The sequence below is a fragment of the Balaenoptera physalus genome (genome assembly GCF_965194825.1).
Source record: "Balaenoptera physalus genome assembly, chromosome: X".
Classification (NCBI taxonomy): domain Eukaryota; kingdom Metazoa; phylum Chordata; class Mammalia; order Artiodactyla; family Balaenopteridae; genus Balaenoptera; species Balaenoptera physalus.
The window spans coordinates 99,689,660-99,833,838 of NC_138903.1; the positions used below are offsets into that span (position 1 = coordinate 99,689,660).

The 144,179-nt window shown below is 40.4% G+C and overlaps 1 protein-coding gene across 5 annotated transcripts; it reads right to left on the bottom strand.

The window, feature by feature from the left end:
* Positions 1 to 35,795: 35,795 nt before the first annotated feature.
* LHFPL1 (LHFPL tetraspan subfamily member 1) lies at positions 35,796 to 93,298 on the bottom strand. 5 transcript variants are annotated; one of them, XR_014258549.1, is made up of 5 exons: positions 93,046 to 93,298; positions 85,148 to 85,543; positions 76,843 to 76,941; positions 76,432 to 76,609; positions 75,258 to 75,288 (listed from the first exon to the last, which is right to left on the bottom strand). XR_014258549.1 is itself a non-coding variant. In XM_082445604.1 (4 exons), exons 2-4 carry the CDS (start codon positions 85,527 to 85,529, stop codon positions 45,915 to 45,917), a joined length of 663 nt encoding a protein of 220 aa, XP_082301730.1. In that variant the 5' UTR covers positions 85,530 to 85,543; positions 93,046 to 93,298; the 3' UTR covers positions 35,796 to 45,914. The 5 variants fall into 5 exon arrangements, 4 of the variants coding, with proteins under 4 accessions (XP_082301730.1, XP_082301729.1, XP_082301731.1 ...); XM_082445604.1 differs by lacking the exons at positions 75,258 to 75,288; positions 76,432 to 76,609 and adding an exon at positions 35,796 to 46,096; XM_082445605.1 differs by lacking the exon at positions 76,432 to 76,609 and having other exon boundaries at positions 62,646 to 75,288.
* Positions 93,299 to 144,179: the final 50,881 nt, after the last annotated feature.

Consider the following 144,179-nt stretch of genomic DNA (forward strand, 5'->3'; position numbering starts at 1 on the left):
GAAAGTCCCAGACAACATTCACTCCATTTTGCAATAAGAATTTAAGAAACACTTGTACATACCAAGCACTGAAAAGGGGGCTGTGAGTTACAGAAATAAATAAGGCATTATCTTGCCCTCAAGAAGTTGGCAGACAAGTAGACTTCCCATGGTCCCTAAGGCTTTACATTACCTGGCCTGCCTCTCCCAACTCATTTTGGACCAGTCTTGTCACGGTGCACCATGCACTTCCATCTTCTTTCTATTTATTCAACACACCAAGCTTGTTCTTTCCTTAGTGCCTTTGCATTTTCTCTTCCCTTTGCCTGGAACGCCGTTAACTCCAATCTTTCCCTAGACGGCTCCTTTTCATTATCATCAGTTCAGAAAGACCCTCCCTGAGCCTCCTACCTAAAGTAATCCTCCCCTTATTCTTTTTCTCAGCATCATGTTTGTTTTCTTCAGAAAACTTATTACAACTGACAATTGTTTGTTTTCTCCACTATAATGTAAATACCATGAGGGTAGGCACTGAGTCTTGTCCACCATAGAATCCTTAACAGTGTTATGCCTGGCATAAAATAGTTGCTCAAAAATATGTGTTGAATTAATGAATGAGATGATAAGGCACACACACAAGTAACCACTGTATACATTGCAGTATGGAACAAATATAATGGGACAGAGTTGTGGACATTTGCCTCTACAGGATCCATTTGCCCTTCTTCTAGCAATATTCCTAATATTCCCCTTCTCAACTTCAGCCCACACTTAGCCTTAGAGCGTGGAACATGTGATGCGGGCTGAAGCCAAGCAGTGCCTCATATTCCCCTGACCACAGTTACTGATTCAGTGGTTGGCAAATCAGAGCAAATCTCAGGACTTACTGGGAATGCTGAGACAAAGATTACTCTTTTCTTCCTTTGCCAGGGCAGGTGAGACTAGAGCTAAACAGGGAGAGCCAACTGTAAGTCATGAGCTTTGGGTTGGGATAGTATTTGAACTAGACCTTGAAAACAGGCATGATTATATTTGTTACCCAATGATTTTTTTTTACTTTTCAAATTGGAAAGAACCTTAGAGACCTAGAAAGGTGAGGCTCGGAGAAGTGAATTGGCTTACAGTCACATGGCAAGTTAATGGCAGAGCCACAACCAATATCCAGACCTACTATCTCCTGGCCCAGAACTCTTTCCACTTTTTAGCTAGGATTTTGGATCTGCATTTTGGCATTCTAGGTGGAGGCACAGATATACTATGCAAAATTTGGCATAAAATTAAAATATGCTCATAAAATAATAATCTCTCTATGTAGCTAGAGGAAAGGGTGCCATTAAGAGATCAGGCAGGAAATATCAGGTGGGGTCAGATTTTAGAAGGCACAGGGAAGCCATTCACAGTCTTTGAGTAAAAGACCATTATGATTTAGGTACCATAGAAGATGGGGACAATTGAGGCAAAGAGACCAGCTAAGTGGTTGTTATACTAGTCTAGGCTGCCATAGTATGGGACCAAATCAAAAAGTTCTGAGTTTAAAAAAAAAAAAAAAGGAAAATAAGGGACAGATGTCCATAGCTGACCTCAGAAATATTTGTATTACTGTCTAAAAGCAATTCTAATTATGTTCATTTCTGTGAATGGTGTCAGCAGCATAATAACCATTTACCATTAAATATGTATCAGATTAATTATGCTATAAATTTTATTTCACTTTAACCAATGAATATTGTTCATGTATGCTCAACTCAGCCTTCTGGATATGGTGCTCATTATGATGAAAAAGGGAGAGTGGAGAAACTCGGCCAGCCACTTGGCCTTTGACTTCATCATTTCTCACCCATTTCTGTTTGAGAGTAGCTTTTTCCAATCCCTGAAAGGGAGGTGAGCTCCTTCTTTTGTCCTGGATAGAAATTTTGAGGTAAACCCCATCAGGAAAGGACAAGGCCACCCCATAAGCCAAGAGCCTGAGTAAAGCTGGCCACCTGCTTATTCTGTTGCAAGAACCAAAGTGGGCCACTTAGCTTCTCCACTGAGTACCCAACCCAAGATGTGCCCCGGGCCACTGTCTCTGGCTGCTCAGCTGGGGAGGCTGTCCATACCAGTCCTGGTAGTTCTGCTTTGCACTATACTTAGCAACATGTCAGAGGCAAAACGTCTGTAGTATTAGAGAGGAGGAAACAAAAAGAGTCCAGGGGAAAACTGGAACCCATTTGAGTAATCAATCATCAGCTGAAGCTAAGCACTGCAGCTATTTATATGGGAATCTTTAGGTTGTAATAGCAACATGTTTATTCATGGCCCAACTTTTTTCTAGGTCAGATATTTCAAAGAACACATACACAATCATACATATACATTTTCTTGCTCTCCCTGAACAGGATGCCTGCACTAGAAGATAAAACAGAGCATTTTAGAATGAAGAAGTGGGAGAGGAGCCAAGTGAAGAGGTGGGAAAGATGGACAGAATGAAATAAAAGTCAATGTAAGGGTGACCATGTTCTGGACATGCCTAGGAGAGTCCCATTTCATGCCTGTTGTAGACTAATAACAGTTAATTATTTAACTTCCAAATTTATTCAATTTACAGAGTAAATTCTATGGTCATTCTATCAAGTTCATTACCTTAAAGAGAAATACCTTGCATTTTTATAGCTCATAATAATTTTCAGTACATTTTGTCATCCATTATCTCTATTAACATTTAAAACAATTTTGTAAGGTGGGTACAATGGGTGTTTATGCCCTTTAAACAGATGACAAAACTGAAGCCAAATGGGGTTATTTTTCCTGAGGCTAATAAATGGCAGAGCTGAGATTTCTGTTTTCTAATCTTGTGCTTTTTCCCAATTGTACTGCTTTCCTGTCCCCATTATACTTAAGACAAGTGTTCAACTCTATTGTGTCAAATAATCAGCATAAAGTTAGCAGGGCCAGCTTTGTACAATCCTTAGCCCTTTGATTCTTGAGCTATACAAAGGTTCATACAAACCTGGGAAGAGTGGGAAAATCTTCTGTAGGTTAAAATGATGAGAAAGTGTAGGGTTAATAGAGTCATGCCTTATATCATGGTAGCTGCAAACATCGGCAGTCAAAGCTTGGATGCCAAAGTTGGCATGCTGGCATACTGACTGAGTCCAAGTAGACTCTTGGTAAAATGTGAAGTAAGAGAAGCTTGGATTCAGAACTGGCACCTTTCATACTAACCCCTCCTAAAGCCACTGCCTCTGGACCCCCTCTCTGCTCATGTTGCCCATTGTCCCCTCTTTGCCCAACTACCTCTGCAGCAAGTGACAATTCACAATGTCCTCTCAATCAAGCTCAGATATCCAATGAGAGGAAGTTAAAACCAAGTAGCAGGTGAAAGGTACCTGACTATCTAAATTAGGTTACTCACTGTGAGTGGGGAAATGGCGATTTGAGACTTCACCCTTCCAGTGGTACTTGCATCTGGAGAGAAGGCATAGGGCCTTCCAGTGTCCCTTTCAGATTCCAGCTGTAAGCCAGCTCATCTGAGTGCTTGCTAAGTAGGAAACAGCAGCCTAGCACATTCTTCTGCAGCCCTGGCAATCAAACTTGCCAAAGAGGCAAGACAGGCAAAGATGAGATCACAGTAGTATTGTCTGAAGGTAGTTGCTGCCACTCACCACTATGGCCAGTCCCAAAATACCCAAAATGTCTTATTCTTCTTAGAGGGACCTTATGACTTGGTATAGTATGTATGAGATCAGAAAACAGTAACTGTCAGTTCTGTTTCAGGATCCACTAACTTCTGTTGCCATGGCCAAGGATTTACACCTGCTATGTATTCATTCATTCAACAAATATTAAGCGCCTACAATGCATCAGGTCATGTGGGAGGTGCCACTGATGCAGCAATGAATAAAACATGGCTTCTGCTGTTGATGAGCACAGTCTAATGGGGAAATCAAACAGGTAAATAAATAATTACAATACAGTATAATTAGTGTTATTCATTCATTTGTTCACTCATTTGTTCGACAAACATTTATTGAGCCAAACTCTGTGCTAGGTACTGGGGATATAATGGTAAGCAAGAAAGATAAGAGGCATCTTCCATATCTGTGTGTCCCCCCAGCACTTTACACCCAACACAGTGCCTCACACAAAGATAGCTCTTGGCAAATAAATGAAATAATTTACTTAGAAATTTTTCCCAATTTTTTCCTAAATAGTGAAACATTTTCTTCAAAGAAAATCTTGCAGGAAAGCCTAATATATCAAATAAATGAAAGGGGGCAGGGAAAAAAGGTAAACACTAATTTCTAAAAACTAAAGTAAGGGAAAGGAATTTTCTGATTGAACTTAGAATGTGAACCCAGTAACTCTGCTCTAGTATTCTATTCAGCCCCCCAATTGCTCTTACTTCTAAGGAGTCCATGAGACGTCTTAGTAGTATGAGGACACCAAAGGATCAGTCTGTTTCTCACATCATAGTTCACAACCCAACAGTATCAATATTACCTGAATAATTTGTTAAATAGACTGATTCCTGAGATTCATCCCAGACATACTGTATCAAACTCTTTGGGGTGGAGCCCAAGAATATCACCTTCCAGGTGGATTCTGATGAATACTTGAGTTTGAGAAACACTACCTAAGAAGATTTGTCCAGAAAAATGTGAATTCATTTTCTATTGCTGTATAACAAATTACTACAAACTGAGCAGCTTAAAATAATATCCATTTATTAGCTCACATTTCTGTAGATTAGAAGTCCAGGTACAATGTGATTGGGTTCTCTGCTCAAGGTATCCCAAGGCCAAAATCAAGGTGTTAGCTAGCCTGCTTTCTCATGTGGAGCTCAGACTCCTCTTCCAAGTTTGTGTGATTGTACCAGAACTTGGTTCCTTATGGATGTAGGACTGAGGTCCCCATTTCCTTGCTGGCTGTCAGCTGGAGTCTGCTTTTAACTACTACAGGCCACCCACATTCCTGGCCACATAACCTGCTCCAGCAGCAGAGAATCTCCATCAAGTTGAATTCCTATTACACTTGAAATCACTTTTGCTAGGAAGAGCCCAGTCCCTTTTAAGGGGTCACCTGATTAGGGCAGGCTCACTGAGAATAATCTCTCTTTCTTAAAGATAACTGATTTGGAATTTTAATTGCATCAGCAAAATCACAGCAGTACCTAGGTTTGTGTTTGATGAATAATTGAGAGGTGTTTTATACCAGAGGATAAAAATCTTGAGAGCTGTATTAGTTTGCTAGGGCTGCCATAACAAAATACCATAGATTGGGTGTCTTAAACAACATAAATTTATTTTCTCACAGTTCTGGAGGCTGTAAGTCCAAGATCAAGGTGTCAATACGTTTGGTTTCCTCTGAAACCTGTCTCTGGCTTGCAGATGGCTGACCTCTTGTTTGCTCTTCATATAGAATTTAATCTGTGTGCACCCATCCCTCGTGTCTCTTCCTCTTTTTACAAGGACACCAGTCATATTGGATTAGGGCCCCACCCTAATGTCCTGATTTTAACTTAATTACCACTATAAAGAACTTATCCCCAAATACTGTTACATTCTGAGGTAGAAGACATTGGAACTTCAACATATGAATTTGGGGGGAACACAATTTAGCCCATAACAGGAGCCATCTCAGAATTGTGTCCACCATACAAGGCATCTGCATCACCTTTTTGAAAAACACAGGTACTCTCAGTTTTGCATTGAGAGTAGCCAAAACAGCATAACCAAAAACAACATAACCTCCAGGGGGTCTCTGGGGCCTCATATTTGTCAGAATACTGAATTCCAATCATACAACAACTACTTCCAGGGAGTAAGATTAGTGGTCATGCCATAACAGGGGGCTTGGAGAAAAAGGAGTACAAAATGACATCCTAGGTTATTAAGCAAGGGTGAGCTTAGTATTAGCTGTGAATAGCAACCAGCATTTCTGCACTGTGGTTTCTTTTTTTTTTTAAAGGACTATTTATTTATCTATGGCTGTGTTGGGTCTTCATTGCTGTGCACGGGCTTTCTCTAGTTGTGGCAAGCAGGGGCCACTCTTCGTTGATGTGCACGGGCTTCTCATTGCGGTGGCTTCTTTTGTTGTGGAGCACGGGCTCTAGGCACATGGGCTTCAGCAGTTGTTGCTCATGGGCTCTAGAGCATAGGCTCAGTAGCTGTGGTGCACAGGCTTAGTTGCTCCGTGGCACGTGGGATCTTCCTGGACCAGGGCTCGAACCCGTGTCGCCTGCATTGGCAGACGGATTCTTAACCACTGCGCCACCAGGGAAGTTCCTGCACTGTGGTTTTGACATTGAGAAAAAAGTTTAGGAGCCCCTTCTCTACAGTCATGATTTTCAACATGGTCCCTCCTCAGCAATGCCTACAGTCTCAGCTCAAACCTACTGAATCAGAGCTTCAGGACCAAGGTCAGAATATCTGTATTATATTTTTGGCATCTTCACTGGTGAATTTAATTATGTGCACCAATGACCCAGAAACTAATGTGCCTAGGGTACTATATTTGCTCAATAAATATATCTTGAATGGAAAACTCTAGATAATTTTCAGTGGTTTATTAGGTTGCATTTTATAGTCATGCAGAACTTTGGGTTCTACATGTAGACCCAAAGTCTGATGTACCTATGAGTGATGTTCATCTCCAGGATCTATTTCAATGCCAGAAGCAGTGATGTTTCATTTTTGTTTCCTATTTAGGCTCCAGACAACATGAGGTGCTATTGCTTCTGTCTTGACAAGTAGCATTTTACATATGAAGTGAAAAGATCCTAATTATTGATCCTACTGCTCTCTCATCCCTGAGGATGGTGGGGGACTGACTGAGACTCATGGTAGGCCTCTTGCTCAGAAACCATTCTGGTCAAGGCTTTCTTTGGGTCAGCCTTATTTACCTCACATGAAGAAACACCTTCTTCCCCAGCCAAGCAACATCTTTTTTTCCTGGTTGATTGATCTGACTTGTTGTGACATGAAGCTCCTATAATCGTCATGGAATCTTCCTCTGAATAGTTTTAAAGAATATTTTTTAAAGTGAGGTCTAAAAACCATGTGAATGAGAGAATAGGCGATTATCTGATGTAGCATATGCATTTCAGACGGGATCATCTAACAGGAAAATGTCGGTTTGCGTGAGAGGGGCAAGGATAAACGAGAGGAGTGGGAGCCATGAGTACAGCTCACATCATATAAAAGGAAAGCCTGAAGGGCCATCAGGAGTGAGAGGGGTTAGAGCATGAGAGAGGTGGGGGCCATGTAAAGGTCTAGCAAAAAGTGACAGAGCTGTTGGAGTCCCAGAAAACCTCCTCTTAATCTCTGCCATGCTGAAAGTGCAGTCTGAGGCCCTGCCATTTCGGAAGCCCCGAGGAAGTCTATTCAAATGCACATTTCTAACTGGATTGTGTGGAGTGGTTATACAACTCTACACATTTACTAAAAATCCTTAAATTGAATGTATTAAACAGGTGAGTTTTATGGTATATAAATTATACCCCAATACATTTATTTAAATGCAGATTCCTGGGCATCACCTAAGACCTTCTGAACAAGAATCTCTTGGAGTGGAACTCAGCTATCTCTATTTTAACAACTTCCCTTGGTGATTTTGATGCCTGCTGAAGTTAGAGGTGTACCTGGCAACATAGGTGAATCATAAAATATTAGAGTTGAGTGGGAAAAGCAGCAGTGAGATTTAGAACAACACTTATGTAAATTACAAATCCACACAGATTCTGCATGAACACATACAGACAAAAAAATATGCATTGGTTCCCTTGGAACGGTTGGCTGCAGTAAAGATAGGAGACAGAGAGAGGGAGATTGAGAGAGAGAGAGAGAGAGAGAGAGAGCGAGCATGCCTTAGGGGAGAGGCTTTTGAACAGTTATCAGAATGTCAAGATTCTACCTTTAAACACATTAAGGAGAGAAAGAATCCCTTTAGTCACTTTCCCAGTGTGCCCATTCTAGTTTTCAGGTTTGCTGGTCTCACTGTTTAACAGTCTTCTCTTTCAATGCCATGCAAGCCCAGCACTTCCTGATCTATCATGAGAACTTCCAAGCTTCAGCAACAAAACCACAGGGCAGAGAGTGTTTATGGCTGCCTACTGGAGTGACTCCCCAGGGAAAAATGAAGGACTCAGATCTCAGGTTCAATTGAGTCAATTCTCCACTGATTGCTTTCATGCCTCAAAACAAACAAACAAACAAAACCCACTTTTAAATACTTCCAATTCTGAACTGTTTGCAGGAAAAAACCAGGGCAATTAGTAACAGGAAGCATGTATAAAGAACATGCAATTAAATCTATTGGGTTATCATTTATGTCTAATCTTCCTGAGCATAAATCATTAATACAGATTCCCAGAAGTTATCCCTCTTCACCAGAAGTTGAGGACTTCATCAGGGACTTTCAGAGTGTGGTTCCCTGACCAGCTGCATCAGCATGACCTGGGAACTCGTTAGACATACAAATTCTTGGGCTCCACCCCAGAACTAGTGAATATAACCTCTGGGGGTGGGACCAGCTATCTTGGTTTTAACATGCCATCTGTGTACCTCGGGGGCACTGAACTACTGAACGTCTGCTCTACATTTAAGAAGGGAATCAGCTCAGCCACGCTACTGCCAGAGGAGGTGAGCCAAGAAAGGGACGAAAACCTTTGACAGCGAGTCCCAGGAGTAAAATCCATGGGCTTTTTATAAAGACTGTACTCATGCCTCCCCTGCCAGAAACATCTGCAGTTCTCCATGTTACATGAAAATCTTCTCCAAAACTCCATGTCACAATACATTCCTGTCCCCTAATATCAAAGAATAACAATTAATTGGAAAGGGACAAGGACCTCTTTCAGCTTGCTAAATTTTCTAAAGATAGTTTTGCATATTTGTTCTATGTAAAGTTGTATAGAAGGACATTTGTAACTTCAAGGTGTTAAGAGCTAAGTAAAGCAGTCCATCTGAGGACTTTATTCGTTCTCTCTCTGTCTCTCTCATTCATATACATTATTAGTAAATGGCAGTCTTTAAAACTTAGAGTCTGTTGTCTTTTCTCCATGCTATTTTACATCAGGTCACAAGTTCAATTACCTATATGGACAAGATAGGTAACATAAATGAGTAATATGGGTCTGACATCAGAAAACCTGCCCCCCAGCCTCTGTGTCAGAGCACAAAAGGAAGCTCTGGGGACCGTGGCAAACTGGAGAACACACTGAGTGGGGGGTCAGCTGCTACACAGCTCTAGCTGATTTAGATAGATGTGGACAATTTTCATGTGACATTCTTGAATTTTTAAACGTTGGCCTCAATTCCAACCAGCACATGATGAAAGCCAAACAAATTATATCAGCTCAGGGACTAACCAGTTTGGATTTCTGCTTTACCTTGCACCACCCAACCTTTACCAAGAAGGCTTGGGTGTCCACATGCTGTCTTCCTGCTCTCCAAGCCAGTGCAGGGCTCTTCAGGTAAGTTATATAATCTACATGTGAAAACCACCCCACTGTCAATGGCCCAATAAGAGGTTTGGATTTAGAAAATCCAGATTATTTTGTGTCCTATATGGATTCAAGAATTGTGGCCCAATTCCAGCTCTTAATGACTGATGCTTAGGGCAAAACAATTTTGTTATCTATTCTATTATTACTTATTATAGTGTTCATTGTAAGTACAAATAAGTACTTATTAAGTATTACTTATAACATTGTAATAATTCTCTGAGAGACAAAGAGAGAAAGTGTGTGTTTGTTTAGAGTCTTCCACTATTCTCCCAACAAAGTTACCAGTTTGGGGTTAAAAATAGGGTTGTATAGTTTTGTGCTTTATTTGGCATATCTCTGATTACTAGTGGATTTTTTTCATAGGTGTTTTGATAATATACAACTCCTTTTGGGTGACTGGCCTATTTCTATCATTTACCCACTTTTTCACTGGACACTTTTTTTTGCAGGAGCTCTTTATATGTCCTGCATATGATCCCTTTGTATCCTATATATATCAAACATTTTTTCTCAGTTGATATTTTGCGCACACTATTATTTTTGTTGAGGTATTTATTTATATACCAAAAAAGTGGACAAATCCTAAGAAGAGTTTTGACAAATGTGTGCAGTCATGTGACCACCACCCTGATCAAGATAGAGGACATTTACAGCACACCAGAAGTGTCCCTTGTGCCCTTTCCCAAACAATACTGCCCCCAAGATGGCTCTCATGTCTATCACCCTAAATTGAATTTAACATGTTCTTGAGTTTCATAGAAATGGAATCAGTGTATACTCTTCTGTGTGACTTCTTTCACTTAATATAATGTATCTGACATTCATCAATGTTTTGGGGTATATCGGCAGTTTGTTCTTTAAAAAAAGGACTGTCTTGTATTCCATCTTATGAATAGACTACAATTTCATTATCTATTCTATTGTTCATGGATATTTGGGTTGTTTCCAGTTTGGGGCTCTTATGAATAAAATGGCTATGAACATTTGCTACAAGTCTTTGGGTAAACATATGTGCTCATTTCTCTTGGATAAATACTGAAGACTGGAAACGCTGGGCCACAGGATAGGCACATGGGAATGAAAGTTTTCTTATTACAGTGTCACTTAATTATTTGAAGGTCTTCTGTATTACATGTAAAAATTTTCACAGTGTTCAACTAGTGGTTACTGGGGGGACAGGGGGAGGGGCAATATAGGGGTGGGGGAGTGGGAGGAACAAACTACTAGGTGTAAGATAGCCTCAAGGATGTATTGTACAACACAGGGAATATGGCCAATATTTTGTAATAACTATAAATGGAAAGTAACCTTTAAAATTGTGTAAAAAATTTAAAAAGTTTTAAAAAAATTAGAAAAAAAGTTTCACAGTGTTCTACCATCGACATTCCTTTTAATGATCAATCAGCTGATAAATTGACTAGTCCTTCAATTTTGTTGAAAGTAAATAATTTAAACCATCTGACTTGCAAAGGAATTTCTTTCCCAATTATTGGAAATCCAAATGGTTAAAGCTAGAACAATTTGAGGAACAAAATAAACAACAGTACAGTATTATAGCCCATAGAATACAAGAAATATCCATGAGTCCATATTGATATAATACAGAATTGAATAAATAAATAAATAAGGTGAAGAAGGCATAGCTATTCCTTACAAAAGAATTCCAGGTAATAAATGTAGAAGGAATATGGGAAATACAAAATCACCATTAGAACACCAAACTAATAACTGTAGCAGACAACATACACCAATGGATGCTAAAAATAGTAGGTAAAAGTTTAAGGAAGACCTGGACATTTGCATAGTCTCAAAATATCGCTCCCCAAATATGCATTAATTACCAAGGGAACATCTAAAATTATTTCAAAGAAGTTAAATATAAATTTAAAAATTGGAAATTGTGCATTTTAAGATTTGTCTTGTGGGCTACAGACATATAAACACATACACACATATTTTGTATGCTGTATTTCAGTTTTCTAATCTAAATCTCCTAGAAGTGCCTTTAAAATTAATGGTAGACAGAGAGAAAGATACTTGATAATTTTATAAATATATTAGTAATTTAATTTTATTGTTGAAAATTATTGCTTATAATTATTCACTTGACAGAATTAGAAAAACATATAAGCTGAGGAGAAAGATTTTTTTCCCTAATTAAATTAAACTGGTTTCCTAAAGTTCTGGGCATCACATTCTAGAAAGCATTTTAGAAACATTTCGTCCTACACTTGTACAGAGGTAGATGTTCTGCTTTTATAAGGGCAATTTTAATCTACATGTAGAAATTAACAGCACATGGAAGAGAAGCTATAGGACCATAAAGAAGTGAGAGGTCCACAACCTAATCAAACTTACAAGCTTTTGTACAGCAAACAAAACCATAAGCAAAATGAAAAGAAAATCTACGGACTGGGAGAACATATTTGCAAATGATGCGACTGACAAGGGCTTAATTTCCAAAATATACAAACAGCTCATACAACTCAACAACAAAAAACCAAACAACCCAATCGAAAAATGGGCAGAAGGCCTAAATAGACATTTCTCCAAAGAAGACATACAGATGGCCAACAGGCACATGACTACAATGAGGTACCATCTCACACCAGTCAGAATGGCCATCATTAAAAAATCTACAAACAATAAATACTGGAGAAGGTATGGAGAAAAGGGAACCCTCCTACATTGTTGGTGGGAACGTAAATTGGTGTAGCCACTATGGAAAACAGTATGGAGGTTCCCCAAAAAACTAAAAATAGAGTTGTCATATGATGCAGCAATCCCGTTCCTGGGCATATATCTGGACAAAACTATAATTTGAAAAGATACATGCACCCCTATGTTCATAGCAGCACTATTTACAATGGCCAAGATATGGAAACAATCTAAATGCCCATCGACAGATGAATGGATGAAGATGTGGTACATATATACAGTGTAATACTACTCAGCCATAAAAAAAGAATGAAATAATGCCATTTGCAGCAAAATGGATAGACCTAGAGATTATCATACCAAGTGAAGTAAGTCAGAAAGAGAAAGACAAATACCATATGATATCACTTATAAGTGGAATCTAAAATATGACACAAATGAACTTACCTATGAAACAGAAACAGACTCACAGACAGAAAACAGGCTTGTGATTGCCGAGGGGGAGGGGGAGGGATGGATTGGGGGTTTGGGATTAGCAGGTACAAACTATTATATATAGAATGGATAAACAACAAAGTCTTACTGTATAGCACAGAGAATTATATTCAATATCCTGTAATAAACCATAATGGAAAAGAATATGAAAAATAATGTATATATATGTGTATGTATGTATAACTGAATCACTTTGCTGTACAGCAGAAATTAACACAACATTGTAAATCAACTATACTTCAATAAAATAAATTTAAAAAAAAGAAATGAGAGGTTGACAAAAGTTATTTCTTACCAGTGCTCTCCTTGCTTTTCTCTCATAGGACTCTTAGGAATGTTGCTGTTGTTTTTAAGCAATAGTCAGAAGATGAGTTATATCATAGTAAGTCTCAGGATATATGTTCTGCCTTTCTTTTTTTTTTTCATCTTTATTGGAGTATAATTGCTTTACAATGTTATGTTAGTTTCTACTGTACAACAAAGTGAATCATCTGTATGCATACATATATCCCCATATCCCCTCCCTCTTGAGCCTCCCTCCCACCCTCCCTATCCCACCCCTCTAGGTTGTCACAAAGCATTGAGCTAATCTCCCTGTACTATGCAGCAGTTTCCCACTAGCCATCCCTTTTACATTTGGTAGTGTATATATGTCAATGCTACTCTGTCACTTCGTCCCAGCTTCCAATTCCCCCGACGTGTCCTCAAGTCCGTTCTCTATGTCTACGTCTTTATTCCTGCCCTGCCACTAGGTTCATCAGTACCATGTGTTTTAGATTCCATATATATATGTTAGCATATGGTATTTGTTTTTCTCTTTCTGAATTACTTCACTCTGTATGACAGACTCTAGGTTCATCTACCTCATTACAAATAACTCAATTTCGTTCCTTTTTATTGCTGAGTAATATTCCATTGTATATATGTGTTCTGCCTTTCTTTTGTGTAGCAGGAGGACAACTCTGAAAGGACAGGTGGGAAAGAAAACCTTGGTAGGACACCTTAACTACAGGCACATTCTCAGGCAGATCAGTTTTAGGAATTATACATATAGAAGTTGAAATGATGCTGAAAATTGATTTTCTTAATACTTTTTTTGCCTGCTTATCCCTTGGGAAGTCGTCGTGTTCCTCCAGAGAAAGGAGTACTTCTGATTTATGGTGATTCCAGCATTTCAGAAAGACCTGACAATTTTTGCTTCAATGCTTCAATAGCTTCAAATTGAAAATTAATTATAATGGTTATAATTGGTACAGATATTACTACCATTATATAAGTCATAGTAATAGCTTATATTACATAGCATTTTGGGGTTTTCAAGTTCTCTCATATATATTACCATTTCATGTCATTCTCTTTGGCCTTAGTTAACCTGTAAGCAGAGACTGAGGGAAAGGCTTGGGTGCAGGTAGTATATTAGAGAAGCGATTCGAAGGAGAGAGATGGGGAAGTGAAACAGGAAAGGAGAGAAAGACAATACGTTCTTGAGTTTGGTATCTCCATGGATAGTTGGGAAGCTGAGCAAACTAAAAGAGTGTGTCTTAGAACTACCAGCCCAGGGGAAAATGAGGAAAGCATTTATCCATAAACTCTGGCTCCCATTGGTCAAGGGTGGTCCCAAGAACATTCATTTCCACAGAGTAGGGAGCAATAGACAGGAGCAGTGGGTCTAATGTGAAGCAGTGTCAGATTGGAAGTCTTTGAGGAAATAAACAATGCAGGAGTGGCTGGGGTAGGAGGTAAGGTCAAGATGGTTTGAAACTACACGAGAAGTGTCCTATACATGCCCTTATAGCAACATCATAAGATAAGGCAGGCATTATTAATCTCACTTTAAAAGTATCAACAACCTACTGTGCTATTACTAGTAAATGAATTGGACACTCTGTGACTCAGTTTCCATAGCTGGAAAAAAGCAGGGATTAAAACCTCTTACCCCTTCCATTATGAAAATAACTGGGAACAGCTGCAAAATGCTATGAACTCCCAGAACACAGCTATGTAAATAAATTATTGTTATTGTGCTTTATAGTCAATTTGAAAACAAGATGAGTCTTTTGTCATTTTAAAATATTGAACTCTACATCCAGCAAAATTGAAAAATACAGAGGGGCCAATTTTAGCTCTCATTCTTTATGCATATCTCCCACTGACTTTAAAGGGAGTTTGGCTCCCTCTGTCTATACATAATTATACAAAGTAATCATAAAATTCCACATTTTAGTTCTTGTATAATGAGCCTCAAAAGTCAATAATGAACTACAAATATTCATAGAAAATATTCCTTTCTAATTTTAGGATTGATAATTCACTGCTGCTTCTATTTTGTGCATCAAGAACAACTAGTGGTATGATTACTTCTCAGAATTTATGCCCTCATTCAGGAGCTAAGTGACTCCTTTTTTATTGTATTGTATCCTTTGAAGGAAGCCATACTGAAGCCTTTCCTGGCTCCCTGGCCATCTGTGACTCCATGCTACATCAATACATCTCCACCTCAAAGTACAAGGAGGAGTTAGTCTATAGTGATCCACGTGGATACAGGTGGCATGGAATTGTCAGGCTAGTAAACCACTGATGGCCCATGGTCTGCGCCCTGGAACATATAATTAGCTTGAATGATTGTATTTATTTCCTGATTAACTGACTGGGTTTTGGTATGGACATGGACCTATGACCATAGCCCTCAGATTGTAACCCATGCAATCATGCCCAGGTAATCACAGTCACCTTCCTGTGATCCCAGGCCAAGGCAATGATATAGACAGAGAGAATCCTAGGACTGTATAATCTTGTGAGAGCTCATTTCTTCTTCTTTTGCTTCTTCTCCTTCTTCTTGTTCATTGCTGGTTTGTATTATGTGCTAGGTTCTGGTCTACCTTTTTAACTCATTAGTCCTTACAATAACCTATGCAATAGTTGTGTTATCATATCCATTTCACAGATGAGAAAACGTATGCTTAGATAGGTTAAATAAATTGCCCAAAGTCACCCAGCTTGTCAGTGGCTGAGAGGGTATTTAAACCAAGATCTGTCTGATGTCAAAGCATTTATTTCTTCTAAGTAACATTCTGTCTCTGTTGAAAGAAAGTTCTGTGTCCTCTGGACACGAGTTATCAGGGCAGCTTTACACTATACTTGAATTTGTTATTTCAGTATTTTCTTATTGACCTAGTATAGATACAATTACTGTTCTGACCTCCGCATCACACACCCTGGCCATGATAATCTCTGGCTCTGACCCTATCCTGAAAGTTTGTGCCTAACCCCAATAGTCCTTGGCATGAAGATCTAGAGCCCAGAACATTCAAAGTTTTAGCCTCTTCAGAGCTTCATGATGCTTATATCCCAAAACCCTTCTCTACCCATTCATTTATTCAAAACATTTTTTACTGAGCTAGGCACTAGATGGCCATTACCACTACATTAATGAAGCTTGCAGCCTAATGGGAGAGACAGAAACACACACAAACAACACACACATGCACATACACTCACACATGTGATAAGTATGATGAAGGAAACAAATAGGGGGCTATGCCAGAGAAAAATGGAGGTGGGTCTATTTTAGATTGTCAGGGAAGATCACTCTGAGGTGGTCAGCTGGAAAGATAGAAAGGAGAAAGCCATGTTAAGAGACAGAGAAAGAGCACAGCAGACACAGAGAAGAGAAATGGCAAAGGGCAAGAGGAAAGGGTTTGGCTAGTTCAACCAATAGAAAGGAGACCACTGTGGAGTGAAGTGGGAGGGGGATTGAGATGGAGGAGTAGAAGGATGTTGAGCTCACCTCCTCCCACAAACACATCAAAAATACATCTACATGTAGAACAATTCTCACAGAAAACCAACTGGAAACTGGCAGAAGATCTCTTATACAACCAATCTACAAGAAAGATCTCCACATAACCAGGTAGGACAGGAAAAAAAAAACTCACCAGGATGGGACCAGTGCCCCTGGAAAGTATCTGTAAAGAGCAGAAAGTCCACACAGGCATACCCTCACCCTGGGGAACTCCCTTGCCTCCTAGGAAATACACTGGGACAGACAGAGGGGCTGGAGAAGCCTAGACTCTACTTGAGAGGAGTGTGCACATGCTGGCTTGCTAACAATCAGGGCAGAGAGAGACCAGCACTGGCTACAACCTCCCCACACTTCCCAGTCCGAAGTGTACACTGGGTGGTGCTACAAGTATGCAGAGCTGCTAAGCACTGAATATTGGACAGACAGGCCCTGGGAGAGGACTCATCTAGCTACATGGGGCTTGGTTCAGCCAGAACCACGGAGCCCTTTGTCAGTGTGTGCATGGTGGGGGTGGGTCCGGCTGTGGAGTCCACTATCAACCAGCTCACATCAGAGACAGGTCCAGCGGCAGTGGACTTTGGTGTGCACACAAGTGGCATCACAGATACACACGTTTTAAGCAGACAGCCCTTGGGAAAGAATACACAGTGGTTCATTTCCTGGCAGGAGCACTCTGGCTCTGCTCACAACACATGGCAGCTTGGAGCTGGGTCTGGGGTGGACAGAGTCTGTGAGAGGTCTGCCCCAGAGGCAGCCCAGATCCCAGGAAGCAGCATAAGCACCTCAGCTCCTGCAGCCAGCACCCTGGCACCCAACACCAGCCCATTCCACACCATAGCCTAGCACTAGGTCTGGGAAGAACATAATGGAGAAAGGGATACAACTTTGGGCTGCTTCTGGGCAGAACTATGGACGCCTGTACAGGTGGTGAATAGGTTGGCTGTGCCCACATGGGACTCACTTGCTTCAGCAGTCACCTCCATTGGGGCAGGGCATGCACAAAAGGGCAATGGAGACTGATCAAAAGCAACCCTCAGGGCTTCTCCTCCAATAACTGGGGAGGAGACCCTGTCCCTGACAGGGCTGTGACAGCTATGGAGCAAAGAGGAGGCCCTGGCCAACATCCAGTGCAGGCTCTGGACACCACAACACCAATCACACTCCCTATCAAGGGGATAACAGCCAGCACACTCTGAGGAAAGACGTGGCTGGCATCCATACAAAAACCAGCCCTTGCACCAAAAATATTGGACTCACACACTCTACACAGGGACATTCCCACGTAAAAATACCCCTTCAAGACCACAGTAGATAACTGTTTCTCCTAAAGTCATAGAGATAGAGAGAGTTAAGTAATATGAAAAAGCAGAGGAACTACTCCCAATTTAAAAAAACATGAGAAATCCCATGAAAGAACAAATAATGAAACAGACCTCACCAGTCTACTAGACCCCAAGTTCAAAAAGGAGGTAATAAAAATGTGAAAGGAATTAAGAAGGATTCTCAATAGAAATGCAGATCCCTGTAACAAGGAACTAGATACTATAAAGAAGAACAAATCAAAACTAGACAACTCAATAGCTGAAATAAAAACCAATCTAGGAGCAATGAATAGCAGACTAGATAACACAAAAGAACGAATAAGTGGCCTGGAAGATAGAATAATGGAAATCACCCAATCAAAACAGCAGACAGAAAAACAAATGGAAAAAAAAAGAAAGCAACATACAAAATTTATGGGATAATATAAAGTGTGCCAACCTACACATAATAGGGGTTTCAGAAAGAAAAGAGAGAAAAGGGTATTGAAAATGTATTTGAAGAAATTATGGCTGAATATTTCAAAAAACTCAGGAAGGAAATAAATATCCAGTAACAGGAAGCACAGAGGGTCCCAAACAAGATGAACCCAAACAGACCCACACCAAGACATATCATAATTAAAATGGCAAAAGTTAAACAGAGGATTCTAAAGACAGCAAGAGAAAAGCAGAGTCAGTTACAAGGGAAATCCCCTAAGGCTATCAGCTGATTCCTCTACAGAAACTTTGCAGGCCAAAGGGGAGTGGCAAAATATATTCAAAGTCCTGAAAGGGAAAAACATGCAAACTAGGATATCCTACCAGGCAAGATCATCATTTAGAATACAAGGAGAAATAAGAATTTCTCAGAAAAGCAAAAACTAAAAGAATTCAGCAATACTAAACCTACCCTAAAAGAAAAATTAAAGGGTCTTCTATAAATAGAAAAGAAGCGACAACCTAGAGAAAAGAGAAAATCACAATAGGAAAGGCAAATGTATAAAAGGACTGAAAATCACTTAAAAAACCAGTACATAGATTTAAAAAAATTATAAAAGCTATTATAACTACAATAAACAGTAAAAAGATAAGCATGAAGATGTAAAATAGGACATCAAAATCACGAAATATGGGAGAGGGGAGTATAAAAATCTTTTTAATGTGTTCGAATTTAAATGCTTACCAACTTAAAGGAAGTAGATAAGTCATGGGTCAACATACTTGAACCCCATGGTAACCAAAAATCAAAAACACACAATAGATTCACAAAAACCAAGAATAAAGGAACTCAATTTACTACAAAAGACTAAATGCTCTGATCAAAATACATAGGCAGACATTCACAGAAAGAAAGACAAGATGAAAAGGCAGAGAGCTATATACCAGATGAAAGAAGAATATAAAACCCCAGAAAAACAACTAAATGAAGTGGAGATAGGCAACCTTCCAGAAAAAGAATTCAGAATAATGATAGTGAAGATGATCCAGGACCTCGGAAAAGGAATAGAGGCAAAGATCGAGAAGATGCAAGAAATGTTTAACAAAGACCTAGAAGAATTAAAGAACAAACAAACAGAGATGAACAATACAATAAATGAAATGAAAACTACACTAGAAGGCATCAATAGTAGAATAACTGAGGCAGAAGAACAGATAAGTGACCTGGAAGACAGAATGGTGGAGTTCACTGCTGCAGAACACACTAAAGAAAACAGAATGAAAAGAAATGAAGACAGCCTAAGAGACCTCTGGGACAACATTGAATGCAACAACATTCGCATTATATGGGTCCCAGAAGGAGAAGAGAGAGAGAAAGGACCAGAGAAAATATTTGAAGAGATTATAGTCGAAAACTTCCCTAACATGGGAAAGGAAATAGCCACCCAAGTCCAGGAAGCGCAGAGAGTCCCATACAGGATAAAGCCAAGGAGAAACATGCTGAGACACACAGTAATCAAATTGGCAAAAATTAAAGACAAAGAAAAATTATTGAAAGCAGCAAGGGAAAAACGACAAATAACATACAAGGGAACGCCCATAAGGTTAACAGCTGATTTCTCAGCAGAAACTCTACAAGCCAGAAGGGAGTGGAATGATATGCTTAAAGTGATGAATGGGAAGAACCTACAACCAAGATTATTCTACCCCGCAAGGATCTCATTTAGATTTGATGGAGAAATCAAAAGCTTTACAGACAAGCAAAAGCTAAGAGAATTCAGCACCACCAAACCAGCTCTACAACAAATGCTAAAGGAACTTCTCTAAGTGGGAAACACAAGAGAAGAAAAGGACCTACAAAAACAAACCCAAAACAATTAAGAAAATGGTAATAGGAACATACATATCTATAATTACCTTAAATGTGAATGGATTAAATGCTCCAACCAAAAGACACAGGCTTGCTGAATGGATACAAAAACAAGACCCGTATATATGCTGTGTACAAGAGACCCACTTTAGACCTAGGGACATATACAGACTGAAAGTGAGGGGATGGAAAAACATATTCCATACAAATGGAAATCAAAAGAAAGCTGGAGTAGTTATACTCATATCAGATAAAATAGAATTTAAAATAAAGAATGTTACAAGAGACAAGGAAGGACACTACATAATGATCAAGGGATCAATCCAAGAAGAAGATATAACAATTATAAATATATATGCATCCAACATAGGAGCACCTCAATACATAAGGCAACTGCTAACAGCTATAAAAGAGGAAATCGACAGTAACACAAAAATAGTGGGGGACTTTAACACCTCACTTACACCAATGGACAGAACATCCAAAATGAAAATAAATAAGGAAACAGAAGCTTTAAATGACACAATAGACCAGATAGATTTAACTGATATTTATAGGACATTCCATCCAAAAACAGCAGATTACACTTTCTTCTCAAGTGCGCACGGAACATTCTCCAGGATAGATCACATCTTGGGTCACAGATGAAGTCTCAGTAAATTTAAGAAAATTGAAATCATATCAAGCAACTTTTCTGACCACAATGCTATGAATATAGAAATAAATTACAGCGAAAAAAATGTGAAAAGCACAAACGCATGGAGGCTAAACAATACGTTAGTAAATAACCAAGAGATCACTGAAGAAATGAAAGAGTAAATCAAAAAATACCTAGAGACAAATGACAATGAAAACACGACGATCCAAAACCTATGGGATGCAGCAAAAGCAGTTCTAAGAGGGAAGTTTATAGCTATACAAGCATACCTCAAGAAACAAGAAACATCTCAAGTAAACAATCTAACCTTACACCTAAAGAAACTAGAGAAAGAAGAACAAACAAAACCCAAAGTTAGCAGAAGGAAAGAAATCATAAAGATCAGAGCAGAAATAAATGAAATAGAAACAAAGAAAACAGTAGCAAAGATCAATAAAACTAAAAGTTGGTTCTTTGAGAAGATAAACAAAATTGATAAGCCATTAGCCAGACTCATCAAGAAAAAGAGGGAGAGGACTCAAATCAATAAAATTAGAAATGAAAAAGGAGAAGTTACAACAGACACCACAGAAATACACCGCATCCTAAGAGACTACTACAAGCAACTCTATGTCAATAAAATGGACAACCTGGAAGAAATGGACAAATTCTTAGAAAGCTATAACCTTCCAAGACTGAACTAGGAAGAAACAGAAAATATGAACAGACCAATCACAAGTAATGAAATTGAAACTGTGATTTAAAAACTTCCAACAAACAAAAGTCCAGGACCAGATGGCTTCACAGGTGAATTCTATCAAACATTTAGAGAAGAGCTAACACCCATCCTTCTCAAACTCTTCCAAAAAATTGCAGAGGAAGGAACACTCCCAAACTCATTCTATGAGGCCACCATGACCCTGTTACCAAAACCAGACAAAGATACTACAAAAAAAGAAAATTACCGACCAATACCACTGATGAATACAGATGCAAAAATCTTCAACAAAATACTAGCAAACAGAATCCAACAACACATTAAAAGGATCATACACCACGATCAAGTGGGATTTATCCCAGGGATGCAAGAATTCTTCAATACACTCAAATCAATCAATGTGATACACCATATTAACAAACTGAAGAATAAAAACCATATGATCATCTCAATAGATGCAGAAAAAGCTTTTGACAAAATTCAACACCCATTTATGATAAAAACTCTCCAGAAAGTGGGCATAGAGGGAACCTACCTCAACATAACAAAGGCCATATACGACAAACCCACAGCAAACATCATTCTCAATGGTGAAAAACTGAAACCATTTCCTCTAAGATCAGGAACGAGACAAGGATGTCCACTCTCACCACTATTATTCAACATAGTTTTGGAGGTCCTAGCCACGGCAATCAGAGAAGAAAAAGAAATACAAATTGGAAAAGAAGAAGTAAAACTTACACTGTTTGCAGATGACATGATACTATACATAGAGAATCCTAAAGATGCCACCAGAAAAGTACTAGAGCTAATCAATGAATTTGGTAAGGTTTCAGGATACAAAATTAATGCACAGAAATCTCTTGCATTCCTATACACTAATGATGAAAAATCTGAAAGAGAAATTAAGGAAACACTTCCACTTACCAATGCAACAAAAAGAATAAAATACCTAGGAATAAACCTACCTAGGGAGACAAAAGACCTGTATGCAGAAATCTATAATACACTGATGAAAGAAATCAAAGATGACACAAACAGATGGAGAGATATACCATGTTCTTGGCTTGGAAGAATCAATATTGTGAAAATGACTATACTACCCAAAGCAATCTACAGATTCAATGCAATCCTTATCAAATTACCAATGGCATTTTTAACGGAACTAGAACAAATCATCTTAAAATTTGTATGGAGACACAAAAGACCCCGAATAGCCAAAGTAGTCTTGAGGGAAAAAAACGGAGCTGGAAGAATCAGACTCCCTGACTTCAGACTATACTACAAAGCTACAGTAATCAAGACAATGTGGTACTGGCACAAAAACAGAAACATAGATCAATGGAACAGGATAGAAAGCCCAGAGATAAACCCACGCACCTATGGTCAACTAATCTATGACAAAGGAGGTAAAGATATACAATGGAGAAAAGACAGTCTCTTCAATAAATGGTGCTGGGAAAACTGGACAGCTACATGTAAAAGAATGAATTTAGAACACTCCCTAGCACCATACACAAAAATAAACTCAAAATGGATTTGAGACCTAAATGTAAGACCAGACACTATAAAACTCTTAGAGGAAAACATAGGAAGAACACTCTTTGACATAAATCACAGCAAGATCTTTTTTGATCCACCTCCTAGAGTAATGGAAATAAAAACAAAAATAAACAAATGGGACCTAATGAAACTTCAAAGCTTTTGCACAGCAAAGGAAACCATAAACAACACGAAAAGACAACCCTCAGAATGGGAGAAAATATTTGCAAACGAAACAACGGACAAAGGATTAATTTCCAAAATATATAAACAGCTCATTCAGCTCAATATTAAAGAAACAAACAACCCAATCCAAAAATGGGCAGAAGACCTAAATAGACATTTCTCCGAAGAAGACATACAGATGGCCAAGAAACACATGAAAAGATGCTCAACATCACTAATTATTAGAGAAATGCAAGTCAAAACTACAATGAGGTATCACCTCACAGCGGTTAGAATGGGCATCATCAGAAAATCTAGAAACAACAAATGCTGGAGAGGGTGTGGAGAAAAGGGAACCCTCTTGCACTGTTGATGGGAATGTAAATTGATACAGCCACTATGGAGAACAGTATGGAGGTTCCTTAAAAAACTAAAAATAGAACTACCATACGACCCAGTAATCCCACTACTGGGCATATACCCTGAGAAAACCATAATTCAAAAAGAGTCATGTACCAAAATGTTCATTGCAGCTCTATTTACAATAGCCAGGACATGGAAGCAACCTAAGTGTCCATCATCGGATGAATGGATAAAGAAGATGTGACACATATATACAATGGAATATTACTCAGCCATAGAAAGAAATGAAATTGAGGTATTTGTAGTGAGGTGGATGGACCTAGAGTCTGTCATACAGAGTGAAGTAAGTCAGAAAGAGAAAAACAAATACAGTATGCTAACACATATATATGGAATCTAAGGGAAAATAAAGGTCATGAAGAACCTAGTGGCAAGACGGGAATAAAGACACAGACCTACTAGAGAATGGACTTGAGGATATGGGGAGGGGGAGGGGTAAGATGTGACAGGGTGAGAGAGTGGCATGGACATATATACACTACCAAATGTAAAATAGATAGCTAGTGGGAAGCAACCGCATAGCACAGGGAGATCAGCTCGGTGCTTTGTGACCACCTAGAGGGGAGGGATAGGGAGGGTGGGAGGGAGGGAGATGCAAGAGGGAAGAGATATGGGATCATATGTATATGTAAAACTGATTCACTTTGTTATAAAGCAGAAACTAACACACCATTGTAAAGCAATTATACTCCAATAGAGATGTTTAAAAAAAAACAAAACTAAAAATAGATTTACCATATGATCCAGCAATCCCACTACTGGGTGTATACCCAGAGAAAACCATAATTCAAAAAGACACATGCACCCTAATGTTCCTTGCAGCACTATTTACAATAGCCAGGTCATGGAAGCAACCTAAATGTCCATCAACAGCCGAATGGATAAAGAAGATGTGGTACATATATACAATGGAATATTACTCAGCCATAAAAAGGAACGAAATTGAGTCATTTGTTGAGATGTCGATGGATCTAGAGACTGTCATACAGAGTGAAGTAAGTCAGAAAGAGAAAAACAAATATCATATATTAACACATGTATGTGGAACCTAGAAAATGGTACAGATGAGCCGGTTTGCAGGGCAGAAGTTGAGACACAGATGTAGAGAACAGACATATGGACACCAAGGGGGGAAAACTGTGGTGGGGTGGGGATGGTGGTGTGCTGAATTGGGCGATTGGGATTGACATGTATACACTGATGTGTATAAAATTGATGACTAATAAGAACCTGCAGTATAAAACAACAACAACAACAACAAAATACATAGGCAGACTGGATTTAAAAAAAAACACGAACCTGCAGTATGCTGCCTACAAGAGATTCACTTCAGGATCAAAGACCCACACAGACTGAAAGTGACGGTTTCGAAGAAGATATTTTATGCAAATGGAATGGCAAGAAAGCAGGGGTAGAAATAGTCATATCAGACAAAATAGACTTTAAAACAAAGTCTGTAAAGACAGACAAATAAGGGCGTTATATAATGATAAAGGGATCAATACAAGAAGAGGATACTACACTTGTTAACATATATGCACCCAACATAGAAGCACCTAAACATATAAAATAAATACTAATGGACATAAAGTGAGAAACTGACAGAAATACAAAAATAGTAGGAGGCTTTAACACCCCACTGACATCAATGGACAGATCTTCCAAACAGAAAATCAATAACACAATGGAGGTCCTAAATGACACAATAGATCAGTGGGATTTAATTGACATCTATAGGACACTGCATCTAAAAAAATTTAAAAAGTACACACTAGGTCACATAACAAGCCTCAACAAATTTAAGAGGATAGAAGTTATTTCAAGCACCTATTCTGACCACAATGGTATGAAACTAGAAATCAAACACAGAAATAAAAATGGGAAAAGAACAAACAAATGGAGACTGAAAAACATCCTATTTAAAAAACCAATAGGAAAATGATGAAATTGAAGAAGAAATCAGAAAATGCCTCAAGCCAAATGACAATGAAAACACAACCTTACAAAACCTATTGGATGCATCAAAAGTAGTTCTACGAGGGAAGTTCACAGCAATACAGGCCTTCCACAAAAAAAGCAAAAAACAAAAAAAACAAACAAAAGGAACCTGAAATAAACAATCTAACCTACCACCTAAAGGAGTTTGAGAAAAAACAAAACCCAAACTCAGCAGAAGGAAGGAAATAATAAAGATCAGAGAGGAAATAAATAAAATGGAGATTTAAAAAAAAAACAATAGAAAAGATCAATGAAACCAAGATCTGGTTTTTTGAAATGATAAACGAAATTGACAAACCTCTAGCCAGGTTCACGAAGAAGAAAAGAGAGAGGACCAAATTAAAATAAGAAATGGAAGAGGAGAAATAACAACTGTTACCACAGAAATACAAAAAAATCATTAAAAAATACTGTGTACAGTTATATTCCAACAAATTGGACAACCTAGAAGAAATGGACAAATTTCTAGAAACATACAGCCTGCCAAAACTGAGCCAAAAAGAAACAGATAATTTGAACAGACAGATCACCAAAAGTTAAATAGAATCTGTTTAAAAAAAAAAAGACTCCCTGCAAACAAAAGTCCAGGACCAGAGAGATTTACTGGGGAATTGTACCCAACATACAAAGAAGAACTTATACCTATCCTTCTTAAAATATTCCAAAAGATTGAAGATGAGGAAACACTGCCAAATTCATTTTATAAAGCCACCATCACCTTGATACCTAAACCAAATACACTCAAAAAAAGCAAATTACAGGACAATTATCTTTGAGGAATATAGATGCAAAAACCCTCAACCAAATATTAGCAAACCAAATCCAACAATATAAAAAAAGGATCATGCACCATGGTCAAGTTGGATCAATTCCAGGGTCACAAGGATAGTTCAACGTACAGAAATCAATTAATGTGATACATCACATGAACAAAAGGAAAGACAAAAAAAAAAGAAACATGGTCATCTCAAAAGATGCAGAAGAACAATTTGACAAAATTCAATATACATTCATGATAAAGACTCTCACCAAAGTGGGTATAGAGGGAACATATCTCAACATAATAAAAGCCATTTACAACAAACCCATAGCCCACATAATACTTGACAGTGAAAAGCTGAAAGCCTTCTCGCTAAATTCAGGAACAAGACAAGGACACCCACTCTCACCATTTCTATTCAACATAGTTTTGGAAGTCCTAGCCACAGCAATCAGAGAAGAAAAAGAAAGGTATCCAAATTGGAAAAGGAGACGTTAAACTATTTGCAGATGACTCTAGAGAACCCTAAAGTCTCCACACAAAATTATTAGAACTAATAAATTAATTTAGCAATGTAGTAGGATACAAGATTAATATATAGAAATCTGTTGCATTTCTTTACACTAACAATGCAATATCAGAAAGTAAAAAAAAAAAGTGCCATTTTAAATTGAGTCAAAAACAAAACAAAACAAAAAACCCTAGGAATAAACTTAACCAAGGAAGTGAAAGACCTATATGCTGAAACCTATAAAACATTGATAAAGAAAACTGAAGATGATTCAAAGAAACGGAAAGATATTTCATGCTCTTGGACTGGAAGAATTAATATTGTTAAAATGGCCATGCTACCCAAAGGAATCTACAGAGTTAATGTCATCCCTATCACAATACCCATGACATTTTAATCAGAATTAGAACAAATAATCCTAAAATGTATATGGAAACATAAAAAAAACAGAATTTTCAAAGCAATCCTGAGGAAGAAGAACAAAGTTGGAGACATAACTCTTCCAGACTTCAGACTATACTACAAAGCTACAGTAATCAGAACAGCATGGTATTGGCACAAAAATAGACATAGATCAATGGAACAGAATAGAGAGCCCAGAAATAAATTCACACACCTAAGGTCAAATAATCTACGACAAAGGAGGCAAGGCTATACAATGGAGAAAAGACAGTCTCTTCAACAAGTAGTGTAGGGAAAGCTGCACAGCTACATGTAAATCAATGAAATTAGAACACTCCCTCACACCAAATACAAAAATAAACTCAAAATGGTTTTAAGACCTAAATATGGGCTTCCCTGGTGGCGCAGTGGTTAAGAGTCCCATTGCCAATGCAGGGGACGTGGGTTCAAGCTCTGGTCTGGGAGGATCCCGCATGCCGCAGAGCAACTAAGCCTGTGTGCCACAACTACTGAGGCTGTGCTCTAGAGCCCTTGAGCCACAACTACTGAGCCCACGTGCCACAACTACTGAAGCCCACAGCCCTAGAGCCTGTGCTCCGCAGCAAGAGAAGCCACCACAATGAGAAGCCCGTGCACCGCAACAAAGAGTACTCCCCGCTCGCTGCAACTAGAGAAAAGTTCTTGTGCAGCAATGAAGACCCAACACAGCCAAATAAATAAATAAAAAGAAAAAAAAAGACCTAAATATAAGACATGACACTATAAAACCCCTAGAAGAGAACATAGGCAAAACATTCTTGTATGTAAATCATAGCAGTATTTTCTTACATCAGTCTCCCAAGGCAAAAGAAATTAAAGCAAAAATTAAAAATGGGACCTAATCAAACTTATAAGCTTTTGCACAGCAAAGGAAACCATCAACAAAACAAAAAGACAACCTACAGAATGGAAGAAAATATTTTCAAACAATGCAACTGACAAAGGTTTAATATCCAAAATATACAAACAGCTCATACAACTCAATATCAAAAAAACAAACAACCCAATCAAAATATGTGCAGAAGACTGAAATAGACATTTCTCCAAAGAAGACATACAGGTGGCCAAAAGGCACATGAAAAGATGCTCAACATTGTTAATTATCAGAGAAATGCAAATCAAAATCACAATGAGGTATCACTTCACACTGGTCAGAATGGCCATCATCAAAATGTCTACAGATAATAAATGCTGGAGAGGTTGTGGAAAAAGTGAAGCCTACTACACTGTTGGTAGGAATGTAAATTGGTACAGCCACTAGGGAAAAAAAAATCTAGAGGTTCCTTAAAAAAAACTAAAAATTGAGTTATCATAAGATCCAGCAATCTCACTCCTGAGCATATATCCAGAAAAGATGAAAAATCTAATTTGGTAAGACACACACACCCCAATTCTCATAGCAGCACTATTTACAATAGCCAAGACATGGAAACAACCCCAGTGCCCAACAACAGATGATTGGCTTATGAAGATATGGTAATATATATACAATGGAATATTACTCAGCCATAAAAAAGAATGAAATATTGCCATTTTCAGCAACATGGATGAACCTAGAGATGATCATACTCAGTGAAGTAAGTCAGACAGAAAAAGACAAATATTATATGATATCAGTTACGTATGGAATATAAAAAATAATACAAATGAATCTACATACAAAGCAGAAACAGATTCTGGACATAGAAGGGTAAAGGAACCAGGGGGAAGGGATAAATTAGGGGTATGAGAGTAACAGATACAAACTACTATACATAAAATAGATAAGCATCAAGGAATTACTGTACTGCATAGCGAATTATACCCAATATCTTGTAATAACCTATAATGGAAAGTAATCTGAAATATACATATATATATGTATATATGTGTTTGTGTATGTATGAACGGAATCATTTTGCTGTATACCTGAAACTAACACAATATTGTAAATCAACTATACCTCATTTAAAAAAAAGAAAGGCTACCAGTCTACTTTGAGCTTATTAATCAAGGGAACAAGAGAGACTGTTAGATCAGGCTATAGAAAGACGCTGGGGTCAGATCTTGACTAGACTCTGTTGGAGGCCTTGAAAAAGTATTTTTGTTTACTTCTTATATTCATGGGAAGTCATTAGTTTTAAAGTGCCAGAGTGATATGATGTAATTCTTAGTATGTAAGTTCATTTTGACTATTGTGTGGAAAATGAATTATATGAAGGAAAAAGTGGAGGCAGGGTGACCAATTAGGAGTTGCTTGCAGTTTTTCAGGTGAGAGTTGACGACAGCTTTGATTGGGGTGATAATCATGGAGGTGGTGAGAAATGGACAGATCCAACATGTATCTTGATGGTGGAATTTACAAGATTTGCTGACAGAATGGAAGGTGAAGAAAAGAGAGCAAATCAAGAATGACTCTCAGGTCTTGATCTGAACAACTGGAGGAATTGTGACACAATTTATCAAGATGGGGTATGCTGTGGGAGGAACAGATTTGGGGGGGAAATATCAAGAGTTCTGTTTTGGTCATGTTCTACTTGAGGGGCCCATAAGACCTAAGTGGAGACATTGAATTGGCAATCAGGTAAATGAATCTGGAGTCCCAGGGAGACATCAGGGCTGGATATGTACATTTAGGAGTCAGAATATAGATGGTAAATAAAACCATGGAGCTGGATGAGATCATTTAGGGAAAGAGTCTGTTAATTTTGTCTCTTGCCTGCTCCAGCCCCACACTGGAATGTAAGCTCCATGAGGGCAGGTATTTCTATTTACTGGCAATTCTTTAGTGCCTATATTTGTTCACTTATTAAAAGTTCACTGAATGTGTAGAAAGAATGATTTTAAGTTTCTCATTAAATACCTCTCAATCGATGGCACTTGGGCCCACTCTAGCCTCCTATCCCCTGTTTCTTATTTTTTTTAACTATATAAATTTCAGGTAACAACATTATAATTTGACATCTGTATACACTAATCTGTTTTGAGTTTGTTTTTGTTTTATTTTATTTGTTTTGTTTTGTTTTAGATTCCACATATGCGTGAAATCATACAGTATTTGTGTTTCTTCATTTGACTTATTTCACTTAGCATAATACCTTCAAGGTCCATCCATGTTGTCATAAATGGCAGGAATTCATTCTTTTTTATGACCGAGCAGTACTTCACTGTGTATTTATACTGCATCTTCTTTATCCATTCATCCACTGATGGACACTTAGATTGTTTCCATATCCTGGCTGTTGTGAATAATGCTGCAATGAACATAGGGGTACATATCTTTTCGAATTAGTGTTTTTGTGTTCTTTGGGTAAACACCCAGAAGTAGAATAGCTGGGTCATATGACAGTTCTAGTCTTACTTTTTTGAGGAAACTCCATACTGTTTTCCATAGTGGCCGCAGCAATTTACATTCCCACAAAAAGTGCACAGGGTTCCCTTTTCTCCACATCCTTTCCAACATTTGTTATTTCTTGTCTTTTTGATAATAGCCATTCTGACAGGGGTGAGGTGATATCTCTTTGTGGTTTTGATTTGCATTTCCCTGATAATTAGCAATGTTGAGCATCTTTTCATGTACCTGTTGGCCATCTGCATGTCTTCTTTGGGAAAATGTCTATTCAGGCCCTCTGCCCATTTTTTAATCAGGTCGTTTGATTTCTTTGTTGTTGAGTTGTATGAGTTCTTTATATATTTTGGATATTAACTCCTTATCAAATATATGATTTGCAAATATCTTCTCCCATTCAGTATGTTTCTTTATTCTTTCTTGTTTCTCTCATAAGGAGTCATATTCAGTCATGATAATAACAGCCATCACATCTCCAAGTTTCAGGGAAAGTCACTATCTGGTCACATCTGCCTCTCATGATGTGTTCTTCTCTGTGAGTTTCCTTTGCCTAGGCCTTGTGACTTTTTTTACTTGCCACCACTCCCAATTCTTTGCCCTGTTACTCAAACGTAGAGGGAACTTGTAAAATTGAACTCCTCACGGGCTATCTGAATCGAGGTCAGGTTGAGAATTGGCAAAGTCTGCCTGGAGAGGCAAAATAGGATAAATGCACTCATGCTTGATTTTATCACACTCCTCTAGGCAAATCCAGCTCGCTGCTTGTGCATAGACTGGGCTGCTGAAATTTATTATCTAGAACTTGTAACTCCAGTAAACATTCCCAGGATCCTTGTAATCCAATTGCACTGTATAATTTTCTTCAGATACTTTAAAAACCAGTCCTTATTGCATGTCCAATCTGAGTGCCACCAAGCATGATGCGACATTGAGAATGCTTCAAAGCAGACTTATGTTGGTTCAAGACAGTACTCAGTGACAGTGCTGTTAGAAGCTGCCTTCCCTGGGCTATTTCTCTTTATAAGAAACTCACTGAACAACCTAAAACAGTCAGATGGCTGGTTTTACTGTGGACTAAGAACGTTATTTGCTTTAAAAATGGATAGCAGTTTAAGAGGCCATACAGCCTGCAGTGGAGTGCAAATAGTCATTTTCTAGATTGGTTGGTCCGACCCAACTCAACAGGGACTAAGTCATATTAAATAGAAAAAGAAAGAGAGACTTGCCTCTGACCTGGGTTAATGCAATAACTTCTTATATGGACTTGTGGACTCTCATCTCTTCCATGCGTGTGTTCTCTAGGTCACTGTCAGATAAATTTCTTACTGGGCTATTCACATGCGTAAAAACCTCTAGTGGCTTCCCCACAGCCTATCAGCTCCTGAATTCCTCTGACAGCCTTTCAAGACCAGCATCATCTGACTCCACCTTGCTGCCTAGTAAAATCCTATCCCTCTCAACACCACCATCACACACACACACACACACACACACACACACACACACCCCTCTTCTGTTTACATAGTCAGGCTGCTCCACTACCAGTCCCTTCCCTCCATCCTGGTGCCAATGTTATGCTCATTCCCACTTCTGTGACTTTGCTTACCCTGTAGCCTCGATCTGGACTACTTTCTCCTCTTTATGTCAACTGAAATCTTGCATTGCTTTTAAGACCTACGTTAAAGCCAACCTTTTCTGCGGAATCCAGCCCATTTTCCTTCCTCATGGTTTCCTGGTTCTCTCATATATCTTTCATGTATACATTTTATTGCCCATCTTAAACTCTGTCCTACCCATAATAAAGCTTTCTACTCCTTTTAAATCTTCCAGAATGCATATGAGGCTGGGCAAGCCACAGATACCTAATGAATCCTCACTGCGGGAATCTTAGCCTTCTTGACTCTTTCCCACAGGAAATAGTGAAGGGAAGACAGAGGCATAGCTCTGCCCACCTCCCCCAGCGCCAGTATAATTAGCGTGGTTCTCCTTTTAACCATTCTGTATATTGAGTTTCAGAGTAAGATTATATTTGAAAAAGAAGGGTTCTGCCAATTTTTTAAGTATGAAAACCATCAATATAGACCATTCATTGAATGTGTTGAATGAATGCAAATGGGGCCAGCACTGTGCTAAGCATTCCTATGTGCAGTTAGGAAAGGGTTGGAGTTATTAATGAATTCTACACACCAAGGACTTGGAAATGTAGAGGCAATGGGGAAGGACCTTCTGGGAACCAGAGTAACTCGTTACCTAGTGTTTGATGTACTGAGAAGGTGCAGGTGTTGGCTGTCCAGCCCTGTTCTCTCAGAGGGAGGCGCATCAAGAGTAGGGCATCCCTTCCCTAGGGCATTTTACCAGCCCCTCTCCCATTGCCCAGTCCCTTGCCAGTTTTGCCACGTCAGAATGATGGGGGCCTTACTTTCTTGCATCTCGGAATCAAGCCAGACATATTGTGGTGCCGAGTCGGTTGTTTTCTGTTTTAAGCACCAGGCTCCCCGGTGGGCACTGGCATCTTTGCGTCTGCTCGCATAGCAGGCTGCCTCTTGACCCTCCAGGTCTACTGGGAGACTGAGTTGGCATCAGCAAACTGCTTTACCCATAATTCATTTCTGTAATACTGCACTCCAGACACCTGAAGCAAAGTGTCCTGCTGCCACCACCACCAGGCAAAACTGAATCATGTGCAGACACCAACGCCCCAGGCTGCTGGCTAAGAATAAGATAAGCTCAAAATAACCTGCACTATCCCCAGCGGACCTTGTTGCCTGCCAGCCTCCTCTTTATCACTGCCTACAACTGGCTGAAGAGCCAGGTAGACAACTAGTTCCTGAGCCCTGAAATAATATTGACAACAGAGATAAATCTCCTGCCTGGGTTAGAGGCTCATCAAAGCTGAAGGAAAAGATGTTCAATCATTCTGGCACTTTCTCAGCTGCACTCAGGATTTCTAGTATGGGCTTCAGATTTTGGACCTCCCCAGTTCAGCTGGGTGGTGTGTGTATGTGAGTAGTGGAGGTTCGAACAGGGTGGGAGAGGTAATAGGCTTAGTGGCAGGGGAGAACCAGGAGGTCTGTGCCCATGAGCTCAGAGCTGCATTCTTGTACCCAGGCCCCTGGTCTCTATGAATAGACCGATACTCAGGCTGTCTGAATGACAACTACAGTTAAGATGTGCCTGGTTAGTGGGAAGCAAAGGTTGCTAAGGATGGGGGCACCTCTCTGCCCATGAGAAGTCACACTACTCTATACCACCTCCTCCAGATCTGGGGGTACCTTTTCTAAGAGTGAACATAAAGCAGGGGGTGAAGGCTTTGGTGTTTCCTAATCTGAGTCCCACCTATTGAACAATCTGACAGCTGAGCGCTCCCAGGGCCCTGACTCACCACTCTCATGGTTTCCCTCAACTTTCACCTCAGAAGAGGTATTTTCCTCCTCTTAGTGCCTAATGGTGGTACCATAGGATGGATTAAGTACTTGACTCTACCCAGCTAAAAGGAAGTTGGTACTGGTTCTTCTAGGATTAGAAGACTTATCAATAACAAGAAGTAGGGATGTATGGGTAGGGATGTATGGGTAAGACAGGAGACCTTACTGACCTTAAATGACCTGTGATATCAAAACCAGGGATTCTCAATAGGAACAGGGAGCAAAGCAGTAGAGCGTGAATATTATGAAAAATATGCCAAGGTTATTATGATCCTCACCTTTAACTTTATATCCATGCATTAGCAAGTTACTCTTATTAATTTCCTAATTCACTGAAGAGACAAAAATGGCCCAGATAAGTAACATGACCTCCAAAAGGTCACCTAGCTGAGAGCCATGCCAGAACCTGCCTGTATTCTCAAGTTCTTACGTACCCATCACTGTTGACCCACTTAAACCTCTGACCATGAGAATAAGTGACTTAAAGCAACCATCATCCAGCACTGAGAACCAGGGCTTGCAAGCAATCTTCCTTGACACGAGTATTAATCAGCTCAGGCTACCATAACAAAATGCCACAGACTGGGTGGCTTAAACAATAGAAATTTATTTTCTCACAGTTATGGAGGTTAGAAGTCCAAGATTAAGGTGTCAGCAGGATTGACTTCTCCTGAGGTCCCTTTCCTTAGCTTGCAGATGACCACCTTCTTGCTCTGCTTACGTGGCCTATTCTTTTATGCACGCGCCTCCTGGTGTCTCTTCCTTTTTTTTGGTAAGGACACTAGTCCTATTGGATTAGGGCCCTACCCCATGATCTTATTTATCCTTAATTACCTCTCTAAAGGCCCTATCTCCAGATAGAGTCAAATTGGGAGTTAGGGCTTAAACATATGAATTTTGGGGGGGCACAAGGTCAGTCCAAAACAACATGAAAACTCTGTGACAACTGGGTACAAAGAATATTTATCCCCGCTCACCCTGCATCTATGCAACTGCATTTCAATCTTCCTTCCCAACCCCATGCCACAAAGAACCTTCCTCCACACCTCTATAACCATCACTGCTGCTTCCACAAGTCACATTCCTTCCACTCTTCTCCAGCCCCAAAACACCCTGTCCCCAGTTCTTCTGTCTGGTCCTGGGGCTATGTCTTCTGCATGTATTTTTCATATATGGCTTCTGTGCTCCCCAGAAACCCTATTAGCTCCTTAAGGGCATAGCCCAAATGTCCTGTTTCTTTTGGAGCCCAAGGACAGGTAGCAAATATCTGGGCGCACAGAGGGCACACGTACTAAAACCACCTTATGCCCTGTTTAATGACATTACATGAAATGACAGTAAATGTCACAGCACTCCAGAAATGTTGACTAAGTGACTGCCGAGGGACAGGAACAGGGCCACCTCGTCCTCCTTTCTGCTCCCTTTTTTAGTCTTTTCCAAACACCATGGAAAAGGTCTTGCTCTCTGCTTCTGTTAGACAGTTCTATTTTCTGCCCTTACACTCTAGGCAGTGAGAAACTCAAATAAGAATAAAGGGCATTTATCTCACTCCGAGAGGCTGAGGGTTTTTTTTTTTTTTTTTTTTTGCTGCTGCTGCAGCTCTGGGGCTCTTACCCTCCCAAACCAAACAGCTAAATGACAAAAAATGAAATTAGGAATAGGGGGCAGGGGAAGGGAAGGAAGGAGGAAGAAAGGAAAGGAACGGAGGTAGAAGGGAAAGCCAAGCCAACATTACAGCGCCATGCTGCCCTGCCTGCTGAGAACAGGAAGGGAGCTACCTTCTACGAAGCACCTGTAAATAGAGCCTTTGTCTGATCATGTTAAAAGCGTAACTTCATCATCTGGTTCCTCATCAACCCAAGAATGAGGGCAGCAAGTGCCTAGTGGTTTATTTTTACCTCTGATATCACATCCCAGATCCCAGAGGGAGCCCAGCCTGCCTTATTTAAGACCACACAACGTTGCTATTAAACTCGTGTGTGCCTGAGCGACCCTTCCTATCTGCTGTAGGGGAAGAGAGAACCAAAGCTGAACCTTGGCTGTCTGGCCCTTGTCTTCCAGCCAGTAGTTTAATAGTAGCAGTGAACCAGAGAAGAGGCTCAGTGACACTCCAAGCCCGGTGAGCACATTGAGCAATTGCGCCTGGCCCAGTGAGCTGATTTGTCACCAGTTAACAGGTCTGGAGTACTTACTGGACACGAGACTTTGCATTAGGGACAGTGGGCCTTTTCCACGGAGACGACATGATCTACACCTTCAGGAGCTCCATGATCCTGGGACAAAATTAATTCATTAACATATTAGTTGTTATTGCTGCCTAACAAATCACCATCAACTCTGTGGCTTAAAATAATACCCATTTATTAGTGCCCAATTCTGTAGGTCAGAAGTGCAGCATGGTGTGACGGGAACCTCTGCTCAGGGTCTTACACGCTGTCAGCTGAGCTGCATTCTCATCTGGAAGCCCCGGGCTCTCTTCCAGAGTCGAGTTCCTTGCAGTTACAGCACTGAGGTCCCTGTCTCTGGGCTGTCAGCCACGGGGCCACTCTCTGCTCCCAGAGGCCCCTTCCATATTCAAACCGGCAACAGCATTTCCCATCCTTTTCATGCTTCGACTATCTCTAACTTCCCCTTCTGCCTTTCCTTTCTGCCACCAGCTGAAAAAAGTTTTCTGCTTTTATGGGCTCATGTGAGTAGATTAGGCTCACTGGGATAATCGCCCTAACTAAAGGTCAGCTGTGCCATATAATAATATAATCACAGGAGTGATATCTCATTATATTAGAAGCTCAAACTGGATGTATTTTTAGAATTCTTCCTACCACAAGTAATAAAAGGACACTTGTATATGTGTGTGCACCCACATCCACTCTTTTCCCTTCCCTCTTCACCATTCACAGTCTTGCAGACCTGTGAGTCCATAAATCAATACACTTCCAGGATCTAGCAATAGTCAGAATTTTCCCCAACCTCTCCTTTTTTTTTGGTATGATTTTGGAAATAGATCTTACTGTTCCCATCACTTCAGTACTAGTGCAGTCCTTGACTTTAGACCACAAAAGGGTGAATTTACAGTTATGGTAGAGTATTACCTTGAGAGCAAATTCTCCCTCTTGGTTGGTCAGAAGAATGGAAACTGTTTTGTTGTTGTTGGTTTTACAGAAGTGCTCAGTGGTGTGTAGCAGTGGGTGGTGACCATTTACATTTCACAAGTTCCCTGAAACCCCAAATCTCTTCGAGCTGCTGATTTTGAAAGTACTTCCACTTATCTAAATGCTCATGATTTTTCTATTATTTAGAAATAAAATAGGTTTCTGGCTATTGTCACATTTGATGGTCTAAAATACAAATTCAAAAAGAAAATTGTGCACAAGTGAAGACGTGAAAGCAGGATATGTTAAAGTTATGGTGCAGCTGGGAATCAGGTTGAACAGAGGGCTACTGCCCATGCATTGCTGTGATTTCCAGAAGAAAAGGGACGTGCATTATTCTTCAGAACCCAACCCAATAGAAATATGATTATGTTTGAATGGTAGTATGCCAGACCTGCAAATGACAATAGTCCTTGAAACTTAAGGTGTGAGAGGATTCTAGCCTAAAAGCAACCAGGGAAAGATAAATTACTGAGGATGGCCCTCATATATACCTTCAGCCTATATCTGAGTTATTCTTTATACTTATGCATATATAACATGGATATTTACATGGATTCTTTTGAGCTTCCCAACTACTCTGTAAAAGGAATGGCTATGCAAAAAAAGGAAAAAAAAAACCTCTTTCTAAATTTGCTAATTGAAAACAACCTTAGTCTGGCAAGAGTTTAGAGTTAGGAAGACAATTTTGTTGTTAATGAGTTAATGGTCTACACTACTGCTGACTCAGACCTAAAAGCATGGTGTGGAGATGTGCTCGTCCTGGCTGAGAGAGCAAAACTGTGAAAGAGCTTAGAGATCTGTGGGGAAGTATACTGTCAGAGAAAGGAAAGCTTGCATAACAATGAGATAGGTCCTTTTTCCTAGGTTGTATTCCAAAGAGTTCAGAGTTTGGTTCAGGATCCTGGAATGCTACTGAGTCAGAATTTTGTATAAATAATGAGAGCGTGTCTGACCTAGAAAAGAGAGATGAAGTGTATAAAGTTCAGCCAAAAAGACCTTTGCATTTGGGCTCAGGGAGCAAGGAAGCTGAGACAGAAATGTGGCATTAGACTGGGGGAAATAAAGACTTTACTCTTAAAGGACGCACACAAACTCTCACATGCTCCAGGACCCAGGGCAAAAGCAGTAATTGGATAGGAAGCTGGGTCAGACCTACCTGCTGGTCTTGGAGGGTCTCCCGGAGAGGTAGGAGGCAACTGCAGCTCATCCTGGGAACATAGACACTGGCGGCAACCATTTTCGCGAGCTCCTTCTACCACGGGGGTACTGGTGCTCCTCCCTCTAGCTTATTAACCCCAGGACCAAGCCCTACCCTGGCCCAACAGCCTGCAGGCACCAGTGCTGTGATGCCTCAGGCCAACTAACTAGCTGGGGAGGGACACATCCCCAGCCATCAGCAGACAAGCTACCTAGACCCCCTGAGCCCACAGCTGCCAACTCTGGACATGGCCCTGCCCACCAGAGGGCCCAGGACCCAGCTCCACCCACCAGGCCAGAATCCCCTGGGCCCTGGCCCCGCCCTCCAGGAAGCTTATTCTAGCCTCTGGACCAGCTTCACCCACTAGGGGGCAGACACCAGACACAAGAAAACCACAGTCCTACAGCCTGTGGACCCAGCCTGCTTATCAGTAGGCCAGACCCTGCCCTTAGACCAGCTGCGCCCGGATACCTTTCATTTTGGCCGACTAGCAAGCCAATTAGCAGGCCAATACAAGCTTCGGGACACTCCAGACCCCATACCCAACTGTGTCAAGAAGTTCCCCCTCCCCACCACCAGTGATTTGACACCTACTCTGGTTACCCCAGGCCCTGCAACCAGACTTTAGGACCCAGTTCTGCCTGCCAGTAATCCAGCACTAACCCCAGGACCTGGCTTCACCCACCAATGGGTGGGCAACAGCCCCAGAATCTTCTGGACACTGACTCTGCCCACTAGTAAGCCAGCACTAGCCTAGAGTTATTACTTTGGGAGTCATCAATATTTAAGTCAGTGGTTCTCAATCACAGCTGCACATCAAAATCACATAGTGACCTATAAAATTTATATATGTCCAGGCCTTACCCTAAACCAATTAAATTAGAACCTCTGAAAGTGGGCCTAGGCATTAGCAGTTTTAACTCTCCAGCTGATTCCAATTTGCAATCACCGTTGAGAACCACTGGCATAGATCAGTGCTTCTCAAACTTTAATGGATATGAATCACCTGGGGATTTTGCTAAAAGGCAGATTATGATTCAGTACACCTGGGGTGGGGCCCAAGATCCTAAATCTCTAATGCACTCCCATGTTTTTGGACTATAGCTCACACTTTGAGTAGCAAGGGTATAGATAATATTTAAAGCCATGAAATTGGATGAACTCATCAAGGGAGTGGGTATAGACAGAGAAAATGCAAGAACAGTTATTGTTTTTCTTTGTCAACAGTTGGGACCAGGCAGATTATTAAATTTAACAAGGATTAATTAAGATTTTGTCAGACAAATAAATATATTACAGGGTGAGCAGGGGGCAAAAGAGTGGCACATTTATTCAAGAGGTGATTACACTGATGAACTATGGACTTTGGATTGGGTAAGTAGGATGGGATCCAAGAGTTGATAGAGTGGGGATATTAAAAAACATGAGCTGAAAGAATAAGAAGTGTGGTCAGGAATGGGAGGCTGGAAATCTGGATTTTGGTGATGGTGCACTTATTGCCAATGTCAAAAGTGGGAGCAGCAGAGCTTGAATGGAAGAAAAATATCATCGGAGGTAAGGAAGTCAAAGAACTGAGAGGCCAAGAAGTTGGCAGAGTGGTTCATGTGGATGTTAAAGTTTCCAAAAGGATGACAGAAATAGGAATAAAAAAAAAGAAAGTGAGCCAGGTGCTGAAGTCTTCAATGAATGAGAGATGACAAGGGGGTCAGAAGATGATGTCAACAATGAAGATGCAATACTATGGTCTAGCAGCCCCCAGAGATTCTGACTCAGTTGGACTGGGGTGGGACATAAGCATCAAACTTTAAAAAAAAATCTTCTCAGAGCAATCTAATGTGAACCAGGATTCAAAATTACTGTGTTAGAATAATCAGTGCAAAATGAAAGGTATTGGGCCACTGGATAGTACATGCTTTCTATAGATCCTGGGGAGTGCAAAGGCCAACAGCAGATAGGAGATGCTGTCTTAGAAAGTTTTGTAAACTCAGAGAAGTAACTTGCCCAAGGACACATAGCTTGGAAATGTCTGGGCTGGGATTCAAACCCTGATCTGTCTGACTCCAAAACCAAACCTGAACTGTTTTCACTTTACCATGTTGTCTGGGGTGGGGTGGGGGGGGTAGTATTTTAGCTTTATATACAAAGAGATATCTCAGAAAAAAAATACAAAGTTTCCCCAAATGGGATTCTGATAGGCCACAGTGGAGGGAGGCAATGTGTCTCTGGAATGATTCCCATGTTTACCTCTTCATCTACCCCTCTTTATTCCCCTTGATCTTTCTACCAGCTTTGTTTCCTTTCTGTAGTTGCCACCACCTCTTCAGGAAGTAGAGGCACTACATGAAAAGGAGCCAACATCATGGGCTGCCCTCATGGATGCCAGGTGGCCTTGATGCCCTCCTCTCCCAAGTACTGTTCTCTGGAGCCTCCTTTCTGGAGAGGGAGGAAGGACCAGGATACAGTGCTGCAGTCAAAACCAAGCATTTTGTCTCCCCCTACTTCTGCCTCCTGACATATCAGCAACTCTGTATAATGAAAATCTAAACCATTTGTGTGCACACATAGCAACTGTTTATTTGCTGTTAGCTTTGAAGACTCAGTGGGGGTTCGATGCCTTTAGAGAAGAGATCAGCACTGGGAGAGTCTAATCTCATAAGTAGACGAAATGAAAATTGAAGCTGAAAATACATCTCTCTATATCTGAAAGAGAGGCCAGTAATAAATATCCTTCAACTGCGGCCCCCTCCAGATCAGAAAATGCTTTTAAACCAGGGACACAGAGCAGAGATGACTCCTTGTAAGGGTGTTGCCTTCTGTCTGCTAAGAAAGCTTTACTAGCTCTGGTTAGAGATTGATGGTGAGTTCTAGAAATAGCACAACTTTCCCTTCAAGCCACAAAGTGTGTTGCCTGCCATCTTTTACAAAATGCATTCACTATTAGTTCTCTTGAAACTTCCATTTTTTTTCCTCACCGACAGACTGCCTTGGGACTAAATACAATCCTGAAGCTTCTCCACATTAGTATTTCTACCAAGAGTGAATGCCAGATTGAAGACAGTGTCCCTATCACATTATGAGGGGCCAGAACTCCCTCTTAGTCCAACTCGTTGGACAATTTATAAAGCCTCTGCTTGCTTCTTCATCCCCTCATCCAACCCAAAACTCATATTACCACCTACTCTTGCAGAAGCTCAGAGGCCAGAGCCTGTCCATATTGGTTCAGGGCACATGCCCCTGCAAGGCGGGAACCCACTGCCTGGAAGTCATCAGCATCTGAAAATCAATGGAGGCAGCTACTGCCCTGGGAACAGGGATAATGAGAGGTGACATTAGGGAGAAGGCATCACTCAAGACAGACCTGAATGACCTGACACTTGCAGTATACCAAGGGCCACCCAAAGTGGAGAAATTGTAACCCTACAGACACAGAGACATGCCAAATGGGTGAGTACTGTCCATCTGACATTCTTTCCTGAGGGAATATCCTGCTAAATAGACTCTTAAGAAATAATCATTTGGTTTTGAGCTAGGCTGGGTGAATAGCCTCCCACCTCTCACCCCTCTACACACAAGCTCTAAGTGGTTCCAAGAGTCAGAAAGGACCCATGGTTAAGCACCCGATCTGTGTGCACAGGTGGGGAGCATGCCAGCCAGCCAGGTATGGGACAGACCACCATCTCTGAGATCCTCACTTTGCTCCTTCAGCCCTCCCCTGACCCATGGGCTCTCCTTCCTCTCTGCTTAACAGCAGCCAGAGGAGGCAGGCTTAGCTTCCAAGAGCCTGCTCTAGGCCACAGGGGAAAAAAACAGGCTAGTCAGACATCTATGCAGAAACAATGCTTGGCAGGAAAGAAACCAGACACAGGCAGGGAGGAATTTGAATTCAAATTGAACAAGGGGCTGGATCCCTCTTTGAATATAAGCCCCTGCAGGCCTGGTTTCTTCACAGGAAAAAAAATCCCTTTTAAATCCTCTCCCCTTTCCCTGGAAGAGGAGAGAAACATGCCAGCTAATACCTTATGCAAGGTGACAGTCATTTAAAATGGTTCTTTTGAATTAACCCCTTCCTGCTCAGTCTCCTCTCTAGGGTATAACTACTTTACAGTGTGTTCAGGTATCTGGGCTACGGAGGGCAGCAAAGCATTGACTTCCCGGGAAGCAATGTGTAAGGGAAGCAATGTGTAGCATCGGGAGCTGAGAAAACTCACTGAGCTGTTATTTTCCATTTGCCGCTCACACCCCCAAGGTCCATTCTCTGCCCTTCTCCTCCATGCTCTGTGCCAAAGGAGACTGACCTCAACGGACTGTAGCAACTGCCTTTTTTGCCAGCTGGCATCTGGCTGGGTCTGGCTAATGGTGGGCATTGGGAGGAGATCAGAGAGCGGGAAGAGAGGGAGATAAAATTTTGTGCCCCTGTCTGCCTCCTAGCTGTGTTACATTTGGGCGGAGTTCACACTGTGCTACCTAAAGACACAGCTCCTATCAGGCAGCCCCTCTTGCATGGCTACAGTTCTTGCTGGGTTCCAATAACACAGTTACTTCCCCTTGTCCCTTCAGTCTTTGGGGTGAAAACAGCTCCCCGCCATGCCTCGCCTCTGTATGCCTCACCATCGCTGTATATTCCTTGAATTTTACCCACACCACCATAAATAGCCCCTTCATTAAGCTCAGCTAGGTAAACTCCTTGAGTATACCATCTCTTTCCTGCCAATACCCTGACTTAAACACTTATATCACTTTCACAAATCCTATCCCACAGAATTCCAGAAGGTTCCCTAGCCTGAGAAGAAAGATCACCTGATCCGACTGCCTTTTCGAAAGAGACTGATCAGCATTTCCTCAAACACCTGACATATTCTCCCTACATCGAGCTCTCCTAAATTACGGTTGCATTATTGTGCCTACACAATAAAAATGAAGTTTGAGCCAGTTCCATTTTTGTTTTACCTGTTCTTAGTCATCTGTCTTGGGGAGAGGGGATGCTGCAAACCTAATTACATTGCTTTCCTCCCAGTGAGCTATGTTCAACTTGCTTTACCTTAAACACTCAATCCAGTTCTATGGGGAAGATAATACTTGACATGAATCCGATCATCAGTTCCTTACTATCTGTTATTCCTATGGTATTCCCCATCTCGGTGATAGCCCACATCTCAGAGTGATCAGAGCAAAATTTTTACTTGTCCTCACCTACCATATCCATTAGACATCAAGTGCCATGGGATCTACTTCCTAGATATCTTTTTGAAATGTTAATATGCTCTATTTAACCCAATATACCCAAAATATTATCATTTCAACACTTACTCAGTATAAAATTATTAATAAGATATTTTAATTCTGGTATGTAACAAAATATTCTAAATATCTTCTTTCAAATTCATCCATTTGCTCCAGCTCCGCAGTCACTATCTTAGTTCAGGACTTGATTTTCTTACACCTAGATTTTTGAAATATCTATAGTCTTTCCCTATTTTCTTCCATTCTCCTCACATTAGTCAAACTGATCTTTGAAAAACACAAATACGTTCACATCACTTCCCTTTCAATGGCCCTCCTTTAGGATAAAATCCAAACTCCTTATCCTAGTGTAGAAGATCCCATTGGTATTTCCCTTTTCAGCTTCAGCTTCTGCCTCCTCCCCTTTCTCACCTCTGTTCATCATTCTTGTGATGGGGCCATGTTTTCTCATGTCTCCATGCCCTGCTTTCCACGTTCCCTTGTATGGTACACACTTAGCCTTTGCTGACTAACTCCCCCTATTCATCTCTCAGACTCATCTTAGACATCATCTTTTCTAGAAATCTTTCCCATGAACCCCTTCACCCCAAGTTGGTTTAATAGCCCCTCTATGTGATCCTTTAGCCCCCAGCCCTTCACCTGGTAGCATTTAACACACTGTTTGGCAATTATTTATCTACATGTCTGTCAATACCCTATCACTTTTAGGGTGAGAAACTGTATCTTTTTTTCCCCCAGTACTTAGCATAGAATGTGGCATACAGTAGGATATTCAAAAAGTGTGTCCTGAATGAGTGATTAAATGAATGAATGCGCTCATGAATGGAGTGTATGCTTGAATTCACTTACCTGCATAAGGCCGATATACGGACCCTGACCCTTCTTGGGATGGCATGTAACTAATGAGAACATTTTTTGCCATTTCTCTCCTTCCAGGTAGGGCTGTACCGGGCTGTACTGAAACCACTCTGGAGTGATTAAGAATAGAAAGAGATGAGCTGGCCTTTTGAGTCATAGGCCCTCCCTAGTCCCTAAAGCTATAGTTATGGAACAATAGAGCTAGTCTGAATTAATTAGGGAGGAGTGGGGGAGACAAATTCTGTCCCTGAGAGACACTAAGTTCTTCTACACCATCCATCAGCCTTGAGCACAGATGGGATGGAGGCCAAGCCTAAAAATACATCAGCCTTAGGTGACATCAGGACTCTGTTCTTTTATGTCTAATTCACCCCAGATGGAAGGGAAAGCACTTGATGAGTAGTCTTTGAAACAAGTGGAGAAATGTGTATCATGCTAGGAATGACTACAGGGGCAAAAGGCCACTGTGGATTTCCTTGTCAATAAAAACGAACTCTAATAGGAATTTCAATAAGGAGCCAGAAGAAACATCCTTGTCATCATCATTCTGAACTTGTGTTTATTGTGCACACAACAAATGCTAGTCTCTGCTCAGAACATTTGATGAACACCATTTCTGTATCTATAAGGGACTAGGGAATACTTGCCACTATTTTGATGCCAGTCACCCAGCCAGAACACAAAATGAACTTTTATGAATACTCTAAAGCATAATGAGGAAGGGGTCTTAGACTATATGCAAACATCCTTGATTAGTGTTTTCCCCATTGGGACTCACCCTCCCCATAAGCTTGCTCACAACCGGCAAGGAAGAAAAACAGGAAAAAAGAGGACGAGTCAAGGTATAGTCCTGAGAAAGTCACAAAAATTGGGGCAGTGGCACTCCATAGATGTTTGGAGATGGCAATAAGTACCAGGCATGACCAAAGGAATGGAGAGGTAAGAGCCATCCCTGTCCATCTCATGGCCCCTTCATGCACAAGTGTTTTTACCCAAACTTTAAGCTTTGGGGTAAGTGATAGGAGCTGTAGAACTCTGAAGAGCTGCTTGACTGTGCAGTTACCTTTCAACTGAGGATCTTTCTTATTATTTTGTATGAAGGAGCACTTTGGGAGTTGGGGGCTAGTGGGCATTCACCAGCTAGGTAAACATTTGAGAGAATTATTGTTCTTTTTTTTGGCCACACCGTAGGATCTTAGTTCCCCAACCAGGCATCGAACCTGCGTCCCCTGCATTGGAAGCACGAAGTCTTAACCACTGGACCGCCAGGGAAGTCTGAGAATTATTGTTCTTGATGAATTTTGTAAAGAGCCACTGACCCACTGGTTTAAGGGAAACCAAAAATGAATGACTGGGGAGTTAAAAAGCATGCAAACACTGGGTTACACTACTGGCAAGTGGGTAGGAACTGGCCTAGTCTTAGTACCTCTTTTCAAGGCTCCCTTCCCTCCTCTTTCCCACCCTCTCCAATCTTCTGCTAAAGCTCAAGGTTTGAGGCAGTGGTCAAGCTCCATGGCATAAGAATTGGTGTTCCTCATGATGCTCTCCACCAACATGACAGGCTTGGGGTGTCTTCCAGCAAAGCAAGAGAGCCAGGTGCAGATCAACATGGCTGCAGCTGCGCCACCTCCAGCACAGTAATACGCCCAGCCAAGCCGACAGGTACCTGTGGAAACAGGGACAGAGACATGAGGGTTAGAGTGTCTTCTCATACATTCTCTTTGAGATGTTAGGGTTAAAGTGAGAGTAGGAAACAGTGAATGCGACTGGGCTTACTCTTTCCTCCCTTGCTGATGGCTGGTATTAGCTTTAGCAAGAGGTTATAAAATTTTATTCTGTTACAGTAGGAACCTGGGGGTGGTGTTGGTGGTGGCAGTGGTGGTGATGCTAATGACATGATGACAAGAACGACTTGATCAAGTGTCAAGAACTATGCTAAGCTCTTTAGACATATACTTCATTGATCATTATAGTAACTCTATGAGTTAGCTACTCTTATTATCCCTGTTGTATACAAGATGAGGCAACCAAGGCACAGGTTAAGTTAATTGTGAAAAATCACACAGAAAGTGGTAGAGTCGGGATATAAACCCTGGCTCATCTTGACTCTGAAGCTTCACAGTTTTAACCACACTGATATATTACAGTTCATGGACTGTTTTCAAAGAACTATATCCTGTAGCATCAGGAAATTTGCAGGCAAAATCAAATCCCTTGCTCCGGACCACGTGTCTCTATCCTAACCTAATTTTTCAACATCCAGGGAGGAAATATGCGTTGGAATCAAGGCCAAGCTTCTAAGGGGTAGTTTCAGTTTGAAGGATAATGGGAAAGGTCACCTGCTCAAAAATATCCACCCCACAACTTATCATTCATTCTACCAGAGGTAGATTCTTTCCTTTGAAGTGTTTGAGTTTTTTCAGAGATCCGTCAGAAAAGGTCACTGCCCAAAGAAAGAGAGCTATTATATTACAAGGGATCAGAATAATAAATAACCGCTAAAATCAAGTGCTTAAGCAAATAGTACGCCAGAAATTGGAGTAGATGTCCAGTGATACAAAATTGCAGAGGAATTCTGAGAAAAAAAGGTGGGCAGTGACTTTCACCTACCTCACTGTCTTGCAGAAAGTGAGCCCTGCCTATAGTCAGTCAGGTGGGGATGTCAAGACTGATCTTCATGACAATGTACTTTTTTTATTAAAGTATAGTTGATTTACAAGATTATATTAGTTTCAGGTGTACAACATAGTGACTCAGTATTTTTACAGATTATACTCCATTAAAAGTTATTATAAGATAATGGCTATAATCCCCTGTGCTATAGAATATATCCTTGTTGCTTCTCTCTTTTATACACAGTAGTGTGTAGCTCTTAATCCCATACCCCTGTCTTGTCTCTCCCCTCTTTTCTCTCCCCACTGGTAACAAAGTTGGTATTCCATATCTGTGAGTCTGTTTCTGTTTTGCCATGTACGTTCATTTGTATTATTTTTTTAGATTCCACATATAAGTGATACCATACAGTATTTGTCTTTCTCTGTCTGACAGACCACTAAGCATAATATTCTCTAGGTCCATCCATGTATCTGCAAATGGCAGAATTTCATTCTTTTTTATGATGGAGTAATATTCCACTGTATGTATATGTATGTATGTATGTATATATATATCACATCTTCTTTATCCATTTATCTGTTGATGGACATTTGGGTTTCTTCCATATGTTGTCTATTGTAAATAGTGCTGCTATGAACATTGGGGTGCACGTATCTTTTTGAACTAGTGGTTTTGTCTTTTCCTGATATATACCCAGGAGTGGAATTGCTGGGTCATATAGTAGTTTTTTGAGGACTCTCCAAACTGTTTTCCATAATGTCTAAAGCAATTTCTATTCCCACCCACAGAGTACAAGTGTTCCCTTTTCTCTATATCCTCACCAACATTTGTTATTTGTAGACTTTTTGATGATAGCCATTCTGACAGGTATGAGGTGATGTCTCATTGTTTGTTTGACTTGAATTTCTCTGATAATTAGCAATATTGAGTACATTTTCATGTGCCTGTTGGCCATCTGTATGTCTTCTTTGGGAAAATGTCTATTCAGATCTTCTGTACAATTTTGACGGGGTCGTTTCTTTTTATGATATTAAGTTATATGAGCTATTTGTATATTTTGGATATTAACCACTTGTAGGTCATATCATTTGCAAATATTTTCCTCCATTTCATAGGTTGTCTTTTTATTTTGTTGGTAGTTTCCTTTGCTGTGCAAAAGCTTTTAAGTTTAATTAGGTCCCATTTGCTTATTTTTGCTTTTATTTCTTTTGCCTTGGGAGACAGATACAAAAAAGACATTGCTACAATTTATGTCAAAGAGTGTTCTGCCTATGTTCTCTCCTAGGAATTTTATGGTTTCAGGTCTTACATTTAGATCTTTAATCCATTTTGAGTTTATTTTTGTATATGGTATGAGGAAATCTTATTGTTTTACATGTAGCAGTCCAGTTTTCCCAGCACCAGTTTTTTTTTTTAACAGTTTACATCTCTTTATTCTCAAAACAGGATCACAAGACATTTGTTATAAGTTACTGGGTAGATTAGTTCTTTTTTTTTTTTAACATCTTTATTGGAGTATAATTGCTTTACAATGGTGTGTTAGTTTCTGCTTCAAAACAAAGTGAATCAGTTATACATATACATATATCCCCATATCTCTTCCCTTTTGCGCCTCCCTATCCCACCCTTCTAGGTGGTCACAAAGCACCGAGCTGATCTCCCTGTGTTATGTGGCTGCTTCCCACTAGCTATCTATTTTACATTTGGTAGTGTATATATGTCCATGCCACTCTCTCACTTTGTCCCAGCTTACCCTTCCCCCTCCCTGTATCCTCAAGTCCATTCTCTAGTAGGTCTGCGTCTTTATTCCCGTCTTGCCCCTAGGTTCTTCATGACCTTTTTTTTTTCTTAGATTCCATACATATGTGTTAGCATACGGTATTTGTTTTTCTCTTTCTGACTTACTTCACTCTGTATGACAGACTCTAGGTCCATCCACCTCACTACAAATAACTCAATTTTGTTTCTTTTTATGGCTGAGTAATATTCCATTGTATATATGTGCCACATCTTCTTTATCCATTCATCTGTTGATGGACACTTAGGTTGCTTCCATGTCCTGGTTATTGTAAATAGAGCCCAGCACCACTTATTAAAGAGACTGTTGTATATTCTTGCCTCCTTTGTCATGAATTAATTGACCATAAGTGTGTGGGTTTATTTCTGGGCACTCTATTCTCTTCCTTTGATCTATGTGTCTGTTTTTGTGCCAGTACCATGCTGTTTGATTATTGTAGCTTTATAGTATAGTCTGAAATCTGGGAGGGTTATACCTCCAGGTTTGTTCTTTTTTCTCAAGATTGCTTTGGCAATTTGGAGTCTTTTGTAGTTCCATATGAATTTTAGGATTACGTGTTCTAGCTCAGTGAAAAATATCATGGGTATTTTAATAGGGATTGCATTAAATCTGTAGATTTCTTTCTTTCTGTGGTATGGCCATTTTAGCAATATTAATTCTTCTAATTCAAGAGCATGAAATAGGTTTCCATTTCTTTGTTCAATTTCCTTCATCAATGTTTTATAGCTTTCAGAGTATAGGTCTTTTACCTCTTTGGTTAAGTCTATTCCTAAGTATTTTATTCTTTTTAATGCAATTTTAAAACTGATTTTTTTTTACTTTCTTTTTCTGATAGTTCATTAACAATGTATAGAAAAGCAACAGATTTCTGTATATTAATCTCATATCCTGCAACTTTATAGAATTCACTTACTAGTTCTAATCGTTTTCTGGTGGAGACTTTAGGGTTATCTCTACGTTGTATCATGTCATCTGTAAGTAGTGACACTTTTACTTCTTTGTTCCAATTTGGATGCTTTTAATTTCTTTTTCTTGTCTGATTGCTGTGGCTAGGACTTCCAATACTATGTTAAATAGAAGCAACAAGAGTGGGCATCCTTGGCTTGTTCCTGAATTTAAAGGAAAGGATTTCAGCTTTTCACTGTTGAGTATGATGTTAGTTGTGGGTTTGCTGTAAATGATCTTTATTATACTGAGATACGTTCGCTCTATACCCACTTTGATGAGAATTTTTATCATGAATGGATATTGAATTTTGTCAAATGTTTTTGCTGCATCTTTTGAGATGATCATGTGGTATTTATCCTTTCTTTAATTAATTCATGTATCACATTGATTGATTTGCGAATATTGAAGCGTTCTTGCATCCCTGGAATAAATCCCACTTGATCACGGTGTATGATACTTTTTATATATTGTTGAATTTGGTTTGCTGATATTTTGTTGAGGATTTTTGCATCTATGTTCATCAAAGATATTGGCCTGTAATTTTCTTTATTTTTAGTATCTTTGTTTGCTTTTGGTATCAGGGTAATGGTGGCCTCATAGAACGAATCTGGGAGTGTTCCCTCCTCTTCAATTTTTTGAATAGTTTGAGAAGGATAGGTATCATCTTTTCTTTATATGTTTGATACAGTAGAATTCCCATGTGAAGCCAACAAGTCCTGGACTTTTGTTTGCAGGAAGTTTTTAAATTACAAATTCAATTTGACTACTAGTGATCAGTCTGTTCAAATTATCTGTTTTTTCTTGATTCAGTCTTGGCAGGTTGTATGTTTCTAGAAATTTTCTTTCCTCTAGGCTGTCTAATTTGTTGGCATATAACTATTCATAATATTCTCATTATTTTTTGTATCTCTGTGGTATCAGTTGTTATTTCTCCTCTTTCATTTCTTATTCTGTTTACCTGGGCCTTCTCTCTTTTCTTCTTGGTGAACAAATTTTATCAGTTTTGTTTATCTTTTCAAAAAATAGATATTGGTTTCATTGATCTTTTCTATTTTTTAATCTTTATTTAATTATTTCTTCTCTGATCTTTATTATTTCCTTCCTCTGCTGACTTCGGGCTTTTTTTGTTTGTTTGTTCTTTTTCTATTTCCTTTAGGTGGTAGGTTAGGTTGTTTAATTGAGATTTTTCTTTTTTCTTGAGGAAGGCCTTTGTTGCTATAAACTTCCCTCTTAGAACTGCTTTTGCTGCATCTCATAGATTTGGGAGTGTTGTATTTCCATTTTCATTTGTCTCAAGGTATTTTCTGATTTACTCTTTGATTTCTTCATTGACCCATTTTTTTCTTTTTTTTTTTTTCTGAGCTGTGTGGCATGCGGGATCTTAGTTCCCTGACCACGGATCGAACCTGTGCCCCCTCCATTGGGAGTTCAGTGTCTTAACCACTGGACCACCAGGGAAGTCCTAACCCATTGTTTTTTAGTAGCATGTTGCTTCATCTCCATGTGTTTGGGCTGGAGATGGAGGGGCTAGAGCTGGAGCCGGTGTGAGGTGGGACTTCTGCTCTGCTCAGTGGCTGTCACCACCCTATCAAGGGTGGGATCTGATCCCACGTTGCTGGAGCAGAAGCCCTGAAGTTTGAGCCCAAGCTGGCTCTGTTGCCTTTATGTGTGTATTTTCCCCTCTCCCCAAACTAGGACCCTTGCCCCAGAGATGGGGAGTGCTGAAGCAAAGGGGCCCTGTGCAGGCTCTCTGCTCAAGTCAGCCACAGACAGAGATCCAAGCTGTCTCCGATGCGCTGCCTCTACAGGCGCCTGCAATTGTTTCCTCTCTCTGCTCAGACACAGCCTCAGGTGCAAGTTCCCTTTGTCCCTCATAGCTGCCACCCATACCCTGTTGTGGAGCCACACCACAAGGCAGGCAGGGCCCATGTGAACTCTCAGCGTATACTGGGGGGTCAGCTATAGTGGAATGGCCACCATCAGAGGTCTAGGCTGCTTCTGATGCACTGCTTGAGTAAGCGCCAATGATAGCCACTGCTGTTCCACCAAGGTTCTGCCCTGAGACCTGATCACCTCTGTATCCCATGGTCGAGTCTTCTCCTCGGTTGTGGCTGCCCCAGATCCAGTGCTGCACTATGATGTGGAGTGAGTGGGGCTGGAGTGTTTTCTTGGCTTGGGCTGGGAAGCAGCGGGGCAGTTGTGGGAAACTCAGCAGCCACCAGAGCAGACCTCTCTCTGCCCTGCTTAGGGGGCAAGCAAGCTTGCATACACAAGCACATGCTCCTCAAGAGCAGAGTCCAGGCTTCCCTCTAGCCCTCCTGTTAGTCCCTTTGGTTTTCCAACCAGCCAAGGTGGCTTGTCTCCTATGCATAGGACCCCGGGACTGGGGCACACAATCTGTGGCTCTCACCAGTCAATCCTCAAGTTGGGTCTCCATCTTTGCATTCTCCCTTTTCCTCTGAGTCCCTTCCCAGGGACGTAGGTCCTGACCCGATCACTTTTCTTCCCTTCCTACCCAATTACATGTGTATCTTTCGTACAGACTTGGTTGTGCACAAGTCTTTCTGCCAGTTTCCAGATGATTTTCGGTGAGAATTTTTCCACATATGGATGCATTTTTGATGTTTGTATGGGGGGAGGTGAGCCTCATGTCCTCTCACTCCACCGTCTTGATTGATCTCCCCTCACGACAATTTACTTTTCAGTAACCAATTATTTCTCTTCACATGGTTCCCAGTGAACTTTAATTTTCCTTCTTTTAAATGTCTGGTTGCCATGTTATATAAAGAGTCTAAGATGCCCCCAAGTCAGGCTGCTTTGCTTTTCCATTAGGGCCAGGCTAATTTATCCCAAATTTCCTACCTCAGGAATAATCTTTCTACCACCAAGTCATCACTCATGCTGTCTCTCCTGCCATAAACAGCTTCTTTCCTCTTATTCACCAATTCATATCTTCCTCAGAATACTCTTCAGGACTCAGCACCTCCAGGAAGTCTTCCCTGACTAACCCCAATGGGCTCGAGTCACCTCAACCAAGTAGCCCTCCAGGAATTCATCTATATACCCTTTATGTAGGTGTACTTGTTAGGCAAAATGTTGGAAGGAAGATTTTTATATCATGTATTTTTCACCTACTCTTTACCCCCTTCCAGATTGTTGGCTCAACAGAGTGAATGTATTTGTTTCTTTCTTGATAATGCTCCCATGCTCTGTCAACACTGGGTGCTCAGTATGATTTAGCCTAACAATACTTCAAAGATGGATACACTTGCATTTTTAACCCTTAACACCCAAACTTATGACTTAAATTTTGAATTAAAATTACAAAATCAACTATTCTATTTGTTTCTGGAATGTGCTATAAGGCCTATGCACATTCTGTTCCCTTTGCCTAAAATGCTTAGTGCATGTACACATACACTTCCCACCACTCTCTTTGCCTAGTGAATGTTCAACCATTCTTCAGAGCTCAACTCGATCATTAATTCCTTAGTGAAGCCTTGCCTGACATCCCTAAGTCAAATTCCATCAAAAGCCCTCATTAGTACAGTGTACCTTTCCTTCTGTACTTGAATGAATTAATGAATTCCTTATGCTCTCCCATGGCAAGTGCCAAATCTTAGTTCTTCAGAGGAGATGGTACTTTACCAATAGACTTAGGCAGTCATATGATTTCCTGAAGTCCCATAGTCCCACCCAAACTCATGGTGAGAGCAACAACAGTAGCTACTGAAACAATGAAACCTTCAGAGAGAGGGGGTAAATCTGAAAGAGAAGCCTTCTTAAAGAAAGGAATCCAACTATCTACAAAGTAACCTCCACATGTATAATAATAGTGGAACTCTGGGAAGAGTAAACTGAAAAATAAGATGTTGAAGCAAGCAGCCAATAGATCTGGATTCCCCCTCCAACCTTGTCATACCTCCTTTTAGACACTGACTCACTCACTCAGTAAAAGTAGGAGGTTTTATATAATGCTTTGTGTTTCACAGAGTGAAAATGCTAGAGATGGGCAAACCTTCAACTTTTACCATCCTTGGAAGGAAGGCTACAGGCTGTATTGCACCCACTTCACAGACAAGAACGTGAGGCTCAGTCAAAAGCCCTAGGAACCCTCTCAGAAGCAGAGGTTAGAGGCAGGGATCCAGACCAAATATCTTTACTTTCAATCTGGTTCTCTGCCCTCTACTGTTTTCCTCATACTCCCAAAAGCCATTTTCCTCTTACAGGACACTTAACCTGTAAGCTCTAAAGAGGGAGCTCCTAAATCAATTTGCAATAGACTCACCTGAGCTTCTCTCCTACCCCTCCAACAAAATTCTCCTGTGCTCACATAGCAGAGTAGACAGGAGCCAGCTCTTGGGGTGGGCCCACTGTTGGGAAGCTTCCTCCTCTCTGGCATGCTCCCAATCTAGTCTAGAGAGGCATCAGAAACCTCATTCTGTTTCTTCAGTTGCCTGTCAGTTCATCCCCCCACTGGAGTAGCAGGGCTTTTTCTATTAGGTACATGCACCCCGGGACCAGGGAAAGACTTGTTTCTGTAAATGAAAGGAATAAATGCATAGCATGCCATTACTCCAAAGCCCTAAGCAGGAAGAAAGCTGACACAGTGGGCAGCTCCAGAGTGAAGAGCTAGCTAGAAAGGCCTTAATAAACCTTATTGAAGTCAAGTCAGAACCAGGTGTCACTGGGCTAGGAACCAACACCAAAGTGCCCCCTTTGCCACCCCAAGTGCAGAGTTTCCTCTCACAGAGATGCCTATTAGGCCACTGAACAGCATCTAAGCCCAAGGCTGCTGCCACACAGGAAACCAAAGAGAAATAGAGGAAATATATCTTCTATCCAGTCCTCTCCCTACAACCCTACCTGTTATCTGCTTGAGGGAACAGAGACGTTACATGACTAGCATTGCAAAAGGGAAAAAAAAAGCAAAGCTTTTAAGAACTACATTTCCAAGTTGAGAGCTGCTGTCATTACTCACGTACTCCACAGAAAGCTTGGACACTGGTCTGATGGCCTACAGAGGAACTCGTGTTTTCTATGGAAGGAGGCAAATGTAGGGAGTAGTGGCAATGAACTACCACACTTTACCTCCAATCGCCTTTTAGTGAAGTCTCATGGACCATCACCAATCCCTAAATTCTATTCCTTGAAGTATAGTTGATCCTTCTATTCATCTGACAAATATTTATCAAGTACCTACTATGTGCCATACATTTGGAATACACCATCTCATTTGATTCTCACAACAGCCATGATTATTTCCATTCAGAGCTGAGGAAACCGAATCTCAGAAAGGTAAATTACTTTACCAACTTAAAAATGTCAGAGTTGAGATTTGAATGCCAAGACTAAGTCCATGGTCATCCGTTTCAACCATGCCAGGAGAGTGGAGTCAAAGATACAAATTACTATGGTCCAAGTTTTATGAGACAGTATGATACCTCCAACTAATCACTTCACCTTTCTTGGTCTCAATTTCCTTTTCTTAAAGTGAAGGGAATTTTACTGGAGAGATTTCTAAAGGCACCTTTTAATTCAAATTTTCCATTCTACTCTTAATGTGATAAATGCTTTAAGCGACATATGAGTAATATAGTCCAGTAACATCCAGGGAAAGAATTATTTGTAGCTTGGAGGATTCAGGCTCAGATAGGGCTTTATAGAGGAGATAGCATTTCAACCAGACTTTAATAGTGGGACGTGGGCATTCTGTGCAGGGGGAGAGGTTGGTGTGAGCAAAGTTATATAAGCGAGAAAGCAGATCACATGTTTCAGAAAAGAAGCTGTAGATGGCAAATAATAAGCTGAATCTAGACCAGGAAGGACCATGAAATCTGTCATCTTTCCCACAAGGAGTGGAGAACAATGGCAAGTTTCTGATCAGAGAATGATGTGATACAGCAAGGCTTCTCAACCTTGGCACTATTGACATTTTAGGCCAAAAAATTCTTTGTTGTAATGGGGGGGTGGGTGGGGAGTGTTGTTTTGTGCATTGTAACACCCTGACCTCCACCTACTAGATGTCTGCAAATTATCCCTCCACCACTGAACTGTGGAAACCAAAAATATTGACAGACATTTCCAAACAGATGTCCCTGGGGGTGGAGGTGCGGGGTCGGGGTGGGGAGTGGATTGCTTTCCATTAAGAACCACTGAGTTGGAGGTACAGTTTGGGAAGATTAACCTAAAAGCTCTGTGTAAAAGGGATTGGAGGTAGTTTTATGCTACAGGCAGGGACCAGTTAACCAGAGGCCAGGGATGCTATTGACACATCCAACAATACACAAAGCAGCCTCCCACAACAAAAAATGATGTGGCCAAAAATGTTAATAGTTTCAAGGTTTATCAACCATCATTTAGGCGAACACCACATGTGTATACTTTGAATTACCTCCAAAACGAATCTTGGTGACTGAAAGTTTACCAGAGCAGAATGGGTCCTTCTCCCTCAAGAACAGCTGTGCATGTTTCCTTCCTGACCAGGGAAGCTGGCTGAAAGCGGGGCCTGGTCAGCCTTGAGCATTCTAGAGTGCTAGCCCAGGGAAGCTGGAGAAGGTCAAGGAGAGAGATCTCACAAGGTATTGAGAAGGAACTACAAATTCCCTGGGAGTCAAGAGATATATGACATTTCTTTCTCTGAAGAAATCTCTTAACCCTACTGGATCTCAGCTCTCTTGCCCTTAAAATGAGAGAAAGTAATTAAGTACCTGTGTAAAGATAGAGCAATAGGACCAGATGAGTTTTTGAGATCCTCTTCAGAAATAGCCAGGCTCACTGCTGCCTTGCCTTTTCGATAGAATGCACTGAATGCAATTCCATGCTAGAATTGTTCAAGGACCTGTGTCCCCAGAAAATACTTCAGTGAGCTGACATCACACCTGGGGACTGTGTGTACATACGTGCATAGGTATCTGTGAAGAGAAAGATTGGGTGGCAGGATAGGGGGAGAGAAAAGGTCCTAACTGCAGATTAGCTTTATGCAAAGCTTTTGGATAAGCCCTGAGATAAGCCTGTTCCTTTTTGTGCTCTTCTGTATCATTTCTAACACCCTATCTGTGAGTCATTCTATTCCAGTGTTGAATTTGCTGTGACAAGATCCCTCATAAAAGTTATTAAATCATCACTCAGCAGTGGGCCTGACATTTAAATCAAGACACGTTGCTTTTATTCCAAGTTGCAAATCAAATTGGCTTGGAGTTTGACTCTATTTCCTTTGATTTAGCATTAAGTTACGTTATTATATCTCTGCTGTTTAGAGGACAAATTATCACTGCCTGCTACTTAAACTGACCCCCTCCCTAGAGCCCCAGTCCTATGTTCTTCAGGGACTTGGTGTCTGGCCAGCTGTCAGTGGTTCATTACTGGGAAGGGTTAGCCACAAGCCAATGCTTTTTGTGGGGTCCAACATTGGTGTGCGTGTCAGAGTTGGGAATTAGAGTAAGAATGAGTCCAACAGAGAATATTTCTCTGCAGGAGGCATGGTCATAGTTCTAGCTCAGAAGCCATAAATGCCAGAGAAGTAATCTAAAGAAAAGAGTCCTCCTTGGAGGAAGAGGGGAAAGGCATAAAAAGAGAGTGCGCCCATTTTGGAAGAGAGTTTGACTGTTTCTTACAAAACTAAACATATTCATACCATATGATCCAGCAATCATGCTACTTGGCATTTACCCAAATGAGTTGAAAACTTATGCCCACACAAAAACCTGCACACAGATGTTTACAGCAACTTTATCCATCATTGCCAAAACTTGGAAGCAACCAAGATGTCCTTCATTAGGTAAATGGATACATAAACAGTGGTACATCCAGACAATGGAATATCGTTCAGTGCTGAAATGAGCTCTCAAGCCATGAAAAGACACGGGGGAACCTTAAATGCATATTACTAAGTGAAAGAAGCCATTCCCAAAAGACTACATACTGTACAACTCCAACTATATGACATTCTGGAAAAGGAAAAACTATGGAGAGAGTGAAAGGATCAGTGGTTGGAGGTATGTAGGGAGGAATGAATAGGCAGAGCACAGAGGATTGTTAGAGCACTGAAAATACTCTGTATGATAAATACTGTAATGATGGATGCATGTCATTATACATTTGCCCAAACCTATAGAATGTACAACACCAAGAAAGAGCCATAATGTAAACTATGGACTTTGAGTGATTATGAGGTGTCAGTGTAGCTTCATCAGTTGTACCGTTCTGGTGGGGGATGTCGATAATGCGGGAGATTGTGCATATGTGGGAGCAGGGGGCATATGGGAAATCTCTGTACTTTCCCCTCAATTTTGCTGTGAACCTTAAACTGTTTTATTAAAGTCTTAATTAAAAAAAAGAGTGAGGTAAGTCTGTCTTTGGGGTTTCTCAAGTCTTCCATTTTAGAGAATCATCTGATGGAATCCTAGGCTCCTGAAAGGTTGGAGGAGGAGACAGAGAAGCAGGGATATAGAAAGAATAATAACAACCACTAACACCTTGAAAACTGACTATGGCTAGATGAAATGTAATGGAATTTTCAGATACATGAAGTTTTGATTTGATGCAAGAGTTGCCAAAAGTCAAGTTCTGAGAGCTAATACTCCAGAAAAAGGCTTACTTGTGACTTGGGATCAGTGGTAAGAAGCCCCAGATATTAGTGTGGTAGGGGAGAGGCTGATAGAGGCAAGCCTTAGGGTAGGGCAAGAAGGAATAAAGCTGTTTTAAGAAGGTAAACAGCTCAAGGGGGTAGAGAGAAGACTGAATTCCTATACAAAGATGAGATACAAATTCTAGGAACTCATGGAGTCAGGATGTTGGGAGGTGGTTGAAGTAGAATGCAGAGAGAACCATATTAGCATCTGTTTTTTTCGTCTAATATACTCCAATAATCAGGGAATTTGAGAGACACTACTCTAGCCTTAGATAAGCAAGATAAGGGAAGGAGTGACTACATGGACAGAGGAGGACCTGCAACGGGAACCAGCATATTGCCCTCAACCTCAGCACCCAGAGCAGAGGGACAGGATAGATACGAGATATGCCGGATGTCTGTCTGGGAGCCACTTGGGGGGCCTTCAAAGCCTTCATCATATCAAATCAGGCTGCCTGCACTGGCCCTGAGGGCAAGATACTCAGCTACAGAGAGACACCCAAGGTTCCTTTGGAATTCTACGGAGTAGATCGAGAGGGGAAGGACTAGAGAGAGATCAAAGGAGAGAAAGAGACTAAAGGAGGGTCAATGCAGTAGGCCGAAGAGGACGAGAATAAAGGCAGGGGGAGTTTGTTGAGAGAATATTAGAAGATTAGAACACTCGAGAACACGAGGCACACTGAGGAGTGAAGAGATTGAAGAGATTGAGCTCTTCAGCAGACCTCTTCCTAATGAGAGTCCTATTTTTTCCAAAGCAGACCCAGCTCAGAAAAACCAGGTGCTGCTCGCATTACTGTGGCACCATCTAAGCTTATGAAACCAGAGCTCCAACCCCCCACCCCTTGCTGTTTGGTGTGCATGGTTGGTGCGGGGGGGCGTGGTGAGGAAGAGGGCAGGTTGCTATTTGCTTATTCAACATATTTTTTGCCACAGGGACCTGAATTTAGTGCTAAGCAGACAGCAGGGTTTTGGAAGAGGCTGGTGGTCCCAGCTGTTCCGAGAAATCCTGCTGACTTTAAGGTCTACACAGGTAGCAGCATAAAAACATTTTCAGTGCAGCCAAGGCCAAGCTAAATGAGCAGAGAACTTTCTCTGCTAGATTCAGTACAGATGGATAATTGTTAAAGATAAAGCAAAGCCAATGAATTCAAAGGTAATTGCCAAATACCCTTCCTTCCACACCCGCCACAGACCCCAATAAAAAGATAGCCAAAGCCATGAGAATGGGCTCTCTTCTCACTCTCTAGGCTGGATATGGGTGTCAGGAAGAGCCCGGATTGGAGGCCCAGAACCTACTGAAGATTCCAGGAACCTATCAGGCTCCCTTGTCAGAGAAGAAGGAAACAAACCACAAACCAAACAAACAAACGAAAAACCTCTGAAAACTCCAGTAGTTCAGGCAACCATATTATTGTTAGTAGCCATTATTTGGCTGGCTCAGTCAGGTCTGCTAGGGAGGTAGGACATTGTGAGTTGCCAACTCTGTCTTGGTCAAACCCAATGTTCTAAAGGGTAAGGGCAGACCAGGGCATTTGCTAGAAAGTCAGGGTAGCACTCAGTAAAGTGTCAAATCCTCATGGTGACAGAGATGCCCTGATTTGGTTGATTTTGTTCTCTCTCTTACACAAACTTCTGCTAAACAAATTGAATCCTTTTACTGAAATCTTCCTCACCACTACTGAGCATTTGTTTCTGACTTATCTTCGTACTTTGCCAGCCTGCCTTTCCTACGTATATCATTTCTTGCATAACTAGCCTGAGGTTTAGCTACTCTGCTCATCTTTTTATTCCACTGGGGGTGAGGGGGAGGAATTATGTCTCAGGCCAATTTAAATTATGCTACTGGGTCTTTCCCAAGATTGACTCCTACTTGCCCCTGAAAAAAACTTCCATGTCACTCTGTGTTGTCCTTCATACTGCCCATCAACTTCACTTGGAGCAGCTTCTCAGAAGAGCTTTGGGAACTGCCATAGACTAAAAGTCCGTGTTCCCCCCAATTCATATGTTAAATGCTAATGCCCAGTGTGATAGTATTTGGAGGTGGAGCCTTTGGGAGGTGATTAGGTCATGAGGGCAGAGCCTTAATGAATGGGATTATTTCCCTTATAAAAGAGACCTCAGAGAGCTCCCTTGCCCCCTTCTGCCGTGTGAAGACACAGAGAGAAGATGGCCCTGTATGAAATCAGGAAGCATTTCCTCACCAGACACTGAATCTGCTGACACATTGATCTTGGACTGCCCAGCATCCAGAACTGTGAGAAAAACATTGTGTTGTTTATAAGCTACCCAGTCTTTGGTGTCTCTCCTAGGAGCCCCAACAGACTAAGATGTACTCTCCCCAAAGAGACAGGTTTAAAAAAAAAAATCTAATCAAGTATTGGACCTCTTTGACTCAGCATGAGCTCTCTAGGATACTTGACCTCTAAAAAACTGGCCCCTCTTCTCTAACGTCTGCTCAATAGACCTCTTCTTGCATCCACTTGAACTTTCTCAGCTAATTAAGTCTGTAACTGGAATAGAAATAGCCAATATTGGTCAAATGCATCTATGTGCCAGGCACTGTGTTAAGCACTTTAAACATGTTGTTCTCAGATGAGTGAACGAGCACCAGAGACAGACGTGGAACAACTAAACAGAGTATTAGTGTGACAAGTGTTATAGCATAGAGTGATATAAGGATACAGATGAGTGGCATCAAATCCAGTTTCAAGGGAGCAGGGAGTTTTCAAGAAAAAGTAAAATGTTAGGTAGGTGAGGAAGGGGAGAAGGGTATTTCTAACAAGGGAAGAACACATGTAAGGTTGCAAAAGTTTGAAGGAACATGGTATTTTCAGGGTGACTGGGCAAGAGAAGCTTGAGTGGTGATGGAAATGATGGCCAGGGTCCCCATAGACCATGCTAAGGAGTCTGGAGTTTATCCTGAAGGCAATGGGGAACCATTGCTAAAAAATGAGAATGACATCAGATTTGCACTTTTGAAATGCCACTTAGGCCACAGAGCAAGGCAGCAGTGTGCAGTAACTTGAGGAACAGAGAGAGAGAGAGAGAGAGAGAGAGTCAGGAACTGTTTTCTGTTATCCAGATAACTGATACTAAGGGAAAGAAGACAGATTATAGAGTTCTCATTGTATGCCTTTGCTAGCAGTATTTATTCCTTCTGATGACTGACATCATTATGGTTTGGGATTGATATTATTATGGTTGTATTTGTTAGATGTCCATTGTTTTATATATATATACACATATATATATATGTATGTATATGTATATATATATCGTGTCTCCTCAGATAAACTACAAGCTCCTTGAAGACTGGATTCTTGAATTCTATGAATTATGTACAGTCGTCCATTGTATATAGTAAGTGTCCAGAATATGCTTATTGAGTGACTGTTATCTATTTTTGACATACTATTCAAAAACCTAAGAGTGTTAAAAGGCCAGACCTGGCAAGCTAACCTACCTCAGAACTCAGGAATGAATGCACCCTCATTCCAGCCATTGACTTAACCCCGTATCAGCAACATCAGCATTGAACATCAGCTGTTTCTATCCATGCTCCATTGGTCAACAGATGTATTTAGACCATAGAGACTTTCCTGGGACCCAAGTGCCCTGAGCAATAACCAACGCCACAAATAATACAATATGTATATAGCACTTTACCATTTTACAAGGTAATTTTTCCATCCATTATTTCATTTAGTCCTTTTTCGTTTATTTTATTCATCTATCAACTCCCAGCCAGAGACAGAAATATTGTTATTAGGAAGCAAATGAGCAGCCCGATGAAGTGTTTGACCAAGGTTCCCACTTAGTCAGAGGGTAGAGACAGGACCAGGCACATGTGTGCTCGGTAAGTCATGTGGTGCAGGGAGAAGGGCCTGGGATGAGGGTTGCAAGGAACTGCGTTTGAAACCATGCCCTGTCATTTATAGACTAAACCTCTAGGCAAGTCATTTAACCTTTCCGAGTTTCAGGTCCCCCATGGGTAAAATAGAAGTGACACCACCTACCTCTCAGGGTAGCTGTGAAGATCAAATGAGATGACATTTAGCATGGCACCTCGAATGATCAGTACTTCTCAGCTCCTTTTTCTCTCAGCTAAACACTTTGCAACGAGTCCACCAGTTCCCACAAATGTCTGGGGAGAGCTTTACAGTTTGGATTCCTAGGCCCTACTCCGTATCTACAGGATCACTATCTCTGAGGAGAGGAACCACCTGAATCAGACCGTATCAGGAGCCCAAACTAGTCTAGCTTTTAGATGAAAAGTAGAAGGGAATCAACATTTATTGGAACCTACCTAGCTCGATGCAGTGCTTGAAAAATACATCTGATGCAATTCTTCTCAGTTCACCTGGATGGGGCTTGGTGAAGATGGTTTGAAAAAGTCATATGAAACAACACAGAGACATATATTTTCACCCCTGTAACATTAATTTAGCCAGAGAATTGCTCCTAGGATGTGCAGGAGTTGTCCCCTGGTTTTCTTTCTGGTTCTTGACTTTGAAACCCATTTTGCTTTACTTAAAAAAAGAAACTTCTGGGTCAGTCTAAACTATAGAAATAATAACAGTAATTATAATAGCAGTTATTGTTAACATTTATTGAGTACAGACCCTGTACTAAATGTTTTAGGTATATATCATTTCATTTTATCCTCACAAGAGCCCTGTGAAATGGTTGCTGCAGTATTAACACCTCCCATTAAAAAATGATTTCTGATTTTAAAATAGAGGCTTAGGAGATAGTATCATCCCAGAATAGACAGGGAAAGACACTCGCTCACTAAAGGTGAGGGGAACAAAGAAAGCTGATGCTGAAGTTTATAGAAGGAAATTGTGTGGAGGAAATGGAAGCAAGGAAATTAAGCGTGAATCACGTTCTTTGACCTGAGGACCAGGCAGGACCGAGAAAGAAACAGAACAGAATGAATCCGCCTGACTTTACTGCCATCGCGTGGTGGTCTGATGTATAGACAACTGGTTCACAATTCTGCCTTCACTGTTTCAGTCAGTGAGCCCACTAGACCCTCTGCCGGACACTGGGTGGGGAAATCAGGCCAAGTAAAGCTGAGGACCTGCCCTTGAGACCTTTTTAGAGTCTTGTCTCCCTCTAGAGTCACCAAGCTTGAAGTCACCTTAGGGATCCACTACTCCAGGGGTATGCACCCTCCTCTCATATGGGGAATTTCAGGAAAGACTGAAATGTTTATAAGCACCATTATTTTTTCTATTCAAAATGAAAATAGCTTAGGATTCCATGTGATGTATAGAGTCTCATTACTTTAAGTTCTTCTCTATTTTTAACAGAAGATGGTCAGTGAGAAAACTAGCACTGAATTATAGCTACTGAAATGATAGGGAGGAGGAAGTTAATGGTAGATCAGCTTTCTCATTTTTTACCCCTTACACCTGTTGGGCATTGTTTTCATCAAGCACGTTCATGTAAACTTTGTCATTTCATGGCCAAAACAATCTCTGAAGGTAGATAAAATCATCCTCACTTTAGTCATGGGGAAATAGGTCTAAAGAGCTGAAATCTGTAGGTAGAATCTAAAAAAGCCAAACTCGTAAAAAAACAGAGAATAAAATGGTGGTTATCAGGGGCTGGGGGGTGAGAGAATAGATGTTTAAGGATACAAACATTGCAACAAGTACTAGATAAGCCTTAGAGATCTAATGCACAGTACAGTAAATATAGAAAACAATATTGTATGATAATCACCAAACTTGCTAAGAGACTAGAACATAATTATTCCAACCACTACAAAGAAATTATAATTATGTAATGTAATATAGGTGCTAATGATCACTACAATGGCAATCATATTACAATATATAAATGTATCAAACTAACATGTTGTACAGCTTATATTTATACAATGTTATATACCAAATGTATTTCAATTAAAACACACAAAAACTAAAGAACTGAAATGACTTGGCTATGGTCACACAGTAAGATGGCAACAAAGCCACCCTACAATTTGTTCATTCCACTCAATGCAACATTTAGAGAGTGTCAAAAGTGTGCCAGGCACCAGGGATCTGCAGTTGAATTAAGTTGCTCCCTCACCCACTGATTCCCTCCTCCAGCTTAGCCCAGCTTCTCCTCTGGGTGGAGACTTCTCTCTGTGTAGGCTAGGAGGGCAACTGAAAAACCTTAAGCAACACCTGAGCCATAAGTTTTCCAGAAGGATTGGCTGCCCAGGGCATTCTAGCTGATGTTGCCCAATGAATGAGTTGCTTCTGGCAATCCCTTTGGCCAATCCCTAGCCCCACCCCATGGGTGAGTGATACTAAAAGGCTCCTCTCCTCTGGGAGGGTTGCCTTAAGAAGACTGGTTTATTTCTTCACTATCCTTCTGGTTTTTAAGAACAAAATAAATATGAAATTAGATCAAGGGCCTCACCACAAAGGTAGGTAGGTCACGACAGGGAGTTAGGTAGGTATCTGTGGCCTCTAGTTGTTCATCAGTCTAGTCCAATGCTCTCTATGTAAAAACAGGGAAACCAAGGCTCAGAGTGGGAAAGTGACATGCCCAAGCAAGCTTAGGAAAATTAAAACCCAGCTGTTCTGATACCCAGGCGAGGGCTGTTTCTACCACACTCTGCTGCCCCTCTGTGGACATGAGAATGTATTAAGCTGTTTTATTATGCTCTGGTGAGCACAAGAAAACGTTGTCCATAAAGAAGGAAACTGACAGAGAGGAAAGGTAACAGGAAACGCCTGTAAACTGAACCCATAAAGGCCAAACCCCGAGTCACCATAAAAGGCTTTGAACTGGCAAGAATGAAAGGAAATGATGGGAGAAAAAAGGAAATGGGCCTCTGAGAGAGGAAACACAGGGCACATACACAAGGCCTTTAGGTAGCCTCTGTTGTGGGCCTTTGTCAAGCTGAGTGGGTCCCTCCCTCCCTCCCTCCCAGAAGTCAAGCCTGGGGCATCCTCTCCAAAGAGGCTCTTGAGAACTGGGCTGATTACCTACTAACAACAGGTTACATTTAGTGCAACCTAGTGTGCTAAATATTTTTAGGTGTGTTTTACTTCACTTAATCTTCTCAATAACCTTAGGGAGAAAAATATTTTTATCCACCCCATTAATGGAAATGCAGAGAGGTTGAGTAGTGTGCCCAAAGATGCACAAATAGTAAGTGGCTGGGCTCACATTTGAACCCAGGTCTTTCTACTATTAGCCTGTGCTGTTATTCATCAGGCTATGTACAAGTGGCTCCTTGCTTTTTTCTGAAAACTAAAGTACTGGGGACCTTTTCATTTCAACAACCGGTATCATTATAATGATGATGATACCAGACAACAAATGTTGACTGGTTACTATATACCAAACCCTGTACTAGGTGTTTTGCATGTGTGATGTCATTTGATCCACACAACAACCTCAGGAAGTAGCAATAAGCTCCCAAATGCTGAAAAACTTGTCCAAGGTCACAGAACTAAGGGTGTAGCTATGATAAAGCCCACTCTTACCACTAGGCTATCCTCCCATGGGTTCTTCCCTGGTTCACATTCTTGGTGAGGCCAATTAAAGGCTTGGTGAAGTAACTAGAACGTGGAGTTAAATGCATCAATTTAATGTTGAACCGAGACAGATTCATTTGTGTGGGATCAAGTCCATGAAATCTTTATTTGATGTCTAGAGTTCAATTAACAACCATCAAAACAACTTTCTCAGCTTAAATCTTTCATTTACTTAATCAAATTAAAGTGTGGGAAAGTTGGCACTTGGCTCTTGCTGGGAGCCTTTGTCTGACTTTCCCCTTCTTACTGAATAGGTGATTCATTCAACAAACAGATATTGGATTGCCATTGAGCAACATCTCAGTGTGCGTGAGAGTCAGTGAGCTAGCCCCAAGTCCCTAGTGGGGAATTGAGATAGTCACTGTGCTTATTGGGTCTCAGTAGCTATAAATGAGACCACTGATTGACCTACAAGGTCCCTCCCATTGTAGGTTTCAGTTCAAGTTCATGATTATTGTTTATCTTTTCTCTTTAAAATATTTGATTGTTAATTTCTTATTTTTAATGAGATATAATTGACATATGACATTATATTAATTTCAGGTGTACAATATGTAATGATTCACTATATGCATATATTGTGAAATGATCATGACAATAAGTCTAGTGAATATTCATCACCACACATAGTTATACATTCTTTTCTTACAATGAGAACTTTTAAGATCTACTCTTTTAGCAACTTTCAAATACATAATACAGTATTATTAACTATAGTCACCATGCTGTACATTACATCCCCAGTACTTATATATTTTATAACCAGAAGTTTGTGCCTTTTGACTCCTTTTACCCATTTCACTTAATCCCCACTCTCTGCCTCTGGCAACCACCAACCTATTCTCTGTATCTATGAGTTTGTTTGTTTTTTTTCTTTTGTTGTTGGTTTTTTTTTCAGATCATACAGTATTTGTCTTTGTCTGTCTGACTTATTTCACTTAGCATAATGCCCTCAAGGTCCATCCATGTTGTTGCAAATGGCAAGATTTCCTTGTTTTCTGAGGATGAATAATGTTCCATTGTCTATATATCCACAGTTTCTTTATCCATTCATTCATCAATGGACATGTAGGTTGTTTCCATGTCTTGGCTACTGCAAATAATTCTGCAATGAATATAGGGGTGCATATATCTTTTCGAGTTAGTGCTTTTGTTTTCTTTGGATAAATACCCAGAAGTGGAATTGCTAGATCATCTGGTAGTTCTATTTTTAATTTTTTGAGGAACCTCCATACTGTTTTCCATAGTGGCTGCACCAATTTACATTCCCACCAGCAGTACACAAGTGTTCCCTTTTCCCCACATCCTTTCCAACACTTCTTATTCCTTACATATATACATATTTTAAACATCTTTATTGGAGTATAATTGCTTTACAATGGTGTGTTAGTTTCTGCTTTATAACAAAGTGAATCAGTTATACATATACATATGTCTCCATATCTCTTCCCTCTTGTGTCTCCCTCCCTCCCACCCTCCCTATCCCACCCCTCTAGGTGGTCACAAAGCACCGAGCTGATCTCCCTGTGCTATGCGGCTGCTTCCCACTAGCTATCTATTTTACGTTTGGTAGTGTATATATGTCCATGCCACTCTCTCACTTTGTCACAGCTTACCCTTCCCCTCCCCATATCCTCAAGTCCTTTCTCTAGTAGGTCTGTGTCTTTATTCCCGTCTTGCCCCTAGGTTCTTCATGACCTTTTTTTTTTTTTTTAGATTCCATATATATGTGTTAGCATACGGTATTTATTTTTCTCTTTCTGACTTACTTCACTCTGTATGACAGGCTCTAGGTCCATCCACCTCACTACAAATAACTCAATTTCGTTTCTTTTTATGGCTGAGTAATACTCCATTGTATATATGTGCCACATCTTCTTTATCCATTCATCTGTTGATGGACACTTAGGTTGCTTCCATGTCCTGGCTCTTGTAAATAGAGCTGCAATGAACATTTTGGTACATGACTCTTTTTGAATTATAGTTTTCTCAGGGTATATGCCCAGTAGTGGGATTGCTGGGTCATATGGTAGTTCTATTTTTAGTTTTTTAAGGAACCTCCATATTGTTCTCCATAGTGGCTGTATCAATTTACATTCCCACCAACAGTGCAAGAGGGTTCCCTTTTCTCCACACCCTCTCCAGCATTTATTGTTTGTAGTCTTTTTGATGATAGCCATTCTGACAGGTGTGAGGTGATATCTCACTATGGTTTTCATTTGCATATCTTTGATACTTAGTGATGTTGAGCACCTTTTCATGTACCTGTTGGACATCTGTCATCTGTATGCCTTTTTTTGGAAAAATGTCTATTTGGATCCTCTCACCATTTTTAAATCAGATTGTTTGATTTTTTGCTATGGATTTATATGACTTCTGTATATATTTTGGATATCAGCACCTTATCAGATATATGATTTGCATATATTTTCTTCCATTTGGTAGGTTGCCTTTTCATTTTGTTGATGGTTTCCTTTGCTATGCAAAAGCTGTTTAGTTTGATGTAGTTCCATTTGTTTATTTTTGCTTATGTTGCCTTTGTTTTTGGTGTAAAATCCAAAAAAATCATTGCCAAGATTCATGTCAGGGAGCTTACCACCTATGTTTTCTGCTAGGAGTTTTATGGTTTCAGGTTTTATGTTAAAGTCTTTAATCCATTTTAATTTTTGTGTATGGTGTAAGATAGTGGTCCAGTTTCATTCTTTTGCATGTGGCCATCAAGTTTCCCCAATACCATTTATTGAAGGGACTATCATTTTCCCATTGTATATTCTTGTTTCCTTTGTCATAGATTAATTGACCATATTTGTGTGGGTTTATTTCTGAGCTCTGTATTCTCTTCCACTGATCTATGTGTCTGTTTTTAAGCCCAATACTATACTGTTTTGACTACTATAACTTTGTAATATGGTTTGAAATCAGGAAGTGTGATGCCTCTGGCTTTGTTCTTCGTTCTCAAGATTACTTTGGTTATTTGGGGCCTTTTGTGGTTCCATACAAGTTAATTTCTTCTTTAAATGAAGAAAAAGAAGAAAGAGAGTCAATTACCTAAACTTAACTGATGACTCTTGTGGGTAAGAGCCAGATAAGTGAATTTCTGGCGGGGAGATGTAGAGCAGGCACTGGGGGAGGACTGGGATGGCAGGGGACTTGGAAGATGGACTGAGAGACAGGAGACGAGATCCTAGAAACAGGAGAGGCATTGGAAAGAAGGAGTTCAAACTTTTGGAGGGCAAGGGGTTTGAGATTCCTTTTGCAACTGTAAGTTTTTGTTTTGAGATCTGTATCTTCCCCACCCCCTTCAGATCGTTTATCTGACACTCCCCCAAAAAAACACACACAGTCACCTTCTCTCAGGAAGAGAGACTGAGATAAGACACACATAAGGAGTAGATATCCCAGAAGACCAGAGAGAGGCCCTAGGTAGACTGCATATGATCTTAGAACGTGGAACACAAAAACTTTTCTACACATCTTTATATCTTTCTTCTATGATCAAGTTTTGCTGGGCCATTTAGGTGCCTTTATTAGTGCAAGTCAAATCTAAAGGCACTTTAAAATTTCCCACACATATCCATTCCACTGAGGAACTCTTTGAGAATCCCATCACGTCCAGCCACTGTCTTATTTATTTGTCCTCTGATTATACTAAAAGATTGACAGGGAACTCAGGCTGAGCACAGGTGGTGAGGGTGGGGGGAGACAGGATGCAATACTGGGTACTTTCCATGATGTTTCAGACATTTGTTTCTGAAAACAATAGAGCTAAAGCATATCTTAAGGAAAAAAATTCTCAAATGACTCAAGATACACCCTCACCAATAGAGAGGAAAAAAGTCATTGTAGTACACACAGGACAGTGAATTAGGAGATAAGGCTCTACTCACAGTTCTGCCTTTAACATGCTGTGTGACCTTACACAAATCGCTGTACCTCTCCATATTTCAGGGTTTCCTCATTATAAAATGGGCATACTACCATCTGCTATGTGTGCACTTTCAAGGATCAGATTAGATCATATTCATGAGAACATGTTGCTAATGTGATCCATTGATAAGGTAGAGACCTTACCTTAGAATTATGTGCTCCTGATAACACAATGGTTTTTATAAGCTTGCTTGAAAACAGCTATGTGCCATTAGAAGTATTTAGCTTCTCTAAATTCTCAATGGGGCTCATTTGTGTGTCCGATGCTTATAGGCCTTTGGATATGAAGGAATGTCCTAATAGTTTTATAGATCTAAGAGAATTTTGAAAATCACAGCAAAGCTGAAATATGTGTATAGGAAATCAGTTGAAATCAACTGAAATCTCTGTTCACGGGTCCTGCTCATTGCATCTTCAGTTTGTCAAGGACCTTGCTATTCTGTATCAATCTCTCTCCACTATAGGATCATTACCATCATCATTCAACTATTTGGTCATCTTAGTAAAAGCCTCTCTTCATCCCACATTCTCCTTCAGTTACTACACAGTTTCTCTGCTCTCCTTCATAGCAATAGTTTTTGAAAGAATTGTCGGCACGTACTGCATTCATTTCCTCATCTCACAATACCTCTAATATCTATAAGTCCAAAACTGCTCCTCTGGGTCCCTTCGTCTGGCTGACTCCAATGGCCACTTCTCTATCCTCATCTAGCAACTTGCAGCAGCATTAAACACAATTGACCATGCCCCTTTTTTTTTTTGACATACTCTCTTTCTCTTGGCTTTTGTGACACCACACTCTTCATTTTCTTTACATCTCTCTGGCTACTCCTTCTGAGTCTCCTCAATAGGCACTTTCTTCTCTACAGAGGAGCATAGAGGCTAAGAGCACAGACTCTCAAGCCCTGCTGTCCAAAATGGTAGCCCCTGGTCACATTGTGACTATGACATTTAAATTAATAAAATAAAATAAATTGCATTCATAAAATTAAATACATTAATATTTATTAAAATTTAGATTAATAAAATTAAATTAAAAATTCAGTCCCACAAACCTAACATTTCAACCGCTCACCAACAACACGTGGCTTGTGGCTAACACATTGGACAGCGAGACACAGAATATTTCCATCATTACAGAAACTTCTATTGGATGGTGTTACCTAGACCAGGTTTCTACAATTTGAATCCCAGTTCTGCCACTCTACCAGCTGAGTGACCTTAGGCAAGTTACTTAATCTCACAGACAAATATCCCTGCCCTCATGGAATTTATGCTATTCCTACAATGGAAAAATTAGGGTGTGTCTAAAACATAGGCTGGAGATCTATAAATGTTAATAGCTCTTCAAGAGATATTGATTAGTGGAAAATGCAAAGTCCAAAACAGTATGGATAGCTAGATAGTTAGATAGATACATAATATGATTTTGGTTGGACAAAATAAAGATATGCATAGAAACACATATTTTTACATTTATGAAAAATTCTGGAGAGATACAAAAGGAATGTAATGGTCTCTTTGGGGAATGGTATTGGTGTCAGGAAAAAGACTGACTTTGCATGTTCAACCTTTATGTACTGTTTTATTTTGTCACATACATAAATTACTTTTGATTAAAAATAATAATCTTAAATTTGTATGTATATGAATTGGCATTCTTCTGGTTGTCTATTATTATATAACAAACCACTCCCAGAACATAGCAGCTTAAAACAACAATCATTTTATTATATTTCATATATCTGTCAGTCACAATTTGATCAGGGCTCAGCTGAGTAATACTTCTAGTGCAACTGGCATCAACAAGGGTCATTCAGTGGTATTCATATGGTTAGTGTGGAGGGTCCAGGACTGCTTCACTCACATGTCTGGTGCCTTGGCTGGAAGTTTGGACTCAACTGGGCCTCTCTGTCTCCAAGTATCTCCAGGACTTTCCATGTGGTCTCCAGCAGAGTAGTCAGATTTTTTTATATGATGGCTCAGAGCTCCAAGAAACCAACATGGAAACTACAGGTTCTTTAGAGGTTAGGCCTAGAATAAACTTGATGTTACTTCTGCCATACTGTATTGATTAAAGCAGTTGTAGGTAGGCCAGCCCAGATTCAGAGGATAGAGGGTAGAGATTGACTTGGCCTCTATATGGGAAGAGTATCAAAGCATTTGTGGCTATCTCTAATTTAACACAGATATCAAGATTGCTGTCTTAATACAAGTCATATCTTTGATAATTCAGGCTAGGACTAAAAATCATAACTGTGGATGGTTTAGGATAACTTGACTGGGAAACCTAGGGAAAGAGGAGTTGAAGACATGGGTGTAACCCTTTCATACTGGAGGCTGCAGGAGGCCATTCAAAGTATCAGAGTGAGAAATCTACTTACTCTAAGAATCAACTTCCCTGACTGGCAATGCCCGCTTCTATTGTCCTCCCTATCCCCTTCATCTCTCTCAAGCCACTCAGGGTAAGAAGCTTTGTTCCTCAGGTAGGGTCCATGTCTTTCTTGGCTCTGTGTCTCTCCCTTCCCAAAACACAGAGCACATAGGAGGGTACAGAGCCTACAGCAGAATCAAAGTAATGCCATCATTTGACAGTCTACCCCCCAGTCTACCCCCCAGCACATTCTACTCTGCTGTCTATTAAGGAAGCCCATCATCTATTTTAAGTCAAACACTGTGTTAGCTACTTCAATATACTTTTTCTTATTTCACCGTAACAACAACACTGATATGGGTATTATTAGTATCCCCCATTTTACAGAGAAGGAAACTGAGACATAGATATCAAGTGACTTTACCCCATACAACTACAAAGATGGCAGAGCCTGGATACCAACTGAGATCTTTGACTCCAAACTCTATGATCTTTCAGTATACCATGCTGCCTCTCAAGGAAAAGGGAACAAAGACCTATACACTGGACACTCGATACTTTTCTCCTATTTCATTCATCTATCCTCTTAATATCTAAGGTGTGTGAAGATGCTTCCATACCGCCAGAATCTCCAGGGTATTAAAGAAAGGTCTAAGGAGAAAGGCCGTACTTCTAGCATTTGCATTCCCAAATCTTGGTATTCACAAGCTTGGCATTCCCATCACATCATAAAAGATTTCTTTGTAATTCTACTACAAGTTTTACTGCTGCTCCTAACACCTCTATATTGCAAGGGAACAACTGTTAATAGAGTTGTCATTGTCATGTATGTTTGGGCAGCTGACTAGAACTGGGTCAGGAATGGCACAGGTTATCTCATTTTTTCAGTACTAACCAGAAAGGTGCTAATATACAGGCATGCAATTGGAGAATATGGGCAGCAAATGTGGGCTTCAGAGGAATAAGAGACACAGGGAGTTGGAAGGATGTGACAGTGATTCAAAAAAGGAACTAGGAGGGCTTCACTCAAGCAGGATTCTTCAATTCCTTCACCTCTACAGATTCACAGAACAACACAGTGTCCAGTGCACTAAGGAGAGGGGAGCTAGAGCCCTTAGGCAAATATATGGTGTAGGAGAGAAGGGTAAATAAAGGAGAAGAATGCAGTGGAGAGGGAAATGGTAACCAAAGCGAAAAAAAAAAAAACCTGAGTAAATGAAGGAAGAGAAAAGTAATGATCTTGTGGTAAACACGATTGAAGCCCATCAACTTGGGACAGAGGCAGTCAAACACAAAATTGCCCATTTGGGAACTAGGTCCTTGGAAGTGGTGATTGATTGGTGCAGAAAACTGCCAAACAACTACATGCAAATGACATCTCCAGTTTTTCACTCTGGCATTTTACATTAATCAAAGTACCAACTCATTTTATTAGAAAAATATTATCCTCATACCAAAATCCAACCAACACATCACAAGAAAGAAATCTACAGACTAATATTCCTAATAAATATAGATGCAAAAATCTTTAACAAAATATGGCAAACCGAATCCAGCAACATATAAAATGGATTATACACCATGACCAACTGTGATTTATCCCAAAAATTCAAGGTTGGTTTAACATATGAAAATCAATAAAATACATATGATCATCTCAGTAGGTGTAGAAAAAGCATTTGACAAAATCCAGCACCTTTTCATGATGAATACACTTACACTAGGAATAGATAGAAAGGAACTTTCTCAAACCTAATAAAAGCCATCTATGAAAATAGCCTAGCCAACTTCTTACTTAGTGGTGAAAAACTGGATGCTTTACCCCTAAGATCAGGGATAAGACAAGGATGTTGACTAGAACTCTGACGAGTTCTAGTCAACATTGTCCTAGAGGTTCTAGCCGGGGCAATTACACAAGGAAAAGATTGGAAAGGAACACGTAAAACTCTCTCTCTTCTCAGATCATGTGATCTTGTATATAATAAATCCTAAGTAATCTACTAAAAGTTCATTAGAATTTGTAAAGGAGTTCAGCAAGGTTGCAGGATATAAGGTCAATAAAGAAAAATTATTTGTATTTCTGTACACTAACAATGAGTGATCCAAAAATAAAATTAAGAAAGCAATTCCATTTACAATATAATCAAAACAATAAAATACTTAGGGATATATGTCACCCAACAAATTGCAAGGCTTATATAATGAAAACCACAAAATATCATCAAATGAGGTTAAAGATAACCTAACTCACTGGAACATCATCTTGTGTTCATTGGTTGGAAAACTTAATATTGCTAAAGAGGCAATACACTCCAAACTGATCCAATCTCTATCAAAATCCCAGCTGATTTTTTGCAGAAATTGACAAGCTGAACCTAAAATCCACATGGAAATGCAAGGGACCCAGAGTAGCCAAAACAGTCTTCATGACTTTAGATTTGGCAATACTGTATTCCTAGATCTGATACCAAAAGCACAAGCAACAAGAGAAATATTAGATAAAAGTGGATTTCATCAAAATTAAATAATTTTGTATTTCAAAGGATATCATCAAGAAAGTGAAAATACAACCCACAGAATGAGAAAAAGTACTTGCAAGTCATATAACTGAAAGGGGTCTAGTGTCCAGAATACATTAAGAACTCTTACAACTCAACAAAAAAGGGCAAATAACCCAGTGAAAAATCAGCAAAAGATTTGAATAGATATTTCTTCAAAGAATATATAGAAATGGCCAATAAGTAAATGAAAAGATGCTCAACAAAATCGATCATCAGGGAAACACAAATTAAAATCACAATGAGATATCATTTCACACACATTAGGATGGCTATAATTTAATAAATGTAAAATAAGTATTGGTGAAGGTGTTGGAAAATTAGAACCCTTATACATTGCTGATGGAAGTGTAAAATGATGCAGTTTCCAAAGTGATGTTTTCACTTTGGAAAACAGCCTGGAGGGTCCTCAGAAGTCTTAAATATAGAGTCACCATTTGTCCCAGCAATTCCACGCCTACCTAGATACATACCCAAGAGAAATAAAAATATATTTTCATACAAAAATGTGTACACAAATTCTTATAGCAGTATTATTCATAATATCCCCAAAGTAGAAAAACCCAAGTATCCATCAACTGATGAGTGGATAAAATATGTTATATCTATACAATGGAGAATTATTCAGCCATGAAAGGCAGAAGTACTGATACAAGCTACAACATGGATGAACTTTGAAAACATCATGCTAAGTAAAAGGAGGCAGACACGAAAAGCCACATATTATAATATGATTGCATTTATCTGAAATGTCCAGAACAGGCAAATCTAAATTGATGGTGGTTGCTGGGGCCTGGGTACAGGGAGGAATGAGGAGTGGCTGCTAATGGGTAAGGGGTTTCATTTTGGGGTGATGAAAACATTCTGGAATTGGATAGTGGTGATGATTGCACAACCTTGTGAATATACTAAAACCCACTAATTGTACACTTTAAAAGGGCAAATTTTATGGCATGTGAATTATATGTCAATAAAGCTGTTATTTTAGAAAAGTAGAATTATAGGACTAACAACCCAGCACCTGCCCCCAAGTATTTATTCATTCCTTCACCTATGGCAGAATTATTATATTTACCAGTCAGCTCTGCCCTGAGCCAGGAACACTGAACATGCCGGGGTCTACATTTGTCACGTCTTCTATATAGCCCTTCCGTTATGTTATGTTTGTACAGTAAACAGCTCCTTCCTCCAAAAATGAGTCGGGTGAGACTCAAAAAACAATCTAAGGCCACAGAGAAAAAAGGGAAGTATTGGAGCATAAGCTACAGGGAATGGGTGGCCTCATTGTTCCAAAATCCTCTCCTACAACTGAGAATACTCAAGGAATCCTAGACATTTCTCCTCCTATTCTCTTCCATCATGGTAGGTTGGACAAATATTTTGAAATCTTCCAGGGAGAGTCCAATCTATTCCCAATTCACAATAACGAACTTAAGCCATTCTCAGTGAAGTTGGTAACCATAGAAGAGCCCAGAGCTACTTCTGTCACCCATTTTAATATTTAACACCTCTTGTCATTAACATGCTAGTAACAATGTAAAAATGCCAGTAACAGTTCCCAGTGTTTAACCTAGGTTCCTAATGCATGATGTAAAACAAATTACCTCTTGTTATAACCTCAGTGGGGAGCGAGAAGAGATACTATTGATTTGTATTTGGAAAATAGTGCCTAGAAGGATATACAACAGGGAATAGGATTTATTCAGAGGATGACAGATTAGCAGTCTCCAAGCATTTGGAATCCCTCTATAGGTAGGGTTGTCCCAAATCGGTCACAGGACTCTGGGTAAAACTACATAAAGGGTGTGGAGAGACATGGTTAAAGAAGTAGAATTTATGTTCAACCCTTGTAAATTAGCAAGGCCGCGTAAGTCTGACCAAGCCACCACTTTCCACAAGCTAAGATAGTGAGAGACTCAGGCAAGCACCACGAGCAAGCACAGGCCCCTCCAAGAGCGCTTTGAAAAACAGATTCCCACTGAGCCATCACCGCCATCCTGCACAGGCCACCTTACCTAACTGAAATTGATTGGAGACATTCCCACATGTTTGCATTATCTCCGGGCTATTCCATCCTAAGGGGTATAATGCACAGCCTGAGCTTATCAGCAGTCCTGGAAAAAAAAAAAAAAAAGCATACACACAGGTAGAAAAAATATAACAGGTCTTCTATCATCCCAACATTCCCTCTGGATTAGCTCAGCTCAAATTCTCCCTCCTCCACTCAGAGCTTACCTTTCCCCTTTTACCCTAAATGTCTATGACACTACCAACTCAACAGGATTTCTTTGCTGTGCCATAGGTGGTGAGTTGCAGTAGATAGTAGAGGGGACAACTCACAAAGAAAGGACAGTATTGGGGATTGAGACAGGCCAGTATGCTTTTCACAGCCGAAATGTTTCTGCCAATGACTTACAAAGCTGAATTGGCCTCTCCAACCAGACTCCTCTTCTATCTTGGTCTGATGTACAAAGAATAAAAAGGTAGGGGCTGCTACTCTTTCCTACAATTCAGCCTTTTCTAAGAGTCAAGTCAGTCCTTACTAGTCGAAGCTAGGTCATGATTTCTGTAGCTTGAATTCAGCTGCCAGACTGGGATCGACAGACAGCATTCACGTTATCTAGGCTTCTCCCGGTGAGCAGGGCACCAGACTCCCTCTTCCAGAAACACTTCCTTCTTCTGAGAAACCATTCCAGCTTCATGCTAAGCACTCCTACTTTCTTTGGCTTCCAAAACCTTCCACTGTGCCCCTTGCCTTCACCTCCATTTTGTTTAGGTCATTTGGTTACTACAGGGAAAATCTATGTGATCTTAGTGATAACCTTACTCTTCTGACCAGAGATACAAATCTGGGTCTGCTTGCTGACACTGTCTTTTAAGGACAACTGCCTCATCCGCAGCTCTTGTTTACTGCCTAGGTTTACATTTTATAACCTATGACCACCTCTCCCGTGCCTTTGGCGACCATGGATTGAACTAAGCATTGGCATCTGACACAAAAGCAACCAAATTCATTGGCTGGCCAGTAATGGATGACATCATATCGTGCTCTGAAGAGAATAGCTGGGCCAGATTTTTGTTTCTGGAAATTTTAATCAAGAAACACAGATGCTGGACTTCCCTGGTGGCGCAGTGGTTAAGACTCCACACTCCCAATGCAGGGGGCTCAGGTTCGATCCCTGATCAGGGAACTAGATCCCACATGCATGCCGCAACTAAGAGTCGGCACGCCACAACTAAGGAGCCCGCGAGCTGCAACTAAGGAGCCTGCCTGCTGCAACTAAGGAGTCAGCCTGCTGCAACTAAGACCCAGTGCAACCAAATAAATAATAAATATTTTTAAAAAAGAAAAGAAACAGAGAAGCTGAGCTACTTAGCAGATGGAGCAGAAGTTAGGAAAAAACACCAGGAGGTAAAATCAAGTGTGTGTCAAGCTAAAGCCAAGTTCAGTCCAAAGTTATGAATAGACATCAATTCTGGGTAAGCTGAGGAAACTGACTGGTAAAAGAAGAGAACACAGTGGCAGGAAGCAGATACATCATGAGGGAAAACTCCATACTGCTCCTGAAAGAGCTAGAGAATCTAGTCCTTCCCAATGGCTTCCCAGTTCCATTTTTCTTATGTTATAATAAGTTCCCTTTTCACTGGAGAACTCAAGCAAGTCTCTGCTGCTTACAGCCAAGAAAGCCTAACTACAAGAACACTATACTTGACTACTACACCAAAGTTCATAGGACAGTCACCCGCCATGAGTGTGGATGCAGAACCTAACACAAAACACAGAGCCTCCACAAAGCAGGTATTTGATTAATGATGACTGGGTGGCATATTTAGAGTTTCCAGAAAGGTTCCAGACAGTGAAAAGCAAGCTGCTCCCGGGACTGCCAGCCTCACCTTCGTTTCTCTTTCCTCACCGAGGAACACTCCATATACACTCTGAACTCTGAGACGCTAATAAGCCCACTTTGCCTTCAGCTGCAGCCTTTTGGAAGATCTCAAAGTACTCGCTAAGCTTGTCAGCAACATGGCAACCAGCTGTTCTCAATACTCAGTGAGGCCAGAGAAAAAGACAGGGACCTAAAGAAAAATCAAGAAAAGTTTAAAGAGAAAAACAGAGAGAACTTTCTGATGGTGCGAGAGGGTTTAGAAACTAAAAGAATGACCAATTAAGGTTAGAAATTCCCTTCAGTGGAATGCTTAAAATTAGAAGACACTCTTATCTGTCTGATAGTCTTAAAGGAAATGAAACTGGTCACTCAAAAGACTTTTCTGGGCTCTGGAATTTATCCAGTGGCAATGGAACAACACTCCTATTTTTTCTCACCACAGATAAACTGAAATCATATGATATGAGGAGGTACGAGCCAGAGTATGTAAGCCCAGAGTATGTACAATGGGTTAAGGACAAAATTGGAAACAAAACCTCAGCCTTTTCCTGCTTTCAGTGTGTACCCTTTGAGAGAAGAGTTAATAAAAAGTGAGCTTTCCCACACAGAGTAGGAAGAAAAGAACACAAGTTTATAAAAGAACAGCAGTTCCATATTCCAACCTCCACATTCAGATCCCTGGGACTGGCATGAGCTCTGACTTCTCAAGCAGGAGCTTGTGCTGGCTAAGTGCCTTTCCTGACATGGCAGGAGGAACCTTTCACCTTTTTCAGCCCCCCTGAAGACAGGGCTTGATTTAAAAGCTGCCTGCTTGGAGCTGTTATCTTGCAATTTTTCACAGGCACCAGGCCAGAGACCAGGAATCTCTGCCCAGGTGTGTGTTTTGCCCCAGCGCATGTGGCTCCGTGCTCTGCCCAACCTGCCCTACCACACCTCCCATCCCCTATCCTCCCTCCTGCCTTTTAGACAGGTGAGCACAGTAGGTTGTAAACATACTTCCTGGAGACATTGGACCTGTAACTGACAGAAGATTCATTACATTTGATCATAGATGGAGAAAGATGTCCTAGAAGACGTATTATTTTAAAATGAAGTCACAGGATAATTTATCCTCAATTATATTTGTCCCCAACAGTTCTAATGAATTTGGGATATGAAGATGTGCTTCAAATAGCAACATAGAAGTCACTTTCCAGTGACAGGCTCTGTCACCTTCTGGAAGACTGGGGGCTTATTTAAAATGTAGATTCTTGAACTTCACCCACAGATATTTGATTCAGTAATTGTAGCCCAGGAATATGCCTTTCAAAAGCACCCTAGTGATGTTGATGCAGCGGGTTCTGGTACCAATACTTAAGAAAAACACCCCTAAAAATATTAAAAGCGGGAGCTCTGGTGGCGGAGAAAACTAGTTTAAATCCCAGCCCTGCCATGTACGAGCTGTAGCCCTGGCTCCTACTTTTCTACATGCCATTCCTAACTACAGGTTTTCCTGCCCCTCCAGACACACATGTCCCTTGGAGAAGTCTGTCCCAACTGCACCTGCCTCTAGAAAGGGAAAGCCCCTTCGAGTGTGGTACCACCCTTACTCCCCCACTGAACATGTGCAGGTGACCAGTGGGCTGCCATCTTCCTTCCCTTCCTCAACTGCTCCTTCCACAAGAATCCCCTATCACAAAACGTACCAAGTGTCCTCCCGAAACACGGTTGCTATAGTTTTCATTCATTGCTCTGACCAAACAGAGGCCTAGAGTTAGACACTTTGCTCGGCTTCAGCCCTTGTGGCAACCTCAACGCCAATACAAACCTTTGGGCGCACAATCTCGGACAGACCTCAGAACCCTCCCTGCTGCTACATCCCAGCTGCCCTCAATCCCCCCCCTGCTGCCAGAATTACTACTTCCCCATATCGCAACAGCTGTATAACCCCCTCCCAACTGCACATTCTCAATTAGGTAGATGCCTAGTCTCTGTCTCCGGGCAGGGAAAGCCTCCTCAACTGGGTGTTATCAACCCCCTTTGTCCACCACAACCTCCCATTCACAAGTGCAACTGTTGGGTGGGCAGCCGTCTTGTTACACGTCACACCCCACTCTCAAATATCTGTCCAAATATGGCTATTTGGTAGTTTGAATTTACTACCCTGAGCAGAAGTCTAGTATGGGTTAATTTGTTATTAACTTGTTCAATGTATTGCTCTTGTAGCAACTTCAACTCAAACATAGTGGAAAATTTATGTCTGCCGTCCAGCTGTATCTCAGCTTTCCCTTCCCAGGGAACCCTCCCACTCAACTCTCCTATTCATTTCACTGCATATTCTCTCTCAGAGTTATAAGACAGTTCGCCTCTGCTAGAGATTTCTAAAGTGCGTCAGGAGAGGCTTCACAGAGAGGCTGCACTTGACCTGGACTTTGAGAGAGAGAGATTTACATGCAGAGATGGAAGAAAACAGAATTTCAGAAAAAAGCAACACCATGAACAAAACTGAGCAGAGGTTTTCAAATGTTAGTGTGTACTGGAATCATGCTGGGAAATGATAAATAACAAATCCAAGAGAGTAGTTAACTTTGCTGTGGGAACAAGGGAATACTATCAGGGTATGAAGGAGATTTCAACAACATTGGTAATATTCTATTTCTTAAGCTGTATGGTGCACATATCTGAAATAGTTCATACTATACTTTCAAAAATAAATCAGCATGAGAGGCCGTGTAAGATGCAGAGTGCCAGGCATCAGTTCCGATTGGGTAGGCTTAGAAAGGCACTAAGGTATCTGCATTTAACAAGCACCCCAGGAAACTTCTTATACAAGTGCTTCACGGACCACTCTGAGAAACATTGTGATAGAATTTCTTCTCCAAACAGAAAAAGAAAAATCAATGACATCAGTGCATAAAGCCCAGGGCTGAGGGTCAGAAACCCTGGACCACAGTCTCTGCTCTGCTTCAAATTTGCTACATGAGTTTTTGTTAGTAGGTTAACTTCTTTAAATACCATTTCCCAAACAGAAAGCCACTTTTATAATTCTTGTTCAGCATGGTAAGGATAAGTTAAATTATGCCTGATGAAACTTTGGAAGACTTTCCAGGAAATGCTTGGTTTCCAGAGAAGATAATGGTTTTTAGAAAACAGCACTCTTTCCTTGAATCAAGTTCTCAGTGATCTGTCTCCAGTGGCAATTTTCATTCAGCTTGAAGCATGTAGCTTTAGGACCTTCCATGGAGAAAATCATTAGTGCCTGTCTGGGTGTGTTGAATTCTATCTGCTTAACCAAAAAAAAAAAAAAAAAAAAAAAAAAAGTCCAGAGTGGTAGTTCTCACTTGGGTTGGGGAAAGGGAACACATCAGAGGCACTGGAGAGATCTTCCAAAACATGCAGCCTTCCACCTGTTGCTGTGTATATCAGTATGGAAAAGAGGATTGGAGAGTTGGGTCCACATTTTTTAAGCCCTCCATGTGATTCTGATACATTCCCTGCTCTAGAAAGATTCTTGGCCTCCCTCAAGGAACCTGATCCAAGATCTTACACTTTTTCTTGCCAAGAGTTCCTTATATTTACTTCTCACCTATTTCTTCTTTGGTTAGCTCTCACTGAAGGTAGAGCATAATTCACAAGCATCTTGCATATGTATACACAGGGGAATGTAAATAATGACCTTGTTCTCAGGGACTGGGAGCCAGCTGGTTAGAAACCTCAGCATCCCCAGGGTTGAAATAATCTCCTGGCCAGATGTTTCCTTCACCGGTTAGAGGAGGGCATGAAGGTCCCAGTGGAAGGCTCTCTGGACCCTACACTTGTCCAGCTGGATCAGCTGCAGGTGGAGCAAATGGGACCCAAGGGTCCCATCAGGTCACCTTGCTGAGTATGACTCAGGCCAGCAGCTCTTTATTTCTTCCTGTCTCTCCCACTTCCCACCACTCATCTCTGTGGGCAGCCGCCAAACTGGGGAACAAACGTCAGGCAGGGGGAGGGAGTAGTTCTTAATGGAGCCTCCATCTCTTCAGTGGTTTGGGGTCTGGCAGAGATAAACCAGACCTGAAAAAAATTGGCTCCTCCCCCTGATGTATTTTGGTTAATGCACTAGCTGCCGAGAAGCAGCCAGGCCTGGAGCAACAAAATCAATTTCCCTCCACTGAACAACAAGCTTAAACTTAACCCTCACAGCTCTTTCTCTTATGTCTTTTATCCACGGAGCTCAAAATGCTGTTCAGGCTTGGCTTTCTGCCACAAGCAAAGCCCATCTCTGAGGAGTGAGACACCAAGATCTCTGAAGAACCTTGGATAATGATTGTATGCCAAGGGGTGCCTAGAAAATATGATACATTCAGGCAGCCTTCACCATTCCTTCACATCTGATGCAACCTTGACAGGCACCAGTTGCTAAAAAGGAAATGAGAATGACACTTAGTTGGCTGGTATTACAGGTGGGGAAGCTGTAGAAATTTAGCAATCTGTCCAATATCCCCAGGGATAACCCTTGTAGCACACCTTGGATCTTGATTCTTTCTATGAGTACTGTCAAATGGCATTTTATTCTTGAACTTTAAAGACCCCTATCTAAGTGTAAACACTGTGACTATGTTCCTATGAGCAATGGTCGATGGCGAATATAAAATAGCAGAATCATATGAGATTAACACGATACTGATGTTTCTATTGCCCCTGTATGATATCTGCTGCTCAGTTAAAGCTCCCCCCAACTCAGTCCCAAGAATGCAGGTGAAAGGTGAGCCTACTTAAGGTTCATTTGTAATATCTGTGGAACCCCCAAAGGGGGATAAAGTCATAGGCTTAAATCAGCCTTAATAACCGGTTCTGTACCATGGTTTTGAAGCGGAAGAGAGAAATTAATCCAACGACTTTCCAATGTGGCCAGAAAATCATTAGTAGCTAAAGAGCGGGAAAATTCAGAGATAAGGGAGGTTAGAATGTGAATTCAAATTTAAAACTTTGTACAATGAGTCTAAGGAAAGAGGGAAACAGAAAACATCACCTTAACTGGCACAACAAAGAGAATCTGGTGCTTTTCGTAAGAAGGCCAAGAAATCATGATACCTTAGCTCAGTGTTTCTCAACCTTGGCGCTACTGACATTTGGGACCAGATACTTCTTTGTTTTCGGGGGTGGGCAGCTGTCTTGTTCTTGTGCATTGTGGGATATTTAACAGCATCCCTCACCTTTATCCACTGATTGTCAGTAGCACCCTCCCCAATTTGTGATAACCAAAAACATCTCAAAGACACTACCAAATGTCCCCTGGTGGGGGATGAGGTATGTAAGAAATCAGCCCCTGTTGAGAAGCACTGTCTTAGCTCATCACTACCATCTCACCCCAAGGCCACATGAATGCAGTCATTGGAGAGAAGAAAGAAAATTAGGATCTGGGCTATCTTGCCAACGAACAAATTCAAGGAAAGAAGGGAAGTGAACAAGAGAGAGGTCACTGTCATTTGCTTACAGCCACAGGGCAACTTAGTGAAAGAGCCAGAAGTGGGATCCAAGTTTCCTGGCTCCAGGCACCCACACTGTGCTGCTAATGGAGATGACAGTGATAATAAACAATGATTCTAAAACTTTAGGAACAACAGCAACAAACTTCAGCAATAGGTTCTACCAGCACTTTTTTCCACTGCCCCAGCCAGGTGTAAAAAATAGCTCACATATTCACACACACATTTGCCTGTCTGTCTAAACTTGCTTTTTCTTCTCCGTTCAGATTAAACTGCTCCCATTGCTTTCCTACAGTCTGCCACTTTTGCATTTTGCTCTTTCCTAGCCCATCCACACACTGCCAGCATCCAGGTCTCCTGCACTAAATTTAGAGGGAGGCTGGATGACGGAAAAGCTAAGTAGGGTGAGTCAGGGCCATAGGAAACCTGGAGAGTCTGTTAATGGCCTTAGATGTTGCCAAATAAGCAGTCACCTGCAGTCTGCCTGGTACCTAGCATTTCACTATTAGAGATGTATTTTTTGGTGAGGACTGTACATTAAACTCGTATTAGTAATTAACACCTGTGTGTATGTGTTTCTCAGATCACGGTCCTCTGAGATAACTACCAGAGATCAGGGATCTTAGAGGTCAAGTTTATTTTGGAGAAGTAATACTAGAGTATAAGTTGCTGCCCCAGGAAAGCAGACCTGGATAGTATTCTTCAATGGGCACTCTGCAGGGAGAAGAAGGTGATGAAAATCAGGGCTAAAAAAACCAGATAGCAACTCTGCCTACTAGCCAGTCTTGCTGTGAAGAAAACCCTGATGTAGATTGCACTTCGGGGAGTCCCAGACTAGGTGTTTCAAACGAGTCCCCATTCATAGCCCTAGAGATGGACAAAGGGGAGAAGCTGAGAGTGGATTTCCCCAGAAGACAACATCCCCACTACCCACACCCCCGCAAAGCTCCCCAACCTACCCAATCCCAGCAACACCGTCTTACCTCCCACGAACTGTGCGGCTCCCATGCAACGTCCCATCATTCTGGAGATGAGTTCCTCCATGCAGCAGCCTAGGACAGCAGTCAGTGCCACCAGGAGCAGCAGAGCACAGCCGGCACCTGTCACCACTGTGCACATCTGCCAGGCCAGGCTTGGGATGGCATTGAAGCTGGCATAGCGCCCACACTCTTCCACCATGATCAGACTCTGCCCCTCTCCCCTCACAGGGTAGTTGCACCTCCGGAATGTGCTGAATGACACTGGCTTCCCCAGCTGGGATCCAAAGAGCCAGTAAGGCAGGAAGTAACTGGTAGAACTGGCCACAGCGGTAACAAGGGACAGAAAGGCCCAGAGGGTCCCCAGCAGGGTCAGGCTGCTCCTCATGGTCCCAGGTTTCTCTGCGGGGATGGGGAGATGAGTTGGGTCACAGCGCCAAATGTAGAAACTTATCATGTAGGCTCCATTGGCCTAGTTTTCATCTGCCTGGCCAGTCCTGGGGCTCAGTCATGTGCTTCTTGGCCCTTACTTCTGGATAAGATTATTGCCTCAAGGACCATTTGGGTCCCTATGGGATTCTGCTCTCCAGCACTTTTCCCATCTTCCCTTCCTTCCGCCTGATTCAGAGTTCTATGGTCTCTAGGCTGCCATGGAAGAAGCGTAGAACGGAATTAGTGACTGTTCTGCCCACTCCAAGGCAGCCTGAGCAGACAGCTTTTAGCTCTTGACATCCAGCATGGAACAAGTGACAGGAGGGAGGTCTGAATCAAACCAAGGCTCTCTGGAGACCCCCCAGCTTCTGGTGGAATGGCCTTGTTTGACCTGAAGGCCTGGAAGGAGGCAATATCTCAAGAGGGACAGGAACCAAGTTGTTTTCAGAGAGTTAAGAAAGAAGGAAGATACCTCACAGGGCCTGCCTCTACTCTAAGGGAGAAGAGGGAAGGAGAGCTCACCATGGAGTTAGAGGATGTGCCCATTTGACCTTGGTAGGCTGTCCAGGAGAGCATTTATGTGGCCTTTCACAGTACTACATCAGCTAGGTTAAAATGGGTCAATAAAATAAGGGGTGCCTAGTCTCATACTCTTTGCTTATCACTGAGTGAGCACTGTTCAGTCACTTTTTCCCAAAATCAAAATGGGAGGCACCTTTCCAACCAGTGAGGGTTGTCTAACACTAGGCTGTCTACTAAGAAAACCTGCCTGGTCCTTTGCCGAATAAAGTGAAGAAAGCGTCTCATCTCTCTGAAATGGATCAGGTACCCCCTGCCTGGCAGCAGGAACATAGATCTATAGCTGTAAGGGCCTTTCTGGGTGCCTTTTGGAACAAGTCATCTCAGATTCAAGACAGTGAGAGTCTTTTTAGATCTAATCTCCTCAGCCCAGCTCACAAATGGTTTTCACAGACCCCTCTGTCAAAAATCAACCACTTCCCTCCCAACTCCATTAATCTGCCATTGCTTTCTGGCCTGTTTCTCAATGAGGGCAGCCAGAGACCACACTGAAGCTTGCTGACAGCGCTGTGAACATCTCCAGCAAGCAGACGGTGGGGTTTGTTTCAGAAACTTCTCCATGATTCATCACCACGGCTTAAAGTTACAGGTGGTGGGAGAGGGGTTCAGGGGTGGGGGACTGAATGCACGGGAATTACAGGAACTGGCTATATTGCCAGTGTGGGACATTGTCAGGAGCAAGCAGCAGTTGTACTCAGGGTCTCAAGGACCTTGCCCAGCCATGAGCTCTGTCATAACCATCATCAAACAGTACCTGGCACAGAGCGGGCACTGCAATCCATATTTGTTTAATGAAACCCATTTTATAGAAGCATCCAATTTCCAGGCTGGCAGGGATCTTAATGAATCACCTAATTCAACCTTCTTGTTTTACATATGGGGGAATACAGCCTTGTAAAGGGGGAAATAATTTTCCCCAAGTCACAGAGCAAGTTAGCAAGCAGCCACACTGGAATAAGAAACCCAATCTGCAGATTCCTAGGTCAGTACTTTTGTACTACACAGTGCTAATCGCCCCCCTGCCCTATCACTTTACAGATGGAAACACGGAGAGGAAATGATTTACCCAAGGGTAAAGAACTAGTGAAGTACACTGGCCGGACTAGAGCCCAGTTATTTGATTCTTAGTATAATGCTCTTTTTTCACTCCACCACAATTCCCCTCCTGACACGTATGTATTGTGTGCTGTGCGTTTTGCGCAGGAAGGGAGCAGAGATCATAAATTGCAGGTGCTTACTTTGGAATGTTAGGGCTTGGGAAGAGAGTGCCCTGAGCTGGGCCCCAGGGAATGAGGCTTTGTGCCTGAGAGTGGAGGGAATGAGAGAAAGATGTGATGAGGGATTGAAAGCCAACAGGAGAAGTGAAACTAGTTTTGAGTAATTGCTGTTAGAAAGCAGGTACGCTTGGACGCAATGAGGTAATGCCTCTGCTTGCTATATTAGAGCATGTAAGATTATGGAAAATGCAAGCAGCCCTCTTTTATGAACTTACTTCTTGGTGAAGAAGCCCAGGCCAGAGGATGAGAGGAAACAAGCTGATAAACAGCTGCTGGCTGTAACATCATATTCCCTTCCAAGTCCATTATTTCATATGCTCTGCCCAACAATCTTTTTAGGTTGCTAAGAAAGGTATCGGTAGTACCCCCAGTTTACAAATGAGCGAATTGAGGGTCAGAAAGCTAAGTGACTTGCCCGAGGTTACACAGTGATTCAATGGCAGAGCCATCATTTCCCACTTCTCCTTCACCTGCAATTTTCGCCCATATTCTTCCTCATCACCCCAAAACTGTTTCAATGAAAAGCCTCCGTGGTTTCCCACCCATGATGCCAAAACTGTTTAAGGATGGCAAAAGAATTAGAGGGGAAGGACAGGGAAGGTAGGAGGAAGGCCACTTTCTCTAAGTAGCATGTAACCGTCAGGACCAGGGTATTCACTGTTTCAAGTTTGTAGTCAGAACTAACCCCATATGTCCCCCACAAATGTCATCACCTTGAGATCAGAAGTACCAGTATGACAGCCAGGAGAAGGGCAGAGAGCTTAAGGCAGAGAAAGGGACCATATCAGTGAGTGGTACCTACACTACACTAAAATAGGAGGAGGGCTTCTGACATAAGGTTATCACCATCTGTGACAAAGCAGGATGTTTAAAAAACTACAAGACTGCCAACCACTGTTACCATAATTTCATTTTTAAAAAATGGTATTTTGAAACCAAGAGGTAGGAAGGCAGAATTACAAAATTCCTTTTAAACAAAATAGGTGTAGCTTAAGAAAAACTCATTGGCCTTCAGAATTTAAATACTTTCAACTTCAGGAAAAACTCATTGTCCTGTTTTCATTTAGAATGAGGATGTCCAACCAAGCTAGTTCACTTGGGACTGAAGGATGTGGGGCTGTCAAGGATGAAACTAGGAAAGTCCCAAACTTGGATGGGTTAGTCATTCTGTTTAGGACTAGAAGGGTGGTGAGTCAGCACTATCCACGGACAGCAGGTTGAGAATCACTGCCACAGATCATTTTCTCGTGTTTTCTCTCCAGGACCTAAACGATATAAAGTTAAAAGTGACCATGGAATTAAATAATGGAGAGATGAAATCTTTATATTTTGAAGGTAAACCTTTCTGAATCATAGGCTTGACTTCATGTAGTCAAGAAAGAGAGGTCAGGGATCCAGTTGCTCAGTATTTTCTGTTCACAAAATAAGCCCCAGCCCAGCTTCTCCTGTGGCCAGATAAGGAGGCAATGGGCCATGTGCCGTCTGCATGTACATTGCTACATGTTCACATGTACAGGACAGGGAAGTACATTCAAGCAAATGCTTTGAGTTACTGCACCACCTGCAATGGAGTAACCTCCCTTCATGACAACCCTCCAAAGCAATCCAAGTTCATTCCCAGGGGCTCTCCAAGTCTCTTTACATTCACATTAATAAAAGTCACACACAATGCTATACTTCACTCTATCTTTATTCCTCTTGTGTATTTCATGTAGCAATCGCTTTGTTTCCCTGTCCTGGAATGCCGAGCCACACAGCCACACTGGATTTCAGAAACCAAGAACTCACCCTGGTGCTCCTGCTAAGTGGTCCAGTAACCAGGTATTGATAGGATTGCTATTGACCCCCTCTCTTTGGTTACATGGTCCCTCACCCTTAGTTGCTCTGTCTCCTAAATGGGTCACATGCCTGTTTCTGGGAGCAGTTGTATGAGATGCAGTGAGTGTGGCTAGAAAGTTATAACGACCAGGGTGGAAGTATGAGGTCTGTTCTAAATTTGCTGTTCTTACTAAAGACTAGTGGTAAAGATACAGTGGTCATTCTAACACAGACTCATGGATAGAGGTCATTTCAACCTGTGAGATGCAGGAAACCCACCTAAGCCATACATGTCAAACAGTTATCTATATTGCTTTCAAAGAACTCTAGAGAAGAGAACTCTACAATTTTTCTCAGTAGCTTGACAACTCTCACTGTCAATGAATCATTTGTTACGTCTCATTTTAAACCGTTTTCTGGTACAACTTAAGGCCAATTCCTTTGGTCGGGGCCTCAGAGGGAATGGAGAACAGCTTGGCCACTGTCCTCCAGACGAGAGCCCTTCATCAACACAGATTAATTCGGATTGCTGGTAGCTTACCTTTAGACTTTTTCTCCCCAAATGAGCACTCCACCTCTCCCTGTGGTGTCTCATTGCCAAGCCTGTAATCATTTGTTCGCACCTTTTCACTCCCATGTGTACCTACTCATATGTGGGCACTTACTTAGTATCAGTGAAACTGGAAACATTGCTCTTATATTTTTCTTGGTGGAGAAAAACAAACCAAATTCTTCCAATACCTTACCTCCTCCCCAGTCCCCACAGAAAAAGACTCAAATCCTTTTGTTCTCACTCAAGCTTGTCATACAACTTCTGAGTTAAGGACAGTGCTATCTTGGCTAACAGGGTCCAGGCAAAGAAGCCGACGAGTTAATGACCAGAATGTGAAGTGGTCAGAAAGGGAGTCTCTGACTCGCATCTGCTGAGGAAAATGTGACCGCAACACTACCGGTTTTGGACTGCTTTGTGAGGAACAGCTTTGTTGGCACTGGTGCTGGCAAAGGAATATGAACGGACTTTCTCCTCACGCCCCTAGACTGTGCGCATAGCCTACCTGCCAACCCTTTTACAGATACGTCATGCTCAGTGTTGGAACTTTAGGAAATAAGCAATATGCACAGGCATATGGTTCCAGTGGGTAAATAGAGTCCTACTCCAGAGAAATGGCTTGCCATTGTATCAAATTGGATATATAAGCAACCTGACTATTCTAGATCTTTCTGCTTCAGACGCAGCCTCAAAAAGAATCTACGACCACTTCCCAAACATTTCTCTCTTTATTTTCTGCCACCTGAGTTCCCCAGAAGTTTCTCCTCCTCTGTACATCTCCACAATGGGAGTGTCTCCAGGTTCTCCTGTGCCTGAAATCATCTCATAATTTATCTACTCCCAGAACTTTGTTTCCCATTTGCATCCCGGTGACTTGAAGAAGACCTCACTTTTTGTAAGCTTTATTGAAGTATAATCGATATATGAAAAGTTGTACATATTCAATATATACATCTCTCTGAGTTTGGACGTATGCCTACATCTGTAACATCATCACCACAGTCAAGGTACTAAATATATTCACAAACTTCCAAAAGTTCCTTGTAGTGTTTTGTGGGTTTGCGTGTGTGCTAAGAACACTTAACATGAGATCTATCCTCATAATGAATTTTGAAGGGCATAGTGTTAACTATAGGTACAAAGTTGTGCAGAAGATCTCTAGAAGCTATTCATCTAGCGTAATTGAAATGTAAACCTATTGAGAAACAAATCCTCATCCCCCCTCCCTCCAGCCCCCGGCGCCCACCATTCTACTCTATGCTTAAGAAGACCTTGCTTTCAGTCTAAGTCTTGTCTTTCAAATCCTCAGCGTTCTTGCTTGCTGATTGTCTTTCTAAGCCTTCTCCCTCCTTCCATCCTCTTTTAGTCTGGGGTAGAAAGACTAGCAAAACTAGCTGTGTGGGGTTTGTTTATTTATTTATTTGCATTGCTCCATCCTGAGGTGAAGATGTTCACAAGCAGGTAAGGCACTAGGAGGCAGGAAGCCAGGGAGTGAGTGCAGAGAGAGGCCCAACCAAGTCATCAACAGCCTAGAAGGCCAATTCGAAATAATCAAGTTGGCCAGGCAGAGACAGAGAGAGCCCATAAAAAGAACCTCCATGTCAAGTCCTGGGCTATTCCCTTTCTCCCGGGTCTGAGGTTAGAAAGGTGGGAATGGGAATGATTTCCCTAAATTTCATATGAGTTTCTCCCTTCTTTGTAAAAAAAAAAAAAAATACTGCTCACTGAGTTCTCTGTCTGTCTTCTGCTTTGGAAAGTGGCATATCAATTAGAGATCTTCACCCCAGTTCTTATTCTGGCTGGAACGATGCCACCACCTTTAGTGATCAATTGATTGGCTAGGAGTCCTATCTCACTGCTCCAACAATGGACTAACTGGTAAAGCATTTCCTCACCCCCTTAGGTTCATAGCCCCAGGCCTGCTATTGTTGCCCCGTAGTCCCTCTACCCATGGCCTCAATAGTGAACAAAATGCCACCATAGCCAACCTCCCCCATTCAGTGAATCTGGCCAGTGTAGGAAGAAGGTGGGCTGAGTGCTTCTCCTCTCACTTCAGCAGACATGAGAGGCAGCCTGGCATATGAAGGGTGTTTTTCAAAAAGGGGTCCCTAACCCCTCTGCATCAGAATCACCTTCAATGCTTGTCCAAAATGCAGACTATGACATCCTTTTAGGATTCACTGAATTAAATTTTATGGGATTTGCATTTTTCACAAATCCTCAATTGATTCTGATGGAAATTAATGATTGAGAAATACTCTTTTAATGGACAAGAGTCCAGATTTTAGAATCCAGATCTGGGATAGGGTCCTAAAGTCTGCCCCTTACAGGTTATATGAACTTGAAAGGATCAATGAAAACCTCTGAGTTTTAGTTTCATCTATAAAATGGAGATGATGGAACATAAAGTTCAAGTGAAGTAACATCTGTGCTATGTATACCTAACACCAGGATAGGTGTTCATTCCCCCACCTATCAGAGAAGACTCCATTCTCCCATAAGTAATAGAGAAGACTCAAAGTCACCCAAGAAGTAGAATATCATTCCTCTCCCCTTTCTCTGCTAACCAGTCTTTCAGTGATTTCTCCTCATCCCTAGACTTCTGTTTTCTGTTTCCCACCACAAAACAGAATTATCTGGCCCAGTGTTCCTTTCAAGAATGGATTTATAGTTAAACTATTTCAGGTTTTTCTGGAAATCATCATGCTTTGGCACACAGTAGGAACTCAAATATTTACTGAGTGAATGCAATCTTTTATTTCCAGCCCAACTCACTTTAACATCTGCATTTCAGTTTAACCCCAGCACCCCATTTCAGTACCATAACCCCAATTTAGGCAAGTCTAAGAGATCAACCCAGCATATCAGCAAACCCAATCCACTTTTATTTCAATAGACAGGTCAGAACAAAATCCTTCCCTCCACTCCCACAGACATGGACTTCCTCTACTCAAATTACCAACTCTCCTGGGGAAACCAACTAGCATTTAACCCTTAGGTCTTCACACCATGTCAATATGAAATAGGAATTCAGCCCTGATTCCTCTTAGCCTCTGTGCAAACAACAGACTTGAGGAAGTAAAAATGCACCAGGCTGCCTTTGAGAAGAAAACAGATTCTCTGAGCTGTGAGATGAAAGGACAGGAAGCCTGAGAAAGGAAGGGGAGAAGGGGGGGTTGAGCAAGGGGAGAGCAAACAGTTTCTTATCCAGCTGTTTCAATTGCATTTGGCCCAAGTTGCAAATTTACCTTCTGACCACGAAGGCTGATTGACTTGTTTCCTCTCTTCGGACTCAGATCTGAGAAACAACTTCTCCTTACAGCTTGTCAGAAGGGGATGGGAATCCCAGCTGCTCTTTGCAGTGAAGCCTGAAAATCTTGCTTTACCTTTGGGAGAGAGGGGCGGAGTCCAACCTAATGGGAATTAACTCCAAACACGCTGGAGGCTTCAAAGTCAGCCTCAGACATGCAGGCACTTGAAGTAGCTTAGTGGGCACTGAGTCCCCCAAGTCAGCTGTGTGTGAGTGTGTGAGTGTGTGTGTGTGTGTGTGCCTGCCCACATTTGAACTGCGTATCTATCTCACGTCCTCACCTGTTACTGAGGAATAGAGGTTCTCCCTAACTTCCAAAGCCCTAAATAATCTCACCATGTATATTAGGTATATTAGGTTCTCCCTAACTTCCAAAGCCCTAAATAATCTCACCATGTATATTAGGTATATTAGGTTCTCCCTTACTTCCAAAGCTCTAAATAATCTCACCATGTATATTAAGTTCTCCCTAACTTCCAAAGCCCTAAATAATCTCACCATGTATATTAGGTAGCACCTAATGTGGCTGGAAACAACTCAGAAGACACATGCCTGAAGGGAGTAAGACAGAATAACCTCTTTTTCCCAAACTGATTTCCACTATGTGATAGGGAAGGTGCTCTCACAGAGCAACCTATGGCTCAAGGATATGACAAGTTTACATTTCAGAAACTTAAAATCACACATTGAAAAAGCTTAATAATACCTTTTAAAAAGTAACAGTACTACCAAAAGTCAGTGTCTAACTTATCCCAAAACACCAATAACTGTTTTTGTGTTTGAGAAAAGAGCTGAGAAGACTGGAGATTAATGGAGCTTTGCCTAACACTCTGCTCCAACCTGATGTCATCTCTCCCACCTATAATGTCCCTGGCCCTCCATATTTATTTTGGTAAACTTATTACCTTCTACCTTGTATTAGTTTTTTGCATATATGTCTCATTTCGCCTCTGAGTTGCCTTGTGAACAGGGAACTTTACTGAACAAACTGAGTTAGAAGAAGGAATGGTAGCTGGCTTAACTTAATAGAGCATACTAGACTGATCCAAAACATCTTCGCTTCCATAATGGTCCACTTGGCTTCTCAGAACGCAATGAAGGTTATCAGGTTTGTTATCTAGCATTTTGTGGTAACAATTCAAAATATGAGAGTAAATGAACCAGCAGTTTAGCACATTCATTGTACCCTGATAATTTAATGTAGTTGCTGAAGTTTTTCCTGCGGGCATTCTCTCTTTTATCAGTGATAAAGCCTTATATTCTTCTATGCCTGCTTTTGTCTATCTTGCTACTTTCCATCAGTAGTTTCTAACCATTTTTTTCTGCCCCAACACACTGATAAGCCACATTCCCATCTGTAATAACGGCTTACTATGTCAGTTTCTGGGGGAGGAAGAGATGACCCCATAGGTGGAAAGTCAGACTTTCAGCAATATAAGCTCCCGAGATAAATTTTATAAACTCCCTGATCGTGTGCCCTTAAGAACGACGGCTTAAGATATAGGGCTATATAAAAAGAAATGCTAGACCCTCTCTCATTAAAAATAAGTCAGTATTAACAGACACATTATAACTGTGTGTGAGACATGGATGAAAATTTTGACATCAGAAAGATAGTGATTCCACTCTATGCACTGATAAATATTGCCTTTTGCTTAGTGGCTACACCTGACATTTGGGTAACTGATCCCTACTTGCAACTCTAAGAGCTCATTTTTACTTACCTCTTTTTATCCTCTTTTCCCTGTGCCTGCAGTTTCCTTAAGTAAATACTACGGAAACTTAAATGTATGCTAAATAATGATCAAATTTATTGGGTAAAGTTTTGCTTTCTGTTGTTAATTTAACAGTTGATAGTGGTCTCAGGAAAAAAATTGCTGGTATCTTGTGGCTCTTGATATAGTTTCATCTAAAAATGCTTTTCAGCCATGGTTCCAGAAGATCATATGGGAAGGATTGAGAAGGGAACACTTCTTGTTATTTATTTAGGGGAAGGATGATATATAATATTTTAATAATGCTAAAATGGGCATTGGTCAGGGGCCCAGGGAATACCTACATTCTGCCTTTGATCAGTATGGAATAAGAGATCCTGCAAAGACAAGATATGGTGATAGGTGATTCTGATACATATTCCCATCCCCCATTCCAAGTTTGCAAAACACTGCTCTATACAATAGAATTTCCCAAGCAAAATCAACACTCCCACGACATTTTGCAGTCTAGACAAGGGGTCAGCAAGCCAGAGCCTGTGCTGTGCACCAAATCCAATAGGCTGCCTGTTTTTATAGTTTTATTGGCACAGAGCCACAACTTATTTACGTATCATCTATGGCTGTTTTCATGCTACAACTGCAAAGTTGAATAGTTGTGACAAAGATCTTATGCTCCACAAAGCCTAAAATATTTACTCTTTAGCTATTTACAAAAAAAAAAAAATGCTGACCACTGGTTTAGACCCACACCGATAGATTATAGTAGAGACATTAAGTTAATTGTTATGAGAAAGGCATTGAAAAAGGAGGAAGGGAAAGTGAAATAAAGAGAAGTGCTGCTTGCTTTCAGCTTTGTTAAGGTGCCAGTCAACCCTTACCAGTCCTTTAGAATCTGTGAAGTTAACAGCGCACTAGAGATCAGTATAAGCCAAATATTCGGTCAGCTTGCGAAAATGTATTTCTCTGTTAACTGATTATCCTTTGAACCTGTGTTTATGTGGTTCTCCAATATGCCTTAAGTTTTTTTAACTGACCATTTTATTGAGATATAAGTCACATACCATGAGGTTCACCCTTTTAAAGTATAGAATATGGTTTTCTTAGTATATTCACAAAATTGTACACTCCATCACCACTATCTAATTCCAGAACATTCTCATTACCCCAAAAACAAACCTCATACTTATTAGCGTATAACTTAATTTATTTATTCCTCTTTTGTCAGAGCTGCTTCTTCTTTGGGGGCTACTTGTTTTTTTTTTTAAACTTTCTTATTAATATGGCTCTATGTTTTGTCCTAGTCTTACAGGAAGGGACCATTTATTTCCAGAGGAGTCCCATTGCCCTTGAACTTTGGAGAATTTGCACTATGTGCTTACAAATTTAAAACCACATAGACTCCATGACCTGTCACCCATGCAGGTTGAATATGGAAGGTACACCTTGCTTATACTATAGTTTCAGTTCTAGACTGAAAACCTAGAGATGAAACTTATATATTTCTTTTTTGTATAAAACTTGGAACTGACAACTCTTTTGGTGAATGTCCTTATTCAGCTCAGAGGATGACCTTATTAGTGTTGTGATGTGGTGTGCAGGTAAATATTTAATAACTGGCTTCACATGGCAGGGGAGCAAGAGAGCCCTGATTGGTGGCATTTGCTGATCGCTGTGTTGTAAATACTCCCACCATGGCCAATTTCAAGCTACCAAATTGAAGTCAATGAAAGTGGAGTTGGGAAGACATACACACAGTCTACTCTCGTGAGCTGGTACAATCCAATTCCAGCACACTACTGGAACTCAGATTCAAGGAATTACTTCAGTCTTGGTTTGTGTAGATTTATAAGCTATAAACAATACTAACCAAAATACTATAGCTATCATAGTTGTTTATGTGTTGCACACAGACTTCTTCCCACTCTCTATACACTATATTAGCTGGCACTGAAACATTTCCAAAATATTTTGCTGCCCCAACTTACAGCCTTTAGAGTGCAATGTGTGTATTATTAAGAAGTAAACCAAAGATAAATTGTTCATAGATCTTGCTGCCTGCTTTAACAACTTTTGAGATAGTATCTTTATTATATTTATAATAGATTAAAAAAAAAAGGTCGCAATCCCTTTTTTAAAAAAAACTTAAAAATGTACCATATTTTTAGTCCAAATTGTACAGTGTAAATTAAACTAAATTGCATTATATTAACCACGATGAGCATCTTTCTGTAAGCATATTTATATTGAAATTAACTTTCGAAAAGAAAAAATATGGAGAAAATTTGTCAACATATTAAATGAAATTCTTTTGAGTCTTACTTTTATTTTCAAAAGTCCTATATATTAGGTGGGGAGGATCCACCACCCATGCTGATTGTTTCCCTCTTGGAGAAAGACAACCTGCCAATAATTACTTATTAATTGCTAACATGTGCCAGGTTCTGTGTTAGGTGCTGGAAACACAAGAGTTAAGAAGATAGACAGGATCCCTTATGACTTTTACATTCTACTCAAAGAGATGCAAAAGATTAAACAAACAAACAAACATGATAATAATGGACAGTGATGAATATTGAGTAATTTAAAAAAGAGTGATATTGATAGAGTAATGAGGTTGAGGGAGACCTACCTTAAATAGAGGCATTAGGGAAAGCTTCTCTGGTGAGGCTTGGAGCTTAAAAGCTGAAGGATGAGAAGCAAGAGAAGAGCTGGAAGAAGTTGGGTGAAGATTGTAAATTCAAAGGCTCTGAGGATGGGAGGATCTTGGCATGTTAAGGAACAGAAAGGCCAGTGGGGCTGGAACATGGTGAGCCAAGCAGGAGTGGTACCAGGTAAGGCTGGAGAGGTAAGCAGAGGGCAGATCATGCAGGGATTTATAGGATTTCCTTTTAAGTACCATGGCTAAGACCACACAACTTCATACGTACTTCTATGAAAGCAGGAGCAGCTGCAAGGAAACAGTGACCATCATCTATTTTTATCTCAGGGTTTCTGACGTACTCTTGTTCACAGATTTGTTAGTAGTAAACTGAGGTTTATTACTTAGGCCTGAGATTTACTACTTTATCACTTAAGCTGCCTTGACCTAGTCTAAGTCATTATCCTCACCAGTCTTTGACCCTTGACCCGCCTTTCTGATCTGCCCAGCTCAGAGCAATGGGAAGACACTGCGTGGTTTAAAGGATTATCTGATTTATATTTGAAAACTGTCTTCTTTTAAAGTATAAAAATTTGTAATATTAGCATTTCCAGGCCCCAGGTCTTCCTCAAAGCTTTCATCTTCTCTCGGAGATCATCTTGCATTTACAACAGCCAAACTTCACTTTTCATTTCCCTTTTGGCCCCTGCATTCAAGGTACCCCAGTGCTGACTAATTATGAGAGATTGATTTGCCTAGGAACAGAAGGTCCACTCTCTCATGCTCCAGTTAATCAAAGTTTGACTAGAATTCTATTCCTAGGGCAGTGTCCTAAATGATGGTCCACACAGCTGAAAGAACAAACGGTCTCCTCCCAAGTCTTTCAACAGTATTTCCTCTGTCCTTCTCCACCTCACCTCTCTTACCACAAAGCCATCAGTGTCTTTTGAAGCCTTCCTAGCACTAAGACCCCTATCTTCACAGTTGGCCAAACCATGTGGGAGAGTGGCCTCTGGTAGCATAACTGATTTTCTAAACCACCCTGATTCATTTTCCAAAGGATAATCTAACTGGGTTATGAGTTTCAGTGAAACAAGAAGCAGCATTCCAGAACCAAGAAATCCTTGTTATCCTTGCCTCTGATTCCTGAAGCAAGTCACAGAGTTTTGTCAGTTGGGGACCTCACTCACAAAGATTTGTTTCTGGGCATCCAATTGGTTATCACAGCATTACTACACTTTCCTGGCTTTGCTGAATGGTGTAGCCAACCAGGCTGCTCCAAAACACCTGAGCAATCACACTGCAGAAGGACATTAAAAGAGCTGAAAGGATGAGTGTACCTCCTGCCAGTTCAGTGCTGGCTTAGAGGCTGAAGGAAAACTGAGGGTTACAGGATCACCAAAAAATGCTCAGGAAATGAGATGTAGAGCTCAGGAAATACACAACAGCCTTTTCCACAGGGGTAATCTGATAGGGCTAGTGGCTGGCCAGTGGAGACAGTGCTACGAGCCAGACTACTTGCCCACAAAATCCCATGAAGCAACAGCTGCAGGAAGGAAGGACCACACAATAAGAAAGGCCATTCTCTATGAACCTCGGCTTTGTTCTCTGGGTAAGTATTTGGCTACTGGGGTAAAACCACCCCAGGGCATATCTGAGCATTTGCCTAGTGACCTGCAGTATATACCATGTTTTCTTGGCAGCTGTGGGTAAAATACAATTGGCAGCCAAAAAAACTTTGTTCATTCTCTTCCTGGGATGTAATTCTGCTTTCTGGGGACACCATAGGCACATCTGTGATTCTAAAATGACTTCTATCTAGAAGACCTGCCCACAAGGCTGCCGTCATGGATATTTGCTGGGCATTTGGAGCAAACATTGCCTAATCTTTGCAAGCAGGACTTGCCTTTTACTTAGTAACTGACCCTTAAATTTGAATAGTAAAGTTGATCCTCACAACAGCCTTATGAAGTAGACATTACCTCCATTTTCAGGGCAGAAAACTGGGGCTTAGAAAAGTTAAACGATTTTCCCAAAGCCACAGAGCTCTTAGATGACATATTCAGGAAAACACTTGGAGACAGAAGACAGGTTGCATGGGAAAAGAGGGGAGGGGCCAAAAGGGGTATGAGGGAAAGGAAGAAATATGGCATGAACCCTACATTTCTGCTTTGAGAAACCGGGTACATGCAGATATCCTTTATTAAAATAAGAATAAAGGCAAATTGCAGTGTGACCTCCCTACACCCCTTCTCTTTGGTGATGGGCAGTGAAGAGCAGGGAATAGTTGAGTTCAGCTTGGCTATGAGGTTAGAAGCATCTCTGGAACATCCTAGTACATAGTAAATAGTTATATGAGTCTGGAGCTCAGAGGGAAGTTCTGGACTGAGAGTTCAAGTGTGGAAGACACAAGCCCTAAGAGTAGATTACAAGACCAACGTGTTTGTCAAACATTATGGCCAAGGACATGAATAACCCTGATAAAGGTTATCCCCACATTTAAAGGATGGGTAAAGAGACAAGGACCTATGAAGGAGACACAGATTGCTCAGTCCTTCCCTTACCATCCTGTTTCCCACACACCACAACCTCTCAAGAACAAGAGCTGGCTCAGGAAGAACTGGCTCAGGAAGGATGTGGGGATATGGAGGTTGAGGCGGACAGTGGTTAAAAATCCTTCAGCGTTAAGTGCTTTATCGACCAACCATTGTCTGGAGGTAACCAGGGGTGAGCTGTGAGAAGCCAGTCTCACTCAAATGCGACAGTATTTCCAGCTTGTTTAACAAGTCTCTTTCATTTTTAATGAGTTTTAAGGGGCCACTCAGTAGCTGATGCTTGCTGGGCTTGGCAAAGAGCCATCAACTCTGGTACCACCTGGTTTTCTTTCTTGAGTTTAGAGAAATTTCGAGGAACGGCAGGGAGGCTGAATGCAGGTTCAAGCACCTTGGATTTGACCTTGAACAGTCTCCTGTGCCTTTCTCCTTTACTCTTGTGGGATACCACAAGCTAAATTAATGCTGTGGGAATCACTCCACAAATCAAAGACTCTCTGTTTGATCTTGGGGAGTCACTTATATCCTTCCCAGAACTTAATTTTCCTATCTAGGGAACGATTTTAGAAAATTAAAAACCAGCCTCATCCACAGTGGGAACAGATCATTTATTAAGTTCCAAAATGACTTGGAGGACATTGTCGTCAGTATTATACTACTGATGGAACCATTCTGTTCATTCTACAATGAATTGTTGACCATTTGTTATGTATCAGGCACTGGAAATACAGTGATAAATTGTATCAGACAGAGAAGGCCCTTGCTCTCACCAAGCTCACATTCTAGTGAGGAAGAAATTTTTTAAAAAGTGAACAATTAATGAAGTAGAATGATAAGGTCTAAAGCAAAAATAAAATTTGGTCATAAGATAGGGTGTTGGGGTGGGAATAAGGGCAACTTTAGTTTAGATGAAGTGGTTGGGAGAGGCTCCGAGCTAGTATTTGACAAGACATGAAAGATCAGAAAGAGCCAGGCATGCAAAGAGCCAAGGTAAAAATCTTCCCCAGAGGGAAAGTAGAGGCAGAGGACACAGAAAATTAAGAGGCTTTAAGTCATAAAAATGCTCGGAGTGTTTAAGGAATTGAAAGCAGATTAAGGACAACTGGATGTCCATAGGCAAAAGAGAGAAGTTGAACCCCTACTTCACTTCACACCATAAACAAAAATGAACCCAAAATGGATTAAATATCTAAATATAAGAGCAAAGAACATAAAATTCATAGAAGAATACTTAAACATAAACCTTCTTGACCTTGGATTATGCACTGTGTCTTAGATATGACACCAAAAACACAAGCAACAAAGGAAAAAATAAACTGGACTTCATCAGAATTAAAAACTTTTGTGCATCAAAGGATACTATCAAGTTAGTGAGAAGAGGGAATTCCCTGGCTGTCCAGTGGTTAGGACTCTGTGCTTCCACTGCAGGGAGCCTGGGTTCGATATCTGGTCAGGGAACTAAGATCCCACAAGCCATGCAGTGCTGCCAAAAAAAAAAAGAAAGAAAGAAAAAGAAAGTGAGAAGACAACCCATGGAATGGAGGGAAATGTTTACAAATCATATATCTGGTAAGGGCCTAGTATCCAGAACATATAAAGAACACTTACAACTCAACAACAAAAAGATTTAAAATGGGCAAAGGACTTGAGTAAATATTTCTCCAAAGAAAATATGTAAATGGTCAATAAGCTGGTGTGAATGTAAAATCATGCAGCTGCCGTGAAAAAGAGCTTGGCAATTCCTCAAAAAAGTTAAACACATAGTCACCATATAATCCAGCAATTCTACTCCTACCTATATGCCCCCCCCAAAAAATAAAAACAAGTATTAAAAAATTGTGCATGAACATTCACAGCAGCACTTTTCATAGTTGCCAAAAGGTTTAAACAACCCAATTATCCATCAATTGATGAATAGATAAGCAAATTGTGGTATAGCCATCAATGGAATATTAATCACCTATAAAAGGAATGAAATTCTGATACGTGGATGAACCCTGAAAACATTATGCTAAATGAAATAAGCCAGACACAAAACATCAAATATAATATGATTTCATTTATATGAAATGTCTAGAATAGTCAAATTTATAGAGACAAGAAAGAAGATTATTGTTTGCTAGGGGCTGGGGGGAGGGGATGGAGGAGTGATTACTCAATATGCATTGTTTCTTTTAGGAATGATGAAAAATTCCAAAACTAGATAATGGTGAAGGTGTCAGTGTCACAGCTCTGTGTTTATACTGAAAACCATTTTAAATGAGTGAATTGAATGGTATGTGAATTATATACCAAAAAGCTGTAATCACAAAAAAGCAGGCTGTTATAGGACAATAGTGAGGGAAAGTGATAGAAGGGGCAGAGGTGTAAATTACCTGAGGATACCATCCTCCTAAGGCTTCATGCAGATCTAAGGCTTATAATGATAAATATATGCTGAGCAGCTTCTTTGGCCTCTCTGTGCTAGACCCAAGGTCTCTAAAATCAAAGATCAGAGAACCCTCTAACTCGGGGAAAGAGAATACTTTTCCTAATTGAAAGTAATGGAGAGAGGATACAGTATGCTTGTTCCAAGGACATGGAAGTTTAATGGTTCCAACTGCATAACATCAAAAGCTCTACTGTCCGGAACTGTGGCTCAAGGATCCCCTTGCTAACATTAACAGCTACATTTTATTAAATCCTTACTCTGTGCCAGGCATTATGTTAGATAAATTCGTATAGGTTATCTCATTTGATCCACACAACACTCCAGTGAGGATTTTACACACTTGTATCCCCAATTTGACAACTGAGGAAACTGAGGCATAGCTGGGTGAAATCCTTGCCTAAGATTTCATAGATAAGAAAGAGTACCAAAGTTCTGTCAATCTAAACTTGCTCTAAGCTCCACATCATACTACCCTGCCTCCTCTGACGCCCAGGAGTGCTACTCTTTGTGGTGTTAGAAGAGGGAGCATTGAGATCCTTCTAGAAGTTAGGGGTATGCTCCTAACACCTTTTATTCTTTCTCTGGTAAATTTAGTGGGCTAAATAGACAACATTTTGGTCAACCAGAGGTGTAGCTGGCTGCTTTAAAGGAGATAGGCAGAGTTATTAGAAACGACCTGTCTGTCCACATTCATGGTGCTGCTTCTCTGACCCTTTAAGGTCTGTGAGAAAAGAGAAGAGTATGTTGGTCATCAGAGTTCAGGCATTGTTTCCCTCATCACATAAACAACTTTACTCTAGAACTGTAGCTTAAAGGTGTCCTTAGATAGCAATCATTGCTAAAAATACTAAGCATTTACTATCTAGTAAGCACTGTGGTAGTGCTTTTACATAGTTTATCTCATTAGATCCTGACAGCAACCTTGTGTAGGAAATACTGTGTTATCCTCTATTTTTATAATTGGAAGTACTGAAACATAGCTAGAACAGACTTGTCCTAGATCTCTCAGCTCGTGAAAATACTGAAGCCAATATCCACTTTCAGTCAGTCATATCTCAGAGCCCTTGACTTTTTAAAGGTTTTTTAAAAAAAATTATAGTAAAAACACATAAGTAATAATTTCCACCTTAAGCATTTTCAAGTGTACAACAGTGTTAAGTATTTTCACATTGCTGTGCAAAAGATCTCCAGAACTTTTTCATTTTGCAAAACTGAAGCTCTATACCAGTTAAACAAAAACTTCCCTTTCTCCTCCCCAAAGCCCCTATTAATCATCCGTTTACTTTCTATTTCTATAAATTTGATTAGTTTAGATAGCTTATGTAAGTGTATTTCTACAATATGTCTGTTTTTGTTACTGGCTTATTTCACTGAGCATGCTGCTTTCAAGGTTCATTCATGTTGTTATCATGTGACAAGATTTCCTCCCTTTTTAAGGCTGAATAATATTCCACTATATGTATGTCTTAGTCTGTTAAAGCTGCTACAACAAAATACAGTACCATAAACTGGGTGGCTTAAACAACAGATATTTATTTCTCACAGTTCTGGAGGCTAGGAAGTCCAAGATCAAGGTGCTAGCAGATTTAGTCTCTGGTGAGGGCCCACTTCCTGGTTCATAGATGGCCATCTTCTCGCTGTGTCTTCACTTGAAAGAAAGGGCAATGAAGCTCTTTAGGGTCTCTTATATAAGGGCACTAATCCCATTCATAAGAGTTCCACCCATGACCTAATCACCCCCCAAAGCCTCCACCTCCAAATACCATCACATTGGGAGTTAGGATTTAGCATAAGAATTTGGCGGGTGGAGACACAAACATTCAGTCTATAGCAATGTATATACCACATTTTGTTTATCCATTTGTCTGTTGAAGGACATTTGGGCTGCTTGCACCTCCTGGCTATTGTGAATAGTGCTATGAACACAGGTATGAAAATATCTCTTCAAGACCCTGCTTTCAATTCTTTTGGATATATTCCTAGAAGATTGTTAAATCATATAGTAATTCTATTTTTAATTTTTTGAGGAAGCTCCATAATGTTTTTTATAGTGGTTGTAACATTTTACAGTCCCACCAATGGTGCACAATGGTCCGGATTTCTTCACATCCTTACCAACACTTGTTACTTTCTGTTTGTTTTTTTTAATAGTAGCCATCCTAATGAGTGTGAGGTAATATCTCATTATGGTTTTGATTTGCATTTCTCTGATAATTAGAAATGTTTAGCAACTTTTTATATGCTTGTTGGCCACTTGTGTGTCATCATTGGAAGAGTGTCTATTCAGGTACTTTGCTCATTTTTAAAATTGGGTTATTTGATATTTTTGAGTTTTAGGAGTTAATTATATATTACTGATATTAACCCCTTAGCAGACATATGATTTGCCAATATTTTCTCCCATTCCAAAGTTTGATTTTTCACTCTGTTTTGATTGTGTCCTTCAATGTACAAAAGTTGTTATGTTTGGTGTAGTCCCATTTGACTGTTTTGCTTTTAGTGTCATATATAATAAATCATCACCAAATCCAATGTCATGAAGATTTCCCCTATGTTTTATTCTAGCAGTTTTATAGTTTGGGGTCTTATGCTTAGGTCTTTAATCCGTTTTTAATTAATTTTTGTATATAGTGTAAGATAAGTGTATAACTTCATTCTTTTTCACGTGGATACCCAGTTTTCCAAATACAGTTGTTGAAGAGACTATCCTGTCCCCATTGAGTGGTGTTGGGACCCTTGTCAAAGATCATTTCACCATACACATGAGGGTTTATTTCTAGGCTCTATATTCTATTCCATCTGTCTATATGCCTGTCTTTATGTCAGTAACACACTGTTTTGATTGCTGTGGCTTTGTATTATGTCTTAAAATCAGGAAGTGTGAGGCCTCCAACTTTGTACTTTTTCAAAATTGTTTTGCTATTTAGGATCTCTTATAAATTCTGTATGAATTTTAGGATAATTTTTTCTGAAAAAATAGACAAATGGGACTACATCAAACTTAACTTTTGTACATCAAAGGACACAAACAACAGGGTGAAAAGGCTACCTACGGAAGGGGAAAAATATTTGCACATCATACATCTGATAAAAGGTTAATAACTACAATATATAATGAACTTTTTGACTCCTTTTCTGCAAAATTGCTCTGGGGATTTTGATAAAAATTGCATTGAATCTATAGATTGCTGTGGGTAATGTGGACATCTTAACAATATTAAGTCTTACAATCCATGAACATGGCCGTCTTTCCATTTATTTTTGCCTTTTAAAATTTCTTTCACCACTGTTTTGTAGTTTTCAGTGTGTAAGTCTTTCAACTCCATGGTTAGGTTTATTCTTAAGTATTTTATTATTTTTGATGCTATTGTAAATGGAATTGTTTTCTTAGTTGCATTTATGGATTGTTTGTTAGTGTATAAAAATGCAACATATTTTTGCATGTTGATTTTGTATCCAACAACTTTGCTGAAATAGTTTATTATTTCTAACAGTTTTTTTGTGTGTGGAATCTTTAGGGTTTTCTACATTTAAGATCATGTCATCTACAAACAGGGATTATTTTACTTCACCCTTCTGATTTGGATGCCTTTTACTTATTCTTATTGCTTAATTGCTCTGACTAGAACTTTCAGTACTATGTCGGATAGAAGTGGTGAGAGTGGGCATCCATGCCTTGTTGCTGATCTTAGAGGAAAAGCTTTCAGTTTTCACCATTAAGTATGATGTTAGCTGTGAGCTTTTCATATATGGTCTTTATTATGTTGAGGTAGTTTACTTCTATTCCTGGTTTATTGAGTGCTTTTATCATAAGAGGATATTGGTTCTTGTCAAATGCTTTTCCTGCATTGAGATAATCATGTATGTGTTGTCACTCATAATGGTAATGTGTTGTATTACATTTATTGATTTGTGTATGTTGAACTATCTTTGCATTCAAGGAATAAATTCCACTTGATCATGATGTATAATCCTTTTAATGTGCTGTGGAATTTGGTTTGCTACTATTTTGTTGAGAATTCTTGCATCAATATTCATCTGAGATGTTGGTCTATTTTTTTTCTTGTAATGTCTTTGTCTGGCTTTGATATCAAGGTCATACTGACCTCATAGAATGACCTTAGAAGTGTTCCTTCTATTTCTGTTTTTCAGAAGAGTTTCAGGGAGATTGGTATTAATTCTTCTTTAAATATTTGGTAGAAATTTGCAGTGAAGCCATCTGGTCTTGGGCTTTTGTTGGTTAGGAAGTTTTTAATAACTGATTGTATTTTCTAACTTGTTATCAGTAAGTTCAGATTTGTTATTTCTTCATGATTCAGTCTTGGTAGGTTGTGTGTTTCTAGGAATTTATCTTTTTTTTCTAGGTTATCCAATTTTTTGGTACATAATTGTTCGGAGTATTATTTTATAAGCTTTTTTTCTCTGCTATCACTTGTAATGTCTCCTCTCTTATTTCTGATTTTAGTTAGTTAAATCTTCTTTGTTTCTAAGTTAAGCTAGCTAAAGGTTAGTCAATTTTGTTGATCTTTTGAAAAAGCAAACTCTTCATTTAATTGACTTGTTCTATTATTTTTCTGTTCTCTATTTTATTTGTCTCTGTGTTAATCTTTATTATTTTCTTCCTTCTGCTAGCTTTGGGTTTATTTTGTTATCCTTCTTATAATTTCTTTTTTTGTTTGCTTGTTTTTTCTAAATTTATGTATTTTTTATATCCCTTTAGGGTCAACATGTTTTCATTTATTTATTTTTTTTACAGTAGTTCCTTGTTGGTTATCTATTTTAAATATAGCAGTGTGTATATGTCAATCCCAAACTCCCAATCTATCCCAATTTCTTGATATGCAAAGTTAGATTGTTGATTTGAGATCTTTTTTTTTTATAAATTTATTTATTTACTTATTTTTGGCTGTGTTGAGTCTTCGCTGCTGCGCGCAGGCTCTCTCTAGTTGTGACGAGCGGGGGCTATGCTTTGTTGCAGTGTGCGGGCTTCTCATTGCAGTGGCTTCTCTTTGTTGTGGAGCACGGGCCCTAGAGCACACGGGCTTCAGTAGTTGTGGCACATGGGCTCAGTAGTTGTGGCTCGTGGGCTCTAGAGCACAGGCTCAGTAGTTGTGGCGCACGGGCTTAGTTGTTCCGCAGCATATGGGATCTTCCCGGACCAGGGCTCAAACCCATGTCCCCTGCATTGGCAGGCAGATTCTTAACCACTGTGCCACCAGGGAAGTCCCAGAGATCTTTTTTTATGTACACATTTACAGCTATAAACTTCCCTCTAATCATTGCTTTTGTTGCATCATATAAATTTTGGTATGTTGTGTTTTCATTTCATTTGTCGCAAGGTATTTTCTAATTTCTCCTGTGACTTCTTCTTTGACCTATTGGTTATTTAAGAACGTACTATTTAATTTCCACATATTTGTGGATTTTCCAGTTTTCTTTCTGCTCTTGATTTCTAGTTTCATTCCATTGTGATCAGAAAAGATACTTTGTACGATTTCAATCTTTTTGATTAAGACTTGTTTTGTGGCCTAATTTATGTTTATCCTGGAGTATGTTCCACGTGTACCTGAGGGGAATGTATATTCTGCTATTTTTGGATGAAATGTTCTGTATATGTTTATTAGATCTAAATGGTCTATGGTGTTGTTCAAGTCCTCTGTTTCCTTATTCATCTTCTGATTTTTCTATACATTATTGAAAGTGGGTATTCAAATCTACTAATATTGTACTGTTATCTATTTCTATCTTCAATTCTGTCAAAATTTACTTCATATATTTAGAAGCTCTGAAGTTGGTGCATAAATATTTATAATTACTATATTTTCTTGCTGAATTGACCCATTTATCATTATACAATGTCCTTCTTTGTCTCTTGGAACAGCTTTGGACTTAAAGTCTATTTTGTCTGATATTATTATGGTCATCCTTGCTCTCTTTTGCTTACCATTTGCATCATAGCTCTTAATTTTAGCCACCCACATTGCACTATCTCCCTTCAGGCATCCTCCTGTGGAGTGAGAATGGGTGACTTGAGTTCCTTCTAGAAGTTAGATGTGTGCTACTAAGACATTTTGTTATTTTTTCCCATAAATTAGTGAACTAAAGAGCAAGTTCTATATAGTTGTCCAGGGGTCTGGTTAGCCCCCCTCAGAGAAGGAGGTCGGTAGATTATCAGACTGTCTTGCCTGTACGTTCATAAGGCCATTTCTCTAAAACCTCCCACTGCTCCTCTGCTCTGACCAATGAGATGGTGCTTCAACAACTCAAGTCCTTTTGTAAGGGTCTCTGATATTGCTTACCACTGAAATAGAATGGAGCATAAAGGACTCTCAACTCTTTGAGCCTCCTTCAACTCATCTTTTGCCAAGAGTGCTCTGTGACCTTAAAATCCAGAGTTGGCTGTGGTCAAGGCTTGTGGAGGTCTTTTAAGTTTTTCCTGTGAGGAAAAATGAAAAGTATAAAATGAGAATTCTTGCTAGATCTGTAATTAACTTTTCTGAAACTCAAGTCCTCTGAACTGACATAACACTCTGCTTTCAGAGTGAACCTCGTTACCCACATCTGAGTACTTAGCTTCCAAGGCTGCTTCCTGAGCCCTTCTATCGAGTGGGACCCTTCAAAGTAATCTCTGAGAGCACTGCCTATAGGGAAGACCACTTACAAGCCAGGGCAGTGGCAGGAAAACTAGCTGCTGCAGCCATCAGTCCACCAATGACATGCACTTCCAATATTATCCCCCATACCACAGCCAGCTTCAGTTCTCACTGACTTCCATCCTTTGCAGAACAACATCTTCCTATAAATGCAAATATTCAGGTTGACCATAGCTGGCTTTGTGCCTGTGGCTCTTTGATAGAAACAAGGCTAATAATAGAGTTTTGTGTGAAAATAGAGAGCTGAATGACATCAAATAATCATGAGGCATCCTGCTGATTAATGGGCCAATTGTCCTGAAGGTCATCTGGTCCGAGCTTGGCTAGAAATCATTAAAATGTGGGTTGTTACACAAAGCAACAGCTGCCTCTTCAGAGCTTCCATTTTAGCCCAGAATAAGAGATGACAATCAAATTTTTGACTCACAGAGGGACTGTACCTTTAACTGAAGCTTGCATCAGCTTTTCTTCATGATTCCTAAGAAGGCAACTGATACATGATGCATGTAACCTGATCTTCCCTTTGTGAAATTCCCACATATCCAGTCTCCAGGTGCTCTTTTTCTTACTCTATGTAATTTCTATAAAAATTGAGCTTTCGATATATACATCAAAGTATAAAAAGTGTAGAGTATATACAAATTATAGAGTTTATTGAACCACTGGTTTCCCCCCGTAGCTTTTCTTACTGTCACTTATTTTCTCTTCTTCCTTTAGGCGGAGGTAGGGAATGCTTTCCAATGTTTCCCTTTGGGAATAAAGGAAGCCCTCAATAAAAACATTGTATCACTGAAAACAAACTTTTGGTAGGCTTGCCCCAAGAGAAAAACAAACAGGTAAACAAGCCACATCATCAGGAAATAAAAACATCTTTGGTAGGTTTCAATGTGTAAGCCCCCAGTTTAGTGAGTTTTTCGTAGTGTGCAATGTTTATGTGTGTGCGTATGTGTGTGTTGTTTTTTCTCAATTATTTTTTTCATTTTCCTTTTTTAGTGAGAGGAAGCTCTTATTATCTTTTAATAAGAGATGACCACTTCAGCAACGCTTGGTGTCAGTCTATTTATCTCTTGTAAAAATAAAATACAGTGTGTGTGTGTGAAAAAAAAAAAAAAGATGACCACTTCAGCTTTGCTAAATCAAACATTCAGGACATTCAGGACAGATCAGAAAGGTTAAGACCCTGGGCCCTCTGCTCACCTTGTCCTTGGGTCTAGCCAATGGACCCTCTAATGGGGAGTTGGCCTTCCCAGGGGGCCTTCTGTGCTTTGAAGTTTGCCGGCTTCTTGGCTAATTTTTATTTCATCAACCCCCTTCCTTCCCATATACCCACAGGAATCAGTACTCCTCAGGCCTCATCATGTAAGACATTCAAGCCATAAAGTTTTCTCTTAGAGATCCTGGCATTACACAAAGGAGTGGTGACCTTCTTGTTTGTTCCCTGAAATCAATACTTTTGGTTGCTATTTTTTTGTTTTGAAAATGTTTATTTTCTTTTATTTAAGAAATATCTCCTTTGTTTCATCAGCCAAGGTGAACCCCTGTGGGACCTAAAAACTTAAAAGACTTTCTCATCAGTATCTACCTATTCTTTAATCTTTAAGTAATAGCACACTGTACCCCCTGGGTCAGGCCAAGGGGCTCCCCTTAGAGAAGACTCGGCACTTGGGCTTTGCAAATTTAAGTTATGAACAACTGGTGGGCGCAATGTGGTAGACTCCCTGTCTTCATTCTTTCTCTTTTTGGCAAAGGGATGGATTTTCTTATCTTTCAAACAGAGAATAGTACCATGTAGTTGGCTACAGCAAGTGTGTGGTATGCTTTGGAGAGATTTTCTCATGAAGACCTAGAGATTTCCTCATATGATTATACACTCTGGAGTCCCAAATGTTTTCATCTGAGCATTATTCTCCCTCTTGGACTCTAACTTCAGGTCTAGCCAATGGTGTCTGTAAACAAGGAGTTTGCCTTTCCAGGAGGCTCTTTTCATTTTAGTTTTTTTATTGACTGGAAGCCAGAATTTTGGTAAACCTCTTCCTTGTACCCCCACAAAATTCAGTATCCTCGTTCCATTATCCACTTAAGCCATAAAGTCTTATTCTAAGTGTCCTGGCACCGCACAAAGGAATGATGACCTTCAGGTGTTAGCCCACAAAGGGATACTAATAGTTACTACATTTTTCGAATGTTATACATTTTTAAATTTCTGTTTCAACATCAGCCTCCATCATATAGTTTGTCAAGGTGAAATCATTTGTCCTAAAATGCTCTCCCTCGTCAATGTCTACCTATTCTCTTATCTTTATTTTTTTTTAATTTTTTAACTTGAGATATAGTTGATGTACAATATTATGTAAGTTAGAGAGTACAACACAGTGATTCACAATTTTTAAAAGTTATACTCCATTTACAGTTATAAAGTAGTGGCTATATTCCCTGTGCTGTACAATATATCCTTGTAGCTTATTTATTTTATGCATAGTAGTTTGTACCTCTTAATCCCCTACTCCTATCTTGCCTCTCCCCACTGGTAACCACTAGTTTGTTCGTTCTTGCACTCCACCACCGCCTCAGAAATCAGTGGTCCCTGATGACTCCTCAAAAGTGTGGTGGTTCTCAATAATTATCCATGAAAGGGATACTTGTTAGTTGTCTTCACTTTGGGAAATTTGTGTTTGTTTTTTCCTATTTAGAAAAGAGCCCCTAAGTCTTTAGTCAGCCAAGGTAAAAGCTTGGTAGGTCATCACGTAAGCTTGGAGACTCCCTGTCCAATGTCTCAAAGTTCTATAATTGATTAACAATGATTTGCTATTCCCAGAGTGTCCCCAGAGTGACCCTCTAGCCAACAGCCTTTTGTCATTCTTCCTGTCTCTTTCTCTTGCTGTCGGCTTGGATCCTACTCCCAGCCTTGTCCCAAAAGAAACACACGCGCACACGTGCGCGCGCGCGCGCGCGCACACACACACACACACACACACACACACACACACACACTTAAGAAATTTTGTAAGTCTCTCACAGGCATGTAGGTATACAAGACTGAAAGTGGAGTATATGAGAGCTCTTTGGGGTGTTTTTTCCCTGTGTGTGTTGTGTGGGGGAGAGTTCATTGTTTTTTTCATTGTAAGTTCATTTTTTTCCTTATTGCCTCTTTAGAAATGTCCCCATGGGTGTCTCCATTTTCTGTCATCTTAAAACAGCAGCACATGCTGTCCTCTTTGGTCTGACAAAGCTGACCTTCCTCTGCATTGAGACCATCTTATTCTTTCTCTTCTCAATACTAGTCTTTTATTTCAAGTCCTTCCTCAAAACATTTAAAAAATAAAAACTTGTCTCCACAAAACACAAATTCATTAAGATGCAGGTATAAATGACTGGAAAGTTTGAATGTCATAATTCCCCACCATCCCCCCATTTTTATGTTTTTTTGTTTGTTTGTTTTCTTTTTAAATAAAAGATTGTTTGTTTGTTTGTTTTTCCCCTAGCGTGTCTCTTTAGAGATTCTCTCCAACAGAAAGTTATGTTAGCCCTCTGGGTCAATCAGAGGTGACCTTCCCTTAGGAGGTATAAGTGACTGGGATGGTGCCCTATGGCAGCCCCTTGACTTTTTTTTCTTATTTTCTTCCTTTAATGGTAAAAGGAAGAAATTCCTATCTTGTAAAAAAAAAAGAAAATAGCTTTACTGTTAACTAGAGAAAATGAAGCATCCATTTTTCCATTGGCTTCAAATTTTGCAGCCTTAAATGTTTTAATCTGAGAACGCTGCTTCCCAAACCATGAGTCAAACCAATGGAGCCTCTAAACTGAAAGCTTGCCTTTGCAGAAAGCTGTTGGCATGCCAGCTTTCTATTCACGAAAAGTGAGTTTTCTGCCTCACCCCCTTTTTGCCACCCCAACCCACCAGTAGCTTTGTGAAGCCACTGGAACTGTAAATCTTTTGTTATATAACCTGGAACCACACATACGACCAATAGCCTTCCTGAGTTATTTATTATCCATCTAAGAGACACTTTTCCTTGTTCTTTTTTTTCACCTTTTTAAACATATTTCCCATTTTCTTAAGTCTTTGGAATTTACTTTTGTTTCCTTCTTTTATGTAAACAATAGACCCCAGGTTTTGTAATCAACCAAGGTTAACCCATGTGAGTCTTGAAATTTAGAGATGCCATCACTGACATCTACCTGTTATGTAGTATCCAAATAACTGCTTTCTTTAAATTTAGATTTTCAATGTATTTTTGTTTTTTTCTTCTATTTCATCAATAGCCCATTAAATCATGCAGTCTGTCAATTGATGTGCTGTGGGTTCTGAAAGCTTGAGGGTGCACTGACCAACGTCTGCCTCTTTTGTCCTCTTTAAATAACACTGCACCTTAGTGCTGGGTCAGGCCACATGACCCTCCTCTGGGCAGCCTTTACACCCCTAGGCTTCTTATTTATGAGGCACTGACCATAGTGGAAATAAAAACATTTCCTCAGCAAACTTTCAAAGAAGTCAATTGCATGGAGGTATAAACAGCTGAAAGGATTCAATGTGGTAGCCTGTGTTTCCATTTATTTTCCTGTTTATTTCAGTGAGAGGAGGGAATTGGTTTCTTTTAACAAAGCATAGTATGTCATAGTTAGGTAGTGCAAGCACAGCATGCATACATGAGTCTTCAAGATTTCCTCACTGATTGCTACATATTATTCAGCCATAAATGTTTTAGTCCTCGTAATCTTGACTCCCCAAATTTGATTCTAACCAATAAACCAATGAATAACAATCTTGCATTCCCAGGCTCTTTTCATTTTTTATCATTAGAAATCAGCAGTTTCCAGTCTCTCCTTTTCTTGCACCCACCCACCACCACAGGAATCAATATTCCCTACTCACCCCACAGGCCTCCTTCCAGGAACCACTTGAAACATAAGGTCCAGTGTTAACTATCCAGGTACCAAAGAAAACCGTGGTGGGTTTCATGTACTATCCTTCTAATGAAGCACTCTCCTATAAAAATACAATGTGAATAAAAAAATGTAAGCCACAGATGTAAGTTTAAAATTTCCAGCACCCCACATTTAAAAAAAGAACTTATTTTTTTAACAATGTATTTTATTTACAGCCATACATACAAATATTATTTCAATATGTAATCAAATATTAAAATTTATTAATGAGATAGTTTACCTAATTTAAAATTTGGTATGTATTCTGCACTTACAGCATATCACAATTCAGGCCAGCCATATTTCAAGCGGTAATTAGTTACATGTCACTAGTGACTTCTGTATTGGATACCTCAGCTCTATGTGATAACTTTTGTTGCTGTCTAAATGTTTTTGAGATATAATTTACATACTGTCAAGTTTATCCTTTTAAAATGTATAATTCAACACGTTTTAGTACAGTCACAAGGCTGTACAAAAATCACCACTATTTAACTTCAGAGCATTTTCATCTATGCAAAAAGAAACCTTTTACCATTAGCATGCATTCTTCCCTGTCCTGTCCAAGACCTGGCTACCACTAATCTACTTTCTCTCTCTGTGGATTCGTATTCTGGACATTTCATGTAAATGAAATGTAATATGTGGACTTTTGTGTGTGGCTTCTGTCATTTAGCATAATGTTTTCTAGGTTTATCCATATTGTAGCCTGTCTCAGAAACTCATTCCTTTTTCTGGCTGAATAATATTCCATTGTATGGATATACCACATTTGGTTGTATCCATATACTAGTTGATAGACATTTGGGTTGGTTCCACTCTTTGGCTGTTATGAATAATGCTGCCATGAACATTCATGCACAAGTTTTTGTATGGACATATGTTTTCACTTGTCTTGGGTATATATTTAGGAGTGAAATCACTGGGTCATATGGTAACTTTATGTTTAACATTTTGAGGAACCGCCAAAATATTTTCCACAGCAGCTAACCCATTTTACATTCCAACAGCAATGTATATTCTAGTTCCTCTACATCCTTACTAATACTTGTAACTTTCCATATTTTTTTATCATAGCCATCCTAGTGGGTGTAAAGTGGTATAACATGGTGGTTTTGCTTTGCATTTCCCTAATAGCTAATGATGGTGAGTATTTTTTATACACTTATTGGCCATTTCTAGATCTTTTGCAGATAAATGTATATTCGTGTATTTTGTCTGTTTTTTAGTTGGGTTATTTGCCTTTTTGTTATTGAGCTGTGTGTTCTTTATATTCTGGATACTACACCCTTAAATACATGATTTGCAAATATTTTCCCCTATCCTGTACATTGTCTTTTCATTTTCTTGACGATATCTTTTGAAAGAAACTGTTTTCAATTTTGATGAAGTGCCACTCATCTGTTTTTTTTTTTCTTTTGCCACTTGTACTTTTGGTGTCATATCCAAGAAACCATTGTCTAATTCAAGGTCATGATGATTGACATCTAATTTTCTTGTAAGATTTTCTTCCCATTTTTAAAAATCGAAGTATAGTTGATTTAAAATATTTTGTTAGTTTCAAGGGTAGGTACAGCATGGTGATTCAGTATTTTTGCAGATTATATTACATTATAGGTTATTACAAGATATTGGGTATAATTCTCCATGCTATACAGTAAATCCTTGTTGCTTATCTATTTTGTGTATAGTAGTTTGTATCCGTTAAGCCAATACCCCTAATGTCCCTCCTCCCTTCCCTAGGGTAACCATAGGTTTGTTTCCTATGTCTGTGAGTCTTTGTAGTTTTACCTATTACACTTAGGTCTTTGATCCATTTTGAGTTAATTTTTCTAGTTAATTTTTGTATATGGTGTGAGGTGAGGCAGGGGTCCAAATTCTTGATTTTGGTTTTTTAAATAGAAAAAACTTGTCTTTTATTTTTTATTTTTTATTTTTTTTAAAGTTTGGGTTTTATTTTTTTATTATTTTTTTAATTAATGAATTTATTTATTTTTGGCTGTGTTGGGTCTTCGTTTCTGTGCGAGGGCTTTCTCTAGTTGTGGCAAGCGGGGCCACTCTTCATTGCGGTGCATGGGCCTCTCACTATCGCGGCCTCTCTTGTTGCGGAGCACAGGCTCCAGATGCGCGGGCTCAGTAGTTGTGGCTCACGGGCCTAGTTGCTCCGAGGCATGTGGGATCTTCCTGGACCAGGGCTCGAACCCGTGTCCCCTGCATTAGCAGGCAGATTCTCAACCACTGCGCCACCAGGGAAGCCCAATACTTGTCTTTTCAATAGAAAAAATTATAAACAAAAATACATTTAATTATATGTTATATTTACCTATACAGTTACCTTACTCAGTACTTAGGGCTTTCTCAGATCTTTGATGAGCTGCACACAGCCTGGCCATGTGTGTGGCCATCTAGACTCCCAGGAATACATAAGAGCTTTTAAAAGTCCATTTGGACATCTCATTCTCCAGCTTTTCACTGTAAGTTTTTGGTTAGCCTGGTTTTTTTTTTTTTTTTGCCCCAACTATTATCCACTATTTAAGGCAATCCTGAGGTTAAACAATGCTTGTAAATATTTTTGACAAATACCCCCAAGAAAAGGGTTTTTAGGACTATGTGAGCTCTGAGTACATTCTTGCAAGTAGGGACATTCCAGGATCAAATAAGAGCAGTTCTCTGGGAGTGAGGCTTTGAAGGAACTCCAGAAATGTCCTACTCTCTCCAGTGCTCCCATTATGTTGGTTTTTATTGTGCTTATGACTACCACAGAGCTGGAAAGAATGCAGTGTGAATAAGAGATGTTAAAACACCACAGCTCACTATTCTAATCAAGATACAGCTTTTTTTCTTGAATAAACATTTCCAAAATTGTCATAAGCTTTTTGTTAATTTCCAGAGCTCTGAAAACATTGATTCTGATACATTTTATCTGTTTTCTCATTGCTTTTATGGAGGAGAGTATTTTGAAATGTCCTTTGCCATTTTTTGCCAACATTAGCCTGTTATTTAGCTTTCACGGTTATTTTTTGCTTGTTTGTTTCTTCAATTTGGACGGCAGCACATGTCATGGGATCAGCCAAGGTGATCCATCCCCTGTGGATCCTGAAAAGTCAGAAACTTCTTTTCCATTGTCTGTCCTATTACACCCTCGGTCAAGACAACTGACTCTTCTCCTGGCAGCCTTCACACTCTTGGGCTGCCTAATTAAGAAGATCTCACCTTAAATGGAAAGAAACCCCCATGGATCCTCAGGGGACTATCTTAACTAGTCATTGACAAGGCACCATATGCAGCTGGGAGTGATCCATGTGGAAGCTTCTTTTTATTTTCCTCTTTTTTGTGATAAGTGGAAAGAATTCCTATTGTTTAACAGAGAATAATGTCTTTTAGTTAATTAGACCAAACACCCATCACGCATCATTAGAAGGTTTAGATACATGTGTATGGATGGCTGAATCGCTTTGCTGTGCACCTGAAACTATCACAACATTGCTAATCAGCTATACTCCAATATAAAATAGAGTTAAAAAAAAAAAGAAGAAGGTTTAAATGTTTCCTCACTGATGGGCGCGTACTCTGCATCCTTGTTCCAGTGTCTTGGCTTACTCCTTTCACTGAACCCTTGTCCCACTTGTCCTCCTGGTTAAGTGTGTGCTTAGCCTTGTGCTGAGTGCTGTGACCATTATCACAAATGTGACACCTGGAGGCTGTCCTGGTGTGGGGTTTCCCCGTTGAATGGTACCCAAGGGGTTCCCTTGAAACCCTGGGGTTTGCTTCCTCTGGCATCGCTCCAAAAACTGTGGAGACTGTCCAAAGGAGAGTCAGTCAACTGAGCCCAAGGGCTGCAGGGCACTGTCATTAAAAGATTGCAGCGCAGGTAGACATTGGTCAGGGAGTCGCCACTGTGGGTTACCACACAACGCCAGGCGATGCTAGAGAAAAGGAAAGTCTACCAATCGATCAATCAATCAACTGATCGATAAGATGGTCACCTTACATTTGACACTCTCTTCTCTCTGAGTGGTTTTTCAGACATCCCTGTCGTCTCGCAAAATTTCAAAAATTTGCAGTATTGCCATATACACATATACACCCCAGTCATCGGAGCTTACTCATAAGGTCTGTGGCACACATTTCAAATCTTTTAATTCCCATGTTTTCTATGAACTCTGTGCTTCATAGCATCCCAAAGTTGAACTGAGCATGGTCTCTATCTAGTAACATAGTCCCCTAAGGAGCAAGTTAGCCTACTGCAGTAACCTGCTATTTACAAAGCATTCTATTGCCTGTATTCTCCACAGTGCCAATCTCCTGCCCTTCTTTACCTATCCCTAGCGAGACATCAAGGTGTTCTTATCCCTGGGCCATAGGAGCTTGCTATCTCCCCTGGAATTCTGTGTTAACAACTGACTTATTTACACTAATTAGTGACTACATCAATGAGAGCAATTTAATCACATAACCTTGGTTTGTCCTACTATACAATGACTGAAATGCTTCCTTATTTTATTTTTCTCATTATCTCTGACCAGCACTCTCCCTGGGGTAGTCCCACAGTGCCATCCATCCCAGATCACATTATGCGTTGCCTGTATTTCAGGGTGCTAGAGAGGGCCCTCTCCAGCCTTGGAAGAGGACTGTTCCTAAGAGAACAGGTAAGAGTTAGGGAAGTACGTGCACTTTTGCTATACCTAGGGGGAAGATTGACATTTACTGGTGAAGATTTACAGACTTACAAATGGGACTTTTTTTTGTCACAATTTCAGTTAAAAATCCCAAAGCTGAAGATAGTAAGAGTGAACTACCTCTCCACATACACAAATTCCAAAAAAAGCAACAAGCAGCTGCTAGAAACCCACTCCAAGGCTTTCTAACAGATATTTCAAATGTTCCTGTAAACCTTACCCTACCCCCACCCCGGCTGAGCTAGATGGGAGAAGTATGTTGAATTAAATTAATTCGAAAGTGTTGTGAATGATGGGGCAATGGGGCTTTCCCCCCACAGTTTGGATAGTTCCCTGAGCTAAGAGACAGGGGAAATGGAAAGCAAGAAGTATGTGGATATCAAAAACAAAGGCCTGTGTCCTGATTCTTGGCAGTGTGAATAGTGAGGTCTCATGACTCCAGAAAGGAAATGGCTATGGGATGTGTGTCTAAGATAGGACCATAAGAAATCTCATAAAATATACCAATGTCCCAACAGAAAGATTGCCATGTCTCAAGCAGGCACTGAACAGCAGCTTCCTGCTGGGCCCCATGAGTCATCAGACAGGGGCAGTAGCAACAGGGCTGTGGCAACTTGTGTGAACTAATAGACAAGACCAGATGGCTCCACTTTTCTCTCTTCTCAGTGCCTTAGTATTGTGTAAGCTCTCACTGAAAGAAGTGTCAATTACTCAGCCTGATTATTGAGTGGCGTTAGACTCTTAATAAAGACAGCACACTTTTTACTGGGGTTAATGGGAAAGTGAAGAATGTAGCAGGGGCTCCAGGTACAATCTGGGCATTGTCAGGATAACTGGTGAGGCTGGAAAGGATATTACTCTAGGACCTAAGGTTTCTTCTGGGAAAGAATTATATGGGCAGATGAGCAAATTTGATTCAATGGAAATAAATTCGTATCTGAGGATGAGGGGAGGTAGACTTTAATTATAGCATGGTGTATATCAGATTGTATTTTAGGTCAGGCCTCAAGAGACTTAAGTCCAAATCCTTTAGCAAGGAGGCTGCAGTAAACAGAGTAAATCTCCATAGGATATTGAAAACCAAAGAATCAGCAGCATGGGTGCCAACAGCTTTGGCAGCAATATGAGGCATGACCTCTGATACAGTGTCAGTAGTCTAAGTGCAGGCATCTGCGGCATTGTCACAGTGAGGGATTCAGCATCTGCAATGTTACCTTGGTCCGACAAAGAGTGTAGACATTGGTGTTCCTGGTGAAAGCACCATTATCCTGGAGCCGTCTGTGGAGAGTAGCAGCAAAATACATCTTAAAAATAGATAGGGACAGAAATGGGTTGATATCCTTTAGAAGGAGATTGTTGCAAGCTGGGCAAATTAGTCAAGAAGCTCACTTTACGATCCTACTTGGCTCACCGCAGAGCATCCCAAATCCATTTCACCATCCTTGTCAAGGCAAGCAAGAAATGGCTACTGCCTGGACAATTGCAAGGGAGAGGCTCAAGAAAGAATGGACTTTGTAGTAACAGAAAGAACAAGAGTGGGTGGCTGGAAGTAATAAAACTTCATGTGAGATTCTAAAGTTGACTGCAGAATTCCTTTGGATATATGGATGAGATTTGATGTAATCTAGCTTCCTCCTCCCTCCTCTGACATTCAGAGCAAGACCATGTGGACATAAACATTTTTATCTGAGATTACATCAGCATCTTAACTCCTTACATTGCTCTTATTTAACAGGCGCCTAGTGGAAAGTGACAAAGAAAGCCAATCAATCAATAGGCATCAATGGTGTCAGATGTAACAAGAGGAACACTGGGAATCTTAAAGGAGAGTAAAAAGGTATTTAATCAAGGGGCCCTTTTACCACTTTTATGAGGAAAAGAGAGGCCAAAAACCAATACACTTTTCTAACATTACAACTTTGTCTAGTATTACCTCAAGCTGAGTGTAAGTGTAGAAAATATCCAGAAACTGAAGGATCCCCGCTTCAGAAATGTAGTCTATGAACAAAGATCAACTTTGCTCATTTTCTAAGTGAGTGATACTTTCAGTGCCACAGACCTAAAATTTAATAGAAATAATGTTTTTGAGACATCTGCCAATGTGACTGAGAAGAAGGAATTTCCAACTAAAAAGTCCTCACTTCCAGGCACTGTTTTCATTGACATTATTACTGTGATACAAAAATCCACGTGTGACTATTTTTGTGGCCTGGCTGATAACATAAAAATATGGAATATTTTTTTTCAAACCAAAAATCAAGACAGATGGTTTATCAAGATTTCTTTTTCTGATTTGCTAATGTATTATGAACATTCTTACAAGTAAGTAAGACTTAACCCACACTTAGTTATACATTTACTTTCCCTTTATTTAAAATAAAATAGTCATAAATTGAAACTCTTCCAGAAATACCTGCATTTTTTTTTACTTATTTGTGCAATGAATATGTTGATAACTATTTCAGCTATACTTTAAGTAGCATCCTAGAATCCCTCAGTCCCTTACCCTTCCATGCTAACTGCCTTGTCACCATACCCAAACATATGTTTTGTTTGTATCTGCTGAGTTCTTCAATACAAAGTTGGCTCCACTACAAATGAATGCCATTTAATCGCAGTTCAGCCCTAAATACTGATTGGCATTTCTTATTCTGCTCATCCCTGTGTTGATGCCCCTCAAGCAGCTGTTCAAAATTGTTTCACTTTTCAAAGGCTCTCAATCCTCAAAGAAGAAAATCAAAGGAAGGAAACAGAACAATTTCAAAAAAGTATAATTCATGAAAATGTATCTGAAATAGGATTTGAAACTGCATATTAAAAAAGGAAATTGACCCAGTCGAAGCAATGAGACATATTCAAGTAAAATTACTAGACTCTAAGGAGAAAAAAGTCAGTAAAAGGACAAAATTGCTCATAAAGGAGAGAAAGCCAGATTGTTGTCAGACTTTGACAACAAATCATTATGCCAGCAGGAAATGGAATAGCATAGTTAATATACTCAAGGAAAGAAAAGATGAGCCAAAGATTTTATACCCAGTCTGATTTTCAAATAGAAAGGCTACAAACAAATGTTTCCACATGTGAGAATTCAGGGAATATTGTCCCCACAATTCTCTCCTTATTTTAGAGAATGAGCTTCTGACAACCAAAACATCTAGAAATATCATCAACCTAAAGCCTGATGGCATTGATCGTTAGTGGCAGCTAAAATGACAGGAAAGAGAGGAAACCAACATTGTGTACCTCCAAACAGAACACACCACCACCTAAGAAGTCAAAAGAAAAAAATAAATAAACCCAAATCTGATCCATCCTGTAGAACCAACCACTAATCTACAGGAAATTCAGGACTGAGAAACATATTAAACTGCAACAGAGAATGTCATCAAGTGAAATCAAGACTGTGGGAAACTCTGGAGAAAAAGAACACCATTTCTTCAACAAACAAATTACAAAGAAAAAAGAGGACAGTCTCTAGATTAAAAGAGACTTATGGGAGAGTGGGAAACATAACTAAACTAGTGCTTAGGAATGAACATTTGTCTGATAAACTTATAAAGAAAATAAAGAAATGATTACTATAAAGGTCAGGACTGTGATTACCTTTGAGAAGAGGAAAGGGCTTGTGGGTAGGGTAGGTAGATGGCGAAATTCTATTTTTTAACCTAGTGGCGGTGGTTATAATGTTGTTTGCCTCATAAAAACTGGTTGACGTATACATTTATTTTATGGAGTCTCTTATATCTGTTAGATTTTATACTAAAAAACTATTTTTAAAAATATACTATATATTGCTTCATATAGATTTTATGTTACAGCATTAAAGCATTAATAGCCAGTCCAAATACAGAGAATTTTACACAGCAGGGCAGGTCTAGAATGGTCTAGTCGCTTAGGAGATAAAGAAAAACTTATGCAGACTCTTGCAGCAAAAAAAGGAGGAAGAGGAAGAAGGGGAGGACGAGGGAGGGGAAGAAGGGGAGGAGGAAGAGGAGGAGAAGGAAGAGGGAAAGGGAGGGAGGAAAGGAGGGAAGAAGGGAAAAGGAAAGGAGAGCGGGAGGGATAGGGAAAAGGAGAACACCATAAAACACATTCTCCTGCTCCTGTCTATGAGAAGTCTCATCACTTCCATTATTTCTGTTGTAAGTGGAGTTTCCCCATGTTTGCAACAAACGAGCAACAGAGAACTGTTTAAGAAAACAGTGTGCACAAGGACTCAGCCAAATACTGCCAATTAACACAATTGCTTGCAGAAGACCAAAGCTAACAAAATCAACAACTGTGTCTGGAAGTTTTATAATATCTTACGAAATTTTAAGTTTGCAGTGTTATAGCTGTACTTTAAAATTCAACCATATGGATAAAGGAAGGAGAATTTACCTGGAAGCAAGATTTGGGGTAGCCCCAGCTACACGTTAAATTACATCACTTAAAACTTTGAGCCTGTCTCTTCAGAAGATGAGTGATACCAAAATTTTCTTGAAGCTCTGTATCTCTAAGTTTTTAATAAATTGATTTTAAGTAGTATTATCTTTCTATGGAGTTAGACGATAAAGCTTAAAATCTCTTCACAACGAGTTAACTGTAGTTGAAAAATGCTTTAAGAGAAATAAGAAATAATATATTAGCACTTTAAGAAATACTTTCAATACAAGTTTTAGCTAAATATACAATTACAGGTGTTCAAAGGAGCTGCTATTTCTAAGATTGTTTTTCTAGCACAGTTTTGGAGATATATTGTTCTCTAAAGAGCTGGAAAAGCGTTGATTTGCTATATACTGAAATACTCACCTAAGAAGTAGGGGTGGGGAGGGAAAAACATGTTAAACCAGAATTCTGTTTCAGATAAATTTCAGGGCCAGATTTTACCCTCATCTTAACCTCCAGTAATAAGAATGTTTACATTCAAATTACGCTTAGCACTGTCATTTCTAGAAAAGTATTGGATGTAAAACTGTTTCCTAATAAGTAAAAAATCTCTGGATTGAAAATGCTTATTAACCACTAATTGGCATTAATAGCATTCCAAACCCATCCACCTACCACCATGAGAGAAATCCAGAGCGTGGCATGATGGGCCACACTCTGAATACCCTCTTTTAGTGAATGGCCACTGCCATATCATGGGAGTGTATCACTCAAAACAACAAAACACAATTCCTAATTCCCTCCAAATGCTCACTAAAATTAGTATAATAAATTCAACGTCCTTTTCGATGTCTTACGCATCTGGAGAAAGCCTTCAGATTGCAATTCAGATTCTGATCCTTCTGTTACTGTTCTTAACTGAGAATGGAGGTGGAGGGTTCTGCCGCTCACTGGCACTTCTCTCAAAAGTCCAGTGGTCCAGTCGTCAAGATCTCTGCCTCTGTGTTGCTGACCTTGCGGATTGTGGTTGGCTGGCCACTCTTGGCACACATTTCTACTCACTTGAAGACATACTCATTTGAAGATCAATGATTCCGGACTACCTGGAATTCTTTGCCCTCGACTAGTCGCCCACATTCCTTTCCACAGTAAGATTTCTGGCTGTTCATCCATAATCAGGATGCCCTGGGTATGCAGTTGCACACTTTCCTTTCCATTAAGAAACCAGATTTGATTGCTATTATAGTTGGAATGTCCTATCCACTGACAGATTTCTTGTCTATTACCACTGTAGCTGGAGTTTCTGGCCCACTATAGCTGTCCATTTTCTTTACCACCATGACCCAGGATAACCTATTGTCAGGATTCTAGAGTTTCCTGCTGACTCTGAGACAAGACTTCCACTACTTCTATTATAGCTTGCTTCTACCACACTCTGGTATTTTCCTCATACTAGGAGACCCTCTCATGCCCTTAATTATTTTTCTTCACCAAATTTGCACTTGGGGACAAAAACCAATGCCAGTCACATCCACAGTTTTTCTTGATAAGCTAGTTGTATATAATACAGCTTAGCCGGCCATGTATTCCCCCACTTTCTTCAGATAAGCATTTACTTATATGGATCAGACAACATTAATAACTAGTCTAGAAACAAATGTCACTGCAATTCATTTGGGATGATACTTTTCCCTCTCTTCCTTCAAATCAGCACTTACTTACAATTGATCAAGCCCCATAACTAACTTGCCCAGGATCCTGTATCACCAGAATTAATTTTGGTATTAGAATTTGTTCCCCTACTCTCTCAGATTAGCATTTACTTATAAGGATTAAACAACACAAATACTAGCCTAGAAACAAACATAACCTCATATAATTTGAGAAGTGACTTTTTTCTTCTCCCTCTTCAGAGAAGGGATTACTTATATGAATTGGACCCCATGAATACAGGCATATCTTGGAGATATTATGGGTTTGGTTCCAGACTACCACAACAAAGCAAATATTGCAATAAAGTGAACCACACAAATTTTTTGGTTTCCCGGTGCATATAAAAGCTATGTTTACACTATACTGCAGTTTATTAAGTGTGCAATAGCATTATGTCTAAAAAATATGCATCCCTTAATTAAAAATACTTTACTGATAAGAAATACTAACCATCATCTGAGACTTCAGTGAGTCAAAATCTTTTTGCTGATGGAGGGTCTTGCCTGGATGTTGATGGCTGCTGACTGATAAGCGTGGTGGCTGCTAAAGTTTGGGGTGGCTGTGGCTATTTCTTAAAATAAAACAACACTAAAATCACATCAAAAAGAATAAAATACCTAGGAATAAACTTACCCAAAGAGGTGAATGACCTATATTCTGAAAACTATAGAAGATTAATGAAGGAATTTGAAAATGATACAAAGAAATGGAAAGATATCCCATGTTCTTGGGTTAGAAGAATTGATATTGTTAAAATGGCCATACTACCCAAAGCAATCTACAAATTTAAAGCAGTCCCTATCGACAGATGAATGGACAAAGATGTGGTACACACACACACACACACACACACACACACACACACACACACAAAATGGAATACTACTCAGTCATAAAAAAGAATGAAATAATGCCATTTGCAGCAACATGGATGGACCTAGAGATTATCATACTAAGTGAAGTAAGTCAGAAAGAGAAAGACAAATACCATATGATATCTCTTATATGTGTAATCCAAAATATGACACAAATGAACTTATTTACAAAACAGAAACAGATTCACAGACATAGAGAAAAGACTTGTGGTTGCCAAGGGGGAGGTGGGTGGGGAAGGGATGGATTGGGAGTTTGGGACTGGCAGATGCAAACTATTATATATAGAATGGATAAACAACTGTATAGCACAGGGAACTATATTCAATATCCTGTAACAAACCATAATGGAAAAGAATATGAAAAAGAATATATATATATATATATATATATATATAAAGGAATCACTTTTCTGTACAACAGAAACTAACATATTTTAAATTGACTATACTTCAATAAAAAATAAATTAAAAAAATAAATAAAGCAGCCCCTATCAAAATACCCATTACATTTTTCACAGAACTAGAACAAATAATCCTAAAATTTATATGGAACTTCAAAAGACCCCAAGTAGCCAAAGTAATCTTGAGAAAAAAGAACAAAACTGGAGGTTATCATGCTTCCAACTTCAGACTATATTACAAAGTTATAGTAATCAAAACAGTGTGGTACTAGCAAAAAAACAGACACATAGATCAATGGAAAAGAATAGAGAGCCCAGAAATAAACCCACACAGCTATGGTCACTTAATCTATGACAAAGGAGGCAAGAATATACAATGGAGAAAAGACAGTGTCTTCAATAAGTGGTGCTGGGAAAAACTCAACAGCTACATGTAAAAGAATGTGATTAGAACATTTCCTCACACCATATACAAAAATAAACTCAAAATGGATTAAAGACCTAAATATAAAACCTGAAACAAAGCCAGAACACTTTTTAACATAAATTGTAGCAATTTTTTTGATCTGCCTCCTAAGGCAAAAGAAATAAAAACTAAAATAAACAAATGAGACCTAATCAAACTTGAAACCTTTTGCACAGCAAAGGAAACCATCAACAAAATGAAAAGACAACCTACAGAATGGGAGAAAATCTTTGCAAACAATATGACCAACAAAGGGTTGATATCCAAAATACATAAAAAACTCATACAGCTCAATATCAAAAAACTAAACAAACCAATTAAAAAATGGGCAGAAGACCTAAGTGACATTTTTCCAAAGAAGACATACAGATAGATGGCTAACAGTCACATGAAAAGATGTTCAACATCACTAATCATTAGAGAAATTCAAACCAAAACCACAATATCACCTCATACCTATAAGAATGATGGTCATCAAAAAGTCTACAAATAACAAATGTTGGTGAGGATGTGGTGAAAAGGGAACCCTAGTACACTACTGGTGGGAATGTAAGTTGATGCAGCCATTATGGAAAACGGTATGGAGGTTCCACAAAAAATTAAAAATAGAACTACCATATGATCCAGCAATTCCAGTCCTATGTATATATCCAGAAAAAAACAAAAACACTAATTCAAAAAGATACATATACCCCAATCTTCACAGAAGTATTATTTACAGTAGACAAATGGAAGCAACCTAAGCATCCATCAACAGATGAATGAATTAAAAAAATGTGGTATACATATACAGTGGAATATTACTCAGCCGTAAAAAGCATGAAATTCTGCCATTTCCAACAACATGGATAGACCTAGAAAGTATTCTGCTTAACAAAATGTCAGACAGAGAAAGACAAATACTGTATGATATCACTTATATGTGGAATCTAAAAAATGAAATAAATGGATGTATATAACAAAACAGAAACAGACTCACAGATATAGAGGACAAGCTAGTGGTTACCAGTAGTTAATCCCAAACCAGGCATATGGGATTAAGAAATACAAACTACTATATATATATAATAGATAAGCAACAAAGATATATTGTATAGCACAGGGAATTATAGCCATTATGTTATAATAACTTTTAATGGAGTATAATATGTAAAAATAATGAATAACTATGTTATAGACCTGAAACTAATATAATATTGTAAATCAACTATACTTCAATAAAAAATAAATAAAATTCTGATAAAAGTGAATAAAGCATTTTAATCTATAGGAAGGAAGGAAGGAAGGAAGGAAGGAAGGGAAGGAAAGAAGACAACAATGAAGTTTGCCACATTGACTGATTCTTCCTTTCATGAATGATTTCTCTGTAGCATGCAAAGCTGTTTGATGGTATTTTACCCACAGTAGAACTTCTTTCAAAATTAGAGTCAAACCTCTCTAACCCTGCTGCTGCTTTATCAACTAAGTTTATGTAATATTGTAAATCCTTTGTTATCATTTCAAAATCTTCAGAGCATCTTCACCAGGAGTAGATTTCATCTCAAGGAACCACTTGCATTGCTCATCCATAAGAAGCAACTCCTCATCCATTGAAGTTTTATCATGAGATTGCAGCAATTCAGTCACATCTTCAGGCTGCAACCTTAATTCTAATTCTCTTGCTATTTCCACCACATCTGTGGTTACTTCCTCCACTAAGTCTTGAACCCCTCTAAGTCGTCCATGAGTGTCAGAATCAACTTCTTCCAAACTCCTGTTTATTTTTATATTTTGACCTCTTACCTTGAATCATGAATGTTCTTCATGGCATCTAGATTGGTGAACACTTTCCAGAAGATTTTCAATTTACTTTGCCCAGATCCATCAGAGAAATCACTGTCTATGGCAACTATAGCCTTACAAAATATATTTTTTAAACAATAAAACTTGAAAGTTGAAATGACTCCTTGATCTATGGGTTGAAGAATCATGTGTTAGTAGGCATGGAAACAACATTGATCTCATTGTACATCTCTATCAGAGCTCTTGGCGTGACCAGGTGTATTGTCAATAAGCAGTAATATTTTGAAAGGCATCTTCTTTTCTGAGCAATAGGCCTCAATAATGGGCTTAAAATATTCAGTAAACCATGCTCTAAACAGATGTGCTGTCATCAGGGCTTTGTTGTTCCATTTATAGAGCACAGGCAGAGTCAATTTAGCATAATTCTGAAGGGCCCTAGGATTTTCAGAATGGTAAATGAGCATTGGCTTCAACTAAAAGGCCCCAGTTGCATTAGCCCCTAATAAGAGTCAGCCTGTCCTTTGAAGCTTTGAAGCCAGGCATTGACTTCTCCTCTCTAGCTCTGAAAGTCCTAGATGGCATCTTCTTTCAATAGAAGGCTGTTTCATCTACATTGAAAAGCTATTGTTTAGTATAGCCACCTTCATGAATTATCTTAGCTAGGTCTTCTGGAAAACTTGCTGCAGCTTCTACACCAGCACTTGCTGATTTACCCTGCACTTTTATATTATGGAGACAGCTTCTTTCCCTAAACTTCATGAACCAACCTCTGCTACCTTCAAACTTTTCTTCTACAGCTTCCCCACGTCTCTCAGCCTTCATAGAATCGAAGAGAGTTAGGGCCTTGCTCTGGATTAAGTTTTGGCTTAAGGGAATTTTGTGGCTAGTTTGATCTTCTATCCAGACCACTAAAGCTTTCTCCATATCAACAATAAGGCTGTTTCACTTTCGTATCGTTTGTGTGTTCACTGGAGCAGCACTTTTAATTTCCTTCAAGAACTTTTTCTTTACATTCACAACTTGGCTAACTGTTTGGCACAAGAGGCCTAGCTTTTGGCCTAGCTTGGCTTTTGGCATGCCTTCTTCACTAAGCTTAATCAAAATTTCTAGCTTTTGATTTGAAGTAAGAGACGGCCGACTGTTCCTTTCACTTGAACACTTAGAGGCCATTGTAGGGTCATTAATTGGCCTATTTTCAATATTGTTGTGTCTCAGACACACCTAGAGTCTCAGGTAATAGGGAGGCCCAAGGAGAGGGAGAGAGATGGGGCAATGACCGGTTAATGGGGCAGTCAGAACACACACAACACTTATTAAGTTTACTGTTTTATATGAGCACGATTCGTGGTGCCCCAAGGCGATGAGAATAGTGAAATGAAAGATTACTGATCACAGATCAGCATAACAAGTACAATAATAATGAAAAAGTTTGAGATAAAATGTGAACATTACCAAAATATGATACAGAGACACAAAATGAGCAAATGCTATTGGAAAAATGGTGCCTATAGACTTGTTTGATGCAGGATTGCCACAGATCTTCAATTTGTGAAAAGCGCATTATCTGCAAAGTGCAATAAAATGAAGCCTGTCATTCATACAGAATCCAATATCATTTGGATTAATTTTGGCGATGATGGATTTCCCCCTCCTCCCTCAAATAAGCATTTACTTCGATGAATCGGACGAGCCAGACAACTAGTAGGGAAACTAACATTGCTGGATGTAATTTTGGCAATAACTTCTTAATCCTCTCTTCCTTCAGATAAGCATTTAAGTATATTTGCCAGGCCCCACAGCTGCCTCATACTGGAATTAATTTCAGCGTTCACCTAGAGCCTAAGCTTTCCCCTGGGCTTTGGGGTTTTGTCTGTTTCTTTGCCCAGTCACAACCTCAAGCCTTGACCTTTTCTTGTACCATTCTTGTTCTTTCCACTCTAGTTAGCATTCTATTTCACCTCTCCACCTCATAAAAATACAAGATTCTTCAACTTGGCATCTATAAATTACTTGACTATCTGGTTTAAAGACTGTCTGAGGCTGACGCACTCTAGCCTTGGGATTGGATGTAAAGAGTCCATATTGTAAAATATAAAGAGAGAGAAAGGACAAGCGGAAGGAGAGCAAGATAGTACAAAGAAGCCGGTCACATAATGTGGCTTATAATCAGAAAGAGCTGAAGAATGCCAGCTTTGATGTAGGAAAGAAAATCCACATAAAAGAGGAGTTGGTCCACTGTCTATTTAGAACCTTGAGAGTCATGCTCATAATTGATAATCAGTCTCCCTATCCAGAAATAGCCTCCGATAAGCTCTGCCTTTTATCACATAGCTCTTTTCCAGAAAGTTCTATCCTCATTCCTCCACTTTCAGAGGAACACTCAGGGGAGGGGGTTTAGTTCAGCTACTCTTCAACCAAACACATCTGACCTTCTACCCCACTGTTTGATTCTTCCTGAATGTTCTGTTTTCATGCCCCTGCCCTTGCAGAAATTCCCAGAGAGGGGAATTCTACTCAATTTTCCTTCCATCAATCAAGTTCTGAGCCTGCCCCTGATATTTTCCTCAACTAGTTTTCACAAGCACTCCTGATTAGGCTTCTTCTGCTTCCAGAGGCTAAGTTGTCTGGCCTCTCCAGGGCCTTGGGCCCACACAAAACCCTGAGGGAAACCTGCTCAGGAACTGTGGCAATGGCAATAGAGAGCTGCGTTTGGAGCGAGGGGCCTCGTGGATACTGTCTGTGCTGTGTGCAACAGGTGGCCCTACCCTCAGGACACACACATGGCTAGACATGCAGGTCCTGGGGAGTGGGCCACGGACAGAGCTCCTCAGGGGGAACTGCTGAGAAGAGGCCTGCCTGAGGCCTGAGCTTGAGCGACTTTTTCTGGTTTCCCTCACGTCTCCATCAGTCCAGCTCAAGAGCTTTGCCTCACTCATCCAGACCATACAGCAGCTCCCCCAAACAATACCCTAATGAAATGTATAATAATGATGAATTGTCTTCTCCTCTTCCAGCAAAACAGTCCCACTCTCAGTGTATGCATTAATGGTATTTTCATGAACCAAAAAGTAGGGCACATTTTCTGTTGTAAGGACTTAGAGCCAGACAGAGATTTTGGAATTGAGTCTACCTTGGGGGATCCAGACCTTCTGGTTTCCAGGGAGTAGTCTAGACTAGTTTGGGGGAGGAATCTGAAGTCCAGTTCACTAAAATGAACATAATTCATTCAGCGGGACTTTATGAGGTACTTCTGTGGTCAGCGCTGTGCACTATCAAATCAGAACTTTCATCATCCTTGTCCTCAAGAGAATGACAGAGATTGTTCCATCTCCAAAATATTATAAAGAGCACAAATTTCTCCTTAAATGTGAGGACGTATAACAGTTGGATATGCAGGAACTCTGATGACTGAATAGTCTGAACACTAAGTAAACATCCTCAGAGTGATTATTTATACAATGTAAGTTTTGTTCATATACCACTGACTATCAACACATATTGCAAACATTTCCAAATCATGCCTTGTACAAGTACAGTGATGGGTGACAAGAGTTATGAACTGGCCATCAAGAAACCCAGGCATTACCATTCACTTGCTATGTCACCTTAACCAATATAAGTTGCTTAAAGCAGGTTATCTAAAAATCTTTGCCAGTTCCACGGTGGATCAGAGCCTCCACCTTGGCAGTTTTCAGGATTCAACAGAAAGGAAAATAGTAACAGTTTGGAGCAGTAAATTGCTTCCTGGCTCTATAGGCTCTCTACAAGTCTAGGTATATCTGGAAATATAACTAAGGCATCTCAAAGGAAGAATAACTCCTCTCTTTCTCCAGACTAAGAAAGATGCTGTGGTCTACACTGCTATCTTTGTTCAAATACAAATGACCACTCTACTCAATGGAACCCAGAACAAGGTTGAGGCATTTCTCTCTTTCTTCCAGAACCAGACACGTGTTGCTAAATTTTAACAACGGGCTCTCCAGCAGGGAAAGTGGTCTCTATTTGTAGCATCTACATATTCCAATGGTATAAAAATCCCTTGCTGTGGGCTATTTCAAGCCATCAAAGTGATATCACTGAATGGGGAGTCAGGAAGAGGTGCACAGAATTAGCTCTCGCGAGATGATGTGAGCCAGTTCTGGCTCTATGACCAGAAATGTAAGTCATTCAGAAGAGAAGAGAAAGTTAAAAGGATAAAGAGCAGTAGCTTCCAGTTGTGAAGGGCTATCATAAAAAATGATGGTTATTCATTTATTTCAATGGTGCAAAAAAAATACGTGATACTGTATATTGCAGGAAGATGAGCAATTGGTATAGAATATAGAAATTACAGCCAATTTGGATTCAAGTCCTGGTTCTGCCATTAACAACTTTGGTCACTTAATCTTATGGAGCTTTAGAATCCTCATCTAGCTTAACTTAAGATGGTAGTACATGCAGAGTTCTAAGAACAACATATAGCACAGTCACTAAAATATTAGCTCTTATCATCATCACCATTATCTGCAGAATTGGTATAACAACCAGCCTATTTTCCTCACAGGGGTTTCACAAACTGAAATGCTGCATGTGAAAGTAATTTGTAATCTACAAACGCTAATCCGATCAGGTATTTCCATAATCATTTATTAACCTAGAGATGTAAGAAAACTAAAGGCGTTCCCGAGGGAAATATATCCTTTCTCTAGGAAGCTCTAAAAATAAGAGTCTCATTGTCTATGAAGGATCGTGTCATAGTCACAATCATGGGGAGTTTGTTAGGTTTTAGAGATCATCTGATCCACACCCTCTTGTATGGATGTGAAAATAGTTGCTGAAAGTTCAGATAACTTAACTAAGAAGTTATTAGCAAAGCAAGGATTAGCATCCAGTCCATTTGACTTACAATATTCTTGCCATCAAGGGCACATCAACATTGGACCCTACACTCTTCAATCACTTGCAGATCCTGCTGACTAGGTAGCTAAAGTGGGATAATAAATGAAAATGAAATTCTTAACCAACATCCTAAGATCAGAAACTAGTGGGAGTTTTGATACATGTTACATGCTTAATTCAGTACCAGGGTTTTGGATTCTCTCTCATGATACTTTGTTACAAGGTAGAGAAACGGAAGGATCTGATTTAATCTAAGTTCTACTGCTGCACTTGTATTCTGAGGTCATTTTTTGCCTATCCTTTTCAGGGACAAGAAGAAAGGCCCCCTGGCCCACTGGGATCCAAAGTGTAATCTCATCTAAAAAGTCCCATCACCTCCTTGAGCTTCAGTTTCTTCAGCTATAAAGACAGACGGTTTGATTAGCTAATTTAATTTTCAGTTTGCAAAACATTTATTGAGTACCTAGTATGTGGCAAATGTGCTAGACTCTGGTGATACCAAGAGAAAGCAGACAAGCCCCTATCCCTAGTAAGAGTCTAATGGAGGAAACACACACCGGTTACACTACAAATGTAACTGTACTACACCTTGTGCAATAATAGCAATATGTACACGATGCCACAGAGGAGAAAATGGCCCCTGGTAATGAGGAAGGCTTCAAACAGTGGGTGACATTTAAGCTAGGTCTCGAAAGATAAGTAAGAGTTTAATAGGTGAAGAACTTACCTAAGATAGAGCATTCCAGGCAGGAGAAACAGCATTCACAAAGGCAGAGAAGCATCAAAGTTCCTGGTTGGTTTTGGTGACATCAAGGAATTTGGAATGACTAGAATAGAGTGTCTAGTAACAGTAGCAGCTAACATTTATTGAGCACTTCATATGAGCCGGGAGCTGTTCTAGAATCAATATAAAAAAAGATTAATGACATACTTTCTTTTAAATCTGATATGTATTTTACATATACTCTACATCTCAATTCAAACCAGCCACATTTCCGGTGCTCAATAGCCACCTGTGACTAATGACTACTACATTGGACAACTCAGCCTCTAAGTGATACTTTTTGTACCACTGCAAAAAGAAGATGGGAAACATCATCCTTTCTGTTGTTTACCATCCTTTTTGTTGCGATGTAGTATTTAGAGGGATTTTGTTGTTGCTGTTGTTGTTTTTTCTGTTTCAAAAATATCACAGTTCACATGGTCATCCAAGGTGATGCCCTGTGGACCCTGAAAACTCAGAGACTCCCTAACCAAGTTGTTCTGTAGTCTTGGGTCAGGCCAACTGATCTTCCTCTGGCACCTTTTGTGCTCTTGGGCTTGTACAGTAGGTAAGTGAATATGCATATCTGGACTTCAGCATAGACTTAATAGCGGGAGATATGCGTGGTGACTTATTCATCAGGACATGAGGGGAATTGAAACCACGGGGATGGATGAGATCAGTCAAGGAAAGTGTGCGTGTATATGTTGCAGAATGAGAAGACAGGAGGGCTGGGGGGATCAGGAAAGCTCCCACACCAAAGGGGAGAGCAAAGAGAGAGAAATGGTCAAAAACTTATGAGCAGAGCCAGGGACAGAATTGCATCTCAGAAGCCAAGGAAGGAGAACTTTTAAAGAAAGGAATAGACAACCATATCAACTGCTGAAGAGAGGTCACAGTGGTTCAGGAGCCTGTCAGCTCTATCATTATACAAATCCATGATCAGTTAACTAATGTGTTTTCAAAGATCACAAATTTAAATTTTTTAGTGAAAAGAAAATAAAGACAGTAGAGCCTGAAATAAACTGCCTTTATTTTCATTTTAGCTAAAAGCTCCCTCTTGTGTCTAGAAAGGGGATTTCTTTGACAGTTGGCAAAAGGTTTTGTGGTTTTTGTTTCTTCTTTTTTCTTTCTAATGGAAGTATAGTTGATTTACAACATTGTGTTAGTTTCAGGTGTACAGCAAAGTGATTCAGTTATACATACATATGTATCTACTTTAAGAACATCTGTTGATTTATATTTTTCCTAATATTCTTCCATAATATTCACTTTTGCCAAGAAATGTTTATGAATGTTATAATCAAACAGAAACATTATAATAAGAAAAAAAAAACAAGACAGTGCTTTCCCTTCAGATTTAGGGCTGCACTGGAAGGAAAGTCATCATGTAAACACAAAAAAAAATTCTGTTAAGTGGTATACCTTTCTCGAAGGGGTAGAGAGAGTTCACTGGGATTCAGTAACAGCTAGGAAAGATTGACGTGTTTAACAATCATCTCAGGTGTTTCAGATCAGTTTAGAGTTTGAAAAACTATCTCTCTAGACCCCCAAACTCTATCTATCGTGTCTCCACTAAAAGGAGAAAATAAAAACAAAAAACCTCTCTTTGAGGGACCCAAGAGATCTGTAAGGCTCACAGCCCAGACACAGGGAATAGAGTAGCGGTGGAAGGTGCCAGAAGCAGAGGTCCTAGCCTGGTTTGTTCGACTGGTGGAGGCGCTGGGCAATTAAGAGCACTGTCCTGGGAAGCTGGAGGCCTAGGGGCTAGCATTCCAGCTCTGCCTCTAAATGGCTCTGTGTGTGTGTGTGTGTGTGTGTGTGTGTGTGTGTGTGTGTGTGTGACCTTGGACATAGTCCTTCCTTTTCTGGACCTCAGATTTTCCTTTGATTGGACAATTCCATTCCATGATCTGAGTCACACCCCAAAGGAGGCAAGACTATAAAGCAGGTGATCTTTCCCATCCTCTCATCTTACCTGTTTTCAAGGCTATTATCCCCATGAGAGCCCAAGGCCTGATGCCTCCGACCCTAAACTACCAAGGACCCTCTACCTCAGCACCCTGTGCAAACCAGGAGCAACTTGGACCAACCTCCTCTCCACAGTAAAGCTTACCTGTGACATAAGGAATGCTTAACAGTGGTTCCACAGTTACATTTGGACGAGGAACTGAGGGTTTTTGTAGAATAGGGAGTAGTATACCTTTTGTTAGGTTTGGGTTGTTTACCCCATTGTATGTGTACAACTGTGTGTCCATATGTGTGTGTGAAGTGATACTTTGCCTGTCAGTTGGAATCCGTTTCCCTCATAGCCAAACACCTTTGAGAAAAGTAGATTCCCAGTGAGATGTTACTGCCACCACATAACGATAGAAAAATATACAGCCCAGGAATGTTGGCATTGCTGCAGGGTACTCAAATACAAGAAAGGGAGTTGATTTGGCACTGTGGGCCAGACACCGTGCTGGGTCCCGTAATGAGAACCCAGGGTGACCCCGTTCTACTGCCCGTCCTCTCTCCATCATATCATACACTCTCCTGACCCCAGAGTAGAGAATGGAGAGGCTGTGGCTCAAAAAAACCCATCATTTGTTTAATGAATTTCTGAGGCGAGAAGCAGGGAAAGCCACACGAGCTAGGCGTGGAGCCTGGGGACAATTGTTACAGAGGTTTTCTTTTTTTTTTTCTTTCTCTCCTTTTCTCTTTTCCTGTTCTTTTTTTCCTTTATCTTACCTTTCTTTTTTTTCTTTTCTTTTTGTGCCAAAGGCTGAAAAAAAAATTTCCCTTACCTTCATCTCCTGGAGACAGAGGTTAAGAAAGTGGCAACAGCAACAGAGACTTGGTGGTGATGAAGGCTGATGCTTGTGTGGTCGCTATAGCCTAGCCAGGGGACAGCAGCCCTCAGCTGATTGATGAAGGCTCCGCCTCGATGAGAGCACGGCTTACCTGTGGAGCAGCAAAGGGCAGCAGTTTTGTAGGGGGCGGTAAGGAGGAGTGGGCTATTGTAACATGGTTTTGTTTTTTGTTTTCTATTTTTAAACTCAACACTGTACTTAAAAAAAAACAGGTATGTAGGAAACAAAAGACTCTATCTTCCCCTCATGAACAAATCAGGGGTCACGTTTGGATTAGATTGTTACCACTAGTCATTGGGAAGAAAGTATCTTCGTGGGATTTAGGACACATGTGGGTATTAACCATTAAAAGTAGAAAGCACAGAGGCTTCCCTGGTGGCGCAGTGGTTGAGAATCCGCCTGCCAATGCAGGGGACACGGGTTCGAGTCCTGGTCTGGGAAGATCCCACATGCCACGGAGCAACTGGGCCCGTGAGCCACAATTACTGAGCCTGCGCGTCTGGAGCCTGTGCTCCGCAACAAGAGCGGCCACGATAGTGAGAGGCCCGCGCACCGCGATGAGGAGTGGCCCCCACTTGCCGCAACTAGAGAAAGCCCTCACACAGAAACGAAGACCCAACACAGCCAAAAATAAGTAAATAGATAAATAAATTTTAAAAAAAGTACAAAGCACACACAGGGAAGCAGTGCATGGCAATGGCAATGCATCCTCTCTTCCCTTCCTCTTACTCTCTCCTCCTCCCTCCTCTTTTTCCTCTTTTTTCTTTTTCTTCTCTCTCTCTGTATCTCTCCACTCTCTCTTCACTCTCTCTCTCTCTCTCTCTGAGGTAATCCAAACAGGGTCTTTGCAGAGATTTATTACAATTACGTTGAGAGAAAGCAGAGTCGCTTGGTTCTCCCCTGTAAAACCCTATGCACAGATGGCAGCTCAGTACTCACCAGGGAGATCTCTAACTTCCCTTCTCCCTTAGGAGGGAGAGGATGTAAGCAGCTAGTCAGGCCCGCCCGCTGAATGGAGGCCAAGTGGGGGGGGGGGGAAATGACCGAGTGCTACTCCTGTGCTGGAGTTTGCCTTGAGAGCCAAACCCACTAAAATGGGGTCTGGAAGCTATCAGAGAAGAAATCTGATGCATGTATGTTTTTACCCACAATCGTCCATCACCAAGGATTTTTGCATTTGAGGCATGTTGCAGAGACTCAGGCAAGCTGCTGTATATCAACTGTGATCAGTTTTTAACATGCTGTAATAATCTAAAGGGAAACAGCCCCTGGAATCTACATACTGACTTTTTTTTTCTTTTTCTAATTTGCCTTTCAGTATGAAAAAATTAAAACAAAAACCTGAAGGGCAAGATTGAAGGCGAACCATCACTATTTTAGAAAGACCTGAATTACTTTCATGGTGTGTGTGTTTGTGTAGTTACAGGATAGTGTGTGCATATTTAGGTAAAAACAATGAATTCAGGTAATGCCAATTGAATTGTTTTGGCCACCTGCTATGTTGCTAAGCGCTGTGTTTGGTGCTTGGTACTTTACCTAGGTTAAAACTAAGAGGAAGCAACTCTTTCTGAGTCAAAAGGATGTGGTACTTCAAAGCATTTAGGTAAATGAGACAAAGAAAATAAATAGAATTTTTCTGCTTACAGAGGTTTTTAGTTAAGGAACTCGGAAAACTTTGTAATGAACATTTTTGCAAAGCAATTTGCAACAATATTCAGAAGAAGTTACTACATTAGAAGCTGAAAAATATGCAGCCCTAAAATTTGTTAAGATCCTCAATCATATAGGCCACAAAAACGTTTTAGAAAGTTCCAAGAAGGAAAGATTGGGGCTACCGTGTTGGGGTTTCTCATTCAACCCCACGGTTCCTAAAACATAAAGTCCAGGGTAAGCACCAAGCTTTCCTGAACCCGCTGCTCTGTCTGCCCATTGAATACTGATAGTCCAAAAAGTTTTTATCTTTGGCCCTCCTCTATTTTCACTATACATCCTCTCTCTGGTGATCTCATCCCCTCTGATGACTTTTACCATCATCCATATTCTGATGCTTTCCAAACCTAAATCTCCTGTCTTGACATCTCCCTGGAGCTCTAGACTCATATATCAAAAAATTTCCACTGGACATCTCCACTTGGATATCCCACAACCATCTGGAACTCAAGATGTCCAAAATTAATCTCATCATTTTTCTTCCAGATTCTGCTCTCCACTCTTGGTTGGTGAAACCAAAATTCACTCATCATTAAGGCCACAAACCTGAGTCCTGCTTAACTCCTTTTCCATCAACCACCATATCAAATCAGCCAGCAAGTCCTGCCACTTTTAATTCCCCCGATCGCTCCCCTCCTCTCTATCACACCTGCCTCACTTTGGTTGAGTCAGTCATCATCTTTAGTGTGAATTGTTACAATAATTTCCTACCAGGTTTTCCTGCTTCTGGTCTTGCCTCTTCTAATCTCACCCCCTCCAATCCCAGCCTCCACACTACCACTAGTCTAATAGGTGCATCAGTACCTCTGGTAGGCCCTTAATTAAATTACTTCAATGAAAGGGAACCCTCCTACACTGTTGGTGGGAATGTAAATTGGTACAGCCACTGTGGAAAACAGTATGGATGTTCCTTAAAAAACTAAAAATAGAACTACCATGTGATCCAGCAATCCCACTCCTGGGTGTATATCCGGAGAAAACTCTAATTCGAAAAGATACATGCACCCTGATGTTTCATAGCAGCACTATTTACAATAGCCAAGAGGTGGAAGTGACCTAAGTGTCCATCGACAGATGAATGGATAAAGAAGATGTGGTACATATATACAATGGAATATTACTCAGCCATAAAAAAGAATGAAATAATGCCATTTGCAGCAACATGGATGGACCTAGAAATCATCATACTAAGTGAAATAAATCAGAAAGAGAAAGATAAATACCATCTGATATCACTTATATGTGGAAACTAAAATATGACACAAATGAACTTATCTATGAAACAGAAACAGATTCACAGACATATAGAACAGACTTGTGGTTGCCAAGGGGTGGCGGGAGGGAGAGGGATGGAGTGGGAGTTTGGGGTTAGCAGATGCAGACTATTATAGAATGGATAAACAAAATCCTACTGTACAGCACAGGGAACTATATTCAATATCCTGTAATAAACCATAATGGAAAAGAATATGAAAAAGAATATATATATATATATATAATATATATAACTGAATCACTTTGGTATACAGCAGAAATTAACACAACATTGTAAATCAACTATACTTTAATAAAATAAATTTTAAAAGAAATAAAATAAATTACTTCAATGACTCCCCTTCACCCACTAGATTGAGTTCAAACTCCTTGGCATGGCACATAAAGTTTCCTAAACTTGGCCTCTGCATTTTTCCCTAACCCCATACCCTACCGCTCCTGCCCCTTACCCTTGATGCACTTTCTGCTCCATCTATACTGAAATACCGGTGGGTCCTCCCACATTCCATGCTGTTGCTTATCTCTGCGCCCTTGCTGTGTTACTCCTACGACTGGAATGACAACACTATTCCCATCTTTTCTTTGTTTGGATAATTCTTTCCACCCTTCAAGACTTAGTTCCAGAAGTTCCTTTTATGAGTAGCCTTTTCTGACCTCCCCTCACCCCTGAGCAATGTTCTTTCTCTGTACTTCTCCAGAGCCCTGTGTGTGGGGCTCTCCCACTGAGCATACCACATTGTATTGGAGCGGTTGGTTTGCCTTTGATTTGGGAACTGTCTTCTGCACTATATTGTGAGGCCCTTGAGGTGAGAGTAGAGGCTACATTGCAGTTGAACTTATCTCTGTATTCACACTGCTACTATGTTAGTACAGACCCTCATTATCACTAGCTTAAATTCCCTCCCTGTATGCAGCCTTTCCACGTCTTTGATGATTCTCTCGAGTGTAAAGTCCAAAGTCCTCAGTGTGGCAGACACAAACGGGTCTCAGTCAACCTTCAGGCCTATTTCCTGCTGATACCCACCTTGCCCACATCTGCACTCCAGCTATGCTCAACTACCATGCATTCACCTTTGCATACTCTCTGCCCCTCTTGGTGAATCCTTGTTTATCCTTCAGAGCCAACCCTATATGAGCTCTCTTCTGTGATGCCTTCCCCAGATTTCCCCAGGAGGGGTTAGACACGTCCATCTTTGTATTCCTATTGCACCTGTCTATTATAGCACCTTCTACACTCATTTATAATCATCCTCTTAACTTCTCTTAGCCTCAGTTTCCTCATCTGGGAAATGGGGGATAATAATAGTTTCTGCATTATAGGATAGTTGTAAGAAGTAAAGGACACAATGCATGGAAACCATGTAGCACAGAGCGTGGCAATTAGTAAGCACTGAATAAACAGTAGCTGACATCAGTTGAGCACTCACTATGTGCCAGGTACTTTACAGGTATGAGCTTGTTTCACTGTCCGCATGAGGTAGATACAACTATTGCCTCCCTATTCTAAATGAGAATACAATGAGTCAGAGGAGGAAACGACTGGCCCAAGGTCACCCGGCTGGTTAGTGGAAGATCTGGTTGAATTCATGTGGCCTGGCACCAGGGCCATGTTCTTAACCATTATACATCTGTGTACACTTTTCTCATCCCTAAACATGAATTCCTTTAAGACAGGAACTAAAAATTAGACTCACAATCTCTAACTTTCTCAGTTCTGCTCCCAAGAGGAGAGAGGGACACAGGTTTCAGGCCCTCAGCTCTGCTTAGACAAGTAGCACTTTACCTCTCCTCCCTCAGTGGCCCCCTGCTATTCAGCCACGTTGCCCTAAAACAACTTGCTTTACATTTCTAAGCCTGTCTCCAGCCGCCCTTTTGCCCCTTCACACTGCCTCAGTGCCTTTAATGCATTCCAGATCCACCTGAGGAGGCCCAGAGCACTTCAGGTGAATAGACTGGGGTTCTACACTCCATAAGGATTTCAATCAATGCTTGTTAACTGTTTTATGGAGTATAGTTTTATAATGATTACAAACAGAACTGCAAGGGCACCACAGAGGCTGTTTTCCTGATTGATACGTCCAGGCCACAATCTGGGACCTATATACCAGGTAAATTCTACAAACATTGCAATCCACTCCAAAGATGTTAAATGTTGGTATGGTTTTGCAGTCTTGAGAAAGAGAGTAGCATCTAAAGTGGATGAACAGTGGTAGCTCCAGAATTTCTATACAGGGAAGCTGCCCCCTCGTTCCTATATATGTATTTTTTTACTGTTTTTGTTCACATTCTCTATTTATGTGAAGGGGCTTGGTAAAGATTAAGGGATTTGTCTTGAAGGTGTATTTGTAGAGCAAGCAAGCACACTTTCTCTAAGCTGATTTGGGGTAACTTGAGGGTGGCTAATATCCCCTTCCACAGGCCAAATGGCATTGTCACTGAGAACAGCTCATGGTCACATAGTGAGTCTTGGGTAAAAGATAAATTAGAAGTCTCCATTTCTTAGCTCCAATTGCTGGGTTACAGAAAACTTAGTTCCACCATCCTTTCCAGACACTAATTTTGGAGAAGATGGAAACCCTTTGCTGGTGAGAAATCCCAATTAGAAAGATAAGAGAGAGTCAAGCCAGGAAAGGAGGGAGTGGGGGAAGAATGGGACAGGAGCCAGGAAGAAGGAAATCACACCCACACCAGGGTCCAGGCAAGGTTTGTAGTTCCCACTAAGAAACCAGAAAGCTCAAAACAGGAAGAAAGAGGTGAGGTGCAATCCAAAAAGCAATCAGCTCGCTGACATTTTATTTATTTTTACCTGGGGGAAAGGGGTGTGGGGAGGGGCTGGAGTTCCCAGGCTGACCCAGCAGCTGCAGCTGCTATAAAGGAAGTGGGTGTTTGGGGGAGGGGAAGATGGGACCGGGGCGGGGGGTGGGGCGGCCGGTTCCTTGCCCCCAAAGGAGGCTCAGAGAATCTGAAGGAAGGAACCTGAGACTGTGTGAAGCCCAAGAGATTGAGATATTTCCAAGCCTCACAGAAAAGGAAGCCACTCTCCAAGGACACGGAATCTACCCCAGTCCGGACCTGGAAACCCAGAGGAGACCTCCCAGCTCCCACTGCCTTTAGAAGGCACTGTTTGCAGATGAAGGCAATGGAGGCGCAAAGGGGATGAAGAGAAAGACATAAACTGTGCCAATAAGATATACAAAATTAACTGAAAACAAGACTTTCCTGGGATTTTTCCCCTGGTCTTACAGCATCTGGTTTCATTTCTCCTCCCTGAAGGAAAAAAAAGAAAAGAAAAGAAAAGAAAAAGGGGGTGGGGCTGGTGAACACAGCACGTATGTTTTCAATGGAGTCCTTCAAAACATACACAGGCAGCTGGGAGCCCGAGCCCTGCTAGGAGGGTATATGCTGAAAGGTATAATAACACTAGCCCTAACATTTTCTAGAAGCTTTCCTGTGCTTTACCTGCATTTTCTCATTTAATCCCTGCAAAACTTGAAGTGATTATTATTATTATTGTTCCATTTTATAGATGAGAAAAACAGATAATAAAGAAGTTGACTTGCCAAGGTCAAACAACCAATAATTGGAGGGACTTGAATTCAGTTGTACGGACTCCGGAGCTTTTAAATCCTAGATTACATAAGGTAAGATTGTCGGTATTATTACTAAATTGTACACTTCGTGGTTTCCACAGTTTGTCTGGAGGAAATGTTAAATCTGAGTACAATTTTCTTATCTGAGTTTGAGAGATTAGGACTGGGGTACTTCTGCCTGTAAAGTGGGAATTGAGAGAGAGGAACATTTGATGCCATGACGCAAATTCCCAAGTTATAACTGGAGCAAATGACACCTCCCATCAGGCATTCTGGACTCAGGAATGTCAGCCTGAGCTAGTCAAGGAGTACTTTTGCTAAGTACCGCTGTCCTCAACCTCTCTGTAATCCAGTTTTCTCGTCTATAAAATGGAACAATAATATTACTTATTACATCCGGTTTTGTGGGAATTAAATGAAAAAAATGCATGTAAAGCACAGGAAACTTCCAGCCAATGTTAGTGCTTTTATTATTTGTCTCCTGTCACTCAAGAGTACCATCCACGGGCTGCTTCCAACTGCACCCTCCTAAAATCCAGAGCACATGGGGGAAGGAACATGCCCACTGGGTGTGGAACAGTGGAAAGGTCTCTGGAGTTAAGGATGAGATCCCTTGAGTGCTATCTTTCCCTTTCTCTAGCAGTATGACCGTGGGCAAGTCACTTGCCTGTAGGTTTATGGGGTTAATCATACTTGCCTAGTCAGCTCACAGAGTCACAGCCCAAAAGAGAGAGAGTAGTACCAACAGAAAGTTCTAGAGTTGGTTCCGCAGGCCGCCTTCTTGACTTTGCCTTGTAATAT

Bases quoted from the DNA above. Each gene is read 5' to 3' on its own strand.
- LHFPL1 (XM_082445604.1), bottom strand. From the start codon at position 85,529: ATGAGGAGCAGCCTGACCCTGCTGGGGACCCTCTGGGCCTTTCTGTCC. The intron at 76,942-85,147 runs GTAAGACGGTGT...TTTTTTTTCCAG, and splicing joins AGCCGCACAGTTCGTGGGAG to GACTGCTGATAAGCTCAGGC. The intron at 46,097-76,842 runs GTAAGGTGGCCT...CTGTTTCCACAG, and splicing joins CTCCAATCAATTTCAGTTAG to GTACCTGTCGGCTTGGCTGG.